The sequence below is a fragment of the Anomaloglossus baeobatrachus genome, chromosome 5, assembly GCF_048569485.1.
Source record: "Anomaloglossus baeobatrachus isolate aAnoBae1 chromosome 5, aAnoBae1.hap1, whole genome shotgun sequence".
NCBI lineage: Eukaryota > Metazoa > Chordata > Amphibia > Anura > Aromobatidae > Anomaloglossus > Anomaloglossus baeobatrachus.
The window spans coordinates 577,573,320-577,717,498 of NC_134357.1; the positions used below are offsets into that span (position 1 = coordinate 577,573,320).

A 144,179-nucleotide genomic window follows, 5' to 3' on the forward strand; every position below is an offset into this window, starting at 1 on the left:
TTTTACAGCGCAATCTAAAGGGTTAACAGGTACGGGTGGATCTCCAATACACCTGAGCCTGATAGCCACACATGTCTGCTGATCAGATCAGCAGACATGTGCAGAGATTTCCTCGGGCTCACCACCAGAGCCCTCAGTAACCGGAGATAGGCGACCAAAGGCGTGCCGGTACGCCCTTGGACGTAAAGGAGTTAAAAAACAAAAGCAATTTATATTTCATTATATATAGAAAATAAAAGTTGTACATTTATTTACACACAACACTGCTGCATGGACAGTATACGCATGCTCAGCTCTGCAACATAAGCACATTTACATACAGTTCTGCTAAATACAATGGAGATCAAAATTAGAGAACAATGTCTGATCACTTGCTTTTTTCAGAAACAATGTAATAACTTTGTCACCAAGGATGTTCCAGAGCTTTTCTATTGGGTTTTGATCAGGACACTGGGCAGCCATTTCTTTGTTTCAATGTCTTGTTTCAAAGAACTGATTTACCCATTTTGTTGTTTGACAGGGGATATTGTCCTGCATGAAAATCGCTGGCCGATTGATTGATGAATGCAAGGAAGGAACTACGTGTTGTTGAAGAAGGTTCTGATAAACACTTGCATTCACTCTACCATGTAGCTGTAGGAGAGGTCCAAATCCTGCTGCAGAAAATATTCCCCAAACCATGACACGTCCTCCACCGCCTGTCACTGACTTCTTAACACACTTTGGGTTTAGTCTTTCCCCAGTTCGTTGACTAACATAATGTTTCCCATCAGACCCAAATAAATTACACTTGCTTTCATCGCTATCTATAAAGCACTTCTTCTCTGTCCACACAATATACTCCTCACTAAAGGGGAGTTCAGCCTTTTGATTCTTTCTACTAATGAGAGGTTTGGTCACTGCAGAGTGGGCTTTCAGTCCAAATGCTCTTAAACATCGTGACATTGTATGGCGAGACAGATCCTTACCCTGTTTGGTGCTGAACTGGCGAGCAATTCCAGCTGCAGTGCTGAAACAATTACCCATGGAGATTCTCCACATTATCCTGTCCTCTCTTGGGAAAGCGACTAGTCTTCTTTGGGGAATTGAAAGAGTTTGTGATGTTGTAAAGATGCAATATTCTCGAAATCACAGACTTGCAACAACCAAATTCTCTTGCTAGGGCTGTTAGGGTCACCCCTTTGGCCTTCATCTGGATAATCTGCTGCCGGTGTGTTTCAGTCACTTTGTAACGGCACACCATTTCTGCAAAGTCAGTGCAAACTGAAAAGTTAGGCTGCCAACAGGGTTTGTCAGATAATTAAGGAAATTAGCACTAGGTGCCAGATTAACACCAATAACTTGCAGGTATCTGAAAGTGTTCTCTAATTTTGATCAGTGTTTATTTACATTTATTTCATTTACATTTTTATCATGTGCTTTTGAAAAAAATCAATTTATGAAATAAGTTTAAAATACTGTGAATTTCATCATATTAGCATATAATCACGTAGTACTACACAGTGATCGCAACATTTAGAAAATTGTGATCTTCACTGTTTATACATTTATATACACACACACTGTGTACACATCACCCCATTTTACAGTCCCTTACAGGGTATGTGATTGATCCCATGACTTGAAAAGTTTTTGTTAGAAGTGCATCTTATAGTCCAAAAAATATGGTAAGTTCCAAGGTAATTTCCCTTCCTCATTTAATTATACGACTGTCTGTTATGTGATTTTTGGACAATCTGTCAATAAAATATTTATTTTGTCCCTGTGTGAGTTATTATTGATGGTCAAGAAAATATGATTTTCCTTGTTTTCATTTTTCCCATTCTAGGTATGATAATGGCTTCTCCCTCTGTGGGATTTTTGATGTTTAAGAAAGTTCCACTTGTGTTTAAAACATTCTGAACATGAAAAAGGCTTCTCCCCTGTGTGAGTTATTTGGTGTCTAATAAGATGCAATTTCTGGGGAAAACATTTCCCACATTCTGAACATGAAAAATGCTTCTACTCTCTGTGACCGCTCTGGTGATAAAGAAGAGTTGATCTACAGGCAAAACATTTCCCACATTCTACACATGAAAACGTCTTTTCCCCTGTGTGAGTTCTCTGATGTCTAATAAGATGTGATTTGGTGTTAAAATATTTTCCACATTCTGAACATGAAAATGACTTCTCCCCTGTATGAGTACTATGATGTTTAACAAGATTTGATTTCCGGCTAAAACATTTTTCACATTCTGAACATGAATATGACTTCTCCCCAGTATGCATTATCTCATGGTTAACAAGACTTAATTTCTGGCTAAAACATTTCCCGCATTCTGAACATGAAAAAGGCTTCTCACCTGTGTGAGTTCTCTGATGTCTAATAAGATCTGATTTGGTGTTAAAACATCTCCCACATTCTGAACATGAAAAAGGCTTCTCCCCCGTATGAGTTCTTTGATGTGTAACAAGATTTGATTTCCAGATAAAACACTTTCCACATTCTGAACATGAATATGACTTCTCTCCAGTATGAGTACTATGATGTTTAACAAGATATGATTTCCGGTTAAAACATTTTCCACATTCTGAACATGAATATGACTTTTCCCCAGTATGAATTATCTCATGGTTAACAAGACTTAATTTCTGGCTAAAACTTTTCCCGCATTCTGAACATGAAAAAGGCTTCTCACCTGTGTGAGTTCTCTGATGTCTAATAAGATCTGATTTGGTGTTAAAACATCTCCCACATTCTGAACATGAAAAAGGCTTCTCCCCCGTATGAATTCTTTGATGTGCAACAAGATTTGATTTCCGGATAAAACATTTTCCACATTCTGAACATGAAAATGGCTTCTCCCCTGTATGAGTACTTTTATGTGTAACAAGATTTGATTTCTGGTTAAAACATTTCCCACATTCTGAGCAGGAATATGGCTTCTCCCCTGTGTGAGTTCTCTGATGATTTACAAGGTTTGATTTATTATTAAAATATTTCTTACAATTGGAACAAGAAAATCTATTCTCCTCTTTGTGAATATTTTGATGTTTAACAAATGTTGTTTCTGGAGGAAAACTATTTCCATTTTTTAATTGTGAAATTGTCTCCTTTTCTTTAAGACCAGTTGGTTTTCTAATGCCTCTTTTGTGACTTTTTTTTATTTTAGTACTCTGTAATGATTCAGAAGAGAGGACCCGTTTTATAGGATCAGATGATAGATCTTTGCTGTGAAAGGAAGATGGGATATCTGGAATAATGTCATTCACTTTAGTTGAATCCTGTGTGATCTCAAAGTCATCTAATTTATAAATTGAAGATGTCAGTTGTCCCTCTAATCTCGTGGTACAGTCATCTGGTAAGAAAAAAAAATGATATTTTTTTCATAAAATATGCTTGAAATTAATATTTTTAAACATTTCTACTTAAAACGTCCATAGAAACAGCAAGTTATATAGTAAAATAGAATTGTTCACCAAGACAATAACAGCTAACAGTCTAATAGAAGACCTCATGGCATGAACCAGTAGAGTATTGTACGCCACCTAAAATGTTATGTAGGTGAATATGATACCAATATAAACTTCTTCCTTCCCCACAAAAACAAACCCCCACTCAGTTCCATCATGGAAAACCAGAGTATTCCAACATTATAACGACCCCAAACACACCTCCAAGACGACCACTGCATTGCTAAACAAATTGAGGGTAAAGCTGCTGGACTGGTCAAGCGTCTCCAGACCTAAACCCTATTGAGCATCTGTTGGGCCTCCTCAAATGGAATGTGGAGGAGCAGAAGGTCTCTAACATCCACCAGCCCTGTGATATCATCATGGAAGAGAATACAGCGGCTCCTGTGAAGTTCTAGTGAACTCCATGCACAAAAGAATTAAGGCAGTGCTAGAAACTAATGGTGACCACACAAAATATTGTCATTTTGAGCACAATTTGGCAATTTCACTTAGAGGTGTACTCATGTTTGTTGTCAGCAGTTTTGACATTAATGGAAGTGTGTTAAGTCATTTAAAGGACACACCAAAATTACACTGTTATACAAGCTGTACACTGACTACTGTGCATTGTATCATAGTGTCAGATTGTCAGTGTTGTCCCATGAAAATATATAATTAAATATTTACAAAAATATGAGGGGTGTATTAACTTTTGTGATATACTGTATTTGCAATTTTCACTCCAACATCCACTGCGCGCTAATTCCTGGAAAGTGCCTGTGCAGTTAAAATTGTCACTACAACTATGGAGAAATTCACTGAAGGCTATAATTTCCAAAATGGAGTCCCTTTATGGGACTTTCTCCTGCTCTGGTTTTCTGCTGTTCTGTCACATCAAGTCTTCTGCAAATGTGTCACATCTTATCTGGGATCTGCTCCAGTGACGTCAGCTTCTGTTGTTGAGGGTATGAATTGAGTAACCTGAAATACTTAATTCAGCCATTTCACAGACCCAAATATGTGGTTTAGTTGATGTAGCCTAATATATTTATGAATGTTTTTGTTTCCTACTAACTCATATATGTATATATTCAGTAATATCGGGAAAAGTTTTGAAAGAGCCCATCCCACCAGGCTGCTGTCTCCTCGGTCCAGTCTGCTGAGCACTGGCAGTGACACGCGAGATAACGTCACACCTCAGAAACCGATGGACCTGAAACAACTGAAGCAGAGAGCGGCTGCCATTCCACCCATGATCTCAGAAGGCTTCTCTGAATAAGCATCACAAACTGTTCACATGAAGCCTCATCATGCTTTGGCTCTTTATCAAGAGCAGATCACCAAGGTTTAGGAGGTGGCCCTGGATGGACTAACACCAACCAAAATCAAAATTTTTCCATTATTCCCCTCCCCATGTACATTTACCCATACTGACTGTACATTGTTGCAGTACCCCCAATGTCACCTAAAACCTGTGTTCTAACAAACCTGAACAAATACAGGGTGAAATGCTGCAACAGATTGAGAAGGCAGCTAATAATAATAATAATAATAATAATAATCGGGTTCTTATGGGGGATTTCAACTATCCAGACATTCAGTGGGTCAGAAAATCTTCTCGCTGTGCTAAAAGGTTAAGTTCTTATCTACTATTCAAGACAATTTCCTCTCACAGATGGTAGATGAACCGACAAGGGGAGATAATTTGCTAGATCTGGTCCTGTCAAATAGACTGGATACAATTTTAGATCTATAGGTCCGGGAGCACTTGGGCACCAGCGATCATAATATAATAAGCTTCAAAGTAATAATCAATAGAACATTTCAAAGGGGAAATGCTAAAACCTGGAATTTTAGAAAAGCTGATTTCAACAAATTAAGGGAAGAGCTTAAATGTGTAGATTCGGACAATCATAAATGGGGTAAGTTTAAGGATATACTACTAGAGTCCTGTAAAAACTTATACCCTCTGGTAATAAAATGTCCAGGAATAAAAAGAAACCACTATGGATAAATAAGACTGTACAAAGTATAATAAAACAAAAACAAAGGGCGTTTAAAATCTTAAAGGCTGAGAATACAGAAATAGCATTTCAGAAGTATTAAGATATCAATAGGAAATGTAAAAAAGAAATCAAGCAAGCAAAATTAGCTACTGAAACATAAATCGCCAAGGATATTAAAATAAATCCCAAAATCTTTTATAAATACATTAATGCCAAAAGAAAAACAAAGAATAGTATTCTCCCCTTAAAATATAATAACAAGTTAGTTATAGAAAACAAACAAAAGACTGAGATATTAAACAGGCACTTCTCATCCGTGTTCACCAAGGAACAGACTGTTCCAGGGATCATTCAACAAGTGAAAAATCAAAGTTCACCACCCGATATAATTAATTTAACACAAGAAGAAGTACGCCTGCGTCTGAGTAAATTAAACATTGACAAATCCCCAGGGCCAGATGGCATTCATCCACGAATATTGAGGGAATGGAGTTCCGTAATCGACAGACCGCTGTAGCTCATCTTTTTAGACTTGCTTGTAACAGGGTTGGTGCCTCAGGATTGGAGGATTGCTGATGTGGTACCAATATTTAATAAAGGTGAGAGGGTGGATCCAGGCAATTACCGTCCAGTAAGCCTGACATCAGTAGTCTGCAAAGTTTTTGAGGGCATTTTAAGGGATGACATGCAAAAATATATTGCAGAAAATATTATAATAACTGACAAATAGCATGGATTCATGAAAGATAAGTCGTGTCTAACCAACCTGTTGGGGTTCTATGAGGAGGTAAGTGCAAACCTGGATATTGGTAATGCAGCTGATGTGATTTATTTGGACTTTGCAAAGGCATTTGATACTGTACCACATAATAGCCTTATACTAAAGCTCCAGAAGCAAGGACTAGGGGAAACTATATGCAGCTAGGTAAGGAGTTGGCTAGAAGATAGGAAACAAAGAGTAGTCATAAATGGTACTTTCTGTAAATGGGCTATAGTCAGCAGTGGGGTGCCGCAGGGATCTGTGCTAGGACCGATTATTTTTAATCTCTTTTTTAATGACCTTGTGGATGGGATTGATAGTAAAGTGTAAGGCGGGCTTTGCACACTACGACATCGCAGGTGCGATGTCGGTGGGGTCAAATTGACAATGACGTACTTCCGGCATCGCATGCGACATCGTAGTGTGTAAAGGCTCGATGATACGATTAACGAGCGCAAAAGCGTCGTAATCGTATCATTGGTGCACCGTCGACGTAATCCATGATGCGACGGTCCGATGTTGTTCCTCGCTCCTGCACACATCGCTGTGTGTGAAGCCGCAGGAGCGAGGAACATCTCCTACCGCCGTCACTGCGGCTTCCGTAGGATATGCGGAAGGAAGGAGGTGGGCGGGATGTTTACATCCCGCTCATCTCCGCCCCTCAGCTCCTATTGGCCGTCTGCCGTCGCAGTGACGCCATATGACCCGACCCCTTAATAAGGAGGCGGGTTGCCGGCCAGAGCGACGGTCGCAGGACAGGTGAGTCCATGTGAAGCTGCCGTAGTGATAATGTTCGCTACGGCAGTTATCACAAGGATATCGCAGCTGTGACAGGGGCGGGGACTATCGCGCTCGGCATCGCAGCATCGGCTTGCGATGTCGTAGTGTGCAAAGTGCCCCTTAGTCTTTGCTGATGACACCAAACTATGTAGGATGTTAAAAACTTAAAAACTGACCTTGATAGTACAATATTACAGAAAGATCTGAATAAGATGTCAGAATGGGCAGATACTTGGCAAATGAAATTTAATGTTGATAAATGTAAAGTAAAGCACCTAGGACGGAGTAATCCTATAACTGCGTATACATTAAATGGAAGTAAACTCGGGACTACAGAACAGGAGAAGGACTTGGGTATTCTCATTACAAATAAGCTGATCAACAGTACTCAATGTCAAGCAGCAGCTGCTAAAGCAAACAAGATTTTATGGTGTTTTTTAAAAGAGATTAGATCCCGTGATCCCAACGTATTATTACCCCTCTATAAATCAATTTTCACAATTTAAAAAGGACATTCAGAAGTTAGAGTCAGTTCAAAGGCGGGCAACTAGACTACTACAAGGAATGGAGGCCTCCCATATGATGAGAGGTTGAAAAAGTTAGATATGTTTAGCTTAGAAAAAAGACGTCTCAGAGGAGATCTCATTTATTTGTATAAATACATGTGTGGTCAATATAAAGGACTGGCACATGACTTATTTCTTTCAAAGACAATACTAAGGACCAGGGGGCACTCACTGCGAGTGGAAGAAAGGCGATTCTGACAGCTAAATAGGAAAGGGTTCTTTACAGTTAGAGCAGTCACAGTGTGGAATGCCCTACCACAAGAGGTAGTAATGGCAGATACTATAACAGCTTTTAAAAAAGGGCTGGATGATTTCCTCAGTACACACAACATTGTTAGTTATAAATGACTTAGTGACCAAATGTATAATTGGTGGTGGAAGGTTGAACTAGATGGACCCAGGTCTTTTTTCAACCTAAGTAACTATGTAAGTATCCTCCTTCTCGTTTAATATCTGGAAAAAGAACCACAGACAATCTGTAAATGTTTTTTGGTTATGTGCTGATCTCAAGATAAGATCTAGATTCAACCTTCCTTGGTCAGGGTAATGTGGTCTAATGAAAGTATTAATGCCAATTCTAATAGCCCCTGTAAATCATGGAGTCACCCTTTAACAAATAAAATAAGTATCTAAGGGGGGAGCTAGAGCCTGTAGTGTTGTATTAGACAACGATCTAATGGAAGGCCTATATATATATATATATATATATATATATATATATATATATATATATATATATATATATATATACATACAGTACAGACCAAATGTTTGGACACACCTTCTCATTCAAAGAGTTTTCTTTATTTTCAGGACTCTGAAAATTGTAGATTCACATTGAAGGCATCAAAACTATTAATTAAAACATGTGGAATGAAATACTTAAAAAAGTGTGAAACAACTGAAAATATGTCTTATATTCTAGGTTCTTCAACGTGGCCACCTTTTGCTTTGATTACTACTTTGCACACTCTTGGCACTCTTTTGATGAGCTTCAAGAGGTAGTCACCGGAAATGGTCTTCCATCAGTCTTGAAGGAGTTCCCAGAGATGCTTAGCACTTGTTGGCCCTTTTGCCTTCACTCTGCGGTCCAGCTCACCCCAAACCATTTCGATTGGGTTCAGGTCTGTTGACTGTGGAGGCCAGGTCATCTGGCGTAGCACCCCTTCACTCTCCTTCTTAGTCAAATAGCCCTTACACAGCCTGGAGGTGTGTTTGGGGTCATTGTCCTGTTGACAAATAAATGATGATCCAACTAAACGCAAACCGGATGGAATAGTACACCGCTGCAAGATGCTGTGGTAGGCATGCTAGTTCTGTGTGCCTTCAATTTTGAATAAATCCCCAACAGTGTCACTAGCAAAGCACCCCCACACCATCACACCTCCTTCTCCATGCTTCACGGTGGGAACCAGCCATGTAGAGTCCATCCGTTCACCTTTTCTACAAAGACACAGTGGTTGGATCCAAAGATCTCAAATTTGGACTCATCAGACCTAAGCACAGATTTCCACTGGTCTAATGTCCATTCCTTGTGTCCTTTAGCCAAAACAAGTATCTTCTGCTTGTTGCATGTCCTTAGCAGCTATTTTACCATGAAGGCCTGCTGCACAAAGTCTCCTCTTAACAGTTGTTCTAGAGATGGGAAGGTGTGTCCAAACTTTTGGGCTGAACTATATATATATATATATATATATATATATATATATATATATATATATATATATATATATATATATATATATTACAGTGCCTACAAGTAGTATTCAACCCCCTGCAGATTTACACATTCGGAATTAACTTGGCATTGTGACATTTGGACTGTAGATCAGCCTGGAAGTGTGAAATGCACTGCAGCAAAAAAGAATGTTATTTCTTTTTTTTTTTAAATTGTGAAAAGTTTATTCAGAGGGTCATTTATTATTCAACCACTCAAACCACAAGAATTCTGTTTGGTTCCCCTAAAGTATTAAGAAGTAATTCAGGCACAAAGAACAATGAGCTTCACATGTTTGGATTAATTATCTCTTTTTCCAGCCTTTTCTGACTAATTAAGACCCTCCCCAAACTTGTGAACAGCACTCATACTTGGTCAACATGGGAAAGACAAAAGGAGCATTCCAAGGCCATCAGAGACAAGATCGTGGAGGGTCACAAGGCTGGCAAGGGGTACAAAACCCTTTCCAAGGAGTTGGGCCTACCTGTCTCCACTGTTGGGAGCATCATCCGGAAGTGGAAGGCTTATGGAACTACTGTTAGCCTTCCACGGCCTGGACAGCCTTTGAAAGTTTCCACCCGTGCCGAGGCCAGGCTTGTCCGAAGAGTCAAGGCTAACCCAAGGACAACAAGGAAGGAGCTCCGGGAAGATCTCATGGCAGTGGGGACATTGGTTTCAGTGGGGACATTGGTTTCAGTCAATACCATAAGTAACATACTCCACCGCAATGGTCTCCGTTCCAGACGAGCCCGTAAGGTACCTTTACTTTCAAAGCGTCATGTCAAGGCTCGTCTACAGTTTGCTCATGATCACTTGGAGGACTCTGAGACAGACTGGTTCAAGGTTCTCTGGTCTGATGAGATCAAGATCGAGATCTTTGGTGCCAACCACACACGTGACCTTTGGAGACTGGATGGCACTGCATACGACCCCAAGAATACCATCCCTACAGTCAAGCATGGTGGTGGAAGCATCATGCTGTGGGGCTGTTTCTCAGCCAAGGGGCCTGGCCATCTGGTCCGCATCCACGTGAAGATGGATAGCACGGCCTACCTGGAGATTTTGGCCAAGAACCTCCGCTCCTCCATCAAGGATCTTAAGATGGGTCGTCATTTTATCTTCCAACAAGACAACGACCCAAAGCACACAGCCAAGAAAACCAAGGCCTGGTTCAAGAGGGAAAAAATCAAGGTGTTGCAGTGGCCTAGTCAGTCTCCTGACCTTAACCCAATTGAAAACTTGTGGAAGGAGCTCAAGATTAAAGTCCACATGAGACACCCAAAGAACCTAGATAACTTGGAGAAGATCTGCATGGAGGAGTGGGCCAAGATAACTCCAGAGACCTGTGCCGGCCTGATCAGGTCTTATAAAAGACGATTATTAGCTGTAATTGCAAACAAGGGTTATTCCACAAAATATCAAACCTAGGGGTTGAATAATAATTGACCCACACTTTTATGTTGAAAATGTATTAAAATTTAACTGAGCAACATAACTTGTTGGTTTGTAAGATTGATGCATCTGTTAATAAATCCTGATCTTGTTTGAAGTTTGCAGGCTCTAACTTATTTGCATCTTATCAAACCTGCTAAATCTGCAGGGGGTTGAAGACTATTTGTAGGCACTGTATATATATATATATATATATATGATAGATGTAATTGGAGTCTAATTACATCTATAATTGGACCAATTGCATCTAATTAAAACCAAGGGGGTGGTTCACAGATAAGTTCCAAATGAAATATGTCTAAATGATAAAGTTTTAAAAATGTAAGGTTGACAACAGTCACAGATATCTTATTAAGGGGGGTGTCACGTCCCCACCGGAGTCCGCTCCTGCGACTTCTGCTCCGATTGCCAGACGACGCCATGTTCCCACCATGGATAGTGCTGGTGATGGGAGAGGTGTCGGTGTCCGTGGCTCAGCGGAGCCCAGGCTCCGCTCATCCACTAGGCTGGGTTTCCCTGGAACCTGCAGTACCACTGGCTGACTGTAGGTGGCGTGTGTCTTCCAGCTGAAGTTGCCAACATTCACCTGCAGCCAATGGGAAGACACCACACTCTTCTTATTCCCCCTCCTGTCACATGACCACTGCCAGAGATAGTTCTGTACTCCTGGCTCATATGCTGTTTGTATTTTGATTCCTGTGCGCTGACCTTTGCTTGTTGTTTGACTACCCTCCTGCCTGTCGTTTTTGTACCTTGCTGCCAGTTCCGGATTTGACCTCTGCTTTGTCTCCTCACTACGCCCTTGCCTGCCAATTCTGTTCCTGTTTAGCATCTCCTGGTTTTTGATCCTGCCTGACGACCACGGACTACAGCCTACCATAGGTAGTGATCTCTGGGGCTCTGTGTAATTCCAAATCCTTGTATAGGGGTTAAAGGGTTGCAGAGTTCTTGGGATCTTGCTTTGTGAGCGGCTTTTCTCTAGACTCCCCTTACAGCCAGTCTGAGTCTGTGGATCCAATCAGGCATTACAGGGGGACTGTGAGGGTAGGCCTGGGCTATAGGCCATTTGTCCAGATGTAATAAGATCATCTGTGTGTGTGTGTAAATAATCAAAGTATAGATGTCATTGCCTATTTATCTGTGTCTATATGACAATTGCATAGAAGCTTTACAATATGATTATAAGATGTGTGTATGTACAGTAAGGTGTTAACAAAGATAATGAAGCCAAAAGGAACAATGAACAAAGAGGTATTCATAATATACTGAGAAGAACTCGTAATCAGTTAGTTCACACTATGTGAGATGTGGGATGTTGACTCCTAGTTCTTGCTCTGCAACCTGTTAACAAAGAAGTATTCAGTAGCTGGTTCAAACTGGTATTAGAAAGCCAGTAACAAACTGGATACGTACTATATGGACATTGCTGGTTATCTCTGACCAATCAGGGACAATGTTGAACTGAATAACTGTGTGTATTTTATAATATAAGAATCAGAAGGACTTTGAGCTTCTCCCAGATAGAGACACGTCTCTGTGTGGTCATTTTTTCTCATAAATACATCTGTGCAGATTTGATTTGGACTCAGACTCTGTGACCCTGAAGACCCCTTAGCGGTCTCCCCCGACACAGTCACCAGGCACAGCCTTATTCATTCTGTCAGTGGAGCTGGTGATGGAGCTGGTGATGGAGATGTTAGAACCCGAAGCTACAGGTGTGACGACCTGGACTCTGTCAATACTTAGCAGGGGTTAAATTTCTTAAAATTCAGCCAGACATGAAGATAGTTTGTTTATAGACGGGGGATAAGTCATTGTTTTTACAAAACTCTTGTTGACTCATGTAATTGTTTTGGCCACTGAAGGCAAGACACCCATTGTATTGCTAATCTAATGTAAATTACCTCAGTGGCTATTGCCTAGTCTTGGATTTCAGACTACATGTAAATATCCTCAGTCTTTCTATCCACATCATTTAAATGAACATTATCCATGCAGCTTAAAATTCATCCAATAAGAGAAGCAACCTTGTACAACCAATCCGATAAGGGCACAGTATATCCTAAAGGAAGGCTATGGCTATAAAATGGGACTTCTTGGAGTCACCAGGTTGGTGATGGATGTTCCATGATCCAGTCTAAGCTCTTAGGAGCTGGCTAGGGGATCAGAACCAGGATGCCTTGTGGACTCGGTCTAGGGACTTTGGCTCCGACTACAGGATCACTTGGCTACATGTCTTCAATGTAGGGACTTCAATTCCGATTGGAGACCATATCCGCAGTCTAGGGATTTTGACTCCGGCTGCCAGGATTATATCAAATCATCATACCAGAGACTACTTAAGGAAGAAACCCAGGTTGGGACAATTTGGTCACCTGGCTACAGACTTTGCAGACCTCAGCCAGCTTCCTAAGTCTGGCGTTATTCCATTCTTGGTGGATGCCCGCCAAAAGCGGGGTGCTGCTGGATTGGAGTAAGTAGCCCTGGAAGCTCTGAGGCACGGACATTCTAAATCCCTGGTGAGCCAGCGGAAGGGTGAGACTCTGTTGCCTGTTACATTTGTGTGTTTTGCTGGTTATGTGCTATGTGCTGTTAATTGTTTGGGGATCCAATAAAGTCTTAATATTTTGATTCCCTCACCCTGTGTTGTAGTAGTAGTAGTAGTGTTCCGCCCACGGTTAAGGAGGTTGGCGTTCAGTTGGGATGAGCAATGGGCCATGCTGTCTTTCTAAAGGCGGCCGGTTCAGCGGACGAGAGCACCTAAAGACACCCGTGTCTCCACAACAGGCAGTGCAGGCTCTGTGCAGTCTCTATGATTAGGGTGACTGGGATGTGTAGTACAATCCAGTCTGTCAGTATGGGTGTGTGTGCAGTCCAGCTGAGGTAATCAGCTCTCTGCTTCAGCCAATTGGAAAGCACCACACTCTACTAAAGGTGGAAGTATTGTTGTGTCCCATGAATGGGAACAACCTGTTGTATGTAATTTTTGCATTGCATATTTTTCCTCCTATCAGGAAATTCCTTTATTGTTACTAGGTAGATTAGACTGTATGAAGTTTGTCCCTATGTACCTCCCTTAGTTGGCTTCTGTATAGAATGCTCCTCCCTTCTCCTTCAGTTTAGTCTAGAGAAACCATTGCTGAAGAGACATGTCTGCAACCCTGTACAGATTATTCCTTTTCACCTGCATTTACTTTGTACTTAATACAAGATTCTAGAAGAAAACTACAGCGTTTCTCCTTGTCTTCCTACAAGTCATCGTTGTGCTGAGTTAACACTATCTGTGGAAGCCATAGAGTGAGTAAACCATACAGTTATCTAAGGAACTGATAATTAGAGCGGTTGGATCATTGCTACAAGGAAGAGACAGAATAGTGAAAAGGATTAGCTGTGACCGGGATTAGTATACATATATCAGTAAAGAACCTGTTTCCAGGAGTGCTATACTGCATACAATCCAGAGAAAGGATTACCCCAAGGGGCTGATAACAAGCCACTGCATAAAACTTTATAGCAGCTTCAGACAAAGTGCAATGTAAAGTATTAACCTGTTATAAGAACTGTGTGCAGCTATAAACCTAGAATCCCCCATAAGCTAATTGTAAATTGCAGCCAGAGACTCTGCAAATACTTCCTGCAAACACAGACTGCTGGCTGCAGAGATTGCAACATTGTATTGTTTCCCTGACAACCAGTGCAGAGCAGCATTCACCCTTCCTGATGGAGTCAAAGAGAACAATTTCCCTACCTGCTTTAAAGCAACAAGAGGAAGACATGGACTCACACTCAAATTACAGTGAAAGATCTAAGCGGTTGACCAAACCAACATGGAAGGTTAAAGAGAACCTAGAAACAGCCAGAAGTGAACTATTTACCCAGACAGCATTATTGTGGCAAAGAGTGCAAAAACAAGTGACTGTTTTATCTGCGCCCGGTGCTCATGAGCTACCATCAGAGGGAGCCCTGGAACAACTGTACTCAGCATACCGGTCCTACAAAGAGATTTGTAAAAAATATTCCTCTACCCTGCTGAGAGCAAATACGTCTGAGTCTGAAAAAGAACTACAGGACTTCCAACAGCTTAATGCTGAACGAGACCGCACCATGCGCGACATTGTGAGCGAGACTGAAGCAAAAATTGCGCGAATGTCAGGAGCGGCATCTTACAAATCCAGGTCCATTAAGAGCTCAAGGCACTCACTCAAATCAGGCTCATCAAGGTACTCAACCCTCAGCGAGCAGCTCATAAAGGCGCGCGCTGAAGCAGAAACAACAAAAGTACACGCCATCTTCGCCCAGAGAGAAGCAGAGATGAAAACAGAATCTGCACGCAAGGAAGCAGAGATTAAAGCAGAATCTGCACACAGAGAAGCAGAGATGAAAGCAGAATCTGCACGCAAGGAAGCAGAGATTAAAGCAGAATCTGCACACAGAGAAGCAGAGATGAAAGCAGAATCTGCACGCAAGGAAGCGGAGATGAAAGCAGAATCTGCACGCAAGGAAGCGGAGATGAAAGCAGAATCTGCACGCAAGGAAGCAGAAATTGAAGCCCTTCAGAAGGAATGTGAACATGTGGCGGGCATGGCAAGGCTAAAAGTCTTTGAGCAAGCTCTGGGTGGGAGCCAAGAAGGCAGCGCCAGTTTGTGTGATCTCGACACAGAAGACTCACTTAAGCGTACAAGAGATTACGTGCTGAGCCAAGCCGACGAACCGCCAACTACCATCAACATTCCCGTCAGTGCTAACACTTCTCCAGAGCCTCAAGACACTGATCCACCTACAGCTTCCAGCCTTCCAGGTCAGTCCAATGCACCTCAGACTTTCAAGCCTGAACCAGCTTCATATTCCAATGCACAGCCACACCCTGCGCATCAGCAACCTCCGTATGCCCATGTCTACATGCAAGCTAACATGCCGGCAAGGCGCTACACTCCCAACAACTATGTAGTTCCGGCCCCGTATACAACGGAGATTGTACACACCAAACCGATCACTGATCTAAACGCCCACGCCACTCCGTACTTTCCCATGTTCCCGAACCAAGAAGCTACGAATCACGCAACCAGCACCACACAGTCAGCAAATGTGCCCCCAATGTCGGAAAGATCAGACATGTCCGACTTTGCGAGGTACATGATCCGCCGAGAACTTACCAACACCGGTCTCACAAAGTTTGACGACCAGCCCGAAAACTACAGAGGGTGGAAGTGTGCCTTCAAAACCGCAACGCGTGACCTCGGCATTACAGCTGCTGAAGAGCTGGACTTGCTAATCAGGTGGCTAGGGCCACGGTCTACTGAGAGAATCAAGAGACTCAGATCCGTCTACATCAGCAACCCAACAACTGGTCTCGCAACCGCATGGGACAGGCTAGAGAAAGGCTTCGGCAGTCCTGAAGCAATTGAAGATGCATTGCTGAAACAACTATACGACCTTCCCAAAATATCTAGCAAAGATGCTTCAAAGTACCAGGAACTCAGCGACCTGCTGTCCGAGCTCCAGCTGGCCAAAACAGACACACACCTACCTGGCCTCAGCTACCTGGACACCGCTCGTGGGGTGAAACCCATAGTCGCCAAGTTACCTTACAACGTGCAGGAAAGGTGGACTACGGTAGGAACAAACTATAAAAAAGAGCACCAAGTCTCCTTCCCTCCATTCTCCTACTTCTGCGAGTTCATCAACGGCATCGCGGAACGTAAGGCAGACCCCAGCTTCACCTGTGGAGAACCAACCGGCTCCACTTCACCAGCTCCCGGATATGAGAGCCCTCATCAAAATGACAGAAAACGTAGGGGCCCAGTATCAGTCAAGAAGACCGACGTTCTACCACCTACACCATCAGCACCAGACAATGGCACTGAAGGCGGGAAGGCGGAGAATCCGAACCGCCAATGTCCTATTCACAAACTGCCACACCCCCTGAAGAAGTGCATTGGCTTCAGGAAGAAACCCCTTCAAGAACGAAAGGAACTCTTGAAAAGGTTTGGGGTATGTTTCAGGTGTTGTGCCTCTACAGAACACCTTGCCAAGGACTGTAATGTTACAATTAAGTGTATGGAGTGCGACAGCACAGATCACGTACAAGCGCTGCACCCATCTCAGCCTGATCCTGCACCTACACCTTCTCCTACCACAAGTCATGGCAGGGAGAGTACAGGCCAAGCTGCGAACCACCTCACAGTATCCTCCTCGTGCACCGCAGTCTGCGGAGAAGATCTCTGGGACAAGTCTTGTGCAAAAATATGCCTAGTAAGGGTATATCCCAAAGGTCACCCAGAAAGGGCCGTGAAGGTGTACAGCATCCTGGACGACCAGAGTAACATGTCACTTGCCAGGTCTGAACTCTTCGACTTGTTCGGCTTAAAAGGAAATGCCTACCCTTATACACTAGGTACTTGCAGCGGCATCTCAGAAGCTTGCGGAAGAAGAGCCAGTGGTCTCGTGGTAACATCTCTTGAAAATACCGTAGAGATACCTCTACCGACACTCGTCGAGTGCAACCAGATACCGGCTAACCGGGAAGAGATTCCAACACCAGAGGCAGCTCTTCACCACCCTCACCTGAGAACTATTGCCAGCAAGATCCCACCTCTTGATCATAGTGCAAAAATCCTGATTCTGATTGGAAGGGACATCCTCCGGCTACACAAAGTACGCCAATACATCAACGGGCCACACGATGCGCCATTCGCTCAGTGCTACGACTTAGGCTGGGTGATCATAGGAAACGTCTGCGTAGGCAAAGTGAAGAGTCCCGACGCGATCTCCTCCTACAAGACGCACATCCTCCCAAACGGTCGCGGCACTCACTTTCAACCATGTCCGCATCACTACGGGGTGAAAGAGAGGCTGAGCGACACCAGGTGGCGACAGCAGCCTCCCGACTGCGCGAACGCATATCATCTCTGGGATGACGACTTCGGGTCAACAGCGTTCGAGTCTACAAATGAAGACAACAAATTGGCTCCGATGAGAGAAGACAAAGAATTCATAAAGATTATGGATAAAGAGTTCTCTCAAAATGACTCTAACAGTTGGGTAGCCCCATTACCCTTTCGGTCTCCAAGGCCAAGGTTGCCAAACAACTCCCAGCAAGCAACCGCAAGGTCCTCCTCTCTAAAACGCACTTTGGAAAGACAACCAGAGATGGAGAAATGCTTTGTCGAGATTACGCAAAATATCCTCGACAGAGATCATGCTGAACAGTGGCATCACATTCCCACCGAACAAAACCCAGCCGACCGAGGAACGAGACTCACTGCTGCATCCAAACTCGGCGACAAAACGTGGCTGACACCTCCAAGTATCTTATACGAGGAGACCTGCGATAACTACGCCGGCAACATGTACGAGCTGGTGGAACCAGAATCCGACAAGGAAATTAGACCGGTCGTCTCCGCTCGCTACACTTCAGTGACATCAAAACAGAAGTTGAGATCTCATCGCTTCGAGTGCTTCTCAAGTTGGTCATCTGAGGTACGAGCCGTAGCTTGTCTTGTTCACACTGCTCACTGTTTCACCAACTACAAGTCTTCAACGTGCCATGGCTGGCACATGTGTGTGATTCGTCCAGTCACCGAACTCGTGCTACTTTTACCAAAGGAGGACGTTACATGAACTAACTTTGTCGTTGGACACTGCCACGGCGGGGAGCGTACCTTTCCTTACCCCTGCTGTACGGAGACACAACTGTCCGTGTCCAATTGAACCTTGAACTTTTCCGTTGGATTAAAACTTTACCGTTGGATTATTGGGTTGGAGGAAGAGTTGGCATGTTTGCGGCTTCCCCAATCTGAAGATGGGTTTGTTGAACTTGAATTCATGTTTAACATTTTTCTACCTTTTCATTTTTTACGCAAGGACAATGCGTCATCAACAAGCATGGACTTGAATTCAGTGCATTACGTTGCATTTTTTGTGTTGTCTCTTATCTCGTTACAGGTTTCGTGACATCGAGGGACAGGATCTACTCCTTACATCGTAGAAGGACTTGTGAAATCATATGATTTCAGACGGGGAGTGTTGTGTCCCATGAATGGGAACAACCTGTAGTATGTAATTTTTGCATTGCATATTTTTCCTCCTATCAGGAAATTCCTTTATTGTTACTAGGTAGATTAGACTGTATGAAGTTTGTCCCTATGTACCTCCCTTAGTTGGCTTCTGTATAGAATGCTCCTCCCTTCTCCTTCAGTTTAGTCTAGAGAAACCATTGCTGAAGAGACATGTCTGCAACCCTGTACAGATTATTCCTTTTCACCTGCATTTACTTTGTACTTAATACAAGATTCTAGAAGAAAACTACAGCGTTTCTCCTTGTCTTCCTACAAGTCATCGTTGTGCTGAGTTAACACTATCTGTGGAAGCCGTAGAGTGAGTAAACCATACAGTTATCTAAGGAACTGATAATTAGAGCGGTTGGATCATTGCTACAAGGAAGAGACAGAATAAGTATATTGCTGGAAGCTGCCAGATACAGCCTTGTTCTCCTCTGGTTCAGGCCTCTGTGCTCACCTCCTCCGTTTCCTGTTCTCTTCCTGACCTGTTTACTGACTACTCTTACATCTTCTGATTTTCTATTTTCTCTGCCTCCTGGTTCTGACCCGGCTACCTAACTATTCTTCTTGCCATCTTGTACCACTGAACAGCAGCTAACTCTTTGGCCCCAGACTAGGGCTCTCTGTGTAATCCAGATCTATGAATAGGGCTTAAAGGGTGATGTTCAAAGCAGTCCCTGGGAACTAGAAAGCAGAGTAGATAGTCCCAAGTCTGTTCAAGGTTGCCTTGTCTTGAGCTGCCAGGTGACCACAAGCACTCCCCTCATAACTTTCTACCTGAAAACTAAAACTGCAAAATCTGCGTTCCAAAAACTAAATGGACTCTTTCCTTTCTGATCTCGGCCATGTGCCCAGACAGTACTGTACAGCCAAATATTGGGTATTGTCAGATTCAGGAGAAATTGGAAAATAATCTACAAGTTCCATTTGTTTCCTATTACTCTTTGTGAAAATTAAAAAGTTGTGATGAAACCAAAATTATATTGAAAAATCTACATTTTTTTTGTATTCCACTTTGTGTTAATTCCTGAATGTGGTGTTTGATACTATGAAGAGAGCAATTTTCTAAAATCTAGATCCCTGAAAGTAATTTTAAAAGTGAATTGTTATCCAAAAAACAGGAATTACATCTACTGGTAATTGTATTTCCAGGAGTCTATCATGAGAGCACCCAAAGTGCGTTCTGGAGTGGAAGGCACGCACTGCGCATGACCGGAAGCACAGTCGCGGACATCATGGCAGGACGCCAACAGCCCTCATGCGAGAGAAGCGTCTGGCGCCAGGAGCATTGTCCCGCTCTACTGGGGCAGGCTTAGGGACTTACCTTGGAGAGGTGTAGGCCTCGGACCACTAAACAGGAAGGAGGAGAAAGGTGAACCCCCCCGATCCTCCCGAGTCAGTCTCCAGGTAGGTGCCTCCCGCTGCTGCACTACCTCCTGCGTCTGTCCTGTATAGGGATAGGAAAAATACTGAGAGGGTGAGGGTGGAAGAGGTTTTTTAACCTCTTGTGTGTTTCCTGTCCCTATAGAGGATATGAGGAGCAACCTCCTATGGTGCTGTCATGAGAAACGACCTGGAAAATAAGTTTTGTTGAGTTAAGTGAACATATAAACACTTGTTTCTAAACTTTTAAGCCTCCTAGCATCTAAAAAAATAAAAGGATTTTGGAAAAATTAAGGGAATGTTTGAAAAATGCTGCCGCCCAAAGAAGGAATAAGGTAAATGTTATTTAACTATTTTGTGTGGTTTCTATCTTAAGAGCATAAAACTTTAAAGTTTGAAAATTACAACCTAAAATTCCCAGAAACAAGAAGTACAATGTGTCACAGAAAAAATATCTCAGAATCATTGGAATCAGAAGAAAGTTCCAAAGTGATCACCTCGTTAAGAACGGAAAAACTGGGTGCGGTAAGTAGTGAAATCAGAGTATTTTGGGCGCTGACTACTGTCGTAAATAACTGAGTATAGACAATAACAAATCTACTGAAATAATCAAACTCAACCGTCTTCATCAGTAAAATAATTAGTAATGAGCGGTGACACATCTCTGGGTGATTAGAGGATGTGGCTCGGTGGCTCTTATCTGTAGATTAGAGCCATCAGCCACGCACAGCTGAGGGATAGATCACGGCAGACGGGGAATGGTCTTTTTTTGCAGTTTATTGCAATTCTGTTGAAGTTAGACGGATTTAAAGAAAACTGAAAAGTCAAAACAAAGGCAAACTATTGTAGAGAATTTCACACTTGGATCTCACTGGACATTTAATGTTGTCCATCATAAAAGCAAAGTTTGAACAAAAAGACTGGACCTGGTGTTGTAGGGGCCAAATTATCACATTCAGCGCACAAAATACAGAGAAGGTAGATTCATCTTATATGATGGCAGGATTCTAGGAAGGAAACAGCATCATCATCCTCCGATATCTCCTACAGGCCATCATAATATCATTCTACAAGTGATTTTCTAACTTGTCCGCACATTCTACATACACTGTTGTTTAGATTTTTAGTTTACAGATGTGGGCAGTTGTGAGTACACGACCCCTAACTCCAACAGAAGGACTCCAATGCCCAAAGTAATGGGGACAGATTCAATGCATTGGTTTAGAGGTAGAATGGTGACCATTTGATTGTGATATGGCCGAACTACACCACCGATAAAGCAGCCACAGCCGGGGACTGGGAAGAATCTGTGACTTCTCTGCATTTAGTGGTCACTACTCACCTGGGCGGCTATCTGTAGGAACCTCCTCTTTACTCCGCTCATCACCCCTCACATATGTCTCTGTAGTATTAATATGGGGCAGATCTTCCCCCTGAAACAAATATTGTAAAAGTCACAGACAGATGGAGAAGTCCCATCTGTGATCAGCTCTAATCCTGCCATCTCCACCGCTCTCATTACACAAGTATAACACATATAATACTGGAGGATAAAACAAGACTGAGCACAAGACCTTCACAGCCGTCTACACATCATAGGGAGATTTCATGGCCCCTTCTCTCCATCTACCTGATGATCCTGAGGAACATCGGCATCTTCTTGTTTACAGTCCTGTGGGAGAAGAGGACGGGGACATCTCTCTGGTGTTGTCCTCTTACTGGATAGAACTGGAGGAGACACATACAGGGACTGAATTCATTCCTTACATACAGATAATTATAGGCCGTGTGTATTTAGTCCTGTCTATTACCTGGTGATGTGAGGGGCTGGGGAACCTCCATCATGACGTCCTTGTACAGGTCTTTGTGTCCTTCTAAATACTCCCACTCCTCCATGGAGAAATAGACGGTGACGTCCTGACACCTTATAGGAACCTGACACATACAATGATACCGTCACCCCCGATCCCTTCATAGCATTACTGTATAATGTCCCAGCATTCCCAGCAGTGTCACCTCTCCAGTCAGAAGCTCAATCATCTTGTAGGTGAGTTCTAGGATCTTCTGGTCATTGATGTCCTCATGTATCGGGGGGTGAGGTGGAGGCCCCGTGATTGGGCTCAGGGGTCTTCCCCATCCCTCAGACACAGGGGCCTGACAGCGCTCACTAGAGGTCTTCTTCACTACTGTGTAATCCTGGTTATGGAGAGACACAGTAATAAATCTCACTCCAGACATTTCCAGAGTCCTCACCTCTCCAGTTCTGTCCATCTGTTATTCCCATAGATAAGAATGATGTAATGTGGCGTCATCAGAATCTCTCACCTCTCCAGTAAGCCGGAAGAGGATCTCTAGGGTGAGGTGTAATATCCTCTCCGCCATCTTGTCCCTGTCCATATCCATCCTTCACGGGGCAATCAGGAGAATTCTCTTCTATAGAGCGATTGTTCTCCCCAGCATCTAATGTGTATGGAGCCTGAGCCCAGTAATGGGGAATCTCCACACACCTCCACCTGCAGAGCCGCACACTAGATATATAATACCCTGCACCTACCTCCACCTGCAGAGCCGCACACAGATATATAATACCCTGCACCTACCTCCACCTGCAGAGCCGCACACTAGATATATAATATCCTGCACCTACCTCCACCTGCAGAGCCGCACACTAGATATATAATACCCTGCACCTACCTCCACCTGCAGAGCCGCACACTAGATATATAATACCCTGCACCTACCTCCACCTGCAGAGCCGCACACTAGATATATAATAACCTGCACCTACCTCCACCTGCAGAGCCGCACACTAGATATATAATACCCTGCACCTACCTCCACCTGCAGACCCGCACACTAGATATATAATACCCTGCACCTACCTCCTCCTGCAGAGCCGCACACTAGATATATAATACCCTGCACCTACCTCCACCTGCAGAGCCGCACACTAGATATATAATAACCTGCACCTACCTCCACCTGCAGAGCCGCACACAGATATATAATACCCTGCACCTACCTCCACCTGCAGAGCCGCACACTAGATATATAATACCCTGCACCTACCTCCTCCTGCAGAGCCGCACACTAGATATATAATACCCTGCACCTACCTCCTCCTGCAGAGCCGCACACAGATATATAATACCCTGCACACACCTCCACCTGCAGAGCCGCACACTAGATATATAATACCCTGCACCTACCTCCACCTGCAGAGCCGCACACTAGATATATAATACCCTGCACCTACCTCCACCTGCAGAGCCGCACACTAGATATATAATACCCTGCACCTACCTCCACCTGCAGAGCCGCACACTAGATATATAATAACCTGCACCTACCTCCACCTGCAGAGCCGCACACAGATATATAATACCCTGCACCTACCTCCACCTGCAGAGCCGCACACTAGATATATAATACCCTGCACCTACCTCCACCTGCAGAGCCGCACACTAGATATATAATACCCTGCACCTACCTCCACCTGCAGAGCCGCACACTAGATATATAATACCCTGCACCTACCTCCACCTGCAGAGCCGCACACTAGATATATAATACCCTGCACCTACCTCCACCTGCAGAGCCGCACACTAGATATATAATAACCTGCACCTACCTCCACCTGCAGAGCCGCACACTAGATATATAATACCCTGCACCTACCTCCACCTGCAGAGCCGCACACTAGATATATAATACCCTGCACCTACCTCCACCTGCAGAGCCGCACACTAGATATATAATACCCTGCACCTACCTCCACCTGCAGAGCCGCACACTAGATATATAACACCCTGCACCTACCTCCACCTGCAGAGCCGCACACTAGATATATAACACCCTGCACCTACCTCCACCTGCAGAGCCGCACACTAGATATATAATACCCTGCACCTACCTCCTCCTGCAGAGCCGCACACTAGATATATAATACCCTGCACCTACCTCCACCTGCAGAGCCGCACACTAGATATATAATACCCTGCACCTACCTCCACCTGCAGAGCCGCACACTAGATATATAATACCCTGCACCTACCTCCACCTGCAGAGCCGCACACAGATATATAATACCCTGCACCTACCTCCACCTGCAGAGCCGCACACAGATATATAATACCCTGCACCTACCTCCACCTGCAGAGCCGCACACTAGATATATAATACCCTGCACCTACCTCCACCTGCAGAGCCGCACACTAGATATATAATAACCTGCACCTACCTCCACCTGCAGAGCCGCACACAGATATATAATACCCTGCACCTACCTCCACCTGCAGAGCCGCACACTAGATATATAATACCCTGCACCTACCTCCACCTGCAGAGCCGCACACTAGATATATAATACCCTGCACCTACCTCCACCTGCAGAGCCGCACACTAGATATATAATACCCTGCACCTACCTCCACCTGCAGAGCCGCACACTAGATATATAATACCCTGCACCTACCTCCACCTGCAGAGCCGCACACTAGATATATAATACCCTGCACCTACCTCCACCTGCAGAGCCGCACACTAGATATATAATACCCTGCACCTACCTCCACCTGCAGAGCCGCACACTAGATATATAATAACCTGCACCTACCTCCACCTGCAGAGCCGCACACAGATATATAATACCCTGCACCTACCTCCACCTGCAGAGCCGCACACTAGATATATAATACCCTGCACCTACCTCCACCTGCAGAGCCGCACACTAGATATATAATACCCTGCACCTACCTCCACCTGCAGAGCCGCACACTAGATATATAATACCCTGCACCTACCTCCACCTGCAGAGCCGCACACTAGATATATAATACCCTGCACCTACCTCCACCTGCAGAGCCGCACACTAGATATATAATACCCTGCACCTACCTCCACCTGCAGAGCCGCACACTAGATATATAATACCCTGCACCTACCTCCACCTGCAGAGCCGCACACTAGATATATAATACCCTGCACCTACCTCCACCTGCAGAGCCGCACACTAGATATATAATACCCTGCACCTACCTCCACCTGCAGAGCCGCACACTAGATATATAACACCCTGCACCTACCTCCACCTGCAGAGCCGCACACTAGATATATAACACCCTGCACCTACCTCCACCTGCAGAGCCGCACACTAGATATATAATACCCTGCACCTACCTCCTCCTGCAGAGCCGCACACTAGATATATAATACCCTGCACCTACCTCCACCTGCAGAGCCGCACACTAGATATATAATACCCTGCACCTACCTCCACCTGCAGAGCCGCACACTAGATATATAATACCCTGCACCTACCTCCACCTGCAGAGCCGCACACAGATATATAATACCCTGCACCTACCTCCACCTGCAGAGCCGCACACAGATATATAATACCCTGCACCTACCTCCACCTGCAGAGCCGCACACTAGATATATAATACCCTGCACCTACCTCCACCTGCAGAGCCGCACACTAGATATATAATAACCTGCACCTACCTCCACCTGCAGAGCCGCACACAGATATATAATACCCTGCACCTACCTCCACCTGCAGAGCCGCACACTAGATATATAATACCCTGCACCTACCTCCACCTGCAGAGCCGCACACTAGATATATAATACCCTGCACCTACCTCCACCTGCAGAGCCGCACACTAGATATATAATACCCTGCACCTACCTCCACCTGCAGAGCCGCACACTAGATATATAATACCCTGCACCTACCTCCACCTGCAGAGCCGCACACTAGATATATAATACCCTGCACCTACCTCCACCTGCAGAGCCGCACACTAGATATATAATACCCTGCACCTGCCTCCACCTGCAGAGCCGCACACTAGATATATAATACCCTGCACCTACCTCCACCTGCAGAGCCGCACACTAGATATATAATACCCTGCACCTACCTCCACCTGCAGAGCCGCACACTAGATATATAATACCCTGCACCTACCTCCACCTGCAGAGCCGCACACTAGATATATAATACCCTGCACCTACCTCCACCTGCAGAGCCGCACACTAGATATATAATACCCTGCACCTACCTCCACCTGCAGAGCCGCACACTAGATATATAATACCCTGCACCTACCTCCACCTGCAGAGCCGCACACTAGATATATAATACCCTGCACCTACCTCCACCTGCAGAGCCGCACACTAGATATATAATACCCTGCACCTACCTCCACCTGCAGAGCCGCACACTAGATATATAATACCCTGCACCTACCTCCACCTGCAGAGCCGCACACTAGATATATAATACCCTGCACCTACCTCCACCTGCAGAGCCGCACACTAGATATATAATACCCTGCACCTACCTCCACCTGCAGAGCCGCACACTAGATATATAATACCCTGCACCTACCTCCACCTGCAGAGCCGCACACTAGATATATAATACCCTGCACCTACCTCCACCTGCAGAGCCGCACACTAGATATATAATACCCTGCACCTACCTCCACCTGCAGAGCCGCACACTAGATATATAATACCCTGCACCTACCTCCACCTGCAGAGCCGCACACTAGATATATAATACCCTGCACCTACCTCCACCTGCAGAGCCGCACACTAGATATATAATACCCTGCACCTACCTCCACCTGCAGAGCCGCACACTAGATATATAATACCCTGCACCTACCTCCACCTGCAGAGCCGCACACTAGATATATAATACCCTGCACCTACCTCCACCTGCAGAGCCGCACACTAGATATATAATACCCTGCACCTACCTCCACCTGCAGAGCCGCACACTAGATATATAATACCCTGCACCTACCTCCACCTGCAGAGCCGCACACTAGATATATAATACCCTGCACCTACCTCCACCTGCAGAGCCGCACACTAGATATATAATACCCTGCACCTACCTCCACCTGCAGAGCCGCACACTAGATATATAATACCCTGCACCTACCTCCTCCTGCAGAGCCGCACACTGGATATATAATACCCTGCACCTACCTCCACCTGCAGAGCCGCACACTAGATATATAATACCCTGCACCTACCTCCACCTGCAGAGCCGCACACTAGATATATGGCTGCTCTGTGCTTACAGGACCTGTGATGATGTCACATGGAGGGGAGGAGTCAGGGTCACATGATCAGCTCCTCAGAGTCTGGTAGGGGCTCAGTATCCGGCTCCGCACAGATGGTATGGAGTGAGTCTCTCGTCTTTCTTTATAGTAAAGGCATCATGTATTTGGTGACAGTAAAGGACGAGGATCGCACCGGACAACGCGTTTCCAGCAATTGTTGCTGTTACTCAGAGCATCCATGTAATAACATCACATACACTTATAATATATGGAAGACTAGGCGGTGACTAATGAGACAAGTCCTAATTGATTCCAACCCACCTGCCGCACCACATCACAGAGGGGAGTGGAGGAAAGAGAATGGCTTCAGAAATTATCCAAGACAAATAAGGTAGGAAATAGTTCTGTAAATTTGCAGAAATTATACATTGATGTTCAAGATATCGGCCGTAACAGACACTGATATCATCAGACTCATTATTATTATTATTTATTATTATAGCTCCATTTATTCCATGGCGCTTTACAAGTGAAAAAGCGTATACATACAACAATAACTAACAGCACAAGACAGACTGGTATAGGAGGAGAGAGGACCCTGCCCGCAAGGGCTCACAGTCTACAGGGAATGGGTGATGGTACAATAGGTGAGGACAGAGCTGGTTGCGCAGTGGTGTACTGGACTGCGGGCTATTGTAGGTTGTAGGCTTGTTGGAAGAGGTGGGTCTTGAGGTTCCTCTTGAAGCTTTCCATGGTAGGGGAGAGTCTGATATGCTGAGGTAGAGCGTTCCAGAGTATGGGGGAGGCACGGGAGAAATCTTGTACGTGATTGTGGGAAGAGGAGATAAGAGAGGAGTAGAGAAGGATAGCTTGTGAGGATCTGAGGTTGCATGCAGGTAGGTACCAGGAGACTAGGTCACAGATGTAGGGAGGAGACAGGTTGTAGATGGCTTTGTATGTCATGGTTAATGTTTTGAACTGGAGTCGTTGGGCGATGGGAAGCCAGTGAAGGGATTGGCAGAGTGGCGAGGCTGGGGAATAGCGAGGGGAGAGGTGGATTAAGCGAGCCGCAGAGTTTAGGATAGATTGGAGGGGTGCAAGAGTGTTGGAAGGGAGGCCAGAGAGCAGGAGGTTGCAGTAGTCGAGGCGGGAGATGATTAGGGCATGCACTAATGTTTTTGCTGATTCTTGGTTAAGGAAAGCACAGATCCGGGAGATATTTTTGAGTTGTAGTCTGCATGAGGTGAAGAAGGCTTGGATGTGTGGCTTGAAGGATAGAGCAGAGTCAAGGGTTACTCCAAGGCAACGAGCTAGTGAGACTGGGGAGAGTGAGCAACCATCAAGTTTGCTGGAAAGGCTTGTTGGAGGAGATGAGTGAGGAGGAGGAAAGACAATGAACTCTGTTTTGTCCATGTTAAGTTTTAGGAATCGCGCAGAGAAGGATGAAATAGCAGACAGACATTGTGGAATTTTGGTTAGTAGAGAGGTAATGTTAGGTCCAGAGAGGTAGATCTGTGTGTCATCGGCATAGAGATGATACTGAAAGCCGTGGGACTCTATGAGCTGTCCCAGGCCGAAGGTATAGATGGAGAACAACAGGGGTGCAAGAACTGAGCCTTGGGGGACACCGACAGATAGGGGGCGAGATGAGGAAGTGGTGTGAGAATGGGAGACGCTGAAAGTTTGGTCGGTAAGGTATGAAGAGATCCAAGATAGGGCCAAGTCTGTGATGTCCAGAGATGAGAGAATCTGTAGCAGGAGGGAATGGTCTACTGTGTCGAAGGCAGAGGACAGGTCCAGGAGGAGGAGGATAGAGTAGTGTCGCTTGGGTTTGGCGGTTAGTAGATAATTGGTGACTTTGGTTAGGGCAGTTTCAGTAGAGTGATATGGTCGGAAGCCAGATTGTAGCTGGTCAAAGAGGGAGCAGGAGGAGAGGTTTGAGGACAATTCAAGATGGACATGCTGTTCCAGTAGTTTTGAGGCATAGGGGAGAAGGGATATGGGGCTATAGTTTGACACAGAGGATGGGTCAACGGAGGGCTTTTTGAAGATGGGTGTAATAGAGGCATGTGTTACGCTCACCGAGGAGCGGCGAGCGTCTGGAGGTGGACCCACTGGACTGTGCACCGGACTCCCCTGAGAAGACGGCCAGCAGCGAACCCCTATACAGGGACTGTGCGGCGCCTCCCCAGAAGGCCTAAGTGCACGGCAGCCAGGAACCGGAGGTAGGGGTCTCTGTACGGCCAGGCGTAGCTCGGGTATGATGTCCGCAGCAGGCGGAATACGGAAGTGGCACCGGAGATGGTCACAGTAGGTGGCACGGAGACGTTCACTACGGGTATGGCGGGTGACGTCCACTGCGGGTAAGGCCGGTGACTTCCACTGCGGGTATGGCCGGTGACATCCACTGCGGGTATGGCGGGTGACGTCCACTGCGGGTATGGCGGGTGACGTCCACTGCGGGTATGGCGGGTGACGTCCACAGCCGGAAGGAACAGATGGTACTACGGTGAGACAAAGTATTAGTAACGGACAGGTAACACACAGATCAAAGCAAGAAGGCCTGCGGAGACACCATCACATGTTTCTCAACGCTGGCAGGAAACTAGCCAGGTCTTTCACCGGGAAGGAACAACCACGGGAAGGGCAGTCTCCAGTCAAGGAGACCACCTATGCCAAACATGGTATCCATCCACAGACAGCCGTTTCGGGGTATTTTCCCCTCATCAGTGTGGAGTAGGAATCTGGCTAGTGGGACATTGCCTAGTAAAAGACTATGTGAGCAAGGATGGTTGACCTTAGGGAGATCAACATCCACCACTGCGGAGACACCATCACGTGTTTCTCAACGCAGTGATTCTAGAGCAATGCCCCCTGGGGGCATTGCTCTAGAATCACTGCGTTGAGAAACACGTGATGGTGTCTCCGCAGTGGTGGATGTTGATCTCCCTAAGGTCAACCATCCTTGCTCACATAGGTAACACACAGATAACAGAAGTACAAAGGGGCCAGAACACTAGCAGGGCTCTAGTAGAAGAGTTGCTCAGGCGCCTGCTGCTAGGGGAGGTGGACTTAAATACCATATGGTAACAGGTGACCTCTGAGGTCACTTCCAGATAATTGGGTGCTACCACTTTAAGAAAGGGGGCGTGACCTCGCGCGCAGCCTAGAATCACACACTGCAGACCTGTGTGTGGCCTGCAGACAGGAAGAGGCTGCAGCAGCCCTAGGAGCAGGACGCCCGACCCGGGAGTGAACAGGAGCGGAGTCTGCAGGACCATGAGACTGGTAAGAGGAAGGACGTCGCTGCCGGAGGCTGGGCCCGGGGGTGCAGGTGGGGGCCATGCTGGGGCTGGGCTGATGTGAGGAAGAGCGCCCCCCTCGGACTCTGGCTGGACCATGCGCTACAGCATGTTTAGAGCATGAGGGGAATACACCACTTGTTAGTGATAGGTTGAAGAAATGGGTTTGGGCTGGGATGAGGACTGCGGTGATGTTGGGGATGAGGTGCGATGGGAGCCGGTCAAGTGCACAGGTGGTTAGATGTTATCTTGAGAGTAGAGTGGAAAGATTGTTTTCTGTCATGGTGGAGAAGCTGGATTTAGAGGAAGAGGGCTGAGTAGCTATGATGAGGGGCCGTGGTGATTGTGGGCCAAAGCTTGCTCTGATGTTGTCAATCTTCTGCTTGAAGAAAGAGGCAAAGTCTTCAGCTGAGATGAGAGGAGAGGAAGGTGGTGCTGGAGGATGGAGGAGAGAATTGAAAGTGTTGAATAGCTGTTTAGGGCTGTGAGAGAGAGAGGATATGAGGGATGAGAAGTAGGTTTGTTTTGCAGCAGTGAGTGTGGACTTGAAAGTGGTGAGGGACTCTTTATATGAAATGAAGTGCTCAGTGGAATGAGACTTCTTCCATCTGCGCTCAGCAATTCTGGAAGCCCGTCTCAGTTCTTTAGTCTGACTCATGTGCCAGGGTTGCCTGTTGATTGTGCGGGTTTTGGGTTTTGGGAGGGGGGCAGCTGATTCGAGAGCGGCAGAGATTGTAGTGTTGTATAAAGTTGCAGCAGCATCTGCATCGTGTAAAAGTGCAATGTCTGCAAGAGGGAGAAGGGACTGAGAAAGTGCGTGTAAATCAAGGTGTTTGATATTTCTGCGAGGGTGTGAAAGTTTGTGGAGGGGGGGTTGCATACTTGGAGAAGAGAGAGAAGAGAATGTGAGTAGGTTGTGATCAGACGGGGAGAGGCGAGTTAGAGAGTTTAGATAGGGAACAGAGGTGAGAGAAGATGAGGTCCAGCGTGTGGCCATCTTTGTGAGTAGCTGCAGAGGACCATTGAGTGAGGCCGAAGGAGGAAGTGAGTGTTAAAGTTTGGAGACAGATGAGTGGGAATTGTCAATGGAGATATTGAAAATCACCCATGATGATGGTGGGGATGTCAGTGGAAAGGAAGTGTAGTAGCCAGGTGGTGAAATGATCAAAAAAGGCAGTGGCTGGCCCTGGAGGGCGGTAAATGACAGCCAGTTGGAGGGGGCATAGATACATACGGAGTGCACCTCAAAAGAGGGGCGAGTAACCGTGGGTGGTAGTGGAATTGGTGTAAAGGAGCAGTGGTCGGACAGCAGCAAACCAACTCCTCCACCATGCTTGTTACTGGCTGCGGGGGGTGTGAGAGAGTTGGAGACCGCCATAAGAAAGTGCAGCAGGAGAGGCAGTGTCAGAGGGGGTGAGCCAGGTTTCTGTGATGCCAAGAATGGAGAGTTTATTAGTGATGAAAAGATCGTGGATGTCGGAAAGTTTGTTGCAGACAGAGCGAGCGTTCCATAGAGCTCCTGTTAGTGGGACTGGGGGAGCGGGGGCTGGATGGATGGGTATGAGGTTAGAGAGGTTGCGGAAATTTGTGATAGGTTGTGGATGAGGGTTTGAAGTGACAATAGGGATGTGGTGAGGAGGACCAGGATTAGGAGAGATATCCCCAGCAGTGAGGAGAAGCAGTGAGTGTTAGCAGGTGGGAGCAGGAGAGGCCATGAGGTGATCGTGTGTGTCTGGAGACACTGGGTGAAATGTGGAGGAAAATAGCTGAGGGGAAGGTGAGGTGGGTGGGGAGGATGGAGGGAGATATGAAAAATTCATTACTGGGTTTAGGGATCAGAGGGAGCAATAGAAAGTGAAGTGTTATAGGAGTGAAAGTGAAGAGAAACACAAACATTGTTTACAGAGTCTATGTATGCATTTGCCTTCCGGTCACTTCTGGCCCAACTCTGGCCTAATTCAATGCATCATACTTACAGGTGCAGACCTGTCATGGTGCAGACAAAGTCTGGTGCAGACTTTTAGTTGCCCCGATATATACACATACAAGTGCAATCAGCTGTGAAGGGTGGGGTGCAACAAGAACCTCTTGATCACTCACTCAAATAAGCCAGATGCAGCATCACATAGTCAGAGTAAACAAAGGTCATAAAGGAAGGTGGGGAACAGGGGGGAGGTCACAGTGAGATGCTGGAGCATGCCAGGGAGATATTGAAGCAAAGAGAGAACAGGTCAGATGTATTGGGAAAGTAGAGTGGATAAATGAACATACCATGTATTAGGACACACAGCAGAGAGAAGGAGAGATCAGTTCAGTTCATGGGAGAGTGGGGTGGATAAATGAACATACCTGTGGGGAAGATAGACATGGTGATTAGCTGATGGCAGAGAAGTGATGGTTAGAGATGAGCCACCCCCCTAGAGTTCGAGTTCGGTTCGGATCGCCGAACAGTGCCCCGTTCGACGAACCGTTCGTCAAACTCTCGAACCCCATTGAAACCAATTGGAGGCAAACACAAACACATAAAAACACATTATAAATGTACACATACAGTTAATAAACATTGCCATTACACTTACCGGTCCCCGCGATCCGTCCTGCACGCTGTCTCCAGCCGCTATTCCTGCCGATAACCACTGCGTCCTCCCGGTAACCAGCACTGATGATAGGACCTATCGTGATGTCAAAATAGCATGTGACCAGTTACATGTCTATTATCTCATTGGCTACAGACTGGTCACATGGCTTTGACGTCATGCTAGGTCCTGTCATTGCATCTCTCCGATACATGGTGCACGTTTGTGTATCTCTGTGTACCAGCGACATGCTCTGGCACACGGTCGGGTTCCCGGTCTGCTTCCCAGTTCCGTTATTCACCGCCTGCCACAGCCGGTCAATAACGGAGATCACTGTTGCTATAGCAACGTGTCTGTAAGCGGTGACGCTACCGCTTACAGCCGCAGCGGAACGGGAATCACGTGATCGGAGCACCATTGCTATAGCAACGCGCCTGTGAGCGGTGACGTCACCTCTAACAGCCAGCAGCACTGATCACTCACGGAGTGATTTCCGCACGGAGCAGTAGCGTCCTTTCTCCCATGCAGCGCTGCTGATTGAGCAGAGCTGCATGGGTTAAAGGAGAAAGAAGACAGAAGACCATGGATCGTGGAGGGATGAGAGGGATTAATAAACATGGAGTCTCTGTGTCTGTGTATTTATTTCTATTAAAGTATTTTTTCTCTGTGTGGTGTCTTTTTGTTTTAACCCTTTATCAGAGATTCTTAATGGCCGGGTCAAACTTGCCTGACATTAAGAATCTCTGGCTTAATACTAGCTAGTAAAACAAAGCTAGTATTAACTCATTATTATTACCCAGCAAGCCACCATCACCAGGGCAGCTGGAAGAGTTTGATACAGCGCCAGATGATGGCGCTTCTATGAAAGCGCCAATTTCTGGGGCGGCTGCGGACTGCAATTCGCAGCAGAGGCGCCCAGAAAGCTCAGGCTAACCTGTGCTGCGGATCCAATCCCCAGCTGCCTAGTTGTACCCGGCTGGACACAAAAATGGGGCGAAGCCTACGTGTTTTTTTTTTTTTTTAATTATTTCATGAAATTCATGAAATAATTAAAAATAGGGCTTCCCTATATTTTTAGTTCCCAGCCGGGTACAAATAGGCAGCTGGGGGTTGGGGGCAGCCGTGCCTGCCTGCTGTACCTGGCTAGCACAAAAATATGGCGAAGCTCATGTAATTTTTTTTGTAGTTTTTTGGCAAACAAAATAAAAAATGCTTCCCTGGATTTTCCATTGCCAGTGAAGGTAACATCAAGCAGTGGGGGTTAGCAGCCAGTAGCTGCTTGGATTACCCTTAGCTAGGAATACAAAAAATGCAGCGGGAGCCCATATATATTTTTTTAATTATTTACTTAAAATAACTAAAAAAAAATGGGCTTCCCTGTATTTTGATTGCCTGACCTCACAGTGCTGTAAAAATAAATCATTAAACAAAATGACGTAGCGCTCCGCGTTATTTTTGATTCTCAGCACAGATAAAGCAGACAGATACTGGTTGCCAGCCCCATCTGCCTGGCATTACCTTGGCTGGCAATCAAAATACAGGGAAGCCCATTAATTTTTTTTATTTAAAAAAATAGTTTAAAAAAAAAAATGACGTGGGGTCCCTCCCATTTTTGATAGCCAGCTAGGGTAAAGCAGACGGCTATAGCCTGAAAACCACAGCTGGCAGCTTTACCGTGGTTGGGGATCCAATGTGGAGGTCACCCCAGACTCTTTTTTTTATAATTATTGTATAAATGTTAATAATTACAAAAATAAGTAGGGTCCCCCCCAAATTGGAACTAGTCAAGGTAAAGCGGACAGCTGTGGTTTGGTATTCTCAGGGTGGGAAAGTCCATAGTTATTGGCCCCTCACAGCCTAAAAATAGCAGGCCGCAGGCGCCCCAGAAGTGGCGCATCCAATAGAGGCGCCAATCCTGGCGCTTTACCCTAGCTCATCCCGTGCCCTGGTTTGGTGGCAAACGGGGTAATAAATGGGGTTGATACTAGCTGTAAGGTCACCTGACATCAAGCCCAGCAGTTTGTAATGTCATGGCATCTATCAGATACCCGACATCACAAACTGTCAGTACTAACAAAAAAATAGACAAAAAAAAAAGTATTTGAAAAAACACTCTCCAAAACATTCCCTCTTTCACCAATTTATTGTAAGGAAAAAAATAAGGGGGTCCCACGACGACTCTGGACCGTCTAGAATATGGGGGACACGCTCAGGGAATGTATCCCCCATTTTCTAGGAGTGCAGACCCTCCATGTGAGGAGTGTGGGTGTAATGAATCTGCACCTGTCGTGGGCAGGGAAGGACGCCGCTGCGCTGCGCTCGCTAACGCTCGGGTCCAGCGCTGCTGCGATGGCTGCTCGGTGGGCCGGATCCAGGGACTCGAGCAGCGCTCCTCGCCCGTGAGTGAAAGGGGGTAGTTTGGTTTGGGGATTTGGTCCGTGACGCCACCCACGGGTTGTGGTGAGGTTGGGCACCACCGCTGCTGGTGACGGGGATCCCGGGAGCGATGGCAGGGAACAGCTGGGATGTTGGTTTCCCCCTCCGTGGGTAGGGGTTGGTGGTCCCGGGGCCCGGTGAGATGACAGGGAGGCAGGGTTGGATGGGTGCAGGGTCGCTTGGACTGCGCAGCGCGGTGCCAGATGGCACGGTAGTACTCACTCAGCCACAAAGGTACGCAAAGTCTCTGGTAAACCAAACGGCTGGATGGACGGGTCCCGCAGCCGGCTACTGTGGCTTCTCCTGGACAGTTAGTGGTGGCTGCCTTTCCCTGCACCTTTGTGTATGTTCGGTCCCGATGGATTAACCCGTTCCCCAGCGTGTGTATGTGCCGGAGGAGCCCTTTTGCCCGCAGGCTCTGGCCCTTGGAACTCTCGCTGTGGCGGTAGCTGTATTTCCTTCTGTTGGTTGGACGGTTGCCAAATGTTCTTCTGTGTGATCCAAACACCTCAAACTTCGATTTGTCTGTCCATAACACTTTTTTCCAATCTTTCTCTGTCCAATGTCTGTGTTCTTTTGTCCATATTAATCTTTTCCTTTTCCAGTCTCAGATATGACTTTTTCTTTGCCACTCTGCCCTGAAGGCCAGCATCCCGGAGTCGCCTCTTCCCTGTAGACATGAATGCTGGCGTTTTGCGGGTACCTTTTAATGGAGCTGCCAGTTGAGGACCTGTGAGACTGAAATTCTCGCCCATTCTTCCTTTGCAAATAGCTGGAGCTGAGTGAGGTTGGATGGAGAGCATTTGTGAACAGCAGTTTTCAGCTCTTTCCACAGATTCTCGATTGGATTCAGGTCTGGACTGTGACTTGGCCATTCTAACACCTGGATACGTTTATTTGTGAACCATTCCATTGTACACTGTGCAGAATTGTTAGGCAAATGAGTATTTTGATCACATGATACTTTTTATACATGTCGTACTCCAAGCTGTATAGGCTTGAGAGCCAACTACCAATTAAGTAAATCAGGTGATGTGCATCTCTGTAATAAGGAGGGGTGTGGTGTAATGACATCAACACCATATATAAGGTGTGCTTAATTATTAAGCAACTTCCTTTCCTTTGGCAAAATGGGTCAGAAGAGAGATTTGACGAGCTCTGAAAAGTCCAAAATTGTGAGATGTCTTGCAGAGGGATGCAGTAGTCTTGAAATTGCCAAACTTTTGAAGCGTGATCACCAAACTATCAAGCATTTTTATGGCAAATAGCCAACAAAGTCGCAATAAGCATGTTGGGCAAAAAAGGCACAAAATAACTGCCCATGAATTGAGGAAAATCAAGCGTTAAGCTGCCAAGATGCCATTTGACACCAGTGTGTCCATATTTCAGAGCTGCAACGTTACTGGAGTATCAAAAAGCACAAGGTGTGCCATACTCCGGGGCATGGCCAAGGTAAGGAAGGCGGAAAAACCACCACCTTTGAACAAGAAATATAAGATAAAATGTCAAGACTGGGCCAAGAAATATCTTAAGACTGATTTTTCAAAGGTTTTATGGACTGATGAAATGGAGCGACTCTTGATGGGCCAGATGGATGGGCCAGAGGCTGGATCAGTAAAGGACAGGGAGCTCCACTCCGACTCAGACGCCATCAAAGTAGAGGTGGGGTACTGGTATGGGCTGGTATCATCAAAGATGAACTTGTGGGACCTTTTCGGGTTGAGGATGGAGTGAAGCTCAACACCCAGACCTACTGCCAGTTTCTGGAAGACAACTTCTTCAAGCAGTGGTACAGGAAGAAGTCAGTATCGTTCAAGAGAAACATTATTTTCATGCAGGACAATGCTTCATTCACATGCATCCAACTACTCCACAGCGTGGCTGGCCAGTAAACGTCTAAGGCTATGTGCGCACGTTGCGTACAAGCCCTGCAGAAATTTCTGCAGCGATCTGAAGAGCACATGTGCGCTTTAGATCGCTGCAGAAATGTCCGTAGTGAGCGCCGATTCCATGCGCTCTGCCTGCAGCTCCTGACATAGACAGAGCAGGAGCTGCCGGCAAAGCGCAGGAAAGAAGTGACATGTCACTTCTTTTTGCGCAGCGCTTCGGCAGTAGCCGAAGCGCTGCGCTCTTAAACGCCACGTGCGCACGGCCCCTGCACAATCTCCATAGACTGTGCAGGGGCCGCAGGACGCATGCAGTTACGCTGCGCTACAAAGCGCAGCGTAACTGCATGTTTTTACGCGACGTGCGCACATAGCCTAAAAGATGAAAAAATAATGACATGTCCCCCTTGTTCACCTGATCTGAACCCCATAGAGAACCTGTGGTCCCTCATAAAATGTGAGATCTACAGGGAGGGAAAACAGTAAATCTCTCGGAACAGTGTCTGTGAGGCTGTGGTGGCTGCTGCATGCAATGTTGATCGTAAGCAGATCAAGAAACTGACAATCTATGGATGGTCGGCTGTTGAGTGTCATCATAAAGAAAGGTGGCTATATTGGTCACTAATTTTTTGGGGGTTTTGTTTTTGCATGTCAGAAATGTTTATTTCTAAGTTTTGTGCAGTTATATTGGTTTACCTTGTGAAAATAAACAAGTGAGATGGGAATATATTTGGTTTTTATTAAGTTGCCTAATAATTCTGCACAGTAATAGTTACCTGCACAAACACATATCCTCCTAAGATAGCCAAATCTAATAAAACCCACTCCAACTTCCACAAATATTAAGCTTTGAAATTTATGAGTCTTTGGGGTTGATAGAGAACATAGTTGTTGATCAATAATAAAACAAATCCTCTAAAACACAACTTGCCTAATAATTCTGCACACAGTGTAGATTTTGCTTTATGTTTTGGATCATTGTCTTGTTGGAAGACCCAGTCTCAGGTCTTTTGCAGACTCCAACAGGTTTTCTTCAAGAATGGTCCTGTATTTGGCTCCATCCATCTTCCCATCAATTTTAACCATCTTCCCTGTCCCTACTGAAGAAAAGCAGGCCCAAACCAAAATGCTGCCACCACGTTTGACAGTGGGGATGGTGTGTTCAGGGTGATGAGCTGTGTTGCTTTTACGCCAAACATATCGTTTGGCATTGTGCCCAAAAAGTTCGATTTTGGTTTCATCTAACCAAAGCACCTTCTTCTACATGTTTGGTGTCTCCCAGGTGGCTTGTGGAAAACTTTAAACAACACTTTTTATGGTTATCTTTGAAAAATGGCTTTCCTATTGCCACTCTTCAATAAGGGCCAGATTTGTGCAGTGTACGACTGATTGTTGTCCTATGGACAGACTCTCCCACCTCAGCTGTAGATCTCTGCAGTTCATCCATAGTGATCATGGGCCTCTTGGCTGCATCTCTGATTAGTCTTCTCCTTGTTTGAGATGAAAGTTTTGAGGAACGGCCGGGTCTTGGTAGATTTGCAGAGGTATGATACTCTTCCATTTCAATATGATCGCTTGCACAATGCTTCTTGGGATGTTTAAAGTTTTGGAAATCTTTTAGTAACCAAATCTGGCTTTAAACCTCTCCACAACAGTATCATGGACCTGCCTGTTGTGTTCCTTGGTCTTCATGATGCTCTATGCGGTTTGAACAGGACACTGAGACTATCACAGAGCAGGTGCATTTATATGGAGACTTGATTACACACAGGAGGATTATATTTATCATCATCAGTCATTTAAGACAACATTGGATCATTCAGAGATCCTCAATGAACTTCTGGAGTGAGTTTGCTGCACTGAAAGTAAAGGGGATGAATAATATTGCACGCCCCAATTTTCAGTTTTTTATTTTTTTTAAAAAAGCTAAAAATAAGCAATAAATTTTGTTCAACTTCACAATTCTGTTATAAAAACATTTCTTTTTATTATTTGAAAAAGTGACATATTAAAACACTTCACAGATATGAAAGACAAATTTCACCAACAAGTGAACCAATAATAAAATTTATCCCAAGGATGGCCTTATACCTGAATAATACCCATCAATCTTGATAATAATAAGGACATAGTCAGGCTATAGTTATGATGAAAAGGTTTTACAGTCGACTATAGGTCAATTGTCATAAGTCCGAGTCACAATTTATGGAGTTTAATTCTGAGGACGACCCTAGAGATTAGGTACTGTAGATCTGTACCTATGGCAAAATAGCCACTAGATACAGCCCCAGTCTAAACTATCTATGGATTCACTAGGTGCTAATAGATCTATAGGAATTTAATTCTAAATGCAGCCCGGACAATATTAATATAATAATATAGCCATTTGGATTACAAGCATCTTAGTTAAATGTTATACATAACCCCAGTTGTGTATAATTTACGTATTACAATATAGCGAGAGAGTATAGGCATAAGTCAGATTCATTTTTATGAATCAAATTTTAAGGGAGAAAAAAAAAATAAAAAAAAATACACTCAATATATTATTACTGTTACATTACATCACTAAAGAACTTGACCCGACGCGTTTCTCCTCCCCAGAAGGAGGTTCTTCAGGGGTCAGTAACAACATACAAAATGTGTCAAATTAGTGTATATACAACCATTCATATGTCCATCATTCTTGCCAAAGAAAACTGGCAATCTCAATAAGCTGATACAGCTGTGGTCCTGGGTTATTTTCAATGAGGTATAATCCTGTGTTTATAAGATGGAACAGGTAGTCGGTATCCAGAATGTTCCAAATGTTCAACAACCCCTAAAACAACCAGGGTGTCAAGATTCCACCGTAACTCATACCTTATGTACTGACACTAGTCCTTCCAATACATAGTGTCTCCCAAGAAGTTACACTTAATTGGTCATTAACCCAGCAGAAGTCACACCAGGTGTCACACCAGCCACTGGGAGAGGTCCAGTTACCAGGCAGTCTTTCTCTTAAACCGGAAGCATATTGCTGCCTATATGAACTTGTATATCTTCCCTGGACTTCTGCTGGGTTAATGACCAATTATGTCATTAGGATTTTAGTGCAACCTTTTTCTTTTTTATGTAGGTTATTTTGGGAAGATGGGAGTGTAAAATGTCTGATTTTATTGAACTCTTAAAGCACCAAGTAGACGAAAGTGTTAAAAATATGACCTTGGCTTTCAAAGCTTGATTTTGGAAAAACATCAATATGTAATGGTGTGTCATATAAAAATTAGAAAATTCATAAATACCCAACAATACCCCTATGAAGCTGACCCCCTCCTTTGGAAACAGGTAACTAAAGAGAATCCTCTAGCAGATGTAAAGCCAAACTCAGCTTAAATGCACAAGAATTTAGAAAAGGACGGATTTATGACCAGTAGAGAGAAGAGCAGCAGTTGAACAGAAAAATAACAGAGAAATTAAAATCCTTTGTTTCCGCTTATAGAAAGTATAAATTGCATTGATATAATAGATACAGTAGGAAAGTCACATTTTTGAATTTGTGCTAAAGTGGAGAAAGCAATGCATTGTTCTGCATTATTAGTAGACTGCTGGGCTCCCGCCAAATGGATATCGTCCAGAAAGATGAAAATATCTATGCAATGTCTCCTATCTATGTACAGATAAGATTGTGATAGGAAAGATGACTGTAATATCTTCCACCTAGGACCTCCAGGGGTGAAGTTATCTAAAGGTTTGGGAATCTCGTAATTTTCTAAGACTAAGGACGGCGTTACACGCAACGATTTATCGTGCGATCGCATGAGCGATCGCACCCGCCCCTGTTGTTTGTGCATCATGGGCAATTCCTTGCCCATGTCGCACAAAGTCGTTAAACTCCATCACACGTACTTACCTCCCTAACGACGTCGCTGTAGGCGGCGAACATCCTCTTCCTGAAGATTGAGGGACGTTCGGCGTCACAGCGACGTCACACAGCAGCTGAACAATAGAACCAGAGGGGCGGAGATGAGTGGGACGTAACATCCCGCCCACCTCCTTCCTTCCTCATTGCCGGCGGGACGCAGGTAAGTTGTTGTTCATCGTTCCCGGGGTGTCGCATGTAGCGATGTGTGCTGCCCCGGGAATAACGAACAACTGACGCACTGAAGTGTAAACGACATTATGGAAATGAACGACGTGTCAACGAGCAACAATAAGGTGAGTATTTTTGCTCGTTAACTGTCGTTCGGAGGTCTCACACGGTATGACATCTCTAACAATGCTCGATGTGCGTCACGACTTCCGTGACCCCGATGACATATTGCACGATATATCGTACCGTGTACCGCCGCCCTTAGACTCATGTTATCTTTCACTGAAGTCCAGCCCTGTTATGAGTCACTAGAAGGGAAGTATGTGGGTGTAACTTGTGTTAATAAAAATTCCAATTATGATCTTTGTTCAATGAAAGGAACATTGCTGTGTAGGATTGTTCCATTAGAGTCCTTCTCTCCAGAAATCTGAAGTCATTTCTGTGACCCAAGTTCAGTAATTTTCCTTTTGTTATTCCCGTTTATTTTATTTAATTGTATATGATGCATTGTTTTGTTCCCTTTTGTAATATCTTTTGTATATTTTTATAAAAACGGCCGACTTTTCAGATTAAATATATAAAATTTAATAGCGTATGGCTTTGGGATGTGGTTTATAGATTAAGAGGAACAAAGCTACTTGTAACGTGTGTCCAATCAACCTGTATAAGCACAGACCCTGATTCCAGCGATGTGTCAGTTACTTGGCTGCTTGCTGAAGTTTTGAAAATCAGTTTCCTTTGTTTAAAATCTACCAGTTTTCGAAATGATGCTCTGTGTATAACCTCACCCACATCACTGATTGGCAGCTGTGTACAATGAGCATAGACAGAAAGCTGCTAATCAGGAGTGGAGTTATACAGAGCTTATGGAGATAGAGGAGGATACATGGCAGCAGGTTTACTAGTTCTCTAGTGATAATCCCCTAATGATAATACAGTGAATTTATCAAAACTACAGCAAGCAGCCCAGTAAATGACACATCATTGGAATCAGAGTCCCTCTCTGTCACAGGTGTGTCACAGCTGACAAGACAGTCATGTGGTGTCCAGCAATAGAAGGTCACAGCGTTCGGCTGTGCTAAATAGTCCCTGACTCTCTATTTTTCCTGCTGTTAGTATTCTGTGTACTAGGTATCTCCTCTCTGCTGGGTTTTCATCCTTTTACTTTAGGACACTGGGGAGCTCCTCTTCAGCTGCTAATCATCTGAATTTACTATTGGGTTAAAATATTCTCATTTTTCCTGGACTTGTGCTGGAGATATTCAGTTCCTTCACAAGGTCTGGATGCAAGCAGGTGGCTTGCACAGACCAGTAGGATCGTTGTTGCTCTTTACTGAACTTCTTACTGAGTCGTCTAGCGGTACGTTGTTTGCTGTTTCTCTTGTTTGTTATCCGTGTGTGTCCTTTCGTACCTAGTGAGGTTGATTAAGAGCTCATCCCATCCGTTCCCTATTTAGGGCTCAGTTCAGGGTCAGCCTAGAGTCAAGTATCCGGCTCGGCGCATAGGTGTAGAATCTTTATATGGTGGTGACGGAACTCAGGGGCCCAGCGGTAAACTTGGTCAGGGCTCTCATATCCCCTTATCCTAGGCACTGGGTTTCCCTTCCCTTTTGCCATTCGCTTGGTACTTCACCGTACCTAGTGTGACACTGTCTCTACATTATTCTGATTTTTAATTAAGTGGTAAATAGAGTTGATTGGACGGCCAATAATCCGGGACCGGCGGATCACTGCCAGATTTAAAAAAAGAGTCAGATCTGCTCCGGAATCAGTTACCCATATAAGTCAATGGGGACTGGAATCCGGAGGTTAAAAACGTTTGTGGTGGGGCTAGGAGCGAGAGCGGCATACTCACCGAATCACTGTCATGGCGGCACACTCCTTCCGGGTCATGCTGTTATCTTTCGGAGCCGACAATTCAATATTCATTGTTTTCCCCGCCCACCGGCGCGTGTTGGTTGCAGCTAGACACGCCCCCACCCTGAGTGTCAGCGTGTCAGCTAACTGCAACCAATCACAGGCGCCAGGACAGCCGGTGGGCGGGGAAAGCAGTACAGTCTGTCGGTCAGTTCACGATGGTAAAAATAAACACTCGGCAGCACAGTTATAGCGCACGGCTGCAGCTCCAGCTGTCGTACTGTACCTGTTCTGTGTATACAGTGCCCAGAGTCAGACGTGCGAGGCTTTGCTGGGTGCTGCCATGGCAGACTCGCGTGAACCCCTCGCATGTGTGATTCCGGTGAAAGTAAAAAAAAAAAACGACATGCGGTCCCCCTATTTTCATCCCCAGCCATGATAACGGCTGGGGGCTGGTATTGCAGCCCGCAGCCGCCCGGTAGTGCTACATCTATTAGATGTGACCATACCGGTGTGCGCTACTGGTTCTTCCCGCAGGCGTGATGCGGTGCCAGTCGGGGTAATAGCAGGGGTTAATGGTGGCACACAACTGCTACTAAACTCTAGGTTTGTGTGATGGCACAGGCGTCTATCAGATACCAGGGCCGGCGCCAGCACCCGGCAAACCCGGTCAAATGCCGGGGCCCTGAGCTGCCGGGGGGCCCACTCGCGGTGGGAGTGGCGCACCGCTACTCAGGGGGGCCCGGTGGCCGCGCTGTCACCGCCCCCTCCCCCCGCCGAGGATCGCGCTTTCAATTGTATCGGCATTGTGAGCGGTGCGCTCCCTCTCTTATCATTCTCCCCGCTGTAACTGTCGGCGTTCTGACAGCTCTGCAGCAGAGCGTGGTGATGTCATCACTGTGCGCCTGCTGAGAGGTCAGAGCAAGCGACAGCAGTGGACGCGCCAAGGAGACCGGATCAGCGGGGGAACGAGAAGTGAGTATTAATCACTGTATACTACTTGAGGGTGCCTACTGCTATCTGGCTCTGCACTGTGCTGTATACAGGCTGTGCTATATTATATAGCACAGCCTGTATACAGCAAAGTGCAGAACCAGATAGCCAGATAGCAATAGGCAGCTTCATGTAGCATACAGCTTGTATATAGCCTATATACAAGCTGTATGCTACATGAGAGTGCCTATTGTTATCTGGCTCTGCACTGTGCTATATACAGGCTGTGCTATATACAAGCTGTATGCTACATGAGGGTGCCTACTGCTATCTGGCTCTGCACTGTGCTATATACAGGCTGTGCTATATACAAGCTGTATACTACATGAGGGTGCCTACTGCTATCTGGCTCTGCAGTGTGCTATATACAAGCTGTATGCTACATGAGGGTGCCTATTGCTATCTGGCTCTGCACTGTGCTATATACAGGCTGTGCTATATACAATCTGTATGCTACATGAGGGTGGCTATTGCTATCTGGCTCTGCAGTGTGCTATATACAGGCTGTGCTATATACAAGCTGTATGCTACATGAGGGTGCCTATTGCTATCTGCCTCTGCACTGTGCTGTCTGGGTCTGCACTATACTATATAGGGCTGTGTACTACATGAGGATACCTAATGCTATCTGGCTCTGCACTGTGCTATATAGGGGCTGTATACTACATGAGGGTGCCTAATGCTATCTGACTCTGCAGTGTACTATAAAGGGGCTCTGCACTACATGAGGGTGCTTAATGCTATCTGGCTCTGCAGTGTATTATATAGGGGCCATATACTACATGAGGGTGTCTAATGATATCTGGGTCTGTATTGTGCTATATGTGGGCTGTATACCACATGAAGGTGCCTAATGCTATATGTGTCTGCATTGTGCTATATGTGGGCTGTATACTACATGAGGATGCCTAATGCTATCTGGGTCTGCATTGTGCTATATGCGGGCTGTATACTACATGAGGGTGCCTATTGCTATCTGGGTCTGCATTGTGCTATATGTGGGCTGTATACCACATGAAGGTTCCTAATGCTATATGTGTCTGCATTGTGCTATATGTGGGCTGTATACTACATGAGGATGCCTAATGCTATCTGGGTCTACTTTGTGCTATATGCGGGCTGTATACTACATGATGGTGCCTAATGCTATATGGGTCTGCATTGTGCTATATGGGGGCTGCTTAATGTTATATGGGGGCTGCATAGTGCAAATGGGGGCTGCATAATACTATATGGAGGACAATGGGGGCTTCATAACACAATATGGGGGCTGCATACTACTATACCCCCAAAGTTATATGTCTCCTCCACCCAGGTGCTGTATACCCCCTCAGAGCTATGTTTCCTCCACCCAGCTGCTGCATACCCCCTCAGAGCTGTATGTCCCCCCACCCCACTGCTGTATACCCCCCCAGAGCTGTATGTTCCCCCGCACCCCAGAGCTGTATACCCCCAGAGCTGCATGTCACCCCCCCACCTCACAGCTGTTTGTCCCCCCACCTCAGAGTCACTGCCCTCCTGTAGAGCTGTATGCCCCCTATTGTTGTATACCCCTTTCCTCAGTAATATGTATGCCCCCCAGTAATGTGTATGTCCCCAGCCTCTCTTCAAGTTGACTCTCCAGGACAGGAGACAAACTCTAGCGCAGCGCCACCTATTGGAAGTAGCGATCCTAAAAGTTAAATGTGGATTTTTAACAATCCTTTACAAATAACTTAGGATATATAGCCAGATCAGAATCCCAATTTGCAGACACGGTGTTTCGGGGTGCTTGCCCCTCGTCAGTGCAAAGTATGGGGTGTCTGATCTGGCTATGAGAAGCTTTGTGGGAGCACGGGGGAACACTATTCTCCTTATGGAGACTTCGCAAACCAGTCTGGTTGCAAGTAAAGTAAGGGGACTTATAGCTGCCATGCCCCAGCCTCTCTTGTGATGTATATACAGCAGTGTTAGTGTGCGCTATATGCGGCCATGTCTGTTAGACAAGCCGGGAGGTGAATGAGGCTGTTGCCGGCTTCCCAATATTAGAAATAATGTGTGTGTGCATGTATGATGTGTATCTATATATGACTGTGTATAGATTTATGTCTATTTAAGTGTTTTTGTGAATTTCTCTTTAAATATGTGTACATATGCCTGTATGTGTATGTATCTGTGCATGTTTATGTGTGGATGGGGCCCACTGAGACTCTTTCGCCCAGGGCCCACAAAAACCTGGAGCCGGCCCTGCCTGCATCACACTAACCTGTAAGTGACAGTAAATAAACACATACGACACCCCATACTTTGCCCTGACGAGGGGCAAGCACCCCGAAACACCATGTCTGCAAATTGGGATTCTGATCTGGCATATATATCCTAAGTTATTTGTAAAGGGTTGTTAAAAATCCACATTTAACTTTTAGGATCGCTACTTCCAATAGGTGGCGCTGCGCTAGAGTTTGTCTCCAGTCCTGGAGAGACAATTTAAATAAACACAGACACACAGAAAAATCCTATATTTGGAATAAAATACAAACACCCCGTCCTTCACCTCTTTATTAACCCCCAACACACCCTGCAGCTCCGACGTAATCCACAGAAGTCCCACGCTGCTTCAGCTCTGCTACATCTGAATATCACAGAGAGCGGCACGACCGACCGCTCTCTGTGAGATCCAGAGAATGAATGAGCTGTGCATTGAGCGCTGACGTCACTCAGGTCATTTGCGGTCACTGCTGGAAGTTCCCACGGTCCTTCATCTGTGATCGCAGGTAACCTGACCTCAGGTGGAGGTCACTGAGTTCACAGACCTGCATCTCCTAGCAGAAAAATCGCAGTGTTTTTGGCCAAGAGATGCAGATTTTGTGCTGAAATTTTTATACCATATTCCTGCATCCAATCTACACCACCTGGCAAAAAAATGTGGTGTTTTGGCGGAATTTTTTTGCCACGGTTATTGTTATAGAAAGTATTGTGGACAAGGAAAAAACTCCGTCATCCCTCCGCCGATAATAAATACTCTGTTTATGGCTGGATGCATGTGGGCGGAGACCCGAACTGCCCAATCAGTGACTTCCAACAGGTTCAGGACCAGTCCGGTTCCCAAACTGAACTTTATCTAAAATATAACAGAAAAAGCTGAACCCGAACTTCAACGGGTCCACTTATATCTATTTGTGCGTAGCCCCACAAACAAATAATCCATTGGATATCAGATAAAATACTTTAGAAAAAAGCTCTTATTCACAACCGTTAGGTATCAGGAAAGGATTCCATGTATTAAATCTGCAGAAATAGCGACACGTGAATATTAAAACTTAGCCTTTAATGGGGTTTGTTTAAAATAAAGTGGAATACACACAGTGATCAAAAACACCAATTTAAAAACCTGAAACCGGTGAGGCCAATTAATGATTCATATATCGTGGTGCCACCGTTTTCGTGAAGGGGCGAGAGCAGGTTACTCCACCCACAAACAAAACACAGGGTAGGAAAGCGGTGAGGTATATTATTATTGCAGATATAACCGCTTATGCAATAGAATAGATAATCACCATTCAAGATTGACTCAAAATGCACAGTGTGTCGCTACTGACTATTTCAAACTGGCTCCAGCCATATGAGGCTAAAAAACCGTTGCTCAGCTGTATACTAGCATGCCACATAAACTAACACTGTTTCTGCCTGGCTGTAACCATGGGGGACCCCAATAAACAAGGCTATTGCCCAACCATGAAACAGCACACAGGCAGATCAACACGTCTGTGAGCCCATTGATTAGACCAGGGGCGTAACGATCGGGGTCGCAGAGGTCGCCACTGCGACCGGGCCCGCAGGGTTATAGGGGCCCGGCAGCCGCTCTGCAGAGCCGGCTGCCGGGCCCCTATGTGTAGTGCCACTATGTAGTGGCCGACTGCGCGACCGTTAGGGGGCCGGCCTGTGAGTCAGGGGGGCCCAGTGTCTGCAGGGGGCAGAGGGGCCCCTGACCTGGAGAGGCCACCAGGCGTTCCTGACCTGCTGCAGAGGAGATGTGCTCCTGCACGGCAGACGGAAACCATCCCTACCAGGACCTGCGATGATGTCACGCCCATGTGACTGTGTGGGAGGAGACACAGGATGCCGGGCAGAAAGCAGGAGAAGATACTTCGAACACATGAGTGGTAATGAGAAAAGAGGGGACATGAGGGGAGGGGCTGCAGGGTGAGGGGCATATGAGGGCTGCAGACTGTGACAGAAGCATGTGAAGCGTGCAGAGTGTTTGAGAGGGGTAAGTTGGGGTACGGGCAGGGTGAGATATGTGGGTCAGGGTGTGTGTGTGATATGGGGGTGCAGGCTGTATAGGGAGCAGGGTGTGTGACATATGGGGGCAGGGGCATAACTACCGCAGTCGCAGGGGTCAGTAGGAGCTGAGAGGTACTTTTTTTTTTATTTTGCTGGCTGCATGACACATATAGGCCCGGGGAAGCTGCCTGCATGATACATGGAGGCCCTGGTGGGGCTGGCTGGCAGGCTGCATTACACATAGAAGCCCTGGGGGCTGGCTGCATGACACATGGAGGCCCTGGGGGGGCTGGCTGCATGACACATGGAGGCCCTGGGGGGGGCTGGCTGCATGACACATGGAGGCCTGGGGGGGCTGGCTGCATGACACATGGAGGCCCTGGGGGGGGGGGGGGCTGGCTGCATGACACATGGAGGCCCTGGGGGGGGCTGGCTGCATGACACATGGAGGCCTGGGGGGGCTGGCTGCATGACACATGGAGGCCCTGGGGGGGCCGGCTGCATGACACATATAGGCCCGGGGAAGCTGCCTGCATGATACATGGAGGCCCTGGTGGGGCTGGCTGGCAGGCTGCATTACACATAGAAGCCCTGGGGGCTGGCTGCATGACACATGGAGGCCCTGGGGGGGCTGGCTGCATGACACATGGAGGCCTGGGGGGGCTGGCTGCATGACACATGGAGGCCCTGGGGGGGCTGGCTGCATGACACATATAGGCCCGGGGAAGCTGCCTGCATGATACATGGAGGCCCTGGTGGGGCTGGCTGGCAGGCTGCATTACACATAGAAGCCCTGGGGGCTGGCTGCATGACACATGGAGGCCCTGGGGGGGCTGGCTGCATGACACATGGAGGCCTGGGGGGGCTGGCTGCATGACACATGGAGGCCCTGGGGGGGCCGGCTGCATGACACATGGAGGCCCTGGGGGGGCCGGCTGCATGACACATGGAGGTCCTGGGGAAGCTGGCTGCATGACACATGGAGGCCCTGGGGGGGCTGGCTGCATGACACATGGAGGCCCTGGGGGGGATGGCTGCATGACACATGGAGGCCCTGGGGGGGCTGGCTGCATGACACATGGAGGCCCTGGGGGGGATGGCTGCATGACACATGGAGGCCCTGGGGGGGATGGCTGCATGACACATGGAGGCCCTGGGGGGGGGCTGGCTGCATGACACCTGGGGGGGGGCTGGCTGCATGACACATGGAGGCCCTGGGGGGGCTGGCTGCATGACGCATAGAGGCCCTGGGGGGGCTGGCTGCATGACACATATAGGCCCGGGGGAAGCTGGCTGCATTACACATGGAGGCCCTGGTGGGGCTGGCTGCATGACACCTGGTGGGGCTGGCTGCATGACACATGGAGGCCCTGGTGGGGCTGGCTGCATGACACATGGAGGCCCTGGTGGGACTGGCTGCATAATACATGGAGGCCTGGGGGTGCTGGCTGCATGATACATGGAGGTCTATGGGACTGCATAATAAACATGAAGGACACCTTATACATAGACTATAGCAGCGCATTATACATGGAGGTCTATGGGGCTGCATTATAATACATATAGGACTATGGGGGCTACATTATAATATATGGAGGACTATGGAGGCTACCTTACACATGGTCTGTGGGGGTGCATTATAAAGCATGGGGGACTGTGGTGCAGTATAAAATATGGAGAACTATGGGAAATGCATTATAATACATGGAGGATTATGGAGCTGCATTCTAATATATAAAGGGTTATGTGGGACCCTTTATACTATATGGAAGGCTATGTGGGGGCCATTATAGTATTTGGAGAACTATATACGAGGGAGGAAAAAGATACAAGTATGGGATGGGAATGTTTTGTGCTGAGGGAAAAGGGCTCTTTCCCATGCTCTGCTATACATCTCTCAGCACCCAGCTTTCCCATGCTCTGCTATACATCTCTCAGCACCCAGCTTTCCCATGCTCTGCTATACATCTCTCAGCACCCAGCTTTCCCATGCTCTGCTATACATCTCTCAGCACCCAGCTTTCCCATGCTCTGCTATACATCTCTCAGCACCCAGCTTTCCCATGCTCTGCTATACATCTCTCAGCACCCAGCTTTCCCATGCTCTGCTATACATCTCTCAGCACCCAGCTTTCCCATGCTCTGCTATACATCTCTCAGCACCCAGCTTTCCCATGCTCTGCTATACATCTCTCAGCACCCAGCTTTCCCATGATCTGCTATACATCTCTCAGCACCCAGCTTTCCCATGCTCTGCTATACATCTCTCAGCACCCAGCTTTCCCATGATCTGCTATACATCTCTCAGCCCCCAGCTTTCCCATGCTCTGATATGGGAAAGCTGGGTGCTGAGGGAAAGATGTATGACAGAGCATGGGAAAGCAGGGTGCTGATAGAGGGATTTTAGATCATGGGAAACCTGGGTGCTGTGGGTAAAAGCCAAGTGTCAGCATCATTATCCCGTACCCTAAGTGTTGTGTACATGGAGGGGGGCCCCGGTCCAAAGTTTGCACCAGGGCCCATCAAACTCTAGTTACGCCACTGGATTAGACGTATATAATGGCAGACACAATGTCATAGGAATGGTTAGTATGCATTAGATATTTTTACATAATATCAATGCCAAAGATCAAAAAGCATATGAATAAAGAGCTTATCTATCTATATATATAATTGCCTTATTCTGTCTGTCTGTCTGTCTGTCTGTCTGTCTGTCTTGCTCCAAAATTGTGTCCTTACGGTGACAAACAGCGGATTGGCCGCTCGCCTCGCCTCGGCTCCGCCCCCCTGCACGGATTGGCCGCTCGCCTCGCCTCCGCCCCCCGCACGGATTGGCCGCTCGCCTCGGCTCCGCCCCCCGCATGGATTGGTTGCTCGCCTAGGCTCCGCCCCCCGCACGGATTGGCCGCTCGCCTCCGCCCCCCCCGCACGGATTGGCCGCTCGCTTCGGCTCCGCCCCCCGCATGGATTGGCCGCTCGCCCCGGCCCGCCGCTCGCCCCGGCCCTCCTCACGCATCACCAGACATAACCTTGCGCTGCTGGGATCGTGAGGGAGCCGGTGTACGCTGGTAACCATTATACACATCGGGTAACTAAGGTCCCTTAGTTACCCGATGTGTATCATAGTTACCAGCATACACCGGCTCCGTCATGATCCCAGCAGTGCCAGACATAACCTTGCGCTGCTGGGATCGTGACGGAGCCGGTGAACGCTGGTAACCATAATACACATCGGGTAACTAAGGTCCCTTAGTTACCCAATGTGTATCATAGTTACCAGCGTACACCGGCTCCCGGTACACATGTGCAGGGAGCCGGCATTATACTCCTCTCCCCCCAGGACTACTCCTCCTATTATAGTCCTCCTATTATACTCCTCTCTGACTATAATAGGAGAACTATTATAGCATGGGGGATGGAGCACATGGGGGTGCGCAGCATGGGGAATGGAGCACGATGGGGAGTGCGCAGCATGGGGGATGGAGCACGATGGGGAGTGCGCAGCATGGGGGATGGAGCACGATGTGGGGTGCGCAGCATGGGGGATGGAGCACGATGGGGGGTGTGCAGCATGGGGGATGGAGCACGATGGGGGTTGCGCAGCATAGGGGATGGAGCACGATGGGGGGTGCGCAGCATGGGGGATGGAGCATGATGGGGAGTGCGCAGCATGGGGGATGGAGCACGATTGGGGTGCGCAGCATGGGGGATGGAGCACGTTGGGGGTGCGCAGCATGGGGGATGGAGCACGATGGGAAGTGCGCAGCATGGGGGATGAAGCACGATTGGGGTGCGCAGCATGGGGGATGGAGCACGATGGGGAGTGCGCAGCATGGGGGATGGAGCACGATGGGGAGTGCGAAGCATGGGGGATGGAGCACGATGGGGAGTGCGCAGCATGGGGGATGGAGCACGATGGGGAGTGCGCAGCATGGGGGATGGAGCACGATGTGGGGTGCGCAGCATGGGGGATGGAGCGCGATGGGGGGTGCGCAGCATGGGGGATGGAGCACGATGGGGAGTGCGCAGCATGGGGGATGCAGCACGATGGGGGGTGCGCAGCATGGGGGATGGAGCACGATGTGGGGTGCCCAGCATGGGGGATGGAGCACGATGAGAGGTGCACAATTCCCCCCAAAACACACACACACCGCCACACACACACTGCACAACACACCACACACACACACTGGGAACCACAAACACCGCCCTACACAGACACCCACACACACAGACAACGCCGCACACACACAACACCCAACACACAAACACCGCGGCACACACAAATATACACACATGCCGCACAACACACACATTGCACAAAACATACCTCCCACCAAAACACACACACACCCCACACCCACACAAACCGCGCAACACACACACACAACGCTACAGACACACAGCGCTCCACAAACAACGCAACACACAAACAACACCGCTCTCAACCCCCGCCACACCCAGACAAAGCACCCAGAACATGTACAGCGCCCTACACAAACACTTGGTAACTACACACAACAACATCTATATATATATATATATATATATATATATATATATATATATATATATATATATATATATATATATATATATATATATATAGAACAAAAATCATACATTAACTACACAATACGTAAATTCTAGAATACCCGATGCGTAGAATCGGGCCACCTTCTAGTATATATATAATTGCCTTAGTCTGTCTGTCTGTCTTGCTCCAAAATTCTGTCATTACAGTGACAAGCGTCTCATTGGCCGCTCGCCTCACCCCCGCACGCGCTGCCCGCTAGGCCACGCCCCCGCACGCGATGCCCACTAGGCCACGCCCCGCACGCGATGCCCGCTAGGCCACGCCCCGCACGCCCCCCCGCATGCGATGCCCGCTAGGCCATGCCCCCGCACACGATGCTCCTCTATCCCCAGGACTACTCCTCCCATTATACTCCTCTCTCCCCAGGACTACTCCTCCCATTATACTCCTCTTTCCCCAAGACTACTCCTCCCATTATACTCCTCTCTCCCCAGGACTACTCCTCCCATTATACTCCTCTTTCCCCAAGACTACTCCTTCCATTATACTCCTCTCTCCCCAGGACTACTCCTCCCATTATACTCCTCTTTCCCCAAGACTACTCCTCCCATTATACTCCTCTCTCCCCAGGACTACTCCTCCTATTATACTCCTCTCCCCCCAGGACTACTCCTCCCATTATACTCCTCTTTCCCCAGGACTACTCCTCCCATTATACTCCTCTTTCCCCAGGACTACTCCTCCCATTATACTCCTCTTTCCCCAGGACTACTCCTCCCATTATACTCCTCTTTCCCCAGGAGTACTCCTCCCATTATACCACTCTTTCCCCAGGACTACTCCTCCCATTATACCACTCTTTCCCCAGGACTACTCCTCCCATTATACTCCTCTACCCCCAGGACTACTCCTATTATACTCCTCCTATTATAATCCTCCTATTATACTCCTCTCTGAGGGGTTCGCAGCATGGGGGATGGAGCACGATGGGGAGTGCAGCATGGGGGATGGAGCACGATGGGGGGTGCAGCATGGGGGGTGGACCACGATGGGGGGTGCAGCATGGGGGATGGAGCACGATGGGGGGTGCGCAGCATGGGCGATGGAGCACGATGGGGGGTGCGCAGCATAGGGGATGGAGCACATGGGGGGTGCAGCATGGGGGATGGAGCACGATGGGGGGTGCGCAGCATGGGGGATGGAGCACGATGGGGAGTGCAGCATGGGAGATGGAGCACGATGGGGGGGTGCAGCATGGGGGATGGAGCACAATGGGGAGTGCAGCATGGGGGATGGAGCACGATGGGGGGTGAAGCATGGGGGATGGAGCATGATGGGGGGGCAGTGTGGGGGATGGAGCACGATGGGGGGTGCCCAGAATGGGGGGATGAAACACGATGGGGGTGCGCAGCATGGGGGATGGAGCACGATGGGGGTTGCGCAGCATGGGGGATGGAGCACGATGGGGGGTGCGCAGCATAGGGGATGGAGCATGATGGGGGGTGCGCAGCATGGGGGATGGAGCACGATGGGGGGTGCAGTATGGGGGGTGGACCACGATGGGGGGTGCAGCATGGGGGATGGAGCACGATGGGGGGGTGCAGCATGGGGGGTGGACCACGATGGGGGGTGCACACCTCCCACCAAAACACACACACGCACCGCACAACACACCACACACACTGGGAACCACAAACACCGCCCTAAACAGACACCCACACACACAGACAACGCCGCACATATACAACACACAAACACCGCGGCACACACAAATATATGCACATACCGCACAACACACACACATTGCACAAAACATACCTCCCCCAAAACACACACACGCACCCCACACCCACACCCACACAAACCGCGCAACACACACACAATGCTGCAGACACACACACAATGCTGCAGACACACACTCCACAAACAACGCAACACACAAAACGCAACACACAAACAACACCACTCTCACCCCCCCACACCCAGGCAACACCCAGAACATGTACAGCGCCCTACACAAACACTGGCAACTACACACAACAACATTTATATATATAACAAAAATCATACATTCACTACACAATACGTAAATTCTAGAATACCCGATGCATAGAATCGGGCCACCTTCTAGTATATATATAATTGCCTTATTCTGTCTGTCTGTCTGTCTTGCTCCAAAATTCTATCATTACAGTGACAAGCGTCTCATTGGCCGCTCGCCTCGGTTCCGCCCCCGCACGGATTGGCCGCTCGCCCAGGCTCCGCCCCCCCGCACGGATTGGCCTCTCGCTCCGCCCCCCCTCACGCATTGCACGCTCGTCCTGGCCCCGCCTCCCGCACGCATTCCCCGAACCGACACGGAGCCCCGACTCCCAGGTGAGTGCTGCACCCCCGGGAGCCCACACCAGCGTACGCCGGCAACCCCATCACTGCGAGGGTATGTGTCGGCTGGGTTGCCGGTACGCTGGTAACCATGGTACACATCGGGTAATATTGTGTAGCATGGTTACCAGCGTATGCCGGCTCCCTGCCCATTCAGATCGTTGGTCTCCCGCTGTCACACGCTGATGCGTGCTGCACAGCAGGAGACCAACAAGTGAAGCAGCACTGTCGCTTTGAATACTTACCTGATGTGTACCATGCTTACTAGCTTTCCCTCGACTCCCGGCACACGTACGCTGACATCAGGTAACTATGGAAACCGCTTTGCATAGTTGCCCACTCGGCCACGCCCACCACACACTCTGCCCACTCGGCCAAGCTCCCCGCACTCTGCCCGCTTGGCCACGCCCCCGAACGCTGCCCGCTTGGCAACGCCCCCCACACTCTGCCCTGCTTGGCCACGCCCCCCACACTCTGCCCTGCTCTGCCACGCCCCCCACACTCTGCCCCGCTCGGCCACCCCCCCACACGCTGTCTCGCTCGACCACGCCTCCCACACGCTCTCCCGCTCAGCCACGCCCCCTCCACTCTGCCCCGCTCGGCCACACCCCCCACACTCTGACCCGCTCGGCCACGCCCCCCACACACGCTGCCCTGCTCGGCCATGTCCCCCACACTCTGCCCTCCTCGGCCACGCCCCCCACACTCTGCCTTGCTCGGCCACGCCCCCCCACACTCTGTCCTGCTCTGCCACGCCCCCCCACACTCTGTCCGCTGGGCCACACCCCCCACATACTCTGCCTGGTCCGCCATACCCCCCACACACATTGGGCACCTATACACCTCCCCCCAGGACTACTCCACCTATCAGACACCTCTCCAGGAATCCTCCACCTATCAGACACCTCTCCTCCAGAACTACTCATCCTATTATGCTCCCCTTCCCCAGGACTACTCCTATTATCCTCCTCTCCCCCCAGGACTACTCCTCCTATTACACTCCCCTTCCCCAGGACTACTCCTATTATCCTCCTCTCCCCCAAGGACTACTCCTCCTATTATACTCCTCTCCCCCCAGGACTACTCCTATTATCCTCCTCTCCCCCCAGGATTACTCCTCCTATTATACTCCTCTCTCCCCAGGACTCCTCCTCCTATTATTTTCCTCTCCCCCCAGGACTACTCCTCTTATTATCCTCCTCTTTCCCCAGGACTACTCGTCCTATTATACTCCTCTCCCCCAGGACTACTCCTCCTATTATACTCCTCTTCCCCCAGGACTAGTCCTCCTATTATACTCCTCTCCCCCAGGACTCCTCCTATTATCCTCCTCTCCCCCCAGGACTACTCCTCCTATTATACTCCTCTCCCCCCAGGACTACTCCTCCTATTACCCTCCTCTCCCCCCAGGACTACTCCTCCTATTAGACTCCTCTCCCCCCAGGACTACTGCACCTATTATCCTCCTCTCCCCCCCAGGACTACTCCTCCTATTATCCTCTCCCCCCAGGACTACTCCTCCTATTAGAATCCTCATCCCCCAGGACTACTCCTCCTATTATCCTCCTCCCCCCCAGGACTACTTCTATTATACTCCTCTCACCCCATGACTATTCCTCCTATTATCTTCCTCTCCCCCCAGGACTACTCCTCCTATTATCCTCCTCTCTCCCCAGGACTACTCCTCCTATGATCATCCTCTCTCCACAGGACTACTCCTTCTATTATTCTCCTCTCCCCCCAGGACTGCTCCTCCTATTATCCTCCTCTCCCTCCAGGACTACTAATCCTATTATCCTCCTCTCCCCCCACGACTACTCCTCCTATTAGACTCCTCCCCCCCAGGACTACTCCACTTATTATCCTCCTCTCCCCCCCAGGACTACTCCTCCTATTATCCTCTCCCCCCAGGACTACTCCTCCTATTAGACTCCTCACCCCCCAGGACTACTCCTCCTATTATCCTCCTCCCCCCCAGGGCTACTTCTATTCTACTCCTCTCACCCCATGACTACTCCTCCTATTTTCCTCCTTTCTCCCCACAGGACTACTCCTCCTATCATCCTCCTCTCCCCCCAGGACTACTCCTCCTATTATCCTCCTCTCCCCCCATGACTCCTCCTCTTATTATACTCCTCACCTCCAGGACTACTCCTCCTATTATCCTCCTCCCCCCCAGGACTACTTCTATTATACTCCTCTCACCCCATGACTACTCCTCCTATTATCCTCCTTTCTCCCCACAGGACTCCTCCTCCTATTATCCTCCTCTCCCCCCAGGACTCCCCCTCCTATTATACTCCTTTCCCCCCAGGACTCCTCCTCCTATTGTACTCCTCTCCCCCAGGACTCCGCCTCCTATTATACTCCTTTCCCCCCAGGACTACTCCCCCCTATTATTCTCGTCTCCCCCCAGGACTACTCCCCCTATTATGCTCCTTTCCACCCAGGACTACTCCTCCTATTATACTCCTCTCCCCCCAGGACTACTCCCCCTCTTATACTCCTCACCCCCAGGACTACTCCTCCTATTATCCTCCTCTCCCCCCAGGACTACTCCTCCTATATACTCCTCACCTTCAGGACTACTCCCCCTATTATACTCCTCACCCCCAGGACTACTCCTCCTATTATACTCCTCTCCCCCCAGGACTATTCCCCCTCTTATACTCCTCAACCCCAGAACTACTCCTCCTATTATACTCCTATCCCCCCAGGACTACTCCCCCTCTTATACTCCTCAACCCCAGGACTACTCCTCCTATTATCCTCCTCTCCCCCCAGGACTACTCCTCCTATTATACTCCTCACCTCCAGGACTACTCCTCCTATTATACTTCTCTCCCCCAGGACTCCACCTCCTATTATACTCCTCTCCCCCAGGACTACTCCTCCTATTATACTCCTCTTCCACCAGGACTAGTTTTCCTATTATACTCCTCTCCCCCAGGACTCCTCCTTTTATCCTCCTCTCCCCCCAGAACTACTCCTCCTATTATACTCCTCTCCCCCCAGGACTACTCCTCCTATTACCCTCCTCTCCCCCCAGGACTACTCCTCCTATTAGACTCCTCTCCCCCCAGGACTACTCCTCCTATTAGACTCCTCTCCCCCCAGGACTACTGCACCTATTATCCTCCTCTCCCCCCCAGGACTACTCCTCCTATTATCCTCTCCCCCCAGGACTACTCCTCCTATTAGAATCCTCATCCCCCAGGACTACTCCTCCTATTATCCTCCTCCCCCCCAGGACTACTTCTATTATACTCCTCTCACCCCATGACTATTCCTCCTATTATCTTCCTCTCCCCCCAGGACTACTCCTCTTATTATCCTCCTCTTTCCCCAGGACTACTCGTCCTATTATACTCCTCTCTCCCCAGCACTACTCCTCCTATTATCCTCTTCTCTCCCCAGGACTACTCCTTCTATTATCCTCCTCTCCCCCCAGGACTACTCTTCTTATTATACTCCTCTACCCCAGGACTACTCCTCCTATTATCCTCCTCTCTCCACAGGACTACTCCTTCGATTACTCTCCTCTCCCCCCAGGACTGCTCCTCCTATTATCCTCTCCCTCCAGGACTACTCCTCCTATTATCCTCCTCTCCCCCCAGGACTACTCCTCCTATTAGACTCCTCCCCCCCAGGACTACTCCACCTATTATCCTCCTCTTCCCCCCCAGGACTACTCCTCCTATTATCCTCTCCCCCCAGGACTACTCCTCCTATTATCCTCCTCTCCCCCCAGGACTACTGCTCCTATTATACTCCTCACCTCCAGGACTACTCCTCCTATTATACTCCTCTCCCCCAGGACTCCTCCTCCTATTATACTCCTCTCCCCCAGGACTCCTCCTATTATCCTCCTCTCCCCCCAGGACTACTCCTCCTATTATACTCCTCTCCCCCCAGGACTACTCCTATTACCCTCCTCTCCCCCCAGGACTACTCCTCCTATTAGACTCCTCTCCCCCCAGGACTACTCCACCTATTATCCTCCTCTCCCCCCCAGGACTACTCCTCCTATTATCCTCTCCCCCCAGGACTACTCCTCCTATTAGAATCCTCACCCCCAGGACTAGTACTCCTATTAGACTCCTCACCCCCCAGGACTACTACTCCTATTATCCTCCCCCCCCCCAGGACTACTTCTATTATACTCCTCTCACCCCATGACTCCTCCTCCTATTATCCTCCTCTCCCCCCAGGACTCCTCCTCCTATTATACTCCTTTCCCCCCAGGACTCCTCCTCCTATTATACTCCTTTCCCCCCAGGACTACTCCCCCTATTATAATCTTTTCCCCCCAGGACTACTCCTCCTATTATCCTCCTCTCCCCCCAGGACTTCTCCTCCTATTATACTCCTCTCCCCCAGGACTGCTCCTCCTATTATCCTCCTCTCTCTGCAGGACTACTCCTCCTATTATCCTCCTCTCTCTGCAGGACTACTCCTCCTATTATACTCCTCTCCCCCCAGGACTACTTCCCCTATTATACTCCTCACCCCCAGGACTACTCCTCCTATTATCCTCCTCTCCCCCCAGGACTTCTCCTCCTATTATACTCCTCTCCCCCAGGACTCCTCCTCCTATTATCCTCCTCTCTCTGCAGGACTACTCCTCCTATTATCCTCCTCTCCCCCCAGGACTACTCCTCCTATTCTACTCCTCACCTCCAGGACTACTCCTCCTATTATACTCCTCTCCCCCCAGGACTCCTCCTCCTATTATCCTCCTCTCCCCCCAGGACTACTCCTCCTATTATACTCCTCACCTCCAGGACTACTCCTCCTATTATCCTCCTCTCCCCCCAGGACTCCTCCTCCTATTATCCTCCTCTCCCCCATGACTACTCCTCCTATTATACTCCTCTCCCCCCAGGACTACTACTCCTATTATACTCCCCTTCCCCAGGACTACTCCTATTATCCTCCTCTCCCCCCAGGCTACTCTCCCCATTATACTCCTCTCCCCCCAGGACTACTCCTCCTATTATCCTCGTCTCTCCCCAGGACTCCTCCTCCTATTATCCTCCTCTCCCCCCAGGACTACTCCTCCTATTATATTCCTCCCCCCAGGACTACTCCTCCTATTAGACTCCTCACCCCCCAGGACTACTCCTCCTATTATCCTCCTCTCTCCCCAGGACTACTCCTCCTATTATACTCCTCTCCCCCAGGACTACTCCTCCTATTATCCTCCTCTCCCCCCAGGAGACTACTCCTCCTATTATACTTCTCACCTCCAGGACAACTCCTCCTATTATCCTCCTCTGCCCCCAGGACTACTTCTCCTATATGACTCCTCTCTCCCCAGGACAACTCCTCCTATTATCCTCCTCTCTCCCCAGGACAACTCCTCCTATTATCCTCCTCTCCCCCCAGGACTACTCCTCCTATTATACTTCTCACCTCCAGGACTACTCCTCCTATTATACTCCTCTCCCCCAGGACTCCTCCTCCTATTATCCTCCTCTCTCCCCAGGACAACTCCTCCTATTATCCTCCTCTTCCCCCAGGACTAATACTCCTATTAGACTCCTCACCCCCCAGGACTACTCCTCCTATTATCCTCCTTTCTCCCCACAGGACTACTCCTCCTATTATCCTCCTCTCCCCCAGGACTACTCCTCCTATTATCCTCCTCTCCCCCCAGGACTACTCCTCCTATTATACTCCTCTCCCCTCAGGACTCCTCCTCCTATTATCCACCTCTCCCCCCAGGACTACTCCTCCTATTTTACTCCTCTCCCCGCAGGACTACTACTCCCATTATACTCCTCTCCCCCTAGGACTACTACTCCCATTATACTCCTCTTTCCCCAGGACTACTCCTCCTATTATACTCCTCTCCCCCCAGGACTACTCCTCCTATTATACTCCTCTCCCCCCAGGACTTCTCCTCCTATTATACTCCTCTCCCCCCAGGACTTCTCCTCCTATTATACTCCTCTCCCCCCAGGACTACTCCTCCTATTATACTTCTCTCCCCCCAGGACTACTCCTCCTATTATACTCCTCTCCCCCCAGGACTACTCCTCCTATTATACTCCTCTCCCCCCAGGACTACTCCTCCTATTATCCTCGTCTCTCCCCAGGACTACTCCTCCTATTATCCTCCTCTCCCCCCAGGACTACTCCTCCTATTATATTCCTCCCCCCAGGACTACTCCTCCTATTATACTTCTCACCTCCAGGACTACTCCTCCTATTATCCTCCTCTCTCCCCAGGACAACTCCTCCTATTATCCTCCTCTGCCCCCAGGACTACTTCACCTATATGACTCCTCTCCCCCCAGGACTACTACTCCTATTAGACTCCTCACCCCCCAGGACTACTACTCCTATTATCATCCTCCCCCCCAGGACTACTTCTATTATACTCCTCTCACCCCATTACTACTCCTCCTATTATCCTCCTCTCCCCCCAGGACTACTCCTCCTATTATCCTCCTCTCCCCCCAGGACTACTCCTCCTATTATACTCCTCTCCCCTCAGGACTCCTCCTCCTATTATCCACCTCTCCCCCCAGGACTATTACTCCTATTTTACTCCTCTCCCCCCAGGACTACTACTCCCATTATACTCCTCTCCCCCTAGGACTACTACTCCCATTATACTCCTCTTTCCCCAGGACTACTCCTCCTATTATACTCCTCTCCCCCCAGGACTACTCCTCCTATTATAATCCTCTCCCCCCAGGACTTCTCCTCCTATTATACTCCTCTCCCCCCAGGACTACTCCTCCTATTATACTTCTCTCCCCCCAGGACTACTCCTCCTATTATACTCCTCTCCCCCCAGGACTACTCCTCCTATTATACTCATCTCCCCCCAGGACTACTCCTCCTATTATACTCCTCTCCCCCCAGGACTACTCCTCCTATTATACTTCTCTCTCCCCAGGACTACATCTCCTATTATACTCCTCTCCCCCAGGACTACTCCACCTATTATACTCCTCTCCCCAGGATTACTCCTCCTATTATCCTCCTCTCCCCCCAGGACTACTCCTCCTATTATACTCCTCTCCCCCCAGGACTACTCCTCCTATTATACTCCTCTCCCCCAGGACTCCTCCTCCTATTATCCTCCTCTCTCCCCAGGACAACTCCTCCTATTATCCTCCTCTGCCCCCAGGACTACTTCTCCTATATGACTCCTCTTCCCCCAGGACTAATACTCCTATTAGACTCCTCACCCCCCAGGACTACTACTCCTATTATCATCCTCCCCCCAGGACTACTTCTATTATACTCCTCTCACCCCATTACTACTCCTCCTATTATCCTCCTTTCTCCCCACAGGACTACTCCTATTATCCTCCTCACCCCCCAGGACTACTCCTCCTATTATCCTCCTCTCCCCCCAGGACTACTCCTCCTATTATACTCCTCTCCCCTCAGGACTCCTCCTCCTATTATCCACCTCTCCCCCCAGGACTATTACTCCTATTTTACTCCTCTCCCCCTAGGACTACTACTCCCATTATACTCCTCTCCCCCTAGGACTACTACTCCCATTATACTCCTCTTTCCCCAGGACTACTCCTCCTATTATACTCCTCTCCCCCCAGGACTACTCCTCCTATTATAATCCTCTCCCCCCAGGACTTCTCCTCCTATTATACTCCTCTCCCCCCAGGACTACTCCTCCTATTATACTTCTCTCCCCCCAGGACTACTCCTCCTATTATACTCCTCTCCCCCCAGGACTACTCCTCCTATTATACTCCTCTCCCCCCAGGACTACTCCTCCTATTATACTCCTCTCCCCCCAGGACTACTCCTCCTATTATACTTCTCTCCCTCCAGGACTACTCCTCCTATTATACTTCTCTCTCCCCAGGACTACATCTCCTATTATACTCCTCTCCCCCAGGACTACTCCTCCTATTATACTCCTCTCCCCCCAGGACTACTCCTCCTATTATACTCCTCTCCCCAGGATTACTCCTCCTATTATCCTCCTCTCACCCCAGGACTACTCCTATTATACTCCTCTCCCCCCAGGACTACTCCCCCTATTATTCTCCTCTCCCCCCAGGACTACTACTCCTATTATCCTCCTCTCCCCCCAGGACTACTCCTTCTATTATCCTCCTCACCCCCAGGACAACTCCTCCTATTATCCTCCTCTCCCCCATAACTCCTCCTCCTATTATACTTCTCACCTCCAGGACTACTCCTCCTATTATCCCCCTCTCCCCCCAGGAGTACTCCTCCTATTATACTCCTCTCCCCCAGGACTACTCCTATTATACTCCTCTCCCCCAGGACTCCTCCTATTATCCTCCTCCCCCCCCAGGACTACTCCTCCTATTATCCCCCTCTCCCCCAAGGACTACTTCTCCTATTATACTTATCTCCCCACAGGACTACTCCCCCTATTATACTCCTCACCCCCAGGACTATTCCTCCTATTATACTCCTCACCCCCCAGGACTACTCTTCTTATTATACTCCTCACCTCCAGGACTACGTCTCCTATTATACTCCTCTCCCCCAGGACTCCTCCTCCTATTATACTCCTCTCCCCCAGGACTACTCCTCCTATTATACTCCTCTCCCCCCAGGACTACTCCTCCTATTATACTCCTCTCCCCCAGAACTCCTCCTCCTATTATCCTCCTCTCCCCCCAGGACTATTCCTCCTATTATACTCCTCTCCCCCCAGGACTACTCCTCCTATTATCCTCCTCTCCCCCCAGGACTACTCCTCCTATTAGACTCCTCTCCCCCCAGGACTACTCCTCCTATTATCCTCTCCCCCCAGGACTTCTCCTCCTATTAGACTCCTCACCCCCCAGGACTACTACTCCTATTAGACTCCTCACCCCCCAGGACTATTCCTCCTATTATCCTCCTCCCCCCCAGGACTACTTCTATTATACTCCTCTCAGCCCATGACTACTCCTCCTATTATCCTCCTCTCCCCCCAGGACTACTCCTCCTATTATCCTCCTCTCCCCCCATGACTCCTCCTCTTATTATACTCCTCACCTCCAAGACTACTCCTCCTATTATCCTCCTTCCCCCCAGGACTACTTCTATTATACTCCTCTCACCCCATGACTACTCCTCCTATTATCCTCCTTTCTCCCCACAGGACTCCTCCTCCTATTATCCTCCTCTCCCCCCAGGACTCCTTCTCCTATTATACTCCTTTCCCCCCAGGACTCCTCCTCCTATTATACTCCTCTCCCCCCAGGACTCCTCCTCCTATTATACTCCTTTCCCCCCAGGACTACTCCCCCTATTATACTCCTCACCCCAGGATTACTCCTCCTATTATACTCCTCTCCCCACAGGACTACTCCTCCTATTATACTCCTCTCCCCCCAGGACTACTCCTCCTATTATACTTCTCTCCCCCAGGACTACTCCTCCTATTATACTTCTCTCCCCCCAGGACTACTCCTCCTATTATACTTCTCTCTCCCCAGGAATACTTTTCCTATTATACTCCTCTCCCCCAGGACTACTCCTCCTATTATACTCCTCTCCCCAGGATTACTCCTCCTATTATCCTCCTCACCCCAGGATTACTCCTCCTATTATACTCCTCTCCCCCCAGGACTACTCCTATTATACTCCTCTCCCTCCAGGACTACTCCCCCTATTATCCTCCTCTCCCCCCAGGACTACTCTTCCTATTGTCCTCCTTTCTCCCCAGGACTACTCCTCCTATTATCCTGCTCTCCCCCAGGACTACTACTCCTATTATCCTCCTCTCCCCCCAGGACTACTCCTTCTATTATCCTCCTCACCCCCAGGACAACTCCTCCTATTATCCTCCTCTCCCCCCATAACTCCTCCTCCTATTATACTCCTCACCTCCAGGACTACAATTCCTATTATCCTCCTCTCCCCCCAGGACTCCTCCTCCTATTATCCCCCTCTCCCCCCAGGACTCTTCCTCCTATTATTCCCCTCTCCCCCCAGGACTACTCCTCCTATTATACTCCTCTCCCCCAGGACTACTCCTCCTATTATCCTCCTCTCCCCCCAGGACTACTCCTTCTATTATCCTCCTCTCCCCCCAAGACTCATCCTCCTATTATACTCCTCACCTCCAGGACTACTCCTCCTTTTATCCTCCTCTCTCCCCAGGACTCCTCCTCCTATTATCCCCCTCTCCCCCCAGGACTCCTCCTCCTATTAGCCTCCTCTCCCCCCAGGACTCTGTAACAGGGTGCCAGGGGTGCCTCAGGGGTTGTAGTCGTGGCTCCTTTTTCTGTCAGGCTTACCCCTGGCTCCGCCGTCACTATAGGGACAGGAGGTTGCTTGGTGGGGCAGAGTGTGGTGGTGCATGTGTCGTCCGTCATACAAACACTTTTCAGGCGTGATGTAGTGAAACCAGAAGACATTTTATTGATCACAACTTCTTAACAAACCCGGCAGTTACAGATGACACTTCTTCGGCTGGGGTAAAACCTGTCCCTGACGTCTCCTCCAGTGGGGATGTGCCCGGCTAATCCGCTTCACCTGGCTCCCACTACGGCTACACACAGACCGGACCCACACCAGTACTGTTTCACACTTGAGGTTACGCCCGCTCCTTTTCTCTCCGGCTTCCCTTTTCATCCAGCTCCCACACCCTGCCCCTTCTGTTCCTTCTCTCCCGTCCCGAACTCGACTGACTTCTTGCTCCCACTTTTTCCTCAACATCTTTTCTCTCCCTCCCCTTTAACTTGCCGGCTCCTCCTACCACTTGTCTCTGTGAGACAGCCGTCCCACCCGGCCATTGGGGAAACCCTAAAACAGTGTAATTACAATAAAACATTTTTATTAAATAACATCAACATTCTGGGGATACTGTGCTTCTTTGTAAGGGGTCTGCCCACCCCTTACATACTTCCCCTCTTTAAGCCTAAGCCTCCCGGCAAGGCATAAATCTAAAACCACCTTTAAAAATAAACAAAGTCATTTTAATAAAACTACGAACATGTTCACCTTAGGGCACCCGCAAGGGGCACACCAGTCCAGCGCCCGGAGTCCCTCCTGGAAGCTCCCGGTCTTAGTCGTGCCCGGAGGCCTTTGGCAGGCACTCCAGGTCTTAGTAGAGTTTCTGCCCGGAGGCTTTTGCAACACTCCCGGTCTTAGACGGCAGGAACACAAATCGGCAAAATCTTCTTAACAACGCGGTGGGAGCCCCTGGCTCAGTCCAGCATCAGACTCTCTCCGGGCTCAGCAGCTTGAACGGTTGTAAACAGTAGAACTTCTTCCGGCTCAAAACAATGCCGGTAGTTAACATCAACAGGTCCGCTATCTTCCGGTCTTGACAATTCACTCCGGATGATAGGCACGTTGCCATTCAGCCCATTGAGCCTTCACGTAGTCCGACAAGGACTGGCCGGGCAACCGGCGCAGCCTCCGGAAGGGCTCGTAATTGACGGTCGGCTCCGATGTCCCGGTCTCCGGACTTGTCTCCTCAACCCCCGACGGGGGTGATGGGGTCGCTGCACGGGACGGCTGGGGGCTGCCCATGACAATCACCGGGTGAGTAATCAGGCTCTGCTGAATAGCCAGCACCGCCGGGGTCCCCTTCTCTGGGTCAGCACTCGGTCCGGGCATAACTTCCGGGGCTACGGCCAGTGTGCGTCTCGGGTGGGAGATCGCAGCTAGTACCGGTCTTTGCTGTGCACGCCGCCGGTACTGGCATTCCTCCCACTCAAGTTCTTGCTGCCATTGAGCAGCCTCTTGGGTAGTGGGCATCCGGGTCACTCCGACCGCAAACAGGCCCCGGCATCCCACCTCTCTCATGAACCGCACCTTCTCTCCCGGGTATAAAGTATGCAGGCGTTGCGGTAGGCCTTCAGTGTTCAGGTTCACCCGGTTATAAAAGTAGTGGTCACCGGTCTCCTCATCCTCGATGAAACCATAACCCTCTTTCTGGTTGAACTTTACCACAGTTCCGACGGTACACTGTTGTTCGAATTCCTCACTCCGGGGACCAGCCATCATTTCCCAGGCCACGGTCTCGGCCAGCAGCCTCTCCTGTACCGGGTCGGGTTCTGGTGATGGGGACTTCCGCTGAGTTGTGTTTTTTCACACTAGTCCCATTGTCCCTGTGAAAGATCCTTTTGGATCGAAACGTTGGACGGACTTTCCTGTATATACACAATAAATCCATGTTTTTTTCAAACCAATTCCAAGATTCCTCTTTTACATAGTGGTGTGCCGGATATATTTTTTTGTTATACTGGACTTATTATTCCAGAGCACCCCCACATTGAGTGAGCCAGGTCTATCTTTATACTATTGACTGCTTTTTCCTGAGCTCCTCTGCTCCAGTGATAATTTTTGTACGAATGTCTCTTCCAACCTTCTCCTACGATCAAGATCAAGTGACCAACATCCTCTCCAAGGTAACAGTTCCAGTTTCCTTCCTAACAGTACCATCTGAGGAATTGCGTGGGCGGGACTATGAAAAAGAGCTGAGGAAACAAACAGCCCTAGAGCTCCATTGCGGTACCCTTGCGGAATACCACAAAGCCCAAAGAATTCCCAGAGGCCTACGAGTTTCTTTACGCCCTACGGTTTTTTCCGATAACCCAGAATACTGCACAAAATACGAAAGTATTCTAAATAAGTGTTCGATGGACATTATTGTTCTCACCATAGAATATCTCCAAAAAGAAATCACCGAATTAACACCTAAGATTCACTCCATAGAAGATCAACTTTCCAATACCCTATCCACCACAGAATGGGATAAGCTGAAATTGAAGACAAGGGAAACAATCGCAGGATTTCAGAAAACTCTGCAAGAAAGGAAAAGACTGAAGTTTATACGAGACCAAGAAGACTACGCCAAGGATCGGGTCTACCGCTGGCGCTTTATGGACTTTAACTCTACGCGTCGTCCCAACTATAACAGATATTCAGCCTCATCCAGCTCCGATAGCGAGTCCTATTCTTCCAATTCTTCTCGTTTTTTAGATACACGACAGCATCCAGGCGGAAGACAAGGAGGAGTAAGAGGAAGGCCAAACCCATCCTATCGCATACAAACGAGATCCCAGGTAGGACCAATTTAGTTTATAATATTTCCTCCCACAATTTAACACACTTAGAATCTCAGGTTTTACAGAAAGGCTTATCGTTCCGCCCTACCCCAGCGTTCAACTCATTTCCGTTAGATCAAGAGATGAGACGCTTTTTCAGGACTTTGAGACTCAAGGCCCATTTCGCAGCCCAGGATGACCTTGGTTCACGCACCAGAGAGGATGACAATTCTGGCACCCTATCTTTGCGTGACCTTGACCTAAGGCTAACTAGCACTTTCAATCCTCCCAAAACTTACCACCCGGTCGAGACTTATATCTCACTAGTCACTCATGACATTAATAAAACACTTAGAAGTATTGAGAGTGGTGAGTATAAAGTTAAACATAACACAACAGTTGAGGAAAAAAGGGCGATTCATGATCTCAAAAACAATAAACAAATTGTAATTAAACCTGCTGACAAAGGAGGCTCTATTGTGGTACTTGACAAGACCTACTATCTAGCTGAGATACATAGACAATTGGGAGATAGATCCACATACCTGCCCATCTCCCGGGACCCCACGCCTCAGATCCAGAATCTTATTAAGGACAAAGTAGATTACCATTTACACCTTGGTACTATTGACACTAAATTGGCAGAGTTTCTTGTAAAACCTAATCCCGTCACACCGGTCTTCTACATCCTACCAAAAATCCACAAGAATCTCCAGTCTCCCCCAGGGCGACCCATAGTGGCTTCTACAGAGTCAATTCTCTCACCCCTTGCAATTACCATTGATAAGATCCTTACGCCTCTCATACCCAGAATTCCGTCATATTTAAAAGACACTTCTGATTTCCTGACACAAGTGACACAACTGGGAACGCTTCCACCTGATTGTTTACTCGTCACGTTTGATGTAAACAGTTTGTATACGAGCATCGAGCACAGTGATGGTATTCGTGCCGTAGACTGGTTTCTCGATTTACATAAGACACTAACACTGTCACAACAGTCTTTCTGTATGGACCTGTTACACCTTGTCCTGGGTCATAATTACTTTCTGTTTGAAGACCAATTTTATTTACAGCAAAGGGGTACAGCCATGGGATCAAATATGGCACCACCGTACGCCAATATCTACATGGCGCACTTCGAGGCGGTATACATTTATGACCATCCCCGGTGGGTACAGCACACTTTAATGTGGAAAAGATATATAGACGACATATTTGTCGTCTGGCATGGCAATCTAGACTCCCTGAATGAATTTTATCAGGACATTAATTCCTATAGACCAGGGCTCACGTTCACGATCCACAGTGACCCATCACAAATTAATTTCTTAGACACCATGGTTCTGTTATCTTCCAACGGCATAATCAGCACAGATCTTTTTGTGAAACCAACAGACAGAAATAGTCTTCTGCATTTTTCAAGCTGCCATCCTTCCCACACTAAGAAGGCATTACCATTCTCTCAATTTAAGAGAATTGAGCGTATTGTCTCTGATCCTGTGCAGCGCCAAACCCGACTGCAAGAAATGGGAGACAAGTTTGCCTCCAGAGGCTACCCAAGTAAAATTGCCCACAACTATACACAGAAACCACAATCTAGACAGGACAACAACCCACGTGTCACCTGTGTCCAAACATACCATCCGTTCTCATCTCTCTTCAAAGGCATAATTTCCAAGCATTGGCCCCTCCTTCAAACAGCTTACCCCTCGATCACTGAATTCTCCCTCAGACAAATTGGATCCCTCTTCTGTAGTGAACTGTTATATGTCTTTCCAACAAAAACCATTACCTACAAACCAGCCATATACCCAGTGATACGCACTCAACAGGTACATGAGAATTACTTACTCCCAATTGTTCCTATCAGTAACATTTATTGAGATATAGGGTTATGTAACATATACTACCTATTATTTGTTCTCATCTCAGTGACCGTCATAGTGCCACTCCACGCCTAATATTAATGCCCTATCTACCAACATTTTTTCCCCTTCTCCGGTATGTTCACCCCCTTACCTTGTTTCCTTCTGCTTCTTTCTTCCTCTTTGTCTGCCTTCTCTTGTTACTCACATTGTACATTTTATTGCCTATACAGATCACGTTATATAAAGGAATTACATTAATGTGACCCACTCAGTGGCATGATCGGTTTCCCCATCCGACATTGTGTGACTAACATTTATTGGTTCCATTGATCCGGTAGGTTGATACATACATGCCCTATTACACTTTTATACAAAAGACCTCTGTAAAAAAGAACTTCTTTTCTATAAGTAGGACCATAATATTACCCCTCACTTCTCTCTTTTTTCCGATGTATCCCCTTTAGGATTCTTCCCTGCTATACACAAGACCACAACACGTTCTTGTTGGACACTCCCCCAGCACTATATCACTAAGTAGAATTATTGAGGTATGTTCCCTTTCCCCTGTTTGACTTGTGTAATCAGACCTTTTTTTATTCAAACCATCATCTCATTTCCTCATCTACCTTTTTCATAGACCGCTTACGCATCCTTCTGGTACACTTGGATGACCATCTGTACTGATACGATTTGACAACCCTTTTATACTTCAGGGTACGTGTCTTATTTTTATGTATGGTCACTTCTCTAACGATTCCTTTCATGTTCCAACAGATTGTCATTTATTTTATATCTTAATGGAGATCTACATGTTTCATCAGTTGGTGCCTATGAAATCTATGGATTTAAATGTTCATATTGTTTTTTTCACTGCAGTATCTGCTGTTTTCATGATGTCTGTAATATAATCACTACAGTGTACCACTGATGATATTTTGTTTCTGTTTTTTAATTTTATGTATGTTTTGTGTTTTTTCACACTAGTCCCATTGTCCCTGTGAAAGATCCTTTTGGATCGAAACGTTGGACGGACTTTCCTGTATATACACAATAAATCCATGTTTTTTTCAAACCAATTCCAAGATTCCTCTTTTACATAGTGGTGTGCCGGATATATTTTTTTGTTATATAGGGGACTTCCGCTGAGGCAGGGGTGACGGCTGTACTGGGTCCCAAAAGAAACCCCACTCGTCCTTTTCTAGCTCCCGGGCTTGTGGTTCTTCCGGGGCCGGAACGGTTACGTGGGTTGAAGATCCCACCGCGACTGGCGGGGGTATCTGCGGGCACGGGTATGGGGTTCCCAGGAGCCTGTTCCCCGACGGTAGCTGTGCGGTGTAAGTCGCCCGGACCTCGGTCGTGGTCTCTCCGGTGACGGCGTCCCAGGTCATAAGCCAGGTGACTTTCGTAGGCCGCTGGGGTCCTCCGGGCACCGCCGGTAAATTGTGAGGAAGTCCTTCCGCGGTCTGCTTCGGGCGTCCTCTGCCCAGATTAGTTGCTGCTAGCGCGGCCACCACATCTTGCTGCTTTCTGGAGGTCTCCATCTCGTTTTCAGTCAGCGTCTCTGATAATGGCGGCGGGGTCAGTGGGAGGAAGTGGAGGCGGGCCTACTTTTCCCGCTCTTGGGTATACTCCACCCCCAGTCTCACACATCAGGTCGACCCCTCCGCGGCGGTTCTTCTTTTTTCCTGGAACACCGCCCACTTCACATATCTTCATCCATGCCCTGGGACCGGCACCTTCCCTCTTTGGGCGGAGTACTCCGAACTTCTTTTTCGGCACCGGCCAGCCCCAGGCTCTTCTTTTGGCGCCAATTCTTCGCGCGCTTTCTGTGTCCTTGAAGACGACGGCCATCTTGCCGCAATCTTGTGCCCGGTCCAATGCCTTAGGCACTACTTCTTCTTCCCACCAAGGGATCGGAAACCTGCGCATATAGTCCGGATCCTGTGCCCTAGGCACCACTTGGTCTCCATCTTCTTGGATCGGGTCCCCTTGCATACGATCCGGATCCTGCCGACTACGCCACATGTAACGGGGTGCCAGGGGTGCCTCAGGGGTTGTAGTCGTGGCTCCTTTTTCTGTCAGGCTTACCCCTGGCTCCGCCGTCACTATAGGGACAGGAGGTTGCTTGGTGGGGCAGAGTGTGGTGGTGCATGTGTCGTCCGTCGTACAAACACTTTTCAGGCGTGATGTAGTGAAACCAGAAGACATTTTATTGATCACAACTTCTTCACAAACCCGGCAGTTACAGATGACACTTCTTCGGCTGGGGGAAAACCTGTCCCTGACGTCTCCTCCAGTGGGGATGTGCCCGGCTAATCCGCTTCACCTGGCTCCCACTACGGCTACACACAGACCGGACCCACACCAGTACTGTTTCGCACTTGAGGTTACGCCCGCTCCTTTTCTCTCCGGCTTCCCATTTCATCCAGCTCCCACACCCTGCCCCTTGTGTTCCTTTTCTCCCGTCCCGAACTCGACTGACTTCTTGCTCCCACTTTTTCCTCAACATCTTTTCTCTCCCTCCCCTTTAACTTGCCGGCTCCTCCTACCACTTGTCTCTGTGAGACAGCCGTCCCACCCGGCCATTGGGGAAACCCTAAAACAGTGTAATTACAATAAAACATTTTTATTAAATAACATCAACATTCTGGGGATACTGTGCTTCTTTGTAAGGGGTCTGCCCACCCCTTACAACTCCTCCTCCTATTATACTCCTTTCCCCCCAGGACTACTCCTCCTATTATCCTCCTCTCCCCCCAGGACTATTCCTCCTATTATCCTGCTCTCCCCCCAGGACTACTCCTCCTATTATACTCCTCTCCCCCCAGGACTACTTCTATTATACTCCTCTCCCCCCAGGACTCCTCCTCCTCTTATACTCCTTTCCCCCCAGGACTACTCCCCCCTATTATTCTCGTCTCCCCCCAGGACTACTCCCCCTATTATGCTCCTTTCCACCCAGGACTACTCCTCCTATTATACTCCTCTCCCCCAGGACTATTCCTCCTATTATCCTCCTCTCCCCCCAGGACTACTCCTCTTATTATACTCCTCACCTCCAGGACTACTCCTCCTATTATACTCCTCACCCCCAGGACTATTCCTCCTATTATCCTCCTCTCCCCCCAGGACTACTCCTCTTCTTATACTCCTCACCTCCAGGACTACTCCTCCTATTATCCTCCTCTCCCCCCAGGACTATTCCTCCTACTATACTCCTCTCCCCCCAGGACTACTCCTCCTATTATCCTCCTCTCCCCCCAGGACTACTCCTCCTATTAGACTCCTCTCCCCTCAGGACTACTCCACCTATTATACTCCTCACCTCCAGGACTACTCCTCCTATTATCCTCCTCTCCCCCCCAGGACTACTCCTCCTATTAACCTCTCCCCCCAGGACTACTCCTCCTATTAACCTCTCCCCCCAGGACTACTCCTCCTATTAGACTCCTCTCCCCCCCGGACTACTACTCCTATTAGACTCCTCACGCCCCAGGACTACTCCTCCTATTATCCTCCTCTCCCCCATGGACTACTCCTCCTATTATCCTCCTCTCCCCCCATGACTCCTCCTCTTATTATACTCCTCACCTCCAGGACTACTCCTCCTATTATCCTCCTCCCTCCCAGGACTACTTCTATTATATTCCTCTCACCCCATGACTACTCCTCCTATTATCCCCCTTTCTCCCCCCAGGACTCCTCCTCCTATTATACTCCTTTCCTCCCAGGACTACTCCCCCCTATTATTCTCGTCTCCCCCCAGGACTACTCCTCCTATTATACTCCTCTCCCCCAGGACTACTCCCCCTATTATACTCCTCACCCCCAGGACTACTTCTCCTATTATCCTCCTCTCCCCCCAGGACTACTCCTCCTATTATACTCCTCACCTCCAGGACTACTCCCCCTATTATACTCCTCACCCCCAGGACTACTCCTCCTATTATCCTCCTCTCGCCGCAGGACTACTCCTCCTATTATACTCCTCTCCCCCAGGACTGCTCCTCCTATTATACTCCTCTCCCCCCAGGACTACCCCTCCTATTATACTCCTCACCTCCAGGACTACTCCTCCTATTATACTCCTCTCCCCCAGGACTACTCCTCCTATTATACTCCTCTCCCCCAGGAAACCTCCTCTTATTATACTCCTCTCTCCCCAGGACTCCTCCTCCTATTATCCTCCTCTCCTCCCAGGACTACTCCTCCTATTATACTCCTCTCCCCCAGGACTACTCCTCCTATTATACTCCTCACCTCCAGGACTACTCCTCCTATTATTCTCCTCTCCCCCCAGGACTACTCCTCCTATTATACTCCTCTCCCCCAGGACTACTCATCCTATTATACTCCTCTCTCCCCAGGACTACTCCTATTATCCTACTCTTCCCCCAGGACTACTCCTCCTATTATACTCCTCTCCCCCAGGACTACTCCTCCTATTATCCTCCTCTCCCCCCAGGACCACTCCTCCTATTATCCTCCTCTCCCCCCAGGACTACTCCTCCTATTATACTCCTTTCCCCCCAGGACTCCTCCTGCTATTATCCTCCTTTCCCCCCAGGACTACTCCTCCTATTATTCTCCTCTCCCCCCAGGACTACTCCTATTATACTCCTCTCCCACCAGGACTACTCCTCCTATTATCCTCCTTTCTCCCCAAGATTACTCTTCCTATTATTCTCCTCTCCCCCCAGGACTACTACTCCTATTATACTCCTCTCCCCCCAGGACTACTCCTCCTATTATCCTCCTCTCCCCTCAGGACTACTCCTCCTATTATTCTCCTCTCCCCCCAAGACTACTCCTCCTATTATACTCCTCTCCCCCCAGGACTACTCCCCCTATTATCCTCCTCTCCCCCCAGGACTACTCCTCCTATTATACTCCTCACCTCCAGGACTACTCCTCCTATTATACTCCTTTCCCCAGGACTCCTGATCCTATTATCCTCCTCTCCCCCCAGGACTACTCCTATTATACTCCTCTCCCCCCAGGACTACTCCCCCTATTATACTCCTTACCTCCAGGACTACTCCTTCTATTATCCTCCTCTCCCCCCAGGACTACTCCCCCTATTATACTCCTTACCTCCAGGACTACTCCTCCAATTATACTCCTCTCTCCCCAGGACTCCTCCTCCTATTATCCTCCTCTCCCCCCAGGACTACTCCTCCTATTATACTCCTCTCCCCCCAGGACTCCTCCTCCTATTATACTCCTCTCCCCCCAGGATTACTCCTCCTATTATACTCCTTTCCCCCAGGACTACTCCTCCTAGTATCCTCCTCTCCCCCCAGGACTACTCCTCCTATTATCCTCCTCTCCCCCCAGGAGTATTCCTCCTATTATACTCCTCTCCCCCAGGACTCCTCCTCCTATTATACTCCTTTCCTCCAGGACTCCTCCTCCTATTATCCTCCTCTCCCCCCAGGACTACTACTCCTTTTATACTCCTTTCCCCCCATGACTCCTCCTCCTATTATCCTCCTCACCCCCAGGACCACTCCTCCTATTTTACTCCTCTCCCCCCAGGACTCCTCCTCCTATTATACTCCTTTCCCCCCAGGACTACTCCTCCTATTATCCTCCTCTCCCCCCAGGACTCCTCCTCCTATTATACTCCTCTCCCCCCAGGACTCCTCCTCCTATTATACTCCTTTACCCCCAGGACTACTCCTCCTATTATTCTCCTCTCCCCCCAGGACTACTCCTCCTATTATACTCCTCTCCTCCCAGGACTACTCCTCCTATTATTCTCCTCTCCCCCGAGGACTACTCCCACTATTATACTCCTCACCCCCAGGACTACTCCTCCTATTATCCTCCCCTCCCCCCAGGACTATTCCTCCTATTATACTCCTCACCTCCAGGACTACTCCTCCTATTATTCTCCTCTCCCCCCAGGACTACTCCACCTATTATCCTCAGCTCACCCCAGGACTCCTCCTCCTATTATACTCCTTTCCCCCAGGACTACTCCTCCTATTATTCTCCTTTCCCCCCAGGACTACTCCCCTTATTATACTACTCTCCCCCCAGGACTACTCCTTACCTCCAGGACTACTCTTCCTATTATACTCCTCTCCCCCCAGGAGTATTCCTCCTATTATACTCCTCTCCCCCAGGACTCCTCCTCCTATTATACTCCTTTCCTCCAGGACTCCTCCTCCTATTATCCTCCTCTCCCCCCAGGACTACTACTCCTTTTATACTCCTTTCCCCCCATGACTCCTCCTCCTATTATCCTCCTCACCCCCAGGACCACTCCTCCTATTTTACTCCTCTCCCCCCAGGACTCCTCCTCCTATTATACTCCTTTCCCCCCAGGACTACTCATCCTATTATCCTCCTCTCCCCCCAGGACTCCTCCTCCTATTATACTCCTCTCCCCCCAGGACTCCTCCTCCTATTATACTCCTTTACCCCCAGGACTACTCCTCCTATTATTCTCCTCTCCCCCCAGGACTACTCCTCCTATTATACTCCTCTCCTCCCAGGACTACTCCTCCTATTATTCTCCTCTCCCCCGAGGACTACTCCCACTATTATACTCCTCACCCCCAGGACTACTCCTCCTATTATCCTCCCCTCCCCCCAGGACTATTCCTCCTATTATACTCCTCACCTCCAGGACTACTCCTCCTATTATTCTCCTCTCCCCCCAGGACTACTCCACCTATTATCCTCATCTCACCCCAGGACTCCTCCTCCTATTATACTCCTTTCCCCCCAGGACTCCTCCTCCTATTATCCTCCTCTCCCCCCAGGACTACTCCTCCTATTATCCTCCTCTCCCCCCAGGACTACTCCTCCTATTATACTTCTCTCCCTTCAGGACTCCTCCTCCTATTATACTCCTTTCCCCCCAAGGACTACTCCTCCTATTATCCTCCTCTCCCCCCAGGACTCCTCCTCCTATTATACACCTCTCCCCCCAGGACTCCTCCTCCTATTATACTCCTTTCCCCCCAGGACTACTCCTCCTATTATTCTCTTCTCCCCCCAGGACTACTCCTCCTTTTATACTCCTCCCCCTACCAGGACTACTCCTCCTATTTTTCTCCTCTCCCCCGAGGACTACTCACCCTATTATACTCCTCACCCCCAGGACTACTACTCCTTTTATCCTCCTCTCCCCCAGGACTATTCTTCCTATTATACTCCTCACCTCCAGGACTACTCCTCCTATAATACTCCTCCCCCCAGGACTCCTCCTCCTATAATTCTCCTCTCCCCCCAGGACTACTCCACCTATTTTCCTCCTCTCACCCCAGGACTCCTCCTCCTATTATACTCCTTTCTCCCAGGACTACTCCTATTATCCTCCACTCCCCCCAGGACTACTCCCCTTATTATACTCCTCTCCCCCCAGGACTATTCCTCACCTCCAGGACTACTTCTCCTATTATACTCCTCACCTCCAGGACTACTCCTCCTACTATACTCCTCTTTCCCCAGGACTCCTCCTCCTATTATACTCCTTTCCCCCCAGGACTACTCCGCCTATTATCCTCCTCTCCCCCAGGACTCCTCCTCCTATTATACTCTTCTCCCTCCAGGACTCCTCCTCCTATTATACTCCTTTCCCCTCAGGACTACTCCTCCTATTATTCTCCTCTCCCCCCAGGACTCCTCTTCCTATTATACTCCTTTCCCCCCTGGACTCCTCCTCCTATTATTCTCCTCTCTCCCAGGACTACTCCTCCTATTATACTCCTCTCCCCCCAGGACTACTCCTCTTATTATTCTCCTTTCTCCTGAGGACTCCTCCTCCTATTATACTCCTCACCTCCAGGACTACTCCTCCTATTATACTCCTCTCCCCCCAGGACTACTCCTCCTATTATACTCCTCTCCCCCAGGACTCCTCCTCCTATTATACTCCTTTCCCCCAGGACTCCTCCTCCTATTATCCTCCTCTCCCCCCAGGACTACTACTCCTTTTATACTCCTTTCCCCCCATGACTCCTCCTCCTATTATCCTCCTCACCCCCAGGACCACTCCTCCTATTTTACTCCTCTCCCCCCAGGACTCCTCCTCCTATTATACTCCTTTCCCCCCAGGACTACTCCTCCTATTATCCTCCTCTCCCCCAAGGACTCCTCCTCCTATTATACTCCTCCCCCCCAGGACTCCTCCTCCTATTATACTCCTTTACCCCCAGGACTACTCCTCCTATTATTCTCCTCTCCCCCCAGGACTACTCCTCCTATTATACTCCTCTCCTCCCAGGACTACTCCTCCTATTATTCTCCTCTCCCCCGAGGACTACTCCCACTATTATACTCCTCACCCCCAGGACTACTCCTCCTATTATCCTCCCCTCCCCCCAGGACTATTCCTCCTATTATACTCCTCACCTCCAGGACTACTCCTCCTATTATTCTCCTCTCCCCCCAGGACTACTCCACCTATTATCCTCATCTCACCCCAGGACTCCTCCTCCTATTATACTCCTTTCCCCCAGGACTACTCCTCCTATTATTCTCCTTTCCTCCCAGGACTACTCCCCTTATTATACTACTCTCCCCCCAGGACTACTCCTTACCTCCAGGACTACTCTTCCTATTATACTCCTCTCCCCCCAGGACTCCTCCTCCTATTATACTCCTTTCCCCCCCCAGGACTACTCCTCCTATTATCCTCCTCCCCCCCAGGACGCCTCCTCCTATTATACTCCTTTCCCCCCAGGACTCCTCCTCCTATTATACTCCTTTCCCCCCAGGACTACTCGTCCTATTATTCTCCTCTCCCCCAGGACTACTCCTCCTATTATACTCTTCTCCCCCCAGGACTACTCCTCCTATTATTCTCCTCTCCCCCGAGGACTACTCCCCCTATTATACTCCTCACCCCCAGGACTACTCCTCCTAATATCCTCCTCTCCCCCCAGGACTATTCCTCCTATTATACTCCTCACCTCCAGGACTCCTCCTCCTATTACTCTCCTCTTTCCCCAGGACTACTTCACCTATTATCCTCATCTCACCCCAGGACTCCTCCTCCTATTATACTCCTTTCCCCCAGGACTACTCCTCCTATTATTCTCCTCTCCCCCCAGGACTACTCCCCTTATTATACTACTCTCCCCCCAGGACTACTCCTTACCTCCAGGACTACTCTTCCTATTATACTCCTCTCCCCCCAGGACTCCTCCTCCTATTATACTCCTTTCCCCCCCAGGACTACTCCTCCTATTATCCTTCTCTCCCCCCAGGACTCCTCCTCCTATTATACTCCTTTCCCCCCAGGACTCCTCCTCCTATTATACTCCTTTCCCCCCAGGACTACTCCTCGTATTATTCTCCTCTCCCCCAGGACTACTCCTCCTATTATACTCTTCTCCCCCCAGGACTACTCCTCCTATTATTCTCCTCTCCCCCGAGGACTACTCCCCCTATTATATTCCTCACCCCCAGGACTACTCCTCCTATTATCCTCCTCTCCTCCCAGGACTATTCCTCCTATTACACTCCTCACCTCCAGGACTACTCCTCCTATAATACTCCTCTCCTCCAGGACTCCTCCTCCTATTATTCTCCTCTCCCCCCAGGACTACTCCACCTATTATCCTCCTCTCACCCCAGGACTCCTCCTCCTATTATACTCCTTTCCCCCAGGACTACTCCTCCTATTATCCTTCTCTCCCCCCAGGACTACTCCCCTTATTATACTCCTCTCCCCCCAGGACTACTCCTAACCTCCAGGTCTACTCCTCCTATTATACTCCTCACCTCCAGGACTACTCCTCCTATTATACTCCTCTCCCCCCAGGACTCCTCCTCCTATTATACTCCTCTCCGCCCAGGACTCCTCCTCCTATTATACTCCTCTCCCCCCAGGACTACTCCTCCTATTATCCTCCTCTCCCCCCAGGACTCCTCCTCCTATTATACTCCTCTCCCCCCAGGACTCCTCCTCCTATTATACTCCTTTCCCCCCAGGACTACTCCTCCTATTATTCTCCTCTCCCCCCAGGACTACTCCTCGTTTTATACTCCTCCCCCTACCAGGACTACTCCTCCTATTATTCTCCTCTCCCCCGAGGACTACTCCCCCTATTATACTCCTCACCCCCAGGACTACTCCTCCTATTATCCTCCTCTCCCCCCAGGACTATTCCTCCTATTATACTCCTCACCTCCAGGACTACTCCTCCTATAATTCTCCTCTCCCCCAGGACTCCTCCTCCTATAATTCTCCTCTCCCCCCAGGACTACTCCACCTATTATCCTCCTCTCACCTAAGGACTCCTCCTCCTATTATACTCCTTTCCCCCAGGACTACTCCTCCTATTATCCTCCTCTCCCCCCATGACTACTCCCCTTATTATACTCCTCTCCCCCCAGGACTACTCCTCACCTCCAGGACTACTCCTCCTATTATACTCCTCACCTCCAGGACTACTCCTCTTATTATACTCCTCTCCCCCAGGACTCCTCCTCCTCCTATTATCCGCCTATCCCCCAGGACTACTCCTCCTATTATACTCCTCTTCCCCCAGGACTCCTCCTCCTATTATACTCCTTTCCCCCCAGGACTACTCCTCCTATTATCCCCCTCTCCCCCAGGACTCCTCCTCCTATTATACTCCTCTCCCTCCAGGACTCCTCCTCCTATTATACTCCTTTCCCCTCAGGACTACTCCTCCTATTATTCTCCTCTCCCCCCAGGACTCCTCCTCCTATTATACTCCTTTCCCCCCAGGACTACTCCTCCTATTGTTCTACTCTCTCCCAGGACTACTCCTCCTATTATACTCCTCTCCCCCCAGGACTACTCGTCTTATTATTCTCCTTTCCCCTGAGGACTCCTCCTCCTATTATACTCCTCACCTCCAGGACTACTCCTCCTATTATACTCCTTTCCCCCAGGACTCCTCCTCCTATTATACTCCTCACCTCCAGGACTACTCCTCCTATTATACTCCTTTCCCCCAGGACTACTCCTCCTATTATACTCCTTTCCCCCCAGGACTCCTCCTCCTATTATCCTCCTCTCCCCCCAGGACTACTCCTCCTATTTTACTCCTCTCCCCCCAGGACTCCTCCTCCTATTATACTCCTTTCCCCCCAGGACTACTCCTCCTATTATCCTCCTCTCCCCCCAGGACTCCTCCTCCTATTATACTCCTCTCCCCCCACGACTCCTCCTCCTATTATACTCCTTTCCCTACAGGACTACTCCTCCTATTATTCTCCTCTCCCCCCAGGACTACTCCTCCTATTATACTCCTCTCCCCCCAGGACTACTCCTCCTATTATTCTCCTCTCCCCCGAGGAATACTCCCCCTATTATACTCCTCACCCCCAGGACTACTCCTCCTATTATCATCCTCTCCCCCCATGACTATTCCTCCTATTATACTCCTCACCTCCAGGACTACTCCTCCTATAATACTCCTCTCCCCCAGGACTCCTCCTCCTATTATACTCCTCTCCCCCCAGGACTACTCCTCCTATTATCCTCCTCTCCCCCCAGGACTACTCCTCCTATTATCCTCCTCTCCCCAAATGACTACTCCTCCTATTATACTCCTCACCTCCAGGACTACTACTCCTATTATCCTCCTCTCCCCCCAGGACTCCTCCTCCTATTATTCCCCTCTCCCCCCAGGAGTACTCCTTTTATTATACTCCTCTCCCCCCAGGACTACTCCTCCTATTGTTCTCCTCTCCCCCCAGGACTACTCCACCTATTATCCTCCTCTCCCCCCAGGACTCCTCCTCCTATTATACTCCTTTCCCCCCAGGACTCCTCCTTCTATTATACTCCTTTCCCCCAGGACTACTCCTCCTATTATCCTCCTCTCCCCCCAGGACTACTCCCCTTATTATACTCCTCTGCCCCCAGGACTACTCCTTACCTCCAGGACTACTCCTCCTATTATACGCCTCACCTCCAGGACTACTACTCCTATTATACTCCTCTCCCCTAGGTCTCCTCCTCTTCCTATTATCCGCCTCTCCCCCCAGGACTCCTCCTATTATACTTCTCTCCCCCCAGGACTACTCCTCCTATTATATTCCTCTCCCCCCAGGACTAATCACCCTATTATACTCGTCTCCCCCCAGGACTATTCCTCCTATTATACTCCTCTACCCCCAGGACTACTCCTCCTATTATACTCCTCTCCCCCCAGGACTACTCCTCCTATTATACTCTCCTCTCCCTCCAGGACTACTCCTCCAATACACACACACACACACACACACACTGCACAAAACATACCTCCCCCCAAAACACGCACACACAAACCGCGCAACACACAACGCTGCAGACACACAGCACTCCACATACAACGCAACACACACAGCACCACACACACAAACACTGCAGACACACAGCGCTCCACAAACAACGCAACACACACAACGCAACACACAAAGAACACCGCTCTCACACACCCTTACACCCAGACAACACCCAGAACATTTACAGCGCCCTACACAAACACTTGGCAACTACACACAACAACATCTATATATAGTAACAAACATCATACATTAACTACACAATAAATTCTAGAATACCCGATGCGTTAGAATCGGGCCACCTTCTAGTTATAGTATAAAGCCACTTCAAAGTGGAATGATCTCACCCCAGTCCTTTTGTCACGGATGGTAGATCAAAATTCTCCTGTGTTCATAAGTCCAAATACCGGCGTAGTGGGAGTAGTGGTTTGGTCACTAGCCCTGTCAGGGATTAAACTAAACTGACCCTAAGGTTATGTGCGCACGTTGCGTAAATACATGCAGTTACGCTGCGCTTTGTAGCGCAGCGTAACTGCATGCGTCCTGCGTCCCCTGCACAGTCTACGCACGTGGCGTCTGGTCAGTGTTGAGTTCTCCAGACAAGAAACTGGCCATGTCAGTTTGATCAAAGCTAGAAAAAAGCACTTATTCACAACCGTTAGGTATCAGGAAAAGATTCCAACATGTATTAAATCTGCAGAAATAGCGACATGTGAATATTAAAACTTAGCCTTTAATTGGGTTTGTTTAAAATAAAGTGGAATACACACAGTGATCAAAAACACCAATTGCTTATCTCTATTTGTGGGTAGCCCCACAAACAAATAATCCATTGGATATCAGATAAAATACTTTAGTTTTTTAATTACAATAATTATCCTTTGTAAAGGGATCATTTTTATAACATAAAGAGCCCAATTTATGCGGGGCCCACGCCTGATTCATGAAGTGGTGCATGCCTCTTCATGAATCTGGAGTGTTTGATGAGTGGCATGTGCCTCCTTGTGCCATGCAAGAACTATTACTCCCGTCAGGGACTGGAGTGAAATTTCTGGCATAGGGAACACCACAGATCGTCATGAATTTAAGGAGCTGTGGTGTCACGCCCCCGTCCCACCCAAACCCTGCCAGTTTTGGAGTGAAAATGGCAAAAGCCACCAGAATTTGGCACAACTATGAACGGATGCCAATTTTTGTGACTTTTTAAAGCTTTTGTGCCTATTTTTGGCATAAAAGCTTTGATAAACTGGAACCAGAGCATTCTTAAAAACTTCCACATATCTAGGATGAATAGTGTGATTCAATTCTCCCCTGTCCCTGCTGGGGATAGAAGCTATACGAGCCGTATATTACAATACAAAGGGAAGGGGAAAAGAATGCCCTATCACTAGGGAAAGGGGGAAGGGGTGACCGCTGACAATACAGATCACCCGCACTGCCCTTAGCAACTTTATATAGGTTCTGCACCTGTCACCGAGCAGGAATACCTCACACTAGGCAAACCCTGATCTGGGCCTAAGTAAGGATGGTACGTATGAGCTCTTCGTCAACACCACTAACGCTAAAGGAGACAAATGGAAACAATACAGAGGAAATACAATTGCTACCACCTGAGCCCAGGTACATAGCAAAAGTCAAACACTCATCTTAGGACTGAGGATCAGCTACCACAGAAGTCTCTGGAACAACAGGAGGAGACGACCTCTGCAAGCCACAGCCAGGAATAACTATAAACTTCACCCAAAGCACCCCAGGGTGAAGTTTATAAAGGAAGTCAGAGGCTGACAACAGAGGAAAAACTGACAGTTTCCCCAGAGTCATGGAGTCCACTGCTGCAGAAACAGAGAACTGTCAGATAACAACAAGTGCTGCAAATTTCTGGGATTTTCCAACACTTCTGCCACTGGATTGTCAGCCGGCCGTGACATCCCCTCACTATTTTTGTGTGAAATGCTGTCACGCTCTCCGGTCCCCGTGGCCCGCTCCCCGTGCTCCGCTCTCCGGTTCCCGACGGCGTTCCCTGCTTACCGCTCCGGTCCCGGCTTCCTCTTCCTCGCCTGCACCCTCCATGTGTCCTGCTCCCCGCTCCCGGCGCCCCTCTGCGACGCGGGACTCACAGTCGGGCACTCATGCTTCCTCTGCACCGCTCCCTGTACTGGCTTCTGGCATACGGGCCTCGCGCATGCGCATTAGGGCGCGCGCGCGGTCATTGACCCTCTCTTAAAGGGCCAGCACCTAGAAACAGGAAATTGCATAGACAGGTACAGGGTATATTAGGATTCTCTTTCCTGGTGGGCGGGGCCTGTTCTACGTGTTTAGTAAGCTAGGAGTTCAGGTCCCCGTATTGCTGTGTCCAGTATTAACCCCTGTCTGTCTCGCAGAGCCTGTCCTGCCACGCCAGCCGGTCCTGACCACGTCCGCTCCAGTACTCCTGACGGTGACTTTGGCGGATGTTCCACCACCTCTTCAGCAGTCCCTGGCTCCATTTGGTGACCCGTCCTCTCACTCAGCAGGTTCCGGATTCCGCCTGATCCTACAACCTGGCCTCGGACCCTGAGCCTCGTCACCCGGACTACCGTCTAGAACTCTGTGTTCCCAGAGACATCTACTTTCCAGCTCTCATACGGACTGTCTTGCTACCAATAGTGCTTCGGCTGCCGTGCATCAAGGTCCTCTGGCGGGGTGACCGGTCTGGCTGCCTCACCAGGGGAACCCGGTGTAAGGTCCAGTGTTTCCACCACCCGGACGTAACAGCTAGAACAGGCCACGGATCCCGCCGATGCACTAGCAACCCAGCTGGCTGGATTACAGCAGGAACTCGGACGACAACGTGAGACCCAATCCCGTATGTTGGCCTTCATGACATCCGTGGACACCCGCCTGAATACGACTGCCACGTCTCTGGCGACTCAATCCACGTCCGCAGCTCCCGTGGCAGCCTCCTCGGATACTTCCAAACTCCGTTTGGCCTCACCACCCCGGTACGCTGGAGATCCCAAGACCTGCAGGGGATTCATAAATCAGTGCTCCCTCCATTTCAAGCTGCTGCCGCACCTTTTTGCCTCCGACCAAGCCAAGGTCGCGTTCGTGATGTCCCATCTAGAGGGAGAGGCACTGGCCTGGATGAACCCCTTGTGGGAAAAGGAGGATCCGGTAACCACCAACATCCAGGAGTTCCTGCAGGCTTTTCGTATTACCTTTGACGAGCCCGGACGCGCCTCCGCATCCGCCTCATCGCTCCTCAGGCTACGTCAGGGGACTTTGACGGTGGGCCAATATGCTATCCGCTTCCGCACCTTGGCCTCAGAATTAGGGTGGAACAATGAGGCCCTAACCGCCGCCTTCTGGGAGGGACTCTCGGGCCGTATTAAGGATAAGCTGGCTGGTCGTGACGTGCCTTCCACCCTGGATGCCCTGATCGCTCTAGCGACCCGAGTGGATCTTCGCTTTCAGGAACGATCCAAAGAGGTGTCCCGCGAGAGGCGTCCGATACGGCACTCCTCCCCACCACTGAAGTCCATCGCTCCCCAGTCGGCGTCATCTGGCGCTTCTGCCCACGAGCCCATGCAGATTGACCGCCTGAGGCAGTCTGAGCAACGCAGAGCAGAACGACTAGCAAAGGGTCTCTGCTTCTACTGCGGAGATAGCACACACCTGCTACGCTCCTGTCCCGAGAAGCCGGGAAACTCCAAAGCCTAGGTTTGGTAGGAGAGGCCACCCTAGGTGCTGGGACTCTCTCAGACTCCGTTACATGGACTGTTCAAGTGACTACAGAAGAGAACCGGTTCACGGCAGAGGCGTATCTCGATTCCGGAGCAGCAGGCAACTTCATCCAGCAGGCTACGGTGGATAAGTACCAGGTGCCTGTTCTCCCACTAGAAAAACCGCTGGTGATCGCCTCTGTAGATGGGAGACCCCTCTCTGACACCGTCTCGTTGATCACCAGGCCTATGGAATTACGGATCGGTGCCCTGCACACCGAGAAGGTCACCTTCTACGTCCTCCCGCGCATGTCTCATCAGATCCTGCTGGGACTTCCATGGTTACGGGCACACGAACCGTCGGTCAGCTGGAGTACAGGTGAAATTACCCGATGGGGCTCCTCGTGTCAAGAGAGATGCCTGAAATCCATACAGCCAATCCGACGACCTCCGGTTCCAGAGTCCCTACCAGGACTGCCTTCCGCCTACTGGTCCTTCACGGACGTGTTTGATAAAAAGGAGTCAGAGATACTACCGCCTCATCGTCCCTACGACTGTGCCATAGACTTACTGCCGGGAACTACGCCTCTTAGAGGAAGGATATACCCCTTGTCCCCTGCTGAAACACGGGCCATGTCTGCCTATATCACCGAGAGCCTGGCAAAGGGGTTCATTCGGAGATCTTCGTCCCCTGCCGGAGCAGGGTTTTTCTTCGTCAAGAAGAAGGAAGGTGATCTGCGCCCCTGCATTGACTACAGGGGATTAAACCAGATCACCGTGAAAAATAAATACCCTTTGCCACTCATCCCTGAACTATTCGATCGGCTCCGAGGAGCTCGTGTATTCACCAAGTTGGATCTCCGTGGGGCCTATAACCTGGTTCGCATTCGCTCTGGAGACGAATGGAAGACCGCATTCAACACTCGGGATGGGCACTACGAGTATTGTGTCATGCCCTTTGGTCTGTGTAATGCTCCGGCAGTCTTTCAGGAACTGGTGAACGACGTGTTCAGAGACCTCCTCTATGTCTGTGTCGTGGTGTATCTGGACGACGTCCTGGTCTTCTCTCCGGACCTACAGACCCACAGAGAGAACGTGCAGCTAGTACTCCAAAGGCTTAGAGAGAACCGCCTGTACGCCAAGTACGAGAAGTGCGTTTTTGAAAAGTCGTCTCTTCCCTTCCTGGGTTATGTAATCTCTGATACTGGCCTGCAGATGGACCCAGAGAAAGTGTCTTCCATCCTCAACTGGCCTCCTCCTTCCGGACTGAAGGCCATCCAACGCTTCCTCGGCTTTGCAAACTATTATCGTCAATTCATCCCGCACTTCTCTGCCCTGACTGCGCCTCTCTCTGCCTTGACTAAGAAGGGAGCTAATCTTAAGGACTGGCCACCTGCGGCCGATGCCGCGTTCTGCTCTTTAAAACAGGCGTTTGCTTCTTCCCTGGTTCTCCATCGCCCTGAATTGAACCGACAGTTCACCTTGGAGGTGGATGCCTCCTCCTCAGGGGCCGGGGCAGTGTTAATGCAGAAATCCTCCACCGGGATGATGGTCACTTGCGGATTCTTCTCCAAGAGCTTCTCGGCACCCAAACGCAACTACACCATCGGTGATCGAGAGCTACTGACCATCAAGCTGACCTTGGAGGAATGCCGCTACCTCCTGGAGGGAGCAGTATACCCTGTGATCATCTACACGGACCACAAGAATCTGGAGTACCTACGGTCAGCCCAAAGACTGAACCCGCGACAAGCCCGCTGGTCCTTGTTTTTTGCTCGATTTGATTTCCAACTCCATTTTCGGCCCGCGGATAAGAACGTGTGGGCAGACGCCTTGTCTAGGTCCTCCGTGCCCGTAGAGCAGGAGGAGGAGACGTTCCAGCCCATCATCAGCCCCAGTAAAGTTATTCCGCTGGCTTCTGTCACTCTGGCTCAGATTCCCCCTGGGAAAACCTCTGTTTCAAATACTGACAAACAAAGAGTCCTACACTGGGGTCATGCCTCAAAAATCGCCGGCCATGCTGGTCAGAAGAAGACTTGGAGTACGATTGTCCGTCACTATTGGTGGCTGTCCCTCCGTAAAGACGTCGCAACCTTCGTCTCAGCCTGTCCATCTTGTGCCCGGAACAAGACACCCAAGCACCTGCCATATGGACGTCTTCTGCCTCTGCCCATTCCTTCCGTTCCGTGGCAACACATTGCAATGGACTTTATTACGGACTTACCCTTGTCCCCCGGACACACGGTCATATGGGTTGTGGTGGACCGTTTCTCAAAGATGGCTCACTTTGTTCCCATGGCCGGGCTAGCCTCTGCCCAGGAGCTCGCTGACTCCTTCATACAACACATATTCCGATTGCATGGCTTTCCTACACACATTGTGTCCGACAGAGGAACTCAGTTTACCTCGTGCTTCTGGAGGGCTCTCTGCAAACATCTGAGAGTAACCTTGGACTTTTCTTCGGCCTACCACCATCAGTCGAATGGCCAAGTGGAACGGGTCAATCAGATCCTGACCTCCTTCCTGCGCCACTACGTCAACATCCATCACGACGATTGGTCCACGCTCCTTCCTTGGGCTGAATTCTCCCGTAACCAGCACATCAGCGAGTCCACCTCCAGCTCTCCCTTCCAGGTCGTTTACGGACTTCAGCCTTCTGTCCCGTTGCCAGTATCCTCGGCTTCAGATGTCCCCGCTGCAGATGCCCTGGTCCGGGACTTCTCAGCTATATGGAACTCAGTCAAGACTTCCCTAGAGCGTGCTTCCTTGCAGATGACGAGACATGCGGACAAGAGGCGCCTGGCTCCCCCGTGTTTTTCCCCAGGTGATCTGGTCTGGCTTGCATCTAAATATGTCCGACTGAAGTTACCATCGTACAAGTTGGGTCCTCGTTACATCGGGCCGTTTAAAGTCATCAGCAAGATTAACGCTGTCTCCTACAAGCTGCAGCTCTCGGCCACGATGCGGATACCCAACTCCTTCCATGTCTCCTTGCTCAAGCCTGTTGTCCTTGGTCCCTTCTCCGCTGGTCTCGGTACTTCTCCTCCTCCCATCGCTGACGACGATATCTATGCGGTAAGGGATATCGTGGCCATGAAGACCGTGCGAGGTCGCCAATTCTTCCTGGTGGACTGGGCGGGTTATGGTCCCGAGGATAGGTCCTGGGAGCCCCGGGCGAATGTTGGCACTTCTCTGATACGTGCCTTCCTGTCCCGGTTGCAGGGAGGTGGGCGTGGGGGAGGGGGTACTGTCACGCTCTCCGGTCCCCGTGGCCCGGTCCCCGGTTCCCGTGCCCCGCTCTCCGGTTCCCGACGGCGTTCCCTTCTCACCGCTCCGGTCCCGGCTTCCTCTTCCTCGCCTGCACCCTCCATGTGTCCTGCTCCCCGCTCCCGGCGCCCCTCTGCGACGCGGGACTCACAGCCGGGCACTCCTGCTTCCTCTGCACCGCTCCCTGTACTGGCTTCTGGCACACGGGCCTCGCGCATGCGCATTAGGGCGCGCGCACGGTCATTGACCCTCTCTTAAAGGGCCAGCACCTAGAAACAGGAAATTGCATAGACAGGTACAGGGTATATTAGGATTCTCTTTCCTGGTGGGCGGGGCCTGTTCTACATGTTTAGTAAGCTAGGAGTTCAGGTCCCCGTATTGCTGTGTCCAGTATTAACCCCTGTCTGTCTCGCAGAGCCTGTCCTGCCACGCCAGCCGGTCCTGACCACGTCCGCGCCAGTACTCCTGACGGTGACTTTGGCGGATGTTCCACCACCTCTTCAGCTTCGCCAGTCTCCAGTCCCTGGCTCCGTTTGGTGACCCGTCCTCTCACTCAGCAGGTTCCGGATTCCGCCTGATCCTACAACCCGGCCTCCGACCCTGAGCCTCGTCACCCGGACTATCGTCTAGAACTCTGTGTTCCCAGCGACATCTACTTTCCAGCTCTCATACGGACTGTCTTGCTACCAATAGTGCTTCGGCTGCCGTGCATCAAGGCCCTCTGGCGGGGTGACCGGTCTGGCTGCCTCACCAGGGGAACCCGGTGTATGGTCCAGTGTTTCCACCACCCGGACGTAACAAATGCCTACAGCTCTGCCTCAACTCCAGAGGTTCTGAGGAAAAATCATCACATCTAAACAATAGAGAAAGACAGGCATGAAGAATATACAAGTTTTGAAATGCAATTATATACAATGTGATATACAGTCATATGAAAAAGTTTGGGCACCCCTATTAATGTTAACCATTTTTCTTTATAATAACTTGGGTTTTTGCAGCAGCTATTTCAGTTTCATATATCTAATAAATGATAGACTGAGTAATATTTCTGGATTGAAATGAGGTTTATTGTACTAACAGAAAATGTGCAATCCGCATTTAAGCAAAATTTGACCGGTGCAAAAGTATGGGCACCTCAACATAAAAGTGACATTAATGTTTTGTAGATCCTCCTTTTGCAAAAATCACAGCCTCTAGTCGCTTCCTGTAGCTTTTAATGAGTTCCTGGATGAAAGTATATTTGACCATTCCTGTTTACAAAACAATTCCAGTTCAGTTAAGTTTGATGGTCGCCGAGCATGGACAGCACGCTTCAAAGCATCCCACAGATTTTCCATGATTTTCAAGTCTGGGGACTGGGATGGTCATTCCAGAACATTGTAATTGTTCCTCTGCATGAATGCCTGAGTAGATTTAGAGCGGTGTTTTGGATCATTGTCTTGCTGAAATATCCATCCCCTGCGTAACTTCAACTTCGTCACTGATTCTTGCACATTATTGTCAAGAATCTGCTGATACTGAGTTGAATCCATGCGTCCCTCAACTTTAACAAGATTCCCAGGGGGCCGGCATTGGCCACACAGCCCCAAAGCATGATGGAACCTCCAGCAAATTTTACTGTGGGTAGCAAGTGCTTTTCTTGGAATGCCGTGTTTTTTTGCCTCCATGCATAATGCCTTTTTGTATGACCAAACAACTCAATCTTTGTTTCATCAGTCCACAGGACCTTCTTGCAAAATGTAACTGGCTTGTCCAAATGTGCTTTTGCATACCTCAGGCGACTCTGTTTGTGGCGTGCTTGCAGAAATGGCTTCTTTTGCATCACTCTCCCATACAGCTTCTCCTTGTGCAAAGTGCGCTATATTGTTGACAGATGCACATTGACACCATCTGCAGCAAGATGATGCCACAGGTCTTTGGAGGTGATCTGTGGATTGTCCTTGACTGTTCTCACCATTCTTCTCTGCCTTTCTGATATTTTTCTTGGCCTGCCACTTCTGGGCTTAACAAGAACTGTACCTGTGTTCTTCCATTTCCTTACTATGTTCCTCACAGTGGAAACTGACAGTTTAAATCTCTGAGACAACTTTTTGTATCCTTCCCCTGAACAACTATGTTGAATAATCTTTGTTTTCAGATCATTTGAGAGTTTTTTTGAGGAGCCCATGATGCCACTCTTCATAGGAGATTCAAATAGGAGAACAACTTGCAAGTGGCCACCTTAAATACCTTTTCTCATGATTGGATACACCTGCCTATGAAGTTCAAAGCTCAATGAGGTTACAAAACCAATTTAGTGCTTTAGTAAGTCAGTAAAAAGTAGTTAGGAGTGTTCAAAACAAGAAATTGATAAGGGTGCCCATACTTTTGCACCGGTCAAATTTTGTTTAAATTCGGATTGCACATGTTCTGTTAGTACAATAAACCTCATTTCAATCCAGAAATATTACTCAGTCCATCAGTTATTAGATATATGAAACTAAAAATAGCTGTTGCAAAAACCCAAATTGTTATTAAAGAAAAAAGGTTAACATTAATAGGGGTGCCCAACCTTTTTCATATGACTGTACTTCAGAGTTCCTATCTCCAATCTGGGGCTGCGCTTTTAGTAAATAAAGCAGTGGGTAAATTGAGATTAGTGAATTATCTAAATATAATCTAGTATCAAAACCTTTCTCAAATGTTCATAAAGGCTCTCGAAATACCCAACTTACTAGCAAAGTGGAGCTCGAATTTTCATTTTGTGGGATCTTAGTATGCAGAGCGGGATCCCACAAATCTATGCAGCTGCTTTAAGCATGAGAAATTGCTCTCTCAACTAATCCAGCGTGGTCACTTACTTTTTTAAGGTTTTACTGAACTGCTTAAGAAGGATGCCGCAGCTGGGGTCGTAGAGGTCACGCTATCAGTGATCACTGAGGGTTGTGGGATCTCACAACCTGGAAGTTCCTTTTCGGGGACATTAGGGACACTTCCAAAAGTTTTGGTACTGGATTATATTTAAAAAATTCACTAATCTGCGGCTCTTCACTGTTTAAGTAAATAATAAAGGCAGCCACAGATTTGTGATAAGCACTATTTAAAGGGAAAGTCATCAAACACATTGCACTAGAAACTACGGGATATTACCCCTGTAACAGTGTCAGCAGCAGATTCCCCCAGAACAGTGTGTCATGACCACATTTTTCCTTCAATCTTTTTCCCTATTTTTCTCCTTCAAAACCTAGGTGTGTCTTATGGTCCGAAAAATATGATAAGTTTAAAAAGAGAGAACATTTTTCTTTCCCTCACCAATTCTTACTTGATCAATTGTAGCCGAGTTTTGGATAAACTCTTTGAATTATGGTACATTATGATGGCTTCTCTTGTGTGACTCATCTGACAACAGGACCTGATTAATGAAAAAAACATTTGCCAAATTCTGAAAGCAAGAATGGCTGCTCCTCTCTGTTGGTTTTCTGATGGTCGCAAAGACTTGATTTACCAGTTATACATTTCAATTATACACAACATGAAAAAGGTTCCTTCCCTGTGCGGCTTCTTCACATGTTTAACTAGATCTGATTTCTGAGAATAACATTTTCCACCTTCAGAACATAAAAATGGTTTATTTTGTGTGATATTTTTGATGGTAAACAAGACCTGATTTCTTAGTAAAACATTTACCACATTCTGGGCATGAAAATGGCTTCTCCCCTGTGTGATATCTTTGATGAACAACAAGGTGTGATTTCTGAATAAAACATTTCCCACACTCTGAACATGAAAATGGCTTCTCCCCTGTGTGATTTTTTTGATGTCTAACGAGGTGTGATTTCTGAATAAAACATTTCCCACACTCTGAACATGAAAATGGTTTCTCCCCTGTGTGAATTTTCTGATGTTTAATAAAGCTTATTTTGTGAATAAAACATTTCCCACACTCTGAACATGAAAATGGCTTCTCCCCTGTGTGATTTTTTTGATGTCTAACAAGGTCTGATTTCCAAATAAAACATTTCCCACACTCTGAACATGAAAATGGCTTCTCCTCGGTGTGACATCTTTGATGCTTAAGAAGTTGTGATTTCCAATTAAAACATTTCCCACATTCTGAACATGAAAATGGCTTCTCCAATGTGTGAATTGTCTGATGTTTAATAAGGCTTATTTTGTGAATAAAACATTTCCCACACTCTGAACATGAAAATGGCTTCTCCCCTGTGTGATGTTTCTGATGTCTAACAAGGTGTGATTTCTGAATAAAACATTTCCCACACTCTGAACATAAAAATGGCTTCTCCCCTGTGTGATTTTTTTGATGTCTAACAAGGTCCGATTTCTGAATAAAACATTTCCCACACTCTGAACATGAAAATGGTTTCTCCCCCGTGTGAGATCTTTGATGCCAAACAAGACCTGATTTCCTATTAAAACATTTCCCACACTCTGAACATGAAAATGGCTTCTCCCCGGTGTGACAACTTTGATGCTCAAGAAGTTGTGATTTCCAATTAAAACATTTCCCACATTCTGAACATGAAAATGGCTTCTCCCCTGTGTGAAGTTTCTGATGTGTAACAAGGGATATTTTCTGACTAAAACATTTCCCACACTCTGAACATGAAAATGGCTTCTCCCCTGTGTGAATTTTCTGATGTCTAACAAGGTCTGATTTCCGAATAAAACATTTCCCACACTCTGAACATGAAAATGGCTTCTCCCTTGTAGGAGCCTTTTCACGTTCCACATGCCTTCTGTAACTTTTATTTTGCTTACAATTCTGTGATAAATTGGAATTTTGGACTTGTTTGAAAAGATCAGATGATAGCGCTTTCCAAGGAAGGACTGGAGGTATATCTGGGACAGCAGCATGCTCTTCATATGTATCATGTGTGACACTTTCATCATCTGTTTTAAATTCTGAAGATATTAGATTTCCATCTGAACTCCTGATATAGTCATCGGCTAAAAATAAACACAATGTTATTATTTTTTATGATATAATTTTGAAAGTAGATTTATTTTTTTAAACTATAACATAAGAAATTAAATTAGGAAACAAATTATTCTGAATCTGTTTTCCAATTTCGAGATCTAAGAGTTACATCTTTGTTAATTCGGATCTCCCATTCCTAGCACCAGTTCTCTGGAATGTGCTACAGTAAATAATCTGATTAAATGTCGCAATGTGACTGTAGAATAATGAGGGACAGGGGGCTGCTATACTTTCCCTCATGCTAGGAGACCTTAGGCTATCCCTAACCTCTGGATTACCCCTGAACGTGGAAGGAAGGGGCAGGAGTATGATGGAAATACAGATTAAGACCGACAGGAAAACCAAAATTCAGACACACTGCAAACTCACAGAAATAAACAGTGAGAGACCAAGGAGAAAAGTAAGAGCAGGAAGGCAGAAACAAAAAGACAACAAAGGTTAATACCACAACTGCTCACAGCAATAATGCACAACAACCAATAGTTTGTATCACAACACCTCACCACACCTGTTTAGGTAAACTATAGCTGGCATTAATGGAATAGTCCAGCCAGCATATACAGAAGGGGAGCAAATGATACTGACTCCACTACAGCATGTGATCAAAGACATTAACAAGGAGCCCAGTAGAGTATAACTCTTGCTAGTCTTACTAATTATGTGGTTCGACACCTGCATCTCCCTGCGTTGCTCACAGACATCAGAGATGTTAGCAAGCAGAGTGCCAGAATCTGTAATTTCCACAGATCCTGATGCTGCCATGACAGTTGGCGATGCCTGCAAGCATCTCGTTGTGACATTGATCCACAACATAGACAATTTCAAAAAGGTTTTTTTCTAAGACGAAAATAAAATAGAGACAGATGCCAAATATTTAATGGGCTTGTCCGGGACTAACATTGATGGCCTATCCTTAGGCTTTGTAACCAAAGTAGGTAGCAGGGTCTTGCTGTCTGTGCAGATAAACATTAGGGCTCCAATTCATCAAGACCAGCGATATACACTGACAAATGACTTCAGGGACTGGTGTGAGATTTCTGGTATAGGGAACGTCGCAGTTTGTTATGAATTAGAGAAGCGGTGGCATCACACCCTTCTTCTGGCCAAGCTCTGTCCAATTTGGCAAAGCTGGTTAAAATTGGCGTGAAACCTCCAAAAGTTGCACAATTTATTTTTTGTACATTCATTTATTATTGACTGTAGAATGGCTATGACGTATCAATGTATGGAATCAGCGAAACAAAAGGATGTTGATGAAATAGAGAATCATGACTGTAAGGCGCTAGAGTTTTAATAAGTGCTGAGAAAACCGTGCAATGTAAAAAAAAACAACGGTCATCGTAATCAAAGCAAACAAGAGACTATGAAAATATATCTCTGCAGTGCAGCCAGGCCAACCATCTGTCTTTATAAAATCCTTCCCCGGTCTTCTTTCCAAGCTTATTGTGCAATTCACTGGAGACAAAAAGGGGATTTTCAGGTTCTATCTGGTACCAACCATCAATCATGTCTTTACTAATATCAAGACCAACTTAAACCAAAAGCTCAAAAGGACCCATTGGGTAACGGGCTTCCAATTTCATTGCAACATCCATGTCTTCCTTAAGCGGGCTTTACACGCTACAATATATTTTACGATGTGTCGGCGGGGTCACGTCGTAAGTGACGCACATCCGGCATTATAAGTTACAATGTAGCGTGTGATACCTCCGTGCGATTGCGATTGAACGTTAAAACGTTCATCGCACGCACCTCGTTCAATTCCTAAAAATTGAACGTGAGGTTGTTCAATGTTCCCGAGGCAGCACACATCGCTGTGTGTGACACCGCGGGAACGATGAACAGATCTTACCTGCGTCCCGCGGCTCTTGCCGGCAATGCGGAAGGAAGGAGGTGGGCGGGATGTTTACGTCCCGCTCATCTCCGCCCCTCCGCTTCTATTGGCCGGCTGCCGCGTGACGTCGATGTGACGCCGAACGTCCCTCCCACTCCAGGAAGTGGACGTTTGCCGCCCACATCGAGGTCGTATGGAAGGGTAAGTACGTGTGATGGGAGAAAAAATTGTACGACGCATTCAACAAATTGAACGTGCCGCACATACGATGGGGGCGGTTACGATCGCATACGATATCTTATGCTTAATCGTAACATGTAAAGCAGGCTTTAGATGCATGACCTCTTTCATGAAGATGCACGAATTCCATTAGGTATGGTACCAGAAGACGGTTAACAATGAATCCTGGGGTGTCCTTACATGACACAGGCATCTTTCCTACGGTTTTACTGAAGTCCATGAGAGAGTCAGAAGTCGTTTGGCTAGTCATTGGTGTTTTAATGACCTCCACCAGCTTCATCATTGGTATTGGAATAAAGAAATGCAGCCCTGCAAACCGATCCTGCATAGTTGTGGAGTTGGCCATGTCAGTTATTGCCAATAAGAATGTGTTGCTGGCAAATATGGTGTGTTCTGGTGCAAATTTGTCCAGTGTCTTGATTAGTGCGTTTTTCCACTTCCATGTTTTCTATTATGGCTTCCACCACCAGATCATTGCTGTGCACCATGGCCGCTGGGTCTGTGCTTGGGATGTAGTTTGAGAGTGTTTTGCTGATGAACTGTGCAGCAGCCTCAGGCTTGTCTGCAAACATCTTCTTAGTGACCCTTTTCAAGCTGTCTTCAATACTTTTTGCAGACTTTTTCAAGATGCCATCAGTCTGGTCCACTAAAACAAAAGTGTTTCCATTTGCTACAGCTACCTGCGCTATCCTGACACCCATTAGGCCTCCTCCGATCACAGTCACGTCAGCTTCTTCGCGGTGGCGAGGCCATGTCTGCTTGTACTGCTGGGAGCTGAAGGACATGCGAGTGATGTCAGCACAGTGCGCCATGAGGATTTAGTCACACTATCTTTTTTCACAACTCTGTTGCACAAAAAAATTGATTGAAAAGTGATTTCTGACAGAATTCTGGCATTATTGCTTTGAAGAATCAAGGTCTAGGTGTCAAATGTCCTTCTTTAGGTGTCTCCAATCCTTCCAGGGTAGTTTGCCAGTAGTTCACATTCTCTACAGCAATAATTTTATTAGATATTTTTTGGTAGTTTTAAAAATTTGGTATTTCAGTGTGCGGCTGTAACTTTTTTGATGTCAAAAAGGTTCTTAAGCAGTCCTATAATCGATATATAAACACTGGGGCCGCTAGGAGAATGGGGGCCCTGTTAAATTGCCCAGTTTGCACTCTCTTTCCCCTAATAAGAGTCCGGCATGCCAGCCTGTGTCCTGTTCAGTTCTTTTAGATTCCTGCAATTAAGAGACCTTTGGTTACATCACGTCATATGACTTCATCAAAGGTCCTTAAACCAGGGCCATATCTAGGGGGGGCTGGCGAGGCATGTGCCCCGGGCGCAGCTGTGAGGGGGCGCTGTCGGGCTGCCTGATGCGGCAGTGTAAAGTCTCCCCGGAGGCTGCGGTTGCCGCTCTGCAGTGGGAGCCGCCACTCTCTGAGCGCGGCTGTCACGCTGACAGCCGCACTCATAGAATCTGCAGCGCGCGGCTCCCACTAATCAATTGTCCTTGCATCTGTCAGACGCGAGGACAATTGGAGCGGTGATGCCGGTGCTGACTTCCGGGTCAGAGCGACGGCGGTCATGTGATCTGGTCAGCTGATCACACTGCTGACCCGGAAGTCATGGCCACAGCGCGGAGGCGGCAGAAAGCGCTGTTTAGTGCTCCAGTGTGGAGCTGAAGACGCGAAGAAGGAACATTATGGGGTGAGGGGGAGGTAGCTATGCACACGGAATGGGGGGGGGCAGAGGGTGGGGAGAGGGAACTATTAGTGGACACAGTATGAGGGTATAGAGGGGGGGTAGGGGAGTATCTACACACACAGCATGGAGGAGTGATGATGGGGAGGGGGCAGTATCTAAAGACACAGCATGGAGGAGTGATGATGGGGAGGGGGCAGTATCTAAAGACACAGCATGGAGGAGTGATGATGGGGAGGGGGCAGTATCTAAAGACACAGCATGGAGGAGTGATGATGGGAAGGGAGCAGTATCTAGACACAGTAGGGGTGAGAGGATACTATCTTTGGACACAGTATGGTGGAAAGAGAGGATGGGGGATGGAAACATCTTTGGACACAATATGGGGAGAGAAATGATGAGGGGTGATTATGGGGAGAGAAATGATGAGGGGTGATTATGGGGAGAGAAATGATGAGGGGCGATAGAGGGGGAGGATGCAGGGTGATTTATGGGGAGGGGGAGGATGCAGGGTGATGTATGGGGAGGGGGAGGATGCAGGGTGATGTATGGGGAGGGGGAGGATGCAGGGTGATGTATGGGGAGGGGGAGGATGCAGGGTGATGTATGGGGAGGGGGAGGATGCAGGGTGATGTATGGGGAGGGGGAGGATGCAGGGTGATGTATGGGGAGGGGGAGGATGCAGGGTGATGTATGGGGAGGGGGAGGATGCAGGGTGATGTATGGGGAGGGGGAGGATGCAGGGTGATGTATGGGGAGGGGGAGGATGCAGGGTGATGTATGGGGAGAGGGAGGATGCAGGGTGATGTATGGGGAGGATGCAGGGTGATGTATGGGGAGAGGGAGGATGCAGGGTGATGTATAGGGAGAGGGAGGATGCAGGGTGATGTATGGGGAGAGGGAGGGTTGATGTATACAGACATGGTATGGGGAGCAAATGGGAAAGAAATTTTGAGGACACATAATAAAGAGTGACATGGTATGAGGAGCAAGTGGGCAGGATGGGAGTGAGGGGAAAAGTATATGGACACACAGGAGGTAGTGACTAGACACTAAGGATTGAGAAAAATGTGAGGGGGCACAGAATATAGACTGGGTAGTGGAGGGGGTGGTATGGAGAGAGGGCAGAATTGGAGGACAGTGTGAAGCCATAGCGAGGAGGGGGTGGGATGAGAGGGCACAGTATAAAGACTGGGCAGTATAGGGTGACACAGTGAGAGCACAGTGTGAAGAGTAGTATGGAAAGGAGAGGGCAGTGTGTGGGGCATGTACCATAAGAGGGACAGTGTGTGGGTCATATTTTGTGCAGAGAATACTGTGAGGGGTCATTATTTATTCTGGGGCACAGTGTAGGGCAGATATTTTTAAATACAAGTATTATAATTATTCTGCTATTTTCAGGGGCATCGTTATGGGATGTGTTACAGAAGACCGGAGAAAATCTGCAGAGACGAGATGTGAATGTGAAAAGTCATCATGGCGTCAGGACAAGGTGAATAGAAAGAAACGACTCAGAGACAACGTCCTCTATAAAGGTACCTGAATGTAAATGTTTATTTGTGATACTGACTGTGTCCCATCATTAGGCCTCGGTGCCACTTGCGCATTGCTTCTGATGGGAGCACAATAGGACCCCCGCTTATCAATTGTTCTTGGTGCAGGTGGCCGCAAATGTTTATTTCTGGATCTGCTTCGTCCTCTGATAGTGTCCGCGGCCGGGTACTGCACATCCGCCTCATTGATTTTAATGGGAATCTGGTGCCACTATCAGAAGATGGAGCAGATCCAGAACTGAGCACTTCTGGCCACCACCGGCACGACAACTAGAACAGGCGATTGTCGGGGGTGCCAGGTGCCGGATCCTGAACAATCAGACATTGGTGACCTATCCTAAGGAAAGGCCTTCAGTGTTAAAGTAGTGGACAATCTTTTTAATAAAGGCTTGTGACGTCTGTCAAGTTAAGGGTTACTATGTTTTTATTTATGTTAGGAGCATTAAAGGGGTTGTCCAAGTTTGTGATGAGCCTGCAGTCACTCTGTGTGTCACTCTATGTGACTGCAGACTTAAGAATTCTCACAGTGTGCACACTGCACGCTGTCAGGATTCTCTGGTGCCGGTGGTGAAAGAGGGAGGTCACGAAGCTGCAAGTATGCGATTTACACGGATGTGGTCACGTGCTGAACCGACATGCTCAATGAAAATGGTTTGACTGAGGCCGGACACATCAAATCAGAATGTGGCCACAAGTATACAAATCTCATACTTGTGCTCACATGATCGTCCACTCTCGTCACTGGCATCGCAGAATCCTAAAAGTGTGCAAAGCATGCATTGTAAGAATTCAGAAGCCTGAAGTCGCGAATAGTCACTGCAGATTTTCATCTCTAATCTGGACAATCCCTTTAATTACAAAATTAAGCAGTGTAGTATCCTCAGTTCTAACAGCGTGTAATATACCCACTGTCACAATTCAGCTCTGCTCGCTTGTCAGCACATGGCCACTCCACTCATAAGTGATTTTCATACTTGCATGTGACAATTAGCTTTTCTTCATACGTTTCTCATTGAACATTGAGAGAATTATTAAGAGAAAGTCGTTACCACATGACTGTGTATGCAAATCACATATGAGTGATTGGTCACATGACGACCACCCAAATTGCTTGGTGGGGGGGGCGCCAAACTGAATTCTTGCCCCGGGTACTGGAAAGCCTAGATAAACCTCTGCTTAAACAATCAACTTCCGAATGCAACTGATGAGGTCCGTAAGAAAGTGGAATTCCTGAGAAATTGCACAGTTTGACTCTTCCGAACGCTGGACCTGCCTGTAACTAGGGCTTATTTTAAGGGAAACGGCATTTATGAACCCTCTGCAGGTCTTTGAGTTGCCTTCATAACAACATAGAGAAGGGACTAGAAACAAACAGCAGAAGAAGCAGAAGCAAAGAAAATACAGCTGAAAAAAAACAGCAGAAAGCCTAAAAATGTAAACACAAAATTAGTGCAGAAAGTACATGAGTAGATATCTCTTACTGGATAGAGCTGGAGGAAACACATCCTGAGGAACATCGGGATCTTCTTGGTTACAGTCCTGTGGGGGAAGAGGACGAGGACATCTCTCTGGTGTTGTCCTCTTACTGGATAGAACTGGAGGAGACACATACAGGGACTGAATTCATTCCTTACATACAGATAATTATAGGCCGTGTGTATTTAGTCCTGTCTATTACCTGGTGATGTGAGGGGCTGGGGAACCTCCATCATGACGTCCTTGCACAGATCTTTGTGTCCTTCTAAATACTCCCACTCCTCCATGGAGAAATAGACGGTGACGTCCTGACACCTTATAGGAACCTGACACATACAATGATACCGTCACCCCCGATCCCTTCATAGCGTTACTGTATAATGTCCCAGCATTCCCAGCAGTGTCACCTCTCCAGTCAGCAGCTCAATCATCTTGTAGGTGAGTTCTAGGATCTTCTGGTCATTGATGTCCTCATGTATCGGGGGGTGAGGTGGAGGTCTCGTGATTGGGCTCAGGGGTCTTCCCCATCCCTCAGACACAGGGGCCTGACAGCGCTCACTAGAGGTCTTCTTCACTACTGTGTAATCCTGGTTATGGAGAGACACAGTAATAAATCTCACTACAGACATTTCCAGAGTCCTCACCTCTCCAGTTCTGTCCATCTGTAAAGGTTGCTTTACACGGGACGATATATCATGCGATCGCACCCGCCCCCATCATTTGTGCGTCACAGGCAATTTGTTGCCCGTGGCGCACAAAGTCGTTAACTCCCGTCACATGTACTTACCTCCCGCACGACCTCGCTGTGGGCGGCGAACATCCTCTTCCTGAAGGGTGAGGGACGTTCGGCATCACAGCGACGTCACACAGCGGCTGCCCAATAGAAGCGGATGGGTGGAGATCAGCGGGATGTAACATTCCGCCCACCTGCTCCCTTCCTCATTGCCGGCGGGACACAGGTAAGCTGCAGTTCATCGTTTCCGCGGTGTCGCAAGGAGCGATGTGTGCTGCCCCGGGAACGATGAACAACCGGTGCACAGAAGGAGGAACGACATTATGAAAATGAACGACGTGTCAACGAGCAACGATAAGGTGAGTATTTTTGCTCGTTAACACTTGTTCGTAGCTGTCACACGCTACGATATCTCTAACGTTGCCGGATATGCGTCACAGAATCCGTGACCCCGACGACATATCGGCAGACATATCGTAGCATGTCACGCCGCCTTTATTCCCATAGATAAGAATGATGTAATGTGACGTCATCAGAATCTCTCACCTCTCCAGTAAGCCGGAAGAGGATCTCTAGGGTGAGGTGTAATATCCTCTCCGCCATCTTGTCCCTGTCCATATCCATCCTTGATGGGGCAATCAGGAGAATTTTCTTGTATAGAAGATCTCCACTGAGAGGAGCCGATATTGTAGGGACCTGAATGGGGAGAAGATGACGATGTGACATCATAAAGAATCCTGTACAGTCATATAATTACTGTAGACTTTATATGGCATGAAGGAGAAGACAATTCCTGGTTTTGGGCTGCAGGAACCGAAATGAAGATTTTTGATCCAATAATATTAAGAAGCGGCTTTTACTTGTCATGTATGTGTACTGCCCCGCGCTCGGCTGCAGCCGAGACGCTTGGATCCAGGCTCGTCGGTGGGTGGCTCGAGCGCCTCCGGACCCCGGGTCACTTCGCTCTGAAAGGGGACTGGCGCTTTGGAGGGGACGTAGGTTTACGGCTGGGGCCGTGGTTTGGTTAAGTTCGTGACGCCACCCACGGGTTGTGGTGAAGATGGGCACCACCGCTGCTGTTTACTGGGCACCTGGGGGAGATGTTGCGCAGCAAGGTGTTAACCCCTCCGTGGGTAGGGGTGATGGCCCCGGGACCTGTTGGGGAGGCAGGTGTTGGTGTGGGGCGGTGCAGGGCGGTGCACGGCCCGAGGGGACTGTTGTACTCACGGTGATTGACACACACAAGTCTCTGTTAAACCAAGATGATGGTGGGCGGTGCCGGCTGCATCTGGTCCCCCACCCGGTTGGTGGTCTCTGCCTTTCTCCTGCACCGTGTTCTGTAGCTATTGACTGCCTACGCTTCCGCGACTGGAGTCCACTCCCCAGCTTTGTGTATGTCGGGAGAGCCCTGTGCCCGCAGACGCTGGCCCGTGGGATCTCTATGACTGAGCGGTGGCTTTCTATCCCCCCTCGGTGGGCTGTTGTTTTCAGTCGGGACTTGGGTGGGAAAGGACCTAAAGTCCAGACCTCAGTCAGTTAATTAACTTAGTCCAGTAGTTTCTGGACCTCGTTTCAGGCTCTGAGTACCCCCCTTTGTGCTCCGGTTTCCAGTCGTTTCCCCGGTTCGGTAGTGGCGGGCCACTACCCTGTCCCGGTCCCTTACGGTTCCACCGAGCCGTCTTCCCGGCTCCTGCAGGCTGAGGCCACTGTCTGCCTCCTAGCCAAGAGGTACCAGGGCTCCTACCCTGTCAGTGAGTTGCAGACCTGACACACAAGCATGCCTCTAGACTTGAACTTCAGGACTAGACTGACTGAACTCCAAAACTAAACTGCTCTGTTTTCCTGCCTCAGGCTCTCTGAACTCCTCAGTGGGCGTGTCCAACCGCCTGGGCACACCCCCTTGTGTGTCCATCAAGCCCTGAGAGAGGTGACTAGGGTTTTAAGGTTGGCTGATGACACCTTTTTAGGGGACAGGTGTTATGCAAGGGCCTATCTGTGACTACCTGGCTAGTCCAGGGCGTCACATATGGCATGTGACTATTGTATAATATTCATTGGTTTGCTTGTTTCGGTTTTTTGTTTTTGTTTTTTTTTTTTGTATGTTTGCAGGTTTTTAGCTTTCCAGATTTTTTGGGCTGATTTTTAAACTTGCTTTTATTTTTAAATATTTGCAAAATTACTGCATAATAATGACACTGAAAAAGACGTGGGTGTGCGGGAGGACGAGAAAACCAACCAGTGCCAGGAAGCTGCTGCCAAGGCAGATAACATAATAGGATGCAGTGAACGAGGCACAGATGCTCCGGACAAGAACAGTTTTGCCTCTATACAAGTCACTAGTGCGGCCACACTTACAATATTCTGCACAATTTCGGGCTCCAGTGAATGAGGAGGACATAACTGAACTAGAGCGGGTGCAGAGAAGAGCAACCATTACAGGAATGGAAGGATTGCAATAGGAGGACAGGTTAGCAAGCTTGGGGTTATTTAGTTTGGAAACACAATGGCTACGGGGCGATTTTATTACAATCTACAAGTATATCAGGGGCATTACTGAGATATTTCTAACTAGCTTTTTACAACTGAGGCCTGCAATGATGACAAGGAGGATCAATCATAATCACAGATGGGGATTCTCTACTGTAAGAGCAGTGAGAATATGGAACTCTCCGACACATGATGTGATAATTGTTGATAGACTACAAAAATTCAAGGCGGGCTTGGATGCCTTCATTAAAACGTATATTATTGCAGGTTATCAGTACTAGATTTTGTGATGGGACATTGATCCAGGGAACTAGTCTAATATTTTTAGTCATGAAGGAATTTTGCCCCTTATAAAGGTATTCACACCCCCGAAACGCTTCCACTTATTTTAGCATCATACCCACAAATGTAAATGCCTTTTTTTGTGATTTTATGTGATATACCAGCAATAAGTAACAAGTATTTGTGAAGTGTAAAGGAAATGATAGATGATTTTCTAAATATTTAAAACTATAAATATGAATATTGTGACGTGTATTTGTATTCAGTCCCTTGTAGTATGATGCCCCTAAGTGACCAATTGCCTCCCGAAGTCACATAATTAGTAAATTGTGTCACCTGTATCATTTCTTCTCAGTATAACTACAGTTGTTTTGTGAAGATTTCACAAGTTTTGTTTGAGAACATTAGGGATCAAACAGCATCTTGAAAATCAAGGAACCCACCAGACAGGTCAGGGATAAAGGTGTGGAAAAGAGTAAAGCAGGGTTTGGCTATAAAAAAAAATAGCCAAAGCTCTGAACATCTCACTAAGCACTATTCAATCCATCATCCAAAAATGGCAGGAGTATGGTATGGAGACAAGAGGGTCATTGGGTACGGTCATCCGCTGGCCTGGCTGTCTTCAGAAAGACCGCTCAGACCAGGGCTCATCCCACTGAACTCCCACACTCCTTCCTTGTGGGCAGGACACTACTCAGACAACACAGGGTGAGGGAACCACACCTTGGTAAGATTTTATTTGTTCACCAACAGGCAAACACGTATTGTACATTTCCAGAAAGAACACAAGGTGCTACAAGGTGCTACAAGCGACAGAGTCTCACCCATCTGTTGGCTCGCGAGGGATTAGAATCTTTGTGACTTCGGGGCTTCCTGGGCTAACTATCCCAGTCAGCAGAACCCTGGTTTTAACAAGCACCCACTGAGAGGAGATAGCAGCAAGCTTAGAAAGATGACTGAGCACAGACAGATATGTAGCCAGTCAACTGAATGATCCTAACCTGGGTTCTCCAGGCACAATTGTGGGCTCACCAATGAGCAGTGAAGCACATCTGTGATCCTCCAGCTGAAAATGTGGATCTTAGGCTGATGTCCTGCAAAATGAATGTGGTGACAGGAGCAAAGCTCTTTTTATACCCTCAGTTTTCATTTCAGGTTATTGTGTCTTATAGGATTGATGTGAGATGGCTGTTCTCTCATTGATTCAGTTCAATCTGACTTCATAATTTTCCTGTGATTTATGTAGTCAAAGAGGCTGAGGCAATCATTATTTAACAGACAATAGGGCTCTGGTCAGTCTGACATGAAACAATGGCCAACTTCTCTTACTTTGCCAATCAAAGGCACAATATTTGTGGCCTAATTAAGAACAGTTCACCCCTCACACAAATCTCCAGATGCTTGGTTGTCACATAAAGCACAACTGCAAAACGACAAAGACATGGCCGTCTACCTAAACTGACATCCCAAGCAAGGAGAGCACTAATTATAGAGAAGCAGCCAAGAGGCCTGTGGTCAAATGAAAAGCAACAGAGATCCAGTGCTCAGGGGGAGAATCTGTCCACAGGACAACTATAAAGGCCACTTTACACAAAACGACATCGCTAACGAGATGTCGTTGGGGTCACAGAATTCGTGATGCACATCCGGCCTCATTAGCAACGTCATAAATCAAAAGAGGGCAACTTAATGATTAAAATGGCAACAACTCTACCAATGAATGATACCAAAAAGAAGAAAGAGTCTTTCAGTTTGCCAGATAGCAAATATACCCACACAAGCCATATTATGAAAATATAATTACTTTATTAAACATGCTGTAAGGGGATCAATTATAGGCATACATAGATAAATATAGGACCAAGGGAAATGGTGCTGGAGGGGAAAACCCCACGTGTCCCAGGCATACATTCAGGAGAACAAGTCTCTACTGAGTAACGGCAGACATATCATAGTAACACCAGGCAGACAAAGCTCAAAAGGAGTAAAAGCGGCAAAAGAAGCCAAGACAAGTAATAATCAAGGGCAGAGCCACCTACCAGGAGAATATGACGCCGAGGGCCGGGATAGCACGTGGGGACCAACGTCCCAACACGTGTTTCGCTCCGTGTGCTTCGTCGGGGGACGACTAAAAATAGTGCAAAAGTGAATGTTATATAGGGGGTCCAGCCCCAATAAACAAACGCCCCCTCGTTAGGTAAATCGCAAAAACCGGGGTGTAGCCAGACGCGCCGCACTGGATCCTCAGCAGCGGAAGCCGGAGGGAAGAAAGCTTCCTGTGACGTCACAGCACTTCCGGAACTCCGCTGCTAAGGACGCCAGGCGCGGCCGCGTCAGGAGGTAGAGACTTCCCTCTGATACGTCATCGGGTAAGTCTTGGTGGAAGGCGCCAGAGCGTCCATTAGTGAACAGGGCAACACTACCCACAGTTGTAAAAAGGACGGGAAATCACTTATAGGAGCGTTCCACAAGAAAGTCGCAAAATACCCCAGCAGGAATAAATACTAAATATTGAGGGGACATAAAGAAAGCAGAAAATGTATTAGAGAGACGGGGAGGAGAATGAAAGCGGCCACTCTCACATATTCACCCCCACATATACAGCGATGCAACATAATGTATGTGATAATACGCATACATGCATAAGTAATGAGAATACATATACAGAAATGAAACATCACAAGAACACATGTATACATAGATAGAAATATATCCATTGCATCATTATGGAAAAACATGTGTATATTTGGATTGATCCGACGTCAAAACAACTCCGTATCTCAAGTAGATTGATAAACATTTTCCACAGTAGGTGTCCCCGAACTGTAGGGGCTTAAGACATAGTAGGGGTAGGACCCAAACTAAAGAAAACAAAAAACACTGTTAAAATTGAGAAACAGAACCACATAAAAGGACCAGTCATCCTATTCATACAAAGGTCTAAAACTCATAAAAACAACTGCCAAGGGACAGCAATTACCATTAAAGGGCCAACATAGTGGGGTCCAAAAGTCCGGACCGAAAAAAGTTCAAAAGAAAGGGACGGATCAACATCTAGAGGTAATTAACCTTTCTAAACATGTCCTTACTCCCTCTCAGATTGAAGTCCTGAAATTAGGACTTTCATTTGTGCCAGAGGCTAATTTTAATCTTTTTGTAGTGATTAAAGATCTTCACCTATTTCTACGGAAATTGGTGCTACATAAATTGCATCATAGGAAAACCTCAGATGAATCTTCATTGTCTACTCTGGAAGAGGAGGCTATTGCCACCCTGGAGGAACTGGAGGCGGAGTCCACCCACCACCCACCAGGTAACTTTCCACAACACACCATATCAAGATCCACCACATTCCCGCCTTTGTCACTATGTCCCCCGATTCAAATCTTTGGGGAGTTGGTTACAAGAGACATACGACGCATCTCTTTTAAGGGCGGTAGTAATAACTTGACAAGACAGCAACAATCCGCACTCAGAGAACTTCAGTCTCTTGAAGATGTGGTTATCAAACCCGCCGACAAAGGCGGGAATGTGGTAATATGGCCGGTGGAACTATATGAAAGAGAGGCATGGCGACAATTGAGAGATCGGGATGCTTATGAATCTCTCCACCATAATCCTGTACGTGGCTACACCAATGACCTAGAGGTGATTCTATTGCGGGCTTTTGAGGAGGGAATTATCCCTAAGAAAATCTATGAGGGCCTCCTAGTCAAAACTCCAGTGGTTCCAACGTTTTACCTCCTCCCCAAGATCCATAAAAACCCGAAAGTGCCTCCTGGACGTCCTATTGTCTCTGGCATGGGGGGGCTGTGCGATGTTACTTGCAAATTCATTGAACACTACTTGCACCCACTTGTGGAGACATTGCCCTCCCATGTCAGGGACACTTCAGACGTTCTTAGGAGACTAGAGGGTTTGACCTTGGAGGAGGGGGTATCACTGGTGACCATGGATGTTGAGGCCCTCTACTCTAGTATTGATCACCGCGATGGACTTGTGGCCGCCCAGTTCTTTTTGGATTCCAGTAATTTGGATCAATCTCTGTCCGGTCTGATCATGGAGTTGTTGGAGTTTGTGTTGACGCACAATTTCTTCGTTTTTCGGGACCGGTTCTTCCTCCAGCGGCGCGGCACTGCGATGGGGGCGGCCTGCGCGCCGTCCTACGCAAACCTCTTTCTCGGGTATTGGGAGAGGGAGGTTTTCGGGGGCGGCGTGCCGGCGAGCTCCCATGCGCAGTGCTGGCTCCGCTATATAGACGACATTCTTGTCGTCTGGGGGGGAACCGGCCTTGAACTGGAAGGTTTTGTGCGTCGACTCAACTCCAACGACCGGAACATCTTTTTGACCCATCAGATCGGACAGAGATCCATTGACTTTTTAGACATCAGGATATCTATAGAGCTGGGCGGAGCAGTGTCCACTACCATCTTCCGTAAGTCCACCGCGGTTAATTCCCTCCTCCATGCCACCTCGGGACACCCTAGGTCAACGGTGGATGCCATTCCTACTGGCCAATTCCTGCGGTTGCGTAGATTATGCTCCTCGGGTAATGCCTTTGAGATCGAATCTAGCGATATGAAGGAGAGATTTATAAGCAGGGGATATAGCAATAGATCCATCAAACGTGGTTACCAGCGGGCTAAGTCCTCTAATCGTGATCATTTACTGTCCGGAAGAGCTTCAACGGTGAAGCCAGCTGGTTATGTGGCCAGGTTCATCTCCACCTACTGCCAACAGTGGGAGCAGATAAGGGGGGTGCTCAATAAACATTGGGCTATTCTTCAAACGGAGCCCTCCCTTGAGGGATATTTGCCTGACCGCCCTATGATGACAGCGAGAAGAGGTAGGAGTCTTAAAGATATGTTGGTACACAGCCACTATGTGGCTAAGACTCCCCCTCTTTTCGGCTGTGGTCCACAACGAGTTGGCTGTTACCCATGTGGCAGTTGTCGAGGTTGTAAGAACATCATTAGGGCCACCACTTTTTGTTCTGCTGACGGCCTGAGAGAGTATTCGATCCGAGTTTATATTTCTTGCAACACATCTGGCGTAATATATTACGCCACATGTGGTTGCGACAAAATATACATCGGATTAACCTCTCGGGAACCTCGTATCCGTACGAGAGAACATGTACGTGATATTTTGGCCGCCAAAGAGGTTATCAACCCGGAGACTCTCAAGACGATCCCCCGTCACTTCAGGGAGATTCATAATTGTGATCCAACCTCCCTGAAGGTTCGTGGGATCGACCGGGTGCATCTTGGTATCCGTGGTGGAGATCTGAAAAAACGTCTCGCACAAGTTGAGTGCCGATGGATTTTTACCCTCGGTACTATGTCCCCACGAGGACTTAATGAACGTCTCACTTTTGTTCCTTTTTTATAGTCCTCTGGCTGGTTGGTACAGTAATTGCCATTATAATTTCTGGGCCTTTTTTCGGTCCGGACTTTCGGACCCCACTATGTTGGCCCTTTAATGGTAATTGCTGTCCCTTGGCAGTTGTTTTTATGAGTTTTAGACCTTTGTATGAATAGGATGACTGGTCCTTTTATGTGGTTCTGTTTCTCAATTTTAAGTGTTTTTTGTTTTCTTTAGTTTGGGTCCTACCCCTACTATGTCTTAAGCCCCTACAGTTCGGGGACACCTACTGTGGAAAATGTTTATCAATCTACTTGAGATACGGAGTTGTTTTGACGTCGGATCAATCCAAATATACACATGTTTTTCCATAATGATGCAATGGATATATTTCTATCTATGTATACATGTGTTCTTGTGATGTTTCATTTCTGTATATGTATTCTCATTACTTATGCATGTATGCGTATTATCACATACATTATGTTGCATCGCTGTATATGTGGGGGTGAATATGTGAGAGTGGCCGCTTTCATTCTCCTCCCTGTCTCTCTAATACATTTTCTGCTTTCTTTATGTCCCCTCAATATTTAATATTTATTCCTGCTGGGGTATTTTGCGACTTTCTTGTGGAACGCTCCTATAAGTGATTTCCCGTCCTTTTTACAACTGTGGGTAGTGTTGCCCTGTTCACTAATGGACGCTCTGGCGCCTTCCACCAAGACTTACCCGATGACGTATCAGAGGGAAGTCTCTACCTCCTGACGCGACCGCGCCTGGCGTCCTTAGCAGCGGAGTTCCGGAAGTGCTGTGACGTCACAGGAAGCTTTCTTCCCTCCGGCTTCCGCTGCTGAGGATCCAGTGCGGCGCGTCTGGCTACACCCCGGTTTTTGCGATTTACCTAACGAGGGGGCGTTTGTTTATTGGGGCTGGACCCCCTATATAACATTCACTTTTGCACTATTTTTAGTCGTCCCCCGACGAAGCACACGGAGCGAAACACGTGTTGGGACGTTGGTCCCCACGTGCTATCCCGGCCCTCGGCGTCATATTCTCCTGGTAGGTGGCTCTGCCCTTGATTATTACTTGTCTTGGCTTCTTTTGCCGCTTTTACTCCTTTTGAGCTTTGTCTGCCTGGTGTTACTATGATATGTCTGCCGTTACTCAGTAGAGACTTGTTCTCCTGAATGTATGCCTGGGACACGTGGGGTTTTCCCCTCCAGCACCATTTCCCTTGGTCCTATATTTATCTATGTATGCCTATAATTGATCCCCTTACAGCATGTTTAATAAAGTAATTATATTTTCATAATATGGCTTGTGTGGGTATATTTGCTATCTGGCAAACTGAAAGACTCTTTCTTCTTTTTGGTATCATTAGCAACGTCGTTGCGTGTAAAACGTACGAACGACCGCTAACAATCAAAAATACTCACCATATCGTTGATCGTTGACACGTCGTTCTAATCTCTAATATCGTTGCTGCTGCAGGTACGATGTTGTTCGTTATTCCTGCGGCAGCACACATCGCTATGTGTGACACTGCAGGAACGAGGAACAACATCGCACCTGCGGCCGCCAGCAATGAGGAAGGAAGGAGGTGGGCGGGATGTTCATCGCGCTCATCTCCGCCCCTCCGCTTCTATTGGGCGGCCGCTTAGTGATGTCGCTGTGACGCTGAACAAACCGCCCCCTTAGAAAGGAGGCGGTTCGCCAGCCACAGCGATGTCGCTAGGCAGGTAAGTATAGTGTGACTGTTCCTATCTATGTTGTGCGCCATGGGCAGCGATTTGCCCATGACGCACAACCAACGGGGGCAGGTACGCTCGCTAGCGATACTGGTACTGGTATCGCAGCGTGTAAAGTGCCCTTAAGTCATAAACTCCACAAATTTGGTCTTATGGAATAATGACTATTTTTAAAAGCAAAAGAATAAAAATTGAAAATTTCTTCACAGACGCCTTCATCCAATTTACCTGAGATAGACAAAATGTCACCTCTAGATGTGCAAAGCTGGTAGACACATCCCCCAAGAGACTGGCAGCAGTAATTATAGTTAAAGGAGGTCCTGCAAAGTATTCCCTCAGGGGGCTGAATACTAATGCACATCACAATTTGCAGAGTTAAATTTCTTAACATATTTAGAAATTCATGTATAATTTCTTTAATACTTCAAGTAAAATATATCTTTGTACCGTGTTAGCCAGTAGAGATAAAAAAAAATTGTTTAAAAGAACAGAGAGTTCTTTTAAACAATTTTAATACTTCACAAATGTTTGCTACTTTGTGTTGTTATCACATAAAAACCCAATAAAAATTTTTGTGGCTCTAATGTGAAAAAATGTGGAAAAGTTCACCGGGTGTGAATAGTTTTTCTTGCACCATTTTGAAGAATTTGAATCTAAAAAATAGTAAAGGGAAGACAAAAAAAGTGACTTAGAAAGCACCACAATTGATGAGTTGGATGTACGTTTTGTGGTGCGGAACCCGTTATACTGGCAGACGGGATATGACCGGAGGCAGAAATATTCAGGGAAGGGAAAGATTTTACACTTTCTAGATAAATCCTGTCTCTTCCCGGGATGCAACCGCCTCTAATGCCGGTGTGGCGCCCCTGACCTGGTCAGGCGCCACTGAGTACTGCACCCATGCTGGGTCAGTGCTTCCAGGTGATTCCAAAGGCTGAAATAGGGTGTGTACGCACAGACACATAGCAACCAGGTCTCCCACACACTAGAGGGGACCCTCTGGCAGACCCAAGAGGGGGCGTTCCTCCACATCTCAGCTAGTGATGTAGGGGAGGAGCTGGAAGCTAGGTTGCAGCGGCTGTCAGGAAAAGTGAGAGGAGTAGAGCCAGTCTGATAGTGAGTGTGGTGGCAAGCAGACACACGAGACGCTAGTCAGACCCTGCATGTGGAGTAGCCGTTAGCGGGGGAGAACGGTCACCAGCAAGTTGGACAGAAAGTCGCTGAGGAAGTCAGCTGGTCGTGTATGGAGACTTCTGGTGGCTAGGCACGCACGGGGAACAGGTCCCTAGAGCCAGACATCCATTTAGTGGTCTGCTAAACCTGCCGGTGAGGGGACAAGAAGTCCCGCACCAACCAAACAGAGTCCGAGCATCAGCAGCAACGAGGGGGCCCATAAGGAGGATCGAGCCTGGAGCCATCTTCCTTGGTCCACGCTGCCAGCAAACGGGCCAGAAAGGGGAGAAAAGGCAGTTGCGACTTCCCTGGATGAATCCCACGGTACTTCAAGTCAGGTGCTATCCAAAACAAGAAGTGCTAGGAAGGCGAGTTAATGGTTAGCCTTAGACCAGCCTGCGGAAACACCTGGTTCCACCTTGTTCATCTCAGCATCGCCCAGGTTACCTCACAACAACACCTGAAAGTGAGTAAACAAGTTGAAAGACATCTTGGACTGCGACTGAGTTATTCTGCGACCTGTTGTTCCACACACACTCAAGCCCCTGGGGCCAGCCTCACTCACGGGAGGCCACACCACCTGACTGCAGATTCCATCAGCCCCAGACGCTCGTTAAACCTGCAGTGGCGGTCACCCATAACCCTGACCGCAAACCGTGAGTGGCGTCACGACTTCCATGTAAATAAACCTGACATACCTGTTGCCAGCGGCAGCCAGGAGAAGCCCCTGTGGCGTCCCAGAAGGTGGAGCGATGTCCCTGGGGCGACAGCTACAGGTGGGCGACACACCGGCATCACACGGCCGGATGAAAAAAATCATCACAGCTTCATCCAGAAAACTAGGACAAGTCTTTTCTCATTTGTCATCCATATACAATCCAGTATTTACAGCCGCTATTAATAATTTACAAGACCATTTACAGCTTCCTCCATTACAGAACTGCAATGTATCCGTAACACAATGTCTGCTGTATGGTGGAGCTGGTGGGAATCTGATGGTTTGTGCAGACACAGACCTGAATGGACGAGTCTCATCCGATTTACGGAAGGCACTAGAGCAGTGATGGCGAACCTATGGCACGCGTGCCACCAGGGGCACGCAGAGCCCATTCTGCTGGCACGCGTGCTGACGCCTGATCCTGCCGGTTTGATCTGCTGGTGCAGTCGCGCCGGCAGATCAAAACTGTGTTGGAGCGGAGGAGACATTTCTCCTCGCTCTGACACTCCTCCTCCCCCGGCTGCAGGTGTGTTGCCTAGGAGATGGAGGAGCGTCAGTTAGCGGTGCAGCCGTAATCACGTCTTCTGGCAACGTGGGAACTGAGACCCAGCGGCGCGCAGCGGAAGGTGAGTTGTGTGTTTTTCCGTATTTTTTTTTAAATTTATCATAACTTGTGTGCGGCTGTGCCAAGGTGGGGATGAGGGGGCCAGTGCCAGCATGGGATGGGGGGGGGAGGAGGAGAAGAACACACATGCCAGCAGGAAGGGGGGGGAAACACACATGCCAGCATGGGGGGGGGAAGAGAACACACATGCCAGCGGGGGAGGGGGGGAGGAGAACACACATGCCAGCAGGGGGGGGAGAACACAAATGTCAGCAGGGAGGGGGTGGGGGGAGGAGGAGAACGCACATGCCAGCATGGGGGGGGGGGAAGAGAACACACATGCCAGCATGGGGGGGAAGGGAACACACATGCCAGCGGGGGGGAGGAGGAGAGCACACATGCCAGCATGGGGGGGAAGAGAACACACATGCCACAGCAGGGAGGGGGGGGGGGAGAACACACACGCCAGCAGGGGGGGGGGGGGGAACACACATGCCAGCATGGGGGGGGGGGGAAGAGAACATACATGCCAGCGGGGAGGGGGAGAGGGGGAGGAGAACACACATGCCAGCAGTGGGGGGGGGGGGGGGGAAACACACATGCCAGTATGGGGGGGAAAAGGACACACATGCCAGCGGGGGGGGGGGGGGAGGAGGAGAACACACATGCCAGCAGGGGGGGGGGGGGGGAACACACATGCCAGCATGGGGGGAAGAGAACACACATGCCAGCATGGGGGGGAAGAGAACACACATGCCAGCAGGGGGGTGAGGAGGAGAACACACATGCCAGCAGGGGGGGGGGGGGGAGGAACACACATGCCAGCATGGGGGGAAGAGAACACACATGCCAGCAGAAGGGGGGGAGAACACACATGCCACAAGGGGGAAAGGTGAACACACATTCCAGCGGGGGGGGGGAGGAGAACACACATGTCAGCAGGGGGGGGGGAGGAGAACACACATGCCGGCACGGGGGGGGGCACACATGCCAGCAGGGTGGGGGGGGGAGGAGAACACACATGCCAGCATGGGGGAGGAAACACACATGCCAGCATGGAGGGGGAAACATGCATACCAGGATGGGGAAAACATGCATGCCAGGATGGGGAAAACATGCATGCCAGGATGGAGGAAACATGCATGCCAGGATGGAGGAAACATGCATGCCAGGATGGAGGAAACATGCATGCCAGGATGGAGGAAACATGCATGCCAGGATGAGGAAAACATGCATGCCAGGATGGGGAAAACATACATGCCAGAATGGGGAAAACATGCATGCCAGGATGGGGAAAACATACATGCCAAGATGGAGGAAACATGCCATGATAGGGTAAATTTACCAGGATGGGGAACATGTTAAGATGGGGAATATTTACCAGGAAGGTGGACATTTACCAGGATGGGGGTACATGCTAGGAAGGGGGGCATTTACCTGGATGGGGGTACATTAACCAGGATTGGGAACATTTACCAGGATGAAGGACATTTACCAGGAATGGGGTACATGCCGGGATGGGGGAACATTTACATGGATGGGCAATATGTCAGGATGGTGTACATTTACCAGCATGTGGGAACATGCCAGAATGGGGGACATTTACCAGGATGAGGTATATTTACCAGGACGGGGGCCATAATGGGGACAAATATACCAGAATGTAGGAAATATATATCAGGATGGGGAACATGTTTACCAAGAAGTGGCCCAGGAAGTGGGACCTAACTACACAATGATGGGGAGGGGAGCCACTCGTACGTCTTTATGGGATTTCAAAATGTTCAGACTTTGAAATGTAGATGTGCATTACAGGGTGACATCTGATTGCATTCCATGCTAAAATCTCTGTCTGATATGCGGCAATTTTTTCCAGAAAGATCAATCCAACTGCTGTGTCTGGAAAGGGCTCAGCTTCAATGTGTGGTAAGCATGAGCGTGATGCCCCCTACTAAAGAGAAGACTGCAAAGGTAAGATTAAAATCAATTATTTACATAATAGGATTGGTTGGCACTTCGGGAAAAAAATTGGGTTTAGGGCTACAGTTTGGGCACTCGGCCTGTGACAGGTTCGCCATGACTGCTCTAGAGGATGCTGGGATTATTTTCACACTCAGATTCTGTCAGTGAGAAAGAAAAATCCCCATCTGCACTGCCACATCCAATAACAATGGTCTGAGGACGAGACGTTATGTTATTTTATGGACAACACTGAAAATACAGTAGTGTGAACGAGGACTAAGGGGTGCTTCACACACAGCGAGCTCGCTGCCGAGATCGCTGCTGAGTCACGCTTTTTGTGACGCAGCAGTGACCTCATTAGCGATCTCGCTGTGTGTGACACTGAGCAGCGATCTGGCCCCTGCTGCGAGATCGCTGCTCGTTACACACAGCCCTGGTTCGTTTTCTTCAAAGGCGCTCTCCCACTGTGACACACAGATCGCTGTGTGTGACAGCGAGAGAGCGACAAATGAAGCGAGCAGGGAGCAGGAGCCGGCATCTGACAGCTGAGGTAAGCTGTATCCAAGATAAACATCGGGTAACCAAGGTGGTTACCCGATATTTACCTTAGTTACCAGCCTCCGCAGCTCTCACGCTGCCTGTGCTGCCGGCTCCGGCTCATGTAGCTGCTGTACACATCGGGTTAATTAACCCGATGTGTACAGCAGCTAGGAGAGCAAGGAGCCAGCGCTAAGCAGTGTGCGCGGCTCCTTGCTCTCTGCACATGTAGCTGCATTACACATCGGGTTAATTAACCCGATGTGTACTGTAGCTAGGAGAGCAAGGAGCCAGCACTCAGTGTGCGCGGCTCCCTGCTCCCTGCACACACAGCTAAGCGGTGTGCGCTGGTAACTAATGTAAACATCGGGTAACCATACCCGATGTTTACCTTAGTTACCAGTCTCCGCAGCTTCCAGTCGGCGGCTCCGTGCAAGCGCAGCGTCGCTTGCACGTCGCTGCTGGCTGGGGGCTGTTCAGTGGTCGCTGGTGAGTTCTGCCTGTTTGACAGCTCACCAGCGACCATGTAGCGATGCAGCAGCGATCCTGACCAGGTCAGATCGCTGGTCGGATCGCTGCTTCATCGTTAAGTGTGAAGGTACCCTAAAAGGAATCATCAGAGCTCTTATCTCTCCTAATCCTGCCATCTCCACCCCTCTCATTACACAAGTATAACACATATAATACTGGAGGATAAAGCTGGGGTCACACTAAACGACAGCGACAACGACGTCGCTGTTACGTCACCATTTTCTGTGACGTAGCAGCGACCTTGTAAGTCGCTGTTATGATCGCTGCTTAGCTGTCAAACACAGTAGCCGAAGCAGCGATCATAACGACACGCGTCGCTGTGCTGCAACATGTGCAGAGAGCAGGGAGCCGCGCACACTGAGCGCTGGCTCCCTGCTCTCCTAGCTACAGTACACATCGGGTTAATTACACGATGTGTACTGCAGCTACATGTGCAGAGAGCAGGAGCCGGCGCTGGCAGCGTGAGAGCGGCGGAGGCTGGTAACGAAGGTAAATATCGGGTAACCACCTTGGTTACCCGATGTTTACCTTGGTTACAGCTTACCGCAGCTGCCAGACGCCGGCTCCTGCTCCCTGCTCGCTTCATTTCGTCGCTCTCTCGCTGTCACACACAGCGATCTGTGCGTCACAGCGGGAGAGCGACGACCAAAAAATGAAGCTGGACATTCAGCAACGAGCGGCGACCTCACAGCAGGGGCCAGCTCGTTGCTGGATGTCACACACAGCGACAGCGACGGGACGTCGCTGCAACGTCACAGAAAATGGTGACGTAGCAGCGACGTCGTTGTCGTTGTCGCTGTGTGTGACACCACCTTAAAACAAGACTGAGCACAAGACCTTCATAGCCGTCTACACATCATAGGGAGATTTCATGGCCCCTTCTCTCCATCTACCTGATGATCCTGAGGAACATCGGGATCTTCTTGTTTACAGTCCTGTGGGAGAAGAGGACGCGGACATCTCTCTGGTGTTGTCCTCTTACTGGATAGAACTGGAGGAGACACATACAGGGACTGAATTAATTCCTTACATACAGATAATTATAGGCCGTGTGTATTTAGTCCTGTCTATTACCTGGTGATGTGAGGGGCTGGGGATCCTCCATCATGACGTCCTTGTACAGATCTTTGTGTCCTTCTAAATACTCCCACTCCTCCATGGAGAAATAGACGGTGACGTCCTGACACCTTATAGGAACCTGACACATACAATGATACCGTCACCCCCGATCCCTTCATAGCGTTACTGTATAATGTCCCAGCATTCCCAGCAGTGTCACCTCTCCAGTCAGCAGCTCAATCATCTTGTAGGTGAGTTCTAGGATCTTCTGGTCATTGATGTCCTCATGTATCGGGGGGTGAGGTGGAGGCCCCGTGATTGGGCTCAGGGGTCTTCTCCATCCCTCAGACACAGGGGCCTGACAGCGCTCACTAGAGGTCTTCTTCACTACTGTGTAATCCTGGTTATGGAGAGACACAGTAAGAAATCTCACTCCAGACATTTCCAGAGTCCTCACCTCTCCAGTTCTGTCCATCTGTTATTCCCATAGATAAGAATGGTGTAATGTGACGTCATCAGAATCTCTCACCTCTCCAGTAAGCCGGAAGAGGATCTCTAGGGTGAGGTGTAATATCCTCTCCGCCATCTTGTCCCTGTCCATAGCCATCCTTCACGGGGCAATCAGGAGAATTCTCTTCTATAGAAGATCTCCACTGAGAGGATCCGATATTGTAGGGACCTGAATGGGGAGAAGATGACGATGTAACATCATAGAGAATCCGCTGTAATAATACAATTACTGGAGAAAATAAGGGGAACATATAATGAGAACATTCTGGGGGAACATTATACTGTGTGGGGACAGAAAGGGGCTGAGGACCGAGGGCAGAAAGGGGCCGAGGACCGTGGGCAGAAAGGGGCCGAGGACTGAGGGCAGAAAGGGGCCGAGGACTGAGGGCAGAAAGGGGCCGAGGACTGAGGGCAGAAAGGGGCCGAGGACTGAGGGCAGAAAGGGGCGAGGACTGAGGGCAGAACGGAACTGAGGGCAGACGGGTTTCCTCACTTCCGGCCTCTCATAGTTGGGGCGTTTGTATCTATCAGAGGAAAAAAAACAAAAACCTCACGATTCATAGAAATCAGCGAGAGAAAAACTCCAAGAAAGTCTCAGAGCCGAAAGGGTTAATACCACCTGAACCCAGTAATGGGGAATCTCCACACACCTCCACCTGCAGAGCCGCACACTAGATATATGGCTGCTCTGTGCTTACAGGACCTGTGATGATGTCACATGGAGGGGAGGAGTCAGGGTCACATGATCAGCTCCTCAGTGTAGTCCTATATTGGCGTGCACCCACTCGATGAGGCGTGGTGCCAGTAGACGGTTATAGTAAACCATTGTTGCGTATGTATGTGACCCCTGTTGCGTATGTATGTGACCCCCGTTGCGTATGTATGTGACCCCTTCACACTCATTTCAATCTTTGCTAAATTGAATTCTTTATTGATAAGTTCAGGTGAGGAGAAGATTTGTTGAGCGACTTTAGAAGAAAAACGTTTGGACCTGATCGATCTTGTATCACAAGTAGCTGAAAATGTGTGTATGACGTATATGAAGCAGAGCCGCATGTGTACGATGTGTTCGGAACAGTGCCGTGAGTACGATGTTCACGTAGCGGAGCTGTGTATGTAACGGAGCCATGTGTGCATGACGTGTATGTAGTGGAGCCGTGTGTGCATGATGTGTCTGTAGCGGAGCCATGTGTAAAAAATGTGTATGTAGCGGTTACCCTCTTTTACCACTTTTTTAGTCCCCAAAACACCCATGCAGGTTCGATATAATCCACACGAGGTCCGATAATGATTCAAGCTCTGCTACATGTAGTTACAGCGCGTGATCATGGCACATGACCGCCTTCTATGAGGTTCAGGCAGAGACTGAGCAGTGATCAGTGGTGACATCACTCAGGTTAGCCGCGGCCACAGCTGGAGGTTCCCACGGTCCTTCACTTGTGACCGAAGGTAACTTCACCTCAGGTGAGGTCATTCACCGCTCATCACGCAACTCACTCAGTCTGTGCCTGAACCTCACAGTGTACGTAGGAAATCCTGTTAGATAGAAGCGCAGAATAGGGTCTTACCAGGTAAGGTAACAGATAAGCCAAAGTAATTTCATTCACCTATAAGGGTTGTGCCAGTTACAACTGCTAAACGCACATAAAAGATGGCGACAGCCGCAGCTCTGGAAACAAATTCAGACATAACGGGGGAGAGATCGGGTGTATGCCGCACTATCACCAGAAAATCGGATGTTGATTATTTCATCTCTTTATTCAGGTCGATACATTTCAGAGAACTCTGTCTCCTTCATCAAGACATTAAGGAAAAATCAACAGTCTACTACAGAGGAAAAAACCTATATATATACAGATACGTCAGAGAATCGCCCACCGTATTTCAAATACCGGCGAGACAATCGACTTATCAAATACTGGCAACAAGATTTAAAGCATAATGTAGAGGGGGTCGTGGCGACGCTGATGATGTGAGATGCAGCTTAACCGAGGTCAAACTGTCATCCTACAAGCTATGGATTTTTAATAAATATAATGCTGATGGATTCATTTACCAACCTGATGACAAGAAATTAGAAGACCTAAGGAACATTTTGAGACCATTCCCGTTGATTTTGATGCTGGCACACCGGAAATATTCAGGGCTGAACCTGGCGGTATGTGAGTGAATCTCCTGCGTTCCCACTGCAGGGCCCCGGGCCATATCACCCATCTCCTCGCTATGTCCATTACCTGACCCGGTCTCCAGTAACTCTTACATTAATATAGGAGAGCCTCTTCCACCCAATTCAGCTATCACCATGATCTCCTATATACAGGGATCTGTACAGCGATTTGTCCGGATGGATCAGCTGATACTGCCTCTGATGTAAGCCCCCCCAGTCTGGATTTGAGTCCTGGAGCTGCAGTTGCCGCTGTTACACTCATTAAATAAAAGTCTACCTCCTTACTGGCCCGTTCAGAGACACTGTGTTTCTTAAGGCCCAGTCACACTAAACAACTTACCAGCGATCCCAACAACGATCCAACCTGATAGGGATCGCTGGTAAGTTGCAAGGAGGTTGCTGGTGAGATGTCACACTGCGACGCTCCAGCGATCCCACCAGCAACCTGACCTGGCAGGGATCGCTGGAGCGTCGCTACACAAGTTGCTGGTGAGCTCACCAGCAACCAGTGACCAGCCCCCAGCGCCGCGTGGAAGATGCTGCGCTTGGTAACTAAGGGCACTAGTTACAGCACACATCGGGTTAATTACCTGATGTGTACTCTGCTACACGTGCAAGGAGCAGGAGCCGGCACTGACAGTGAGAGCGGCGGAGGCTGGTAACGAAGGTAAATATCGGGTAACCAAGGACAGGGCTTCTTGGTTACCCGATGTTTACTGTGGTTACCAGCGTCCACAGAAGCCGGCTCCTGCTGCCTGCACATTTAGTTGTTGCTGTCTCGCTGTCACACACAGCGATCTGTGCTTCACAGCGGGAGAGCAACAACTAAAAAATGGCCCAGGCCATTCAGCAACAACCAACAACCTCACAGCAGGGGCCAGGTTGTTGCTGGATGTCACACACAGCAACATCACTAGCAACATCGCTGCTACGTCATAAAAGTTGTTCGTTAGCAGCGATGTTGCTAGCGATGCTGCTTAGTATGACGGGGCCTTTAGTCAGCGATATACATTACTATTATCAAGTACGCCATTAACGGCAGCAGGCAGGAGCTTCTGCTCTGCGGACATCTAGCTGCCTGCATCTTATCTAAACTTCAAGGAAACTGATAACTAGCTGTTGGATCAAAGCAGCCAAGCACACTGCTCACCCTACTAATCTACTGAACAAAGAAAGCGTTCACCAAACTCATTTATGTTTTAACAGTTAACCATTGTCTCCTCTCCTAAGAGAGATAAGGAAAAGGAGCGCTCAATTACTGTTGTCATAGTAACAAACAAGACTCACTGGTCCCATTAAGGCTATGTGCCCACGTTGCGTTGTCCCTGCAGAAATTTCTGTAGCGATTTGAACAGCACATGTGCGCTTCAAATTGCTGCAGAAACACTGCGTAATGAAAAGCTGATTTCATGCACTCTTGATGTAGCCCCCACCATAGACAGAGCAGGGGCTGCATCCAAAGCGCACAAAAGAAGTGACATGTTGCTTTTTAGAACCCAGCGATTTTGTAGCATGCAAATCGCTGCATTCTAAAATGTTACGTGCGCATGGATTATGCACAATTTTCATAGATTGTGCTGGGGACGCAGGACGCATGCAGTTACGCTGCAGTGCAGAATGCAGCGAACTGCATGCAATACGCACACGTGGGCACAGAGCATTACAGGCATAACAAAGACTTTTAAGTGCACTGTGCCTGTCTAAAAATATATTGGATACGTCACCGAACCTCCTAGAAATCCTGTCCTAAAGCTGGTGTCACACACAGCGACAACGACAACGACGTCGCTGCTACGTCACCATTTTCTGTGACGTTGCAGCGACGTCGCTGTCGCTGTGTGTGACATCCAGCAACGACCTGGCCCCTGCTGTGAGGTCGCCGGTCGTTGCTGAATGTCCAGCTTCATTTTTTGGTCGTCACTCTCCCGCTGTGACACACACATCGCTGTGTGTGACAGCGAGAGAGCGACGAAATGAAGCGAGAAGGAGCAGGAGCCGGCGTCTGGCAGCTGCGGTAAGCTGTAACCAGCGTAAACATCGGGTAACCAAGGGAAGGCCTTTCCCTGGTTACCCGATATTTACCTTCGTTACCAGCCTCCGCCCTTGCTGCCAGTGCCGACTCCTGCTCTGTGCACATGTGGCTGCAGTACACATTGGGTAATTAACCCGATGTATACTGTAGCAAGGAGAGCAAGGAGCCAGCGCTAAGCAGTGTGCGCGGCTCCCTGCTCTCTGCACTGTGACATGTAGCTGCAGTACACATCGGGTTAATTAACCCGATGTGTACTGTACCTAGGAGAGCAAGGAGCCAGCGCTAAGCGCGGCTCCCTGCTCTCTGCACATGTAGCACAGCGACGTTATGATCGCTGCTTCGTCGCTGTGTTTGACAGCTAAGCAGCGATCATAACAGCGACTTACAAGGTCGCTGCTACATCACAGAAAATGGTGACGTAACAGCGACGTCGTTGTCGCTGTCTTTTAGTGTGAACCCAGCTTAAGACCTGGGTCTTCCTAGCCTGTTTGCTACTTTATTAACTACTAAACAGCACACCCGGTTATTAAGAAGAGGCGCTGCAAGCCGCCATTGCCTTGGCGACGTTGTTATAAACACATACGGAGCATATTGCTAGCTTAAGTAGTCAGTACCCTGTTATAAATCATATATACCCACAACATGGAGAAAGGCGCCAGATATAAATATATAATACATCAACCTCCAACTCATCCAGCCGGATAAACCAAAATAAAGACAAATTACAAGGAAATAAAGTGGGGAAAACTGAAACCAACAAACTAACCCTCAAAACTGACAAAGCTGTTTTGGCAAAAGATGTCGCTTTCGCTAAGCACAATACAAGTGAAATACCTGCAAAACAATTCTTAGACTCTCACCACCAAAGCTGTCAGGCTTCCACGACAATTCATACCTTAGCGACAGTAAGGAAACATCATATATCAAACCTGCAATTTTAAACCCATTTAACTATGGACAGGATGGCCTGCCAGAATTTTCTGATATGGACACAAGTCAAGGCACCAATAAACGTAAAAGTCTAAACAAACAGGATAATCGAGATATATTTCAATCCACCCCTTCAAGTCCTATTGATGGAGTCAGTGAGGATTCAGATCTCTCAAGTCCAGATAGACACAGACCTAGATTTGATCATACTGTTGCTGATATGCCATCCATCGATCCGAACGTTCTCATGGTTAAGGAAAATTGGCAAAGCTCCAACAAATTTGATTTGGAATTGTTTCTAAATAACCTCGTCAAAAGCATAAATCTAAATATTAATGAGGTCTTTGAAAAGCAAATGATAAAAATCCAGGAAAATTTTGACTCCTTGAACAAAAAAATGGAGACCAATGAGAGGAAGATTATTAAAATTGAAGAAACAACCATCACCCTTGTTAGAGAACATAATGATCAACAAGACCAACTGCTTTAAAGAGAAAATTAGCGGATCTTGAGGACATAAATCGCAGGAACAATGTGAAGCTAAGAGGCATCACAGAATCCGTACCTGCTAGAGACTTGGAAAAATATGTCAAAAATATTCTCAAAGTAGCAATAATACCTAATAGACCCAATAGACCCCAACAGGAGTAATAGTCAAAAATAGCAAGAAGGGGTGTATGACAAAAGAGGACTAGACACTTAAAACATAACTTTTAATAATGTGTTCATTAATAAGTGATGACTCACTGCATAAAATGTGATTTTTACCACCCTTCCATAGCAATAATGGATCCCGTTTAAGAAAAGGAATGGTCTTACCGTGACTCAATGGGCATATCAATACCATACAGGTCCAGAGCAAAAAAACTGGTGACCATCAAGTGGACATAGGAAATACCAGATACAACTCAGGAACCGGTGTAATGAATGGTTGTAGAAATCGCATCCTCCCAACACGTTTCATATATATTAATCATCAGGGGAGTCTTCACAAAAGATGCTCCGCGTCCCGTCAGTATCAGAGAAACTGACCATCAGAAAATAGATTTCCCCATATGGACACAGATGTCCAGAAAAGACAGACGCCAAACGAAATGTGCCGCGGTGTCTAGTCCTCTTTTGTCATACTTTACAAAGGATAAGGCTGCACATCAAACATAGATAATGGTATAATGCCTCAAGCATATGGAAAAATATTGGAATATACAATGAAAAATGCTACTTGCTAATTTGAACATGTGAATAATGAATTGCATACCTGCCATGAATATTAGGAAAAAGGAGATATTTAGCAATCGCATTGATCAATGTAACTGAGCCCCAAAACCTCGTCAAGGTATATCTCTATATTGGGGTCCCTAGCTCTGTGACCCTAACTGTGTGTCATCTCATTGCAATTAAAAACTGCTGTGGGTGGAGAGGGGTAACTAAGGACTTTCTTATATAGGAGATGGAAAAAAACATGGCCGAAAGGGGCGGAGCTGTGTTCACATTCAGAAAAAAAGCTACATATAACTGAATAGGATAACTGAAGTGAGCACTAATATATATATATTATGAGTGCAAGCCAAAAAATACATACTATACAAGGATAAGGCTGCACATCAAACTTAGATAATGGTATAATGCCTCAAGCATATGGAAAAATATTGGAATATACAATGAAAAATGCTACTTGCTAATTTGAACATGTGAATAATGAATTGCATACTTGCCATGAATATTGGGAAAAAGGAGATATTTAGCAATCGCATTGATCAATGTAACTGAGCCCCAAGACCTCGTCAAGGTATCTCTATATTGGGGTCCCTAGCTCTGTGACCCTAACTGTGTGTCATCTCATTGCAATTAAAAACTGCTATGGGTGGAGAGGGGTAACTAAGGACTTTCTTATATAGGAGATGGAAATGGATGTTTTTTCCATCTCCTATATAAGAAAGTCCTTAGCAAGTAGCATTTTTCATTGTATATTCCAATATTTTTCCATATGCTTGAGGCATTATACCATTATCTATGTTTGATGTGCAGCCTTATCCTTTGTATAGTATGTATTTTTTGGCTTGCACTCATAATATATATATTAGTGCTCACTTCAGTTATCCTATTCAGTTATATGTAGTTTTTTTTCTGAATGTGAACACAGCTCCGCCCCTTTCGGCCATGTTTTTTCCATCTCCTATATAAGAAAGTCCTTAGTTACCCCTCTCCACCCATAGCAGTTTTTAATTGCAATGAGATGACACACAGTTAGGGTCACAGAGCTAGGGACCCCAATATAGAGATATACCTTGACGAGGTCTTGGGGCTCAGTTACATTGATCAATGCGATTGCTAAATATCTCCTTTTTCCTAATATTCATGGCAAGTATGCAATTCATTATTCACATGTTCAAATTAGCAAGTAGCATTTTTCATTGTATATTCCAATATTTTTCCATATGCTTGAGGCATTATACCATTATCTATGTTTGATGTGCAGCCTTATCCTTTGTATAGTATGTATTTTTTGGCTTGCACTCATAATATATATATTAGTGCTGTTGTAGCTGTTCTGTTTTGTCACAAGTCAGCTTATGGGATCACCAGTGAGGTCCTCTGGATTAGGCCTCTTCAGACCTTAATCCAGATCGAGCGCTCGGAGAGAAAAGACCAGCATCCTATTCAGTCACTCTTTTGTCATACACCCCTTTTTGCTATTTTTGTCAAAAATATTCTCACAAAGGCATTGCCTTCTCTAACAGATCTTGACATTACCATAGATCGGACACATCGACTACCACATCCCAGAAACCTGACAACAGATTTACCGAGAGATACCATTCTAAAGTTCCACTTCTATGGCACCAAAGAACTCCTCTTGAAATCATGAGAAATAATAGAACATTACCGGACCCATATAAAAACATCAAGGTCTTCATAGACCTTTCAAAAGAGACTGTTTCAGCAAGGAAGACTTTTTCACAAACGATAAAACAACTACAAGACTGGGGGATCAATTACCGTTGGGGCTTCCCCACCAAATTATTGGTATGGAACAAAGATAAATTGATTCCCCTGGCAACTCCGGAGGATGGCTTAAGATATGTTTCTTTATTAAATAGAAATCTTGATCTGGGACAGGACTCAAAAACTAAAACATGAATTTATGTCATCAGACTTCACCCAAGATAATGGCACAACTATGTCTCCATTGGATTATAAATACCAACTAAAAGTTTTTTTGCCGTTTCAGGATAAATTACTTACAGACTTTAAAACTTTTTCATTGCCTTACATTACTTATTCAGGATGAGAGTTGGACCAACAATTGACTTCTGCTGTACTCTTCGGAATCTTCAGCTAGATACGGAGGACCACGTCAGGAACTTTCCCGAACTTTTGCGTCAAAAGGAAGAATACATTGTTTCCCAAGTTGGTAACCTGGGACAATAATTCCTCCAGGAGAACTAACCGTTTTCTTTCAGTATAACATTTATATTTTGTTTAATTTGGTTTCAGATTATCTCTTTATTTTTTCTGCTATACATTTGAATACTAGTAATATAGTGTTTAATAACTTGTATTCACTGGTACAGATTGCTTTAAAGTTTAACCTATAATATCTTAGTTAGTTTATTAGTTACTTAGTTTGTTGATTAATTAATTAGGAATTAGTTAGAATTAATAATAAGGAAATTACTTTAGTAAGGTTTTTTTTTGGGGGGGGGGAGGGGTTCTCCTCTCTCTCTTTTCTCTCTTTCTTCTTCTTTACATCCCATCCTAACCCCCACTCTCTCCCTCTACTTTATTTTGCCTTCAAAAATTTCCTTCTTCTACTAAACGTTTAAATACTCGCCCGTGACCCTTTTATTAATCAATCAATCAATATGTCCGTCAAATTCTTATCATACAATGTGAGAGGTCTGAACTCACCTGGAAGGAGGTTCCAACTCTGGAGAGAGGTAAGAAACTTCAATGCAGATGTTGTTTGCCTACAGGAAACCAAATTGGCTAGTAAAAATCATCACAAAAACGTTCCCCATATTTTTAGCGCTCTCAATGAAAGGAAAAAAGCTGGTGTGATTATAATGTTTAGAAACTCGATGTCTATTGAACTAGTATCAGAAACAAAGGACAACAAAGGGCGCTATATCATCATATCATGCCTTATAAACAATTGTCCTTGTACAATCGTTAATCTGCATGCCCCCAATTGGGGCCAGATTGGATTTCTAAACATGGTATGTCGTGATATCCATGAAAATGAAAGTGGAGACCTAATCATCCTGGGGAATTTCAATTTGATTCCTGACAAATTCCTGGACACAACGGCTCCTATTAGAACTTATAGACATACCCTGAAACAATGGCTGAATAATCAGGAATATTTTGACATATTTAGATGAATAAATACCTCCTCACAGGAATATTCTTACTATTCAGACATCTACCACACCTATTCACGTATCAATCTGGCACTAACCAATTCACTATCAATATCGAAATTTAAAAAGATCGAAATAAACCAACGAACATTGTCAGACCATTGCCCTATCCTCTGCGAATTGGCATTAGGCTTCCCAACTTAGAGCAGACCCTTATGGAAAAATAATTCCTATTTAATCAACTCCCATAAATATAAAAACAATTCCAAAAGACAATTGAAATCTATTTTAAGGAAAATATCACTGAAGATATCTCACCGTTTATTCTTTGGAATGCACATAATGCAGCAGTGACCCATAAAAAACTACAAAAGAAAAAACTTGAAAAGATACATTCAGACATTAGAGGAAAAGAAATAATACAACAACAATTACCAACTCCATCCCCTGAACTCAATAAGGAAATCCTATGACTTAGATTAGATTTAAAAGCCCACATTCTTAAAGAGTATGAACAATTCACCAACAACATGAATGCTAATTTCTACTCCCTAATTAATAAACCTACCTCCCTCATGGCCAAAAGAATCAAACAAATGAGAATCAAAAAACGTATTCACCAAATAAAAAAGACAGATGGTTCCCTAGCCATACACCCGAGAGACATAGTTGACTCATTTGCCGAGTTTTACACAAACATTTATAATTTGAAAAATGATCCTCTGACCCCTCAACCCACTGAAGCCATAATTAAAGGATTTTTAAACAAAGTCAACCTCCTGCAATTGTCCCATTACCAATTGGAAACACTAAGCGTACCCTTTTGAGAACCAGAGATATTAAAAATTATTTCTGGTCTAAAAAATGGAAAAACCCCAGGCCCAGATGGCTTCAGTGGTGAATATTATAAGGCTTTTTCCTCAATCTTGACACCTCATCTGGTTGAGGTCTTCATTAACGCATCTCTGATGGGTTCCTTCCCGAAAAAGATGCTTGAAGCGGTTATCATAGTAATCCCTAAAACAAAAGATACTGATCTGGTCAAGAACTATAGACCTATATCACTCATAAATACTGACATAAAAAATTATGCTAAAGCAATTGCCACTAGGCTTAAAGCAATCCTTCCAAAACTTATCAATTTTGATGAGATGGGCTTCATCGAAGGACGTCAAACCTCAGATGGTGTTAGGAGAGTGTTAAACCTCATCTCACATATTAATACTAAGAAAAACCCTTTTTACTGATTGCACTCAATGCGGAAAAGGCCTTTGATAGGGTAAGCTGGCAATACCTTGAATCCACCCTATCTAGATTCAGCTTCACAAACCAAATTATAAAATCCATCATGGCCCTCTATACATGTCCCTCAGCCAGGGTATTCGCAAATAATCACTTATCACAACCATTTGGAATTACAAATGGTACAAGGCAGGGTTGCCCCTTGTCACCGCTTCTTTTTGTATTAGCCATCGAACCCATGGCGGTTTTAATCAGAGAAAATTCGGACATTCAGGGCATTAAAACAAAGAATTATCACCATAAGATAGGCCTTTTTGCGGATGATGTAATTCTCTCATTGTCTGATCCTGTAAACTCCATCCAAAACACTCAATCTATACTCCATGAATTCTCCATTGCTCCCTATTACAAACTAAACATGGATAAATCAAAAATTCTCCTATTTTTCCTTGATCACTTAACCATCCAAACCATAAAAAAATTGTCATCTTTTTCCTGGGCAGAGAACTCAATAATATATCTGGGAATTAAAATAACAAACAACCTGCATACTTTAGTGAAGTTAAATATGGAAAACCTCCTAGAAACTACAAGTAAAGAAACAGCCTCCCTGTTCAAAAAGGATATTACATGGCTTGGCAGATTACTATCCTATAAAATGATCATTCTACCTAAGATTCTCTATTTTTTAGAGCTATTCAGCTCACTATATCCCCGCTATATCGAAACAAACTCCAAAACATTCTAAATGGCTTTGTCTGGGATCACAAGAGGCCTAGTCTCCAAATCCATCCTAATGAAGCGAAAAACGAGTGGAGGGTATAGTCTGCCGAATTTAGAATGCTCTTACAAGACTACTATCATTAAACAGAGCCTTAATTGGCTACAGAACAACCATTATTTACCTTGGGTAGATCTTGAACTTGCAGCAAACAATTATTCTTCCCTCAAATCACTCATTTTACTTTATATTCTCAATCCTAAACTACCCCTACCTAAGTCCTCCACTTTGGCTTCTACCATATTGGAATGGAAAAATGTGTGCAGAAAAAAAACAAAAACCCCGACATTCCAACAAATTAAAAATTATCCACTAAAATTACTCCACATATTTCAAATTTTCTCTCCAGGACAGGAGACAAACTCTAGCGCAGCGCCACCTATTGGAAGTAGCGATCCTAAAAGTTAAATGTGGATTTTTAACAATCCTTTCAATATAACTTAGGATATATATGCCAGATCATAATCCCAATTTGCAGACACGGTGTTTCGGGGTGCTTGCCCCTCGTCAGTGCAAAGTATGGGGTGTCTGATCTGGCTATGAGAAGCTTTGTGTCGCACATATTAGTAAAGAAAACATTCCCTCCAATTGGCATGACTTAGGCCTCAGATGTATAGGTGATATACATACTGGGCACGATTACATCCCTTTCTTAGATTTAAAGATAAGACATAAAATTAATGACTCGGATTTTACGCTACTCATTTCCCTAAGAACTTCCCTTCACAAATTTTTAGCCAACAATATCTCTATCCCTGAAACCGTATGCCTTCTTATCTGCAATACCAACAAGAACACCATCTGGAAAACTAAAAACATTTACAATGCTGGCCAAAAGCATTGGCACCCCTGCAATTCTGTCAGATAATACTCAGTTTCTTCTTGAAAATGATTGCAATCACAAATTCTTTGGTATTATCTTCATTTATTTTGCTTGCAATGAAAAAACACAAAAGAGAATGAAACAAAAATCAAATCATTGATCATTTCACAAAAAACTCCAAAAATGGGCCATACAAAAGTATTGGCACCCTTAGCTTAATACTTGGTTGCACAACCTTTAGCCAACATAACTGCGAATAACCGCTTCCAGTAACCATCAATGAGTTTCTTACAATGCTCTGCTGGAATTTTAGACCATTTTTTTTGGCAAACTGCTCCAGGTCCCTGAGATTTGAAGGGTGCCTTCTCCAACCTGCCATTTTGAGATCTCTCCACAGGTGTTCTATGATATTCAGGTCTGGACTCATTGCTGGCCACTTTAGTGGTCTCCAATGCTTTCTATCAAACCATTTTCTAGTGCTTTTTGAAGTGTGTTTTGGGTTATTGTCCTGCTGGAAGACCCATGAACTCTGAGGAAGACCTAGCTTTCACACACTGGGCCCTACATTATGCTGCAAAATTTGTTGGTAGTCCTCAGACTTCATAATACCATGCACACGGTCAAGCAGTCCATTGCCAGAGGCAGCAAAGCAACCCCAAAACATCAGGGAACCTCCGCCATGTTTGACTGTAGGGACCGTGTTCTTTTCTTTGAATGCCTCTTTTTTTTCCTGTAAACTCTATGTTGATGGCTTTTCCCAAAAAGCTCTACTTTTGTCTCATCTGACCAGAGAACATTCTTCCAAAACGTTTTAGGCTTTCTCAGGTAAGTTTTGGCAAACTCCAGCCTGGCTTTTTTATGTCTCAGGGTAAGAAGTGGGGTCTTCCTGGGTATCCTACCATACAGTCTTTTTTCATTCAGACGCCGACGGATAGTACGGGTTGACACGGTTTTACCCTCGGACTGCAGGGCAGCTTGAACTTGTTTGGATGTTAGTCGAGGTTCTTTATCCACCATCCGCATAATCTTGTGTTGAAATCTCTCGTCAATTTTTCTTTTCCTTCCACATCTAGGGAGGTTAGCCACAGTGCCATGGGCTTTAAACTTCTTGATGACACTGCGCACCGTAGATACAAGAACTGTCAGGTCTTTGGAGATGGACTTGTAGCCTTGAAATTGCTCATGCTTCCTCACAATTTGGATTCTCAAGTCCTCAAACAGATCTTTGGTCTTCTTTCTTTTCTCCATGTTCAATGTGGTACACACAAGGACACAGGACAGAGGTTGAGTCAACTTTAATCCATGTCAACTGGCTGCAAGTGTGATTTAGTTATTGCCAACACCTGTTAGGTGCCACAGGTAAGTTACAGGTGCTGTTAATTACACAAATTAGAGAAGCATCACATGATTTTTCAAACAGTGCCAATACTTTTGTCCACCCCCTTTTTATGTTTGGTGTGGAATTATATCCAATTTGGCTTTATGACAATTTTTTTTTCTTTTCATTGAAGACAAATGAAATGAAGATAATAATACCAAAGAATTTGTGATTGCAATCATTTTAAAGAAGAAACTGAGTATTATCTGACAGAATTGCAGGGATGCCAATACTTTTGGCCAGCACTGTATGATGCCATAAATGATGATATGGAACCAGTTACCCAAAGCTATATGTTGTCGTGGGGAAAAGACCTCCAAAAGAGTTTCTCAGTAGAAAACTGTCAGTCAAGCCTAAAAATTACATACTCCTCAAACTTCCCTGCTGTCTTGCATGAATCCTATTATGAAGTAGTAACAAAATGGTACTTTACTCCCTCTAAACTAAACAGAATAAATGCTGGACAATCAGCTTTGTGTTGGCGGAATTGTAATAAAAAATGCACCCTACTCCATATCCTATGGGAATGCCCGAAGGTTAAAGCTCTCTGGGAAGAAGTTTCAAAACTAATAAATCAGATCACACACTCTAAAATAAAACTCTTACCTCAGATGGCTTTGTTATCACTAGACCTACAAGATATAAGTTTCTCACATATCTCAGTTGTGATTCACATCTTTCTAACAACTAAGCAACTTATTTTGTCCAAATGGAAAACAGAACATGTTTCCAACATCTCTGATGTCATTCATCTGGTATCTATCCATCATGATTATGAAAAACGGCATGCGATAATCAATAACTTGTTCCCTTCATACCATAGAAGGTAGAATAGCTGGAATCTCTTTATAAAAAGCAATAATCCCTAGAAAATATTGCTTATGTACCAGCTCTACCTCCTCTCCAGACATACCTCCCTCCCACCCCTTACATACATCCATTCCTCCCCCCCTCCCCTGGTGTTCTTTTTTCATTTCCTTCTTCTCTCTTTTTTTTGTTCTATTTCTTTCTCTCTTTTCTTTCAATATTATACCTAGATTAGTTTACAGTTATTTCCTGTTATTTATAATAAGGTTAAATCACCAATATTAATTAGATACTTATTTGAGAAACCTATGCACTGTAATTAGTAGGTGATTGTTCTTCCTTATCCTTTCTCCTTCCCACTTCTCCTTCCCTGTTCCCTTGTTCCCCAAATAAAAAACCTTTTCCTTAATTTTTCCACCCTATCTTTCCTCCCCCCCTCCAAGGTATTGTTAATCTTCATGCTTAGTTCAAATGTTATACTATATGGATTAACAAATTCTTATTCAGAAATTCTCACGACTGTTGTTCCATACTTTACTTTGCCTAGCGAATAATAAAAATTATTGAAACACAGATTCTCAACTAGCTCAAAGAAAGGTCAGTTTTATAGCTTCTCTAATCAGCAAAACTGTTTTCAGCTGTGCTAACATACTTGCACAAGGGTTTCAAGGGATTTCTAAACGTCAATTAGCCTTCTAACACAGTTAGCAAACACAATGTACCATTAGAACACTGGAGTAGTGGTTGTTGGAAATGGGCCTCTATACACCTATGTAGATATTGCATTAACCTCTTAAGGACGAAGCCAATTTTGTACTTAATCCCCAGGCCATTTTTTTGCAATTCTGACCAGTGTTACTTTCACAGGTTATAACTCTGGAATGCTTCAGCAGATCCCGGTGATTCTGAGACTGTTTTTTGTGACATATTGTAGTTCAAGACAATTATAAATTTGGGATGATATATTTTGTGTTTATTTGTGAAAAAAATCCGAAAATTTGACGAAAATTTAGCAATTTTCAAACTTTTAATATTTATGCCTTTAAACCAGAGAGTTATGTCACACAAAATAGTTAATAAATATCTCGAATAATAGTTTACATTTTCCACATGTTACTTTACTTCAGCGCATTGTTTGAAACAAAATGTTTTGGGGTTAGGAAGTTAAAAGGGTTCAAAGTTCATCAGCAATTTCCCATTTTTTCAACAAAATTTACAAAACCATTTGTTCCTTTCGCCACGACAGCACCCACGAGAGAGAGGGATCCGCCCCCTTCAGGACAGGAAACCTACAGATAAAAAGGGGCGGTCCCCCTCCCCCATCAGTTGGTTTCCTGTCCTGAACGGATCGGAACCTACAGTACCTGGGTCCAGTAGTGTCCGTGCGGGTTCCGGGAGAACGGCAGAGCTCAGGATCCAAAAGCACGGTCGGTGGAGCTCCCCTCGTGGACTCCATCCTCCTGGTGCAACTTGTCCTCTTTCCCTCGGTCCGGCTTGCCGCCAGGGAAATGACGCCTGCAGGAAAGCGCTGGTGAGTATGCTGTACGTGGTGGGGTCGGAGGCTCTCCCTGTGCCATGTGCCTGCTTCTTCCGGGTTGCATGGTGTGTGCGCACGGGGGGGGGCGTGTCCGGGGCCTGCCGCGTCAGCGCACGCTCTGCACTGCAGTGACCCGGAAGTGCAGAGGAACACTTCCGGGGGTAACGGACCGGGGAAGGTGCCCTGGAGAAGCCCGTGGACCCCTCCCTCCTGACTGAGAATGCGGGCTCTGACAGGAGCCGCTGCGCGTGGTGGGGCCGGAGGCCCTCTCTGTGCCATGTGCCTGCAACTTCCGGGTCGCATGGCGTGTGCGCGCAGGAGGGGGCGTGTCAGGGGCCTGCCGCATCAGAGCTCGTCCCCGCTGCGGTACCCGGAAGTGCACAAGAGCCCTTCCGGGGAGGGGAGGAGGAGGAGGTGACTGGAGCATGGACACTACAAAACGTAGAGCGGAGCCTGCAGGAGCGTGCTCCAGCCCTCTCCATAATGGGAAGCCCTCGCACCTCTCCATCCCGGGACCCTTCTCTGTCCAGGGATACTGGACACAAGGACTCCAGCGACTCCAGAGGTTCTGCAGCTCGCAAGAGGAAGGAGGACCGCACCGACTCTGCATCCTCTAAGGGTCGCCTGACAAAGCCCTCGTCTCCACCTCCAAAGCCGGTATCCTTCTTTTCCTGGTATGGGTGAGTGAACTACGTGAATGTCCCCCCATACTGATGTTCCCTTCCGGTTCTGTTCTAGGCCCCTAGGAAATGCGCTGCTAAATTGAATAATAAAGAATGCCCCCTGTGCGCCTGTCCCCTCTCAAAAGATTACAAACAGCGCCTTTGTGGGCCCTGCATCCAGGCTATTCGAGGGGAAGCTCCGGCTTCAACTACATCCCCTCCGGATCTACGGGAACTGTTCCGCTCGGAGATTCAGGCCTCTCTTAAGTCCCTTCAGGGGTCTAAGAAGCACAAGAAAGCTTGTCAACAGCCTGATTCTCCCCTGTTGTCTGAATCGGACTGTAGCCACAGTGACTCCTCTTCAGCTTCTTCTTCGTCGTCTTCTTCTGACGAGGCGGGGAAAGCATGCTTTTCCTTGGACGGAATGGACGGCTTAGTAAAAGCCGTTCGCTCGACCATGGGAATAGCAGAAGAGAAAACCCCCAAGTCTGCGTATCATACCCTGTTCGCTGGTCTCACTCAGAAGAAGCGGAAATCCTTCCCTGTGAATGAGGCCCTTAAATCCCTTGTGCGTAAGGAATGGCAGAAGCAAGATCACCATGGGTTCCTTCCATCTTCTTCAAAACGGCGATATCCCTTTGATGACGAGGACCTCTCACAATGGTGCAAAGTACCGAAGGTGGATGTAGCCATGGCGAAATCTTCAAAGAAGTCTGCACTCCCCTTTGAGGATGCGGAATTCCTGAGAGATCCTCTGGACCGCAAATCAGATGCCTTCCTGCGGAAAACCTGGGAAGCCTCTGCAGGGGCACTGAAACCAGCCATTTCTGCCACATGCACAGCCAGGTCCCTTTCAGTCTGGCTAGACCACCTGGAGAAACAGGATAAAATCATTTAATCTCTTCCTCTGCTCCAGGATGCGGGTAATTACCTGGCGGACGCGTCAGCCGATTCTGTCCGTCTGGCGGTCCGGTCAGCAGGGTCCTCTAATGCGGCCCGGAGAGCCCTCTGGCTAAAATCGTGGAAGGGGGAAACTTCCTCAAAATCTAGGCTGTGTGCACTTCCCTGTCAGGGTGAGTTCCTGTTTGAGCCCCAGCTGGATGACATCCTCACCAAGGCTGGAAATAGTAAAAAAGGGTCCCCTAACGCGTTTCCTCCTCCCTTTAGGCACCCATTTCGCAAACGCCGCTTCTAGCCCACCAGGCCAGACCGCAGGGACAGGTCTGACAATCCCGCTTCGGGGTCCAAGGGAGCCCTGTTTGGCAACCCTTCCTTCCGTCGGAAGTACCCCAAACAGTAATGAGGTTTTTCCAGTTGGAGGCAGACTCCGTTTTTTCGGGGACATATGGCAGTCCATCACTTCTAGCTCTTTTATTCTGGACCTACTCTCACAGGGTCTCCGACTGGAATTCACGTCCCTCCCTCCTCCATTTTTTTGCGTTACACCCACCAGGAGATCAGCGGCACAACATCACGCATTGGTGTCAGAAGTTCTCACTCTCGTGGATAAGCAGGTCCTGATGCCAGTTCCGTTACATCAGAGAGGCCAAGGGTTCTACTCCCCCCTTTCCTTGGTCCCCAAACCGGATGGGTCCTTCAGGACCATTATTAATCTGAAGAAACTAAACCTCTTCCTGAAATACCGGCCATTCAAAATGGAATCCCTCCTGTCCACTATGAAACTGCTCTTTCCCGATTGTTACATGGCGGTCCTCGATCTGAAAGATGCGTATTACCACATCCCGGTCCACTGACATTATCAGCAATACCTCTGTGTGGCACTTGTGATTCACAACTCCGTTCACCATTTTCAATTCACGGCCATGCCCTTCGGCGTTTCCCTCGCCACGCTTGTTTTCACCAAGGTCATGGCTGAGGTCACGGCTCACCTTCGTGAACACCAGACCTTCATCGTCCCATATCTAGATGACCTGCTGGTTGTGGGTAACACGGCAGCGCAATGTTCACTCCGCCTCAGTCATGCTGTATCGACCCTGGGACGTCTTGGGTGGCTATTGTATCTGCAGAAGTCTAGACTCACGCCTTCCACCTTTCAGTCTTTCCTAGGCATGCTCCTAGATTCCCGACGACAGTGTTGTTTTCTTCCGCCAGACAAAGTGGCAAAGATTCAGATGGTCATACGTCACGTTGTGACGGGGTGTACATCAGAGCAAAGAGAGACAACAGGCCGAGGATGATCCAACAGGTTTACTAACAGGAATACAGGAACAGCACACGACAAGTCCAAATAAAACAGATTCGGGGGCACCTCCCGATAATCCAAAGTGCCAGATCACGACGAAATAGTCCTCTTCAGAGTCCCAGAAATCCCACACAATCCACTGGACGGCGAGATCTGTCCGCAGAATCAGATCTCGCTCCCTTCCTCTTCAAAACTCAGCTCCCAACTGCATTTAGAAACAGGAGTGAATTGTCTGAGCTCGTGGGCCCGCCCCTCAAGGGTAGGGGTCTATGCAATGGTTGGGCCCACTAGAAGATTCTAGAAGGTTGGCTCCGAGATGTCTACAGGTTTGTGTAGTTGGCGTTATCCACTGCTTACGAAACAATGAGAAGTTCCCCTGGCTGTGTGGACAAGAGATAATTGCATTATGGGCCCAGAGACACAGGAGATGGGGGGGAAGGTATGGTTACTTACATCCCAGGACATAGTATTACAGCAAATACAGTGAGAAGGTAAAATACATCATGACAATTCCTTCCCCTCCCAACTTGTGTACGTACTAGGGACCTCTACAGGTCGCTGGTTAAGTACACGCAGGCATGGCTGACAGGACTCAAGGCTCTTCTTGCCTGGACAGTCCATCTGCATTTTGGTGTTGGCTGCCCCTTCTATACTGTATGGTAAAGTTATAGGGCTGCAGAGCCAGGGTCCATCGCAGTAATCGTCCATTGTCCCCAGAGACTCTGTTCAGCCAGGTGAGGGGATTGTGATCAGTAACCACAGTGAATTCCCGTCCATACAGATACGGCCGTAGTTTCTTAAGGGCCCACACTACAGCCAGACATTCTTTTTCAACAGTTGCATAGGCCACTTCTCGGTCCAGCAGTTTCCTGCTGAGGTAGGCAATGGGGTGTTCGTCCCCAGCTGCATTCACCTGGCTGAGGACAGCTCCCAGTCCATAAGCAGAGGCGTCCGTTTGCACAATAAATCTCCGCTTGTAGTCTGGAGCAGCCAGGACAGGATCGCAGACCAGAGCGTCCTTCAGCCGGTTAAAAGCCTCATCACAGGCTGGAGTCCAGATCACCAGCCGGGGCATTGTTTTCTTGGTCAGGTCGGTAAGAGGCTTGGCCACAGTACTGAAATGAGAAACAAATTTTCGGTAATAACTGGCAGTGCCCAGAAAAGCCATAACTTGTTTCTTAGTTTGGGGTACAGGCCAGTCTCTAATAGCCTGGATTTTGGCAGGCTCAGGACGGAGCTTCCCTCCTCCCACTCTATGCCCTAGGTACTGGACTTCCCCCATCCCCAATTGCCATTTATCGGGTCGAATAGTTAGGCCGGCTGCAAGAATCAGGTCCAAAATAATGGCTACTTGATTCAGATGTTCCTCCCATGTGTGGCTGAAGACGGCGATATCATCCAAGTAGGCACAAGCAAAGTCACCACATCCCCGGAGGATCTGATCCACCATTCTCTGGAAGGTGGCCGGGGCATTTTTCATTCCAAAAGGCATGCTTAGAAATTCATACAGACCAAAGGGGGTTGTAATAGCGGACCGTTCTCTCCCTTCATCCGTTAGAGGGATCTGCCAGTATCCCTTACTGAGATCCAAGGTAGTGACATATCGGGACCCAGCCAGTCGGTCTAGAAGTTCGTCAATACGAGGCATTGGGTAAGGATCGCTGACGGTATGGTCGTTTAGTCGCCGATAGTCCACACAAAATCGAGTACTCCCATCCTTCTTGGGTACTAACACCACAGGGGAGGCCCAAGGGCTATGGGAGGCCTGGATTACCCCAAGCTGTAACATCTCCTCCAGTTTGTGCTGCATGGTGTTTCGAACTGATTCAGGTACCCGGTAAGGAGCCAGTTGTATGGGACGGATGCCCTGAGTGTCCACATGATGTTGGGTGACGGTGGTTCGACCTGGTTGGGATGAGAAAGCAGCCCGTCTCTGTTGAAGCACTTCCAGCATCTGGATTTTCTGTAAGGAGTCCAGGTAATCTCCCAGGAGAACCTGTTCCACAGTGGATGGGGCTCTCGCTGCTTCCACGAGATCAGGTAGAGAGTCCTCATCCTCTTGACCATCTTCTGAAGCCAACCGACAGCTTGCTATCATTGGAATGTTCTGGTCATGGTACTCCTTAATCATATTCACATGGACAGTCTTTTGCCTTAGCCCCTGATCATCTAAAGCAAGAAGGTAATTGGTATCATTCAGTTTTCTGAGAACCCGGAAGGGACCCTCCCATGTGGTCTGCAGTTTATTCTGCCGATGGGGAACAATCATTAAGACTTGTTGTCCTTCTACAAACTCCCGATAGCGTGCTTTACGGTCATACCATGTCTTCTGTCTGGTTTGAGCCATACGCAAATGACTCTGGGCAAAACTAGCAAGTTGGGCCAGGGTTTCTCGAAGCTTTAGGACATAAGGGACAACAGGGGTTCCTGTATCTTCAACTTGCCCCTCCCAGTATTCCTTGAGCAGGGTTAAGGGTCCTCGGACCTTTCTTCCATAGAGTAGTTCAAAGGGGGAGAACCCAGTGGACTCCTGGGGAACTTCCCGATAGGCAAACAAGAGATGGGGTAGGTACTTCTCCCAGTCTGAATCTCGGTCCGTGAAGGCCCTCAGCATATTCTTCAGAGTGCCGTTGAATCGTTCACAAAGTCCATTTGTTTGGGGATGATACGGGGTCGTTCGGATCGCTCGTACTCCACAGGTGCGCCACAGACACTGGACCAACTCTGACATAAACTGGGAGCCTTGGTCCAACAAGATCTCACTGGGGAATCCTACTCTGGTAAAAATAATAACTAAGGCCTCGGCCACCTTGGCTGCAGAGATACTTGACAAGGCCACGGCTTCTGGATATCGGGTGGCATAGTCCACAACAGTGAGAATGTACTGCTTTCCAGATTTACTTGGTTTAGCCAGAGGTCCAATGATATCAACAGCTACTCTTTGAAAGGGTTCTTCTATTATAGGGAGCGGTTGCAGGGGTGCCTTTGGGTGATCTCCGGGTCGCCCTCTACGCTGACATATGTCACAAGTTCGGCAGAAATGCGCCACTGCTTGGGAAATCCCCGGCCAATAAAAAGTTTGAGTCAATCGTCTCTCGGTGCGGGTTTTGCCTTGATGGCCAGCCGTAGGAATGTCATGAGCCAGGTGTAATAGGGGAATTCTGTACTTCTGAGGAACAATCAGCTGTTTGCTATAAGTCCAGGGCTTATCTAGGGAGTCGGCATTGGCAACCCGATACAGAAGTCCATTTTCTCTAAAAATTCTTTCTCCGTTCTCCCCTAGCTGCCCTATTTCAGCTCGGGCTCTAAAACTAGCAAGGGTGGGGTCAGTCTCTACTTCTTGTCTAAACTGAACTTTATCCCAAGTAACATTCATATTATCCCCACAAGAAGAATCACTCACCGGCTGTAATGGCAGTTCTGGTGGCCTCATTTCCATGGATGGGTTGTACACGTCCACATGGGCTGCTCTCTTGGCTTGACTTCTGGTTACCGCACCGACAAAGTGGCAATGAAGATTCCCCACATCATTTCCTAGAAGAACGTCTGCAGGGAGGCCACTCATCACACCGACCACACATTGTTTTGCCCCAAAGCCATAATCCAGAGTCACACTCGCTCTTGGAATATATCTCTGGGTACCTCCTGCCAGTTCAATGGCAATTCCTGGTCCCTTTTGAATTGCTTGTGGTTGAATTACTCGGGGATCGGCTATGGTGAGGAAAGCCCCAGTGTCACGGAAGCCAACAACTTTTTGGCCATCCAGCACGACCTCCTGTAGATGTTTGTCCTGAAGATCAGAAGAACAGGTGGCTGGAGCTCGCACCCCATAGACTCCGGGTAGGGGAGCCAGGATATCTGAGTCACTTGGCAAGTCATCAGGCACAGAATCCAGCTCTTCTCCTGGTGAAGGTGTCTGTAGATAATGAACAGGCAAAGGCGGTCTTTAGCTGTTCTGTCTCCGAACACCTGGACATTGGAATTGCATGTGCCCAGGCTGCCCACACCCATAACATCTGCGCTCTGGGATTCTTCCTCCACGTCGTATTCCCAAAGGTGGAGCATGAGTAATGCGAGGCACAGTCACACGAAGGTCCCCATGAGTTGACGGTCTAGGGTGATGGTGAACATTGGGGCCAGAAGGACCAGGGGCCGCCAGCGTTGGGGGGTTGGTGGTTTTTTTCTCACTGGGTAGTAGTTTTTTCCACTGAGGCTTGATGGTGAGAGCCTCATCAGCTAGAGCTGCAGCTTCCTCCACAGTGGCTGGTCTCCTTTCACGCACCCATTCCCGGATCTCAGCGGGGCACTTGAAGTAAAACTGCTCTTTTAGGAGGACCTGGAGGACGGTCTCCAAGGTTAAGGCCTCCTCTGCCTCCAGCCAACGATGCCACAGATGTTTGAGTTTGTGGGCATACATCTTGAAGGACACTTCCTCATCACATGCTAAAGTACGGAACTGAGTCCTGTAAGTGTCTGGCGTTACAGCATAATGTTCTAGAATAGTCTGTTTAATATCCGCATACTCACAGTTCCACCGAGGGTCCATAGCTCTATAGGCTGCAGCAGCTCCACCCTCTAAAAGCCCAACCAGATGCCGGACTCGCTCCCTTTCTGGGACTTCCATTAATCGACACTGATGCTCAAAGTCCTGGAAGAAGCCCTCAATGTCACCAGCAGCCTCATTAAACTGCTTGAAATCTTTGCGGGACACCCTGGGAAGTTCCCTCATGATGGGTGCTGGGGTTACAGTCTGTCTGGAACCTCTCGCGGCTTCCACAGCGAGCTGCTTATCCAGCAATGCCATCTCCTCCACCCTGCGCTCCTTCTCTTTAGCTCCACGCATGAATTCCATCTTATATTCTATGGTGGTCTCCTCTCCCAGCAAGGCCATCTCCTCCTCGTACCACACAACCCATTGACTTTTTTGGGTATTTACCTCCGGCTCCCGTCTTTGCTCCCCTTGCTGTGGAAATTGTTCCTCGGTGCCATCTTGCAGGCAAGCGTTTTCCAATGCCTCAACTAGTTGCTCCTTAGAGAGTCCTTTGTAGCCGACACGTAATTCACGGGCCTTTGTTTGTAGGCTCACCACAGTCCAGTTCCTGTATCCTGAGGTTCTGGTTTCAGACGTTGATTGGCCGTTGTCCTCCATTTCTTCTGCTCTGATCCCGCTGCTGCCACCAGTTTGTGACAGGGTGTACATCAGAGCAAAGAGAGACAACAGGCCGAGGATGATCCAACAGGTTTACTAACAGGAATACAGGAACAGCACACGACAAGTCCAAATAAAACAGATTCGGGGGCACCTCCCGATAATCCAAAGTGCCAGATCACGACGAAATAGTCCTCTTCAGAGTCCCAGAAATCCCACACAATCCACTGGACGGCGAGATCTGTCCGCAGAATCAGATCTCGCTCCCTTCCTCTTCAAAACTCAGCTCCCAACTGCATTTAGAAACAGGAGTGAATTGTCTGAGCTCGTGGGCCCGCCCCTCAAGGGTAGGGGTCTATGCAATGGTTGGGCCCACTAGAAGATTCTAGAAGGTTGGCTCCGAGATGTCTACAGGTTTGTGTAGTTGGCGTTATCCACTGCTTACGAAACAATGAGAAGTTCCCCTGGCTGTGTGGACAAGAGATAATTGCATTATGGGCCCAGAGACACAGGAGATGGGGGGGAAGGTATGGTTACTTACATCCCAAGACATAGTATTACAGCAAATACAGTGAGAAGGTAAAATACATCATGACAACATGCAAAGTCACAGCTCACTTTCTCTCCGGACTGCCATGTCTCTGCTAGGGTCACTGACTTCCTGTATCCCTGCTGTACAGTGGGCCCAGCTTCACACCAGACAACTACAGTGGGAGGTCCTGGCGGCTGCGAGGTCCCATCACGGGTCGCTCGATTGTCCTCTGACCTTGACAAGCGCCACCCGTGCTTCCCTCAACTAGTGGCTGTCGGATACGAACCTGACCTGTGGGAAGGAGTGGCATGTTCACCCCACCAGTCTCATCACGACCAACGCCAGCCCCTGGGGGTGTGGGGCTCACCTGGGGGACTCTATGGCCCAGGATCTCTGGTCCGGTCAGGAGACGAGAGCCTCCTCCAACCTGAAAGA

General features: G+C 47.9%; 2 protein-coding genes across 2 annotated transcripts in view; both read right to left on the reverse strand.

Moving 5' to 3' along the window:
• Positions 1-2,001: 2,001 nt before the first annotated feature.
• LOC142313110 (uncharacterized) lies at positions 2,002-67,515 on the reverse strand. Its single transcript, XM_075352095.1, has 2 exons — positions 67,410-67,515; positions 2,002-3,338 (listed from the first exon to the last, which is right to left on the reverse strand). The coding sequence occupies exons 1-2, from the start codon at positions 67,513-67,515 to the stop codon at positions 2,002-2,004; spliced, it is 1,443 nt and encodes a 480-aa protein (XP_075208210.1).
• A 25,734-nt stretch (positions 67,516-93,249) lies between these two features.
• The window catches only part of LOC142312442 (uncharacterized), a 208,219-nt gene continuing 157,289 nt past the window's right edge, over positions 93,250-144,179 (reverse strand). The window contains 1 exon segment of the mRNA XM_075351384.1: positions 93,250-94,341. Within this exon segment, the coding sequence (XP_075207499.1) occupies positions 93,269-94,341 (1,073 nt within the window). The 3' untranslated portion in view covers positions 93,250-93,268.

Coding starts and splice junctions, on each gene's coding strand:
- LOC142313110 (XM_075352095.1), bottom strand. CDS start 67,515: ATGGCTGGTCCCCGGAGTGAGGAATTCGAACAACAGTGTACCGTCGGA. Junction 3,339..67,409: donor CATCGAGGATGAGGAGACCG/GTGACCACTACT, acceptor TTTTCTTACCAG/ATGACTGTACCACGAGATTA.